Raw genomic sequence first — 144,179 nt, forward strand, 5'->3', positions numbered from 1 at the left:
TACTGTGAACAAGTACACTTTATGTGTAGAATTGTGTGTTTGGGATTTATTTTATATATTGAGGTAAAAACTAAGAAACTGTTCTAGCTTCCCAAAGCATTGTACCATTTCACATGCTCCCAGTACATTAAAGTCCTTGCTAAATACATAGTAGCATATCGTACACTAAGTTTGTTCAATAGCAAATAGATACATAATACTAGCTCATGTTTATAAGTTGACTACTTTGGTACTTAATGATTTGTAGTATATTTCCATGTGTGTTTTAAGTAGTATCTACTTAATTTCTTTACTCACTTTTATGAGTTGTCTACTTCTTATCTCAAGGTTGCAGAGAGTGTCCTGGCTAGTTTATCACCAACTTAACACAAACTAGAATTATCTGAGAAAAGGGAACCAAAGCTGAAAAAATGCCTCCATAAGACTGGCCTATAGACAAGCCTAATGGGACATTTTCTTAATTAACAATTAGTGTGGGAAAGCCCAACCCTTTGTGGGTGGAGCCATTCCCTGCCAGATGGTCCTAGGTAATGGAAAAAAGCATGTTGGGCAAGCCAAACAGCACTCTCTCATGGCCTGAGTTTCTGCACTAACTTTCCTGGAAGAAGGATTGCAATCTGTAAGATGAAATGTATGCTTTCCTTCCCAAATTGCTATTGGTCATGGTGTTTAATGATCGCAGTAGAAACAGTAACTAAGGCAATACATTTTCAGTATTTGCGAAAGAAATCTTCTAATAGATATTAATTTGGAGTAATGTCTCCCCATTCACAACTCTTTATAAAGTCAACAGTAATTCTTAAGTAGCTGGTTATATAGCTTAGTAAGAACACAAACAGCTGAATGAGTAATTAAAGATACCGATGTATTACAAAGATAATATAGGATTATTATGCCTACCAGGAACCCCACTCAAAGTCACCACATGTGGCTCACACCCAATATTTCCATAATTCTACCATGCTCCCTACCTCAGCCCCTCCTCTCAGCCCATCCCCATGTCTTTGTGACTTCCAATTAGGGAAACACAAATTAAAGAGTCAATAAGCCGACTAACAGCAAATGCTGGTGGGAATGTGGAGACAGGGTGAGTTTTCCTCATCCACTGTTGGTGTCATGGCAAATTGGTACAGCCACTCTGGAAATCAGCATAAAGAATTCTCAAAAAGCTAAAAATAAATCACCCATATGACCCAGCTATACCACTCCTTGGCATAAGGCCAAGGGACTCAACATTCCCTACTCCACAGACACTTGCTTAGCCAAGTTCATTGCTGTTCTATTTACCATAGCTAAAGAATGGAAACAACCTAACTGCTTTTCAACTGACAAATGAATAATGAAAATATGATATATATGATACAACAGAATTCTACTCAGCTGTAAAAAAAAAAATGAAATCGTGAAGTCTGCAGATAAGCGGATGAAACTGGAATGTAATATACCAAGTGAAGTAACCCAGACCCAGAAAAACAAATGTCACGTGTTCTTTCTAACTTGTGGATTCCAGTTTTGAATCTTTAGATGGGAGCGTCTGACCTGGCATTACTGTGGAAACCAGGAAAGTAAAAGGGACCATAGTTGGTGAACTGCAGTAGAGAGGGGTATAATGAGGTGCAGCTGTTATGATGAGAGGAAATAGAAAAGGAGAGCTTTAATTGGAGACGGAGCAAGGAGGACAGCACAGAAAAAGAGGAAGAAAGGAGGGACAACTAACACCAAAAATGCTTTTAAAAGACATAGTGAGTCATTGTTTTATATTTACTGAAAATAAATTGTGTGTGTTTTGAAAAAGTTACACCACTTGGAGAAATAACATTTCCCACAAGAGTCATGAACTAACAAAACCCCCAGTACCATGCATGAGAAAGCTCCGCTCAAGTTGTTGTTAGGGGAGTCCAAGACAAGCCCCCCAAACAATACACTCATGTGGTTGCCCTTGGTTGGCTTTCAGTATTCAAAGGTAAAGCCCTCTTGCTGAAGACATGATGTATTTGACACAAGAGTTAGGGTTATCGTCTGGATGTGCTCTGGAAGTCTCAGCCCTGAGCAGTCACTCTCCTAGTATCAGAAGGTGCCATGCTAGCTGCCAGCAGAGAGTGGCATGTGGCAGTCCTACCCAACTGGGAAGCCCATTAACCACAACAGGCAACATTTCTACAATAGCAAATAGTATAGTTTTGGAGGTAACTAACAGTGGTCTCATGCGATTTAAGTCTCATGCAACAGGAGGAAGATCATGCCTAGTGTTTCAACTACACATGCCTAGAGAGTTCATAGCCCCATAAGGAAATTCAGTTACCACCTCTTTCTAAACTAGTATGATTTTCTACTTGCACACTTAACTTTATACCACAGGTAAGTATACACTTTCACCCCTACCCAAAGAAGCTTCCTTTTGCAGCAGAAGGAGACATGAGAGAAAGCCAGCTAGTCAAAATAACAGAATAACTACCCTTAGGCCATCTAGCCCTGGTGAACACATCTACAACACAACTCCTGCACCTAAGGCTCAGCGAAAATCACAGAAGATTGGAGCAGAAAGATTTCAAGAGCCAGAGGACAGGAAGAATAGACTGTGAGACTGTGTCTTCTAGCTGACAAAAAATATATATATATATATATATATGCATATATATATATATATATATATATATATATATAAAACCAGCTACACCTATGGAAGCTCAACAACATGGATGCCTAAACCCAACAGAGATGGATAAATCTCACCAGGTCTCATCCCTAGAGCCAAAGGCAATTGCAACATCTTGCCAGGGATGAGAACCCCTGATTGGTTATCCAATAACAAGTGTTCAGTTCTATAAAAATAAATACACAGGCAACACTGAAGTGAAAAGGGTGTGTGTGTGTGTGTGTGTGTGTGTGTGTGTGTAAAACAACATTAGTGAAAGAAAAAGCCCCGTTAATTTGGGAGGGAGTAGGAAGGTGTAGAATTCTTTGAAGATGTGGTTGCAGGAAGTTGTGAGCTTGGAACTGACCTTCCACCCTGTGAAGGAGCAAGAAACATTCGTAACTACTAAGTCACGTCTGCAGTCCCTAGATAGAAACTTCAAAACATACCTGGTAAGATACATTCCAAGTTCTACATGACCATAACTGTCAGCCCAGATGATTATAGCCCAGGAAAACTATCTATTAAATTTGAGGTGGTGAAACACACCTTTAACCCCAGCACTTTGGAAGCAGAGGCAGGAGGATCTATACCAGTCTGGTCTACACAGTCATTTCCAGGACAGCCAGAGCTATATAGAAGGACTCTTCCTAAAACAAAACAAGTAAATCAAATGAGATACAATTGAAGGAGAAACAAAATCTTTCCACAGTAAGAACAAATTACAGAATTTATGACTCCTATAAACTAGCTCTATGGAGAAGGTTGTAATATTTCAGGCTGAAGAGAATGATAAACATAGCGAAGAGGTCACAGGAAAAAGTATCAGGATAAATGATCAAAAGTGCCTTAGAAAATCTACAAAATCAACAAATGACAAAAGTCAAGACTCAACTTTCAATAATTCTCAATATCAATGGTCTTAATTTTCCCAATAAAAACACACAGCCTGGCAGATTAGAAAGCAAGGTCTGTCTTTTTGCTGCCTCTAAAAACACATCTCCCCATCAATGACAGACAACACATTGGAGTCATAGGATGAGAAAATGAATTCAAAGCAAATGAAACTAGGACATAAACTGCTGCCATCAATCTAGCAGCTACAGAACTAGTCAGAAGAGATAGGAAGGTCATGGCATATGCATTAGTAATATAATCCATTATATGGGAACAAATCACCAAGAAGATATTACAGTTCTAAAATTGTGTTGGGATCTGCAGACCCTCAGACCCTGAATTTTCTATGACCCTTTGCCTGCTGGAGTGAACAGCTTGTTTTCCTGTGCTTACAGCTGCTCTGGGCACAAAACCCTCAGAAGGGTAGGGGAGTGTTTTCTGGTGGGCTTGCAGATGAAAAGTCCCTAGAGCTAGGACGCATTAGTCAGGGAGAGCTCTATAGAAGGGACATTCTTGTTTCAAGAGTGACCTGTGTCTTTGTGTGTTTTAACCTCCAGCCCCTTGCCCGACTCGCGAACTGTCCCATAGTGCAGGCGCTACAAATATGTACACAGCAGACACAAGGATACACAATCTCATAAAATGGACACTAAATGTAAAGCCACAGAGTAACCCAACACAATGATAGTGGCTTTAACACCTCACTCTCACCAACAGATTAGACATCCAGACAATAGCTAAGCAGAGAAAGACTGAAGTTGAATGCTGTACATCAAATGGACCTAACAGACTTCTACAGAACTTTTCATCTCAACACTAAAGGGTGCACATTCTTCTTAGCAGCCCATGGAACTTTTGCCAAAACAGACCATGTATTAGACACATAGCAACTCTCAAAAAATACCAGGAAACTAAAATAACATCCTGTATTCTATAGCTGTCTAAAACTCCAGTTCCAAAGAATGCAATGCCTTCTTCTAGACTCCACAGACACCTACACAAACACGAGCACAGACCCACACATAGGAAAATACATTTACACCATGATCTTTTCAAGAAGAAAGACTGTGAAAGACTATTTAAAAGATGAAGTGAACAACAGGTATGGTGGAGAATGCCTTTAATCCCAACTCTGGGAAGGCAGAAGTAGATCCATGAGTTCAAGGCCAAGCCAGGGCTACTCAGAGAAACCGTGTCTCATAAAACCAAATAATAATAAGGATTATTATTATATTACTATATAATTTATATTCTATAGTATAATATTCATAAATATTATTTATTATTACTATTATTGAAATAAAAGATGAAGCACAGCCAATAAGATTGCTCAGACAGTCAAGTGCCAAGTCTGAAAACCTCAGTTTGGTCTACGAATCCCACATGATGGGAAAGAAGAAAGGACTCCTACACACTGTCGTCTGACTTTCACAAGTATGTTGTGGTACACAAATGCCATTTTCTACCACACGCAAGCACACACTCAAATGGATAAATAAATAAAATGTGTGATAAAGAGTAAAATTCTGTTTTAAAACATGAAAGTATAAGCATAGACTGGGAGAAATTATTAACATATTCGGGCATCTGATAAATCCATGTGTCAAGAATACTTACAGATCTGAATTCAACAGAGAGGAAGAAATACATTAGGAAGCATGCGGTGCTTTGTATTAATAGCACATCAAAGAGAAGGGGTAAGCAAACCATACTACATTTGCACGGAGGAGTAAGATGCAGCAACATAAAACAAGATATTCACAGCTTACCTGTTTCCATGCACTTCAAAGTCACACTGGGCAAAAGATGCCAAGATGCCAATCCAAGAACTACGCATGTACGGATTCATTCACATCATTTTCAAAATAAAGTAAAGATAGTTATGGATAATAAAATGATGGTTGCAAGGGGTTAGGACTAGGAGCAGAATGCAGCTACTGGTGGAGAACCATGTGAGAATTTATCTGCATTATGGAAAAATAATATGCCATGGGCTGTGGTGACAACTAAATTAATCTACACATGTAGTAACACTCAAAAAAATCATGCAATAATAAAGCAAAGGGCTGTAAAGGGGAGGCTAAGACTTTGGATTACTAAATCAACCCAGGTTGTTGTTGGAATAATCCCTATGTCTGCTCTGTAAATTGAAAAGTCGATTTACTCTGCATAATGCTCATTTCAGTGAACATGTGTATGCTCCAATGACTATCCACTGCTTAATCAAAATACAAGTCAAGGAGAGATACTATCAATTTACCTGGAAAAATATGTAAATGCTAAGTGAAACTTCCATAGCCAAGATTTGTCAAAAGTCCCCAATTCAAATGCTTTCTCCTAGAGACCTTTTGAACACGCTCATTCTTCCCTGGTTGTTTTTAGGTTGAGAAAATAAGCTTTACTCCTTTGCAGTGTGTGTACTGGATATGTTATTTGTAGAGTAAATTGCTCGATTTATCTTGGGAAGTAAATAACATCTGCTGAAATTGTAAATTCTGTTGCTATGTGGCATTCCTGTCCATATTTTAAACTCGATTTTTGAGTGCATTCCCTGTTAATGCTAAAAACATCACATAACTTTTTGTAAATTTTAATTTTATGTATATGTGTGTTTTACCTGCATGGATGTGCCCCACATATGTTCCTGGCCCTCACCCAAGCCAGAAAAGGGGGAAGATCTTGAACTAGAGTCATAAGGTACCGGCATTTGTCAGTCGCCCTCTGCCTCCTGGGGATCGAACCTGGGTCCTCTGAGGGAACAATTAATGTTCTTAAGCACTGAGCCACCTCTCCAGCCTCTGTCATATTAGCTTTGAAGTAGAAAAGATATTCAGAGTCTAATGCACACGGCTAATGCTTCGAAATCAGGAAACAAAATGGTCTCAAAAGACCTCCAGATAGGTTACCAGTGTTTTCATTTCCACACTGAAGGCACGGGTACAGAAATTAAATGAAAACATACAACTATTTAAACACCTCGCAACCCTGCATGTTAAAGCCAGCCAACTAGAAGGAAAATCAGTCCCGTTAGGAATGTAAATGACTCTGCAGTCCTGTTGGCTCTAATTAGAGGAAAATAACTTATTTCAATGTTTTAAACCAAATTGTGTTTAAAATCACCTTGTTTACATGGTTCTAAATGAAAACTAGTGTGTGGATAAAAATGTATCTTTTATTATGTATTTTATAGACTTGCGTGTCTGCCAGACACAGAATATTTCATCAGTTAGATGACTCTAACTTCAAAAGAAGCAAACCTTTTTTTCTATAAAGGGCCACTGAGCAAATACTGTAGGTTCGTTCCACAGGTGACATTGAATCCACAGCAGCTTCTCAGCTCTGCCTCTGCAGTGCCAAGGCACCACAGACACAAGCGAAGCAATAAGTGTGGTTTTATTTCAAAAACAATCTACAGGCCTCACTGGACCAAATGGTCATGCTTTTCCATGTTCTGTGTGTGTGTGGGGGGGTGTTCACATGCATACACATGAGCACCTGTGTTCCCACAGCCGTACACTGACTTTATCCTTGTACCATTCCCCAGACCACAACTGCTAAAAATGAGCTCAGTTTCCTCTGAGAGCTCTACTCAAGTAGTATGAGAGTGAGTACTAGCTTTGGTGGACACGGCACATGTCTTACACGATAGTGATTGCCCGCAAATATGAGGGGATGGTAAAGAACGACCCTACTACTGCATCAATAGCTGTAGCTATGAGTCAGAAGAGACCTGAAAGGGGCTGGGAAGATGATTCAGCAGTAAAGAATTCTTCTGCTCCTCCAGAGGATCCAAATTCAATTCCCAGCACCCCCAATGGGCACCACAACAGCCTGTATATCTCTGGCTCCAGGGGATGCCTCTGGCCTCCTCGGGCACCTACACACAGGTGGCATTCACTCACACAGCTATGCACAGACACACACACACACAAAATAAATAAATCTTGAAGGATAACCCTGTTAGCTATACAATTCCCAAGTGCTCAAAACTTGAACACATTTCCTCATTTCCATCTTTATCAAGAACTGAGTCTCAAAATCTGGCTTGTGTCGTTTCTATCCCATCATCTTATCTCCTTCCCAAGAATGGAAAAACATCTATGGCAGACCAAGGTGCACAGTTAGGCAGAGTATAACTTCGCTCTGTTATTACTTAGCACTTTAAAGGTTGTTTCTGATTTACATTGTATTTAATGTATTTAACTTCTTCCCTTTAATTACATAAGTGTATCTTACAAAAAGAATTTGTTTGCAAGGTTTATAGTAAGTGAGCACTTGGCTTAAACATAGGAGTAAGTACTGGCCAGCTTCAAGCCTGCTCAGTAGGGTCCCAATTCTGCTTACTCTTCAGTTGTTTCATCAGGAAATTACTGACAATTTGTTTTTACCCTTGGTTCCCAGGTTATACAGCTGGTTCTCAACACCGTGATGAGAACCCCACAGACACATAAAGAGTTCCCTCCTCTCCACAACAAAGTGTTTAATCAAGTTCGGGTTCTGCCACCTGAAAAAAGATTAATTTCCTAGACATCAGAGGCGGCTTCTTCTAGCATCAACCCTTCCAAAGGTGGAGTAATGAATAAAGCTGCCATAGAGAACATGTGGAAGCTTCTCTTTTTAGTTTTTCAAAAAAATGTATCATCATAATGCCAATGGTCTACTTTCTCCTTAAATGTCAGCAACAATCAACTCGATTATGAAGATCGACTTCCGGCTCGTCTCTAGATGATAAGTTTAATAAAGAGAATGGGACTCAGTAGCCACATGGCTGGTTTAAAGCATCCTTTCCTGTGCCATGGTTCTGAAGCATGAAGATCTCTGGAGGTAGCACTGGGTTTGATGCTCTTCATCCTCACAGCGGGGAAGTGTCGACTGGGCTGCATTGCCGAAGCTGAGCTCTGCATGGATAATCTCAAGTCTCGTCAAACCGAGGGGGCAATCATAAAATAAAATAACACAAAACATTACCCAAAGCAAGTAACACTGCCACTCCTAAAACATCTAGGGTTGAGGATGAGCTGGTCAAAGGGGAAAATCAGGCAGAGAGGGGATGAGCTAAAGATAACAGGGACCACCAGTCGATTGGGAATCACAGCCCTTGCTTCCCAGCCCGCCTCCTGCTCTTTTGGCTCCTGAAGCATCTGCTGCTTCTGATACACTTTATAATGTGAATTCCAGAAGAGGCAGGCATCTGTGCACTAATAGGTCCCGACCTTCAAACACAATGGTGGCACACCAATGGCTGATTATCAACCCCACTCTGCCTTCACACTCAGGACTGCGTTTGCTGGGGCAAGGCACCGGTAAATCAAAGAAGGAGAGAGAGAGAGAGAGAGAGAGAGAGAGAGAGAGAGAGAGAGAGAGAGAGAGAGAGAGAGAGAGAGAGAGAGAGAAGAGAGAGAGAGAGAGGCTGCAGCAATAGAGCAACGACTTGTGATGATCTTGTAACACCCGCCCCCACCAGAGTTTGCACTAGATTTGAAAATGAAGACATGAATTTCCAGAACCCTCAGACGTTCATTATTAGTGCCCCCCCCAACCTGCCCCAACTCTTTTTTAAGTGTTGAAATCTAAACCTTTCAACCACAAAGCCTGCGTCAAAAGGTGCAGTTAACTGGCCCAGGTCAGCCAGCATGTGGGTTAAAGCAACGCTGTCTTCTACCGCACAGACACATCTATGTTAACAGGTTAGCTAATGATGCTTAATCCTTGCTGGATGCCTCGGGCTTATGCGCGGCTTTTGTCAGCTTATTTGCGACTGTTCTTCACATCAGGGGCCCAATTACCTCTACAGGGCTTCCCTGTCATCCTTTCTGGGACAGAGGGCTCTTAATCGCTCTGCCTGGGCCATTCCCAGTCTTCTTCAGACCCTCTTTCCCACACTCTCTCCCGAATTTAATCCCATAGCCCACTTGTCACATTATTCTTTCTGCTCAGAACCTTGTATGCAGAAGAAAGTTTTGTATTCAGCCCCTGCTAGGGTTGTTTGGTTTTGCTTTGAGTGTTTATTTGTTTTGAACAACAGAATAGAAATGTTGTGAATAAAGAAAAAGCCAGTGCCCAATCATTTCAGAAGTCAAAACTGGATCAAATCTGCCCTGAGCACCCCAAGGTCATTCTCACAAGGGCGGAGAGAGAGGGAGAGAGGAAAGACTCCTCTGTCTTCATGCTAAGAAATGCTGGACAGCACAGATTAGGTGGGAGTCTCTGGGCTTCTGGGCAAGAGTGGACAGCCCTTCTCTATCACCTAGGACTCAAAACAAGCTGCACATGGAAAGTGCAGGAACTTTTGCTTTCCAGATAGGGAATAGCCAGCCACAGTTCAGGCCCCGGAAAGAACCAGAAGCAGAAAGCCTTGCAGGGTAGGCTTTGCTTCTGTGTGTGGACCGGCTTTATTCTCAGCTCTTTCTACTGGCACATCTCCTTTGCTCCTCAGTGGACTGTATGGAAGCAAGCCATAACCACTTCTGTTTTTGCCTGGGACAGTTCTATACACAGGATTCCCATGCCACCACCACAACAAATGGTTAAAGGTGCGTCAGGTGCCTCCCCTTCGCAACTCGCATCTAGGCTCTAACCCTGGAGCGCAGCTGATGGCAATGGACCTGTGATGACCCTAGAACTGATACATGCTCTGGGGAGATTTAAGGAGAAATACATGAACATGTAACATACACACACACACACACACACACACAGAGAGAGAGAGAGAGAGAGAGAGAGAGAGAGAGAGAGAGAGAGAGAGAGAGACAAACACACACAAAGTTTATGCCAATTGAAGAGAAGAGAAAATTAAGGAAGACAGTAAAACCCAAGTCTAAGTCATCAGATTTTCACAGAGATCTGATCTTTACTCTGTCATAGTCTGCCTTCCAGACACTCTTAAAATCCATGCCCTCTATACAGAATTTATAGAGTCTCGGGCTGAGAATAAGGCTGAAAAGACATCACTATTTCCTAATTTCTCTTAGCAGATAATAAAAATCAACCCCATCAAGACCCCTAGGGAGAAACAAACCGCATACTTAGAGACTTAAAACATAGGGAGTGTATCTTCTTCTTTCCCTAGACGCTGCAATTTTAAAGCAGAGGTAAAGGAAGGGCACACCTCTCAGAAGTCCCTAAGTGAGAACCCTTCAGGCAACCCCAGCATTTTAGCCTTTGTCTTCATATGGACTTCTCTTTAGTATGTATGTTTTCGTTGTTGCTTGCTTGTTTGGGTGGTGAGGTTCACACCCTTGGACACTCAACACACACCCCCACTAGGAGCCACTGCATCCCAGCCCTCCCTTCTATATTTTGCTTCTTACCAAGACTACTAAGGTCAAATGTAGGGCCTGCTAGACAATTCGTATTTGTCATATCTGGAGACCTTCCCTTTTACTGACAAAGACTTTTCCAAAATATGGTTTGAGCAAGGGAGGGAGACTAGAAAGCTGTCTCTGGGGTTACAAGTTCTTGCTCTTTCAGAGACTGGAATTCAGTTTGCAGTACCCATGTCAGGTAACTCACAACTGCCTGTGACTTTGGCTCCAAGGGATCTGGTGTCCTCTTCTGGCCTCCAGAGACACCCAAACACACACATACATACACAGACAGACATAGACATAAACAGATAATAAAATAAGTCTTATATATACTTATATGGTTCAGGCTTCAAATGTTAGTACATGAAAATACCTTTTTGACCCCAGAAAAACCTCTGTACCACTTAAGTACAAGATTACAAAGTGCAGAATGTATCCTCTTATTTGAAGAAGATAACTTTGCCTATGTGGAGGAAGCATAGAAAACATAAAGAGCTCTCCCCAGTGTCGGAAGAAGGTGCTAGGGAGAATCTCTCTAGCTATGGGAGGAACATCTGCCTCCTGAAGACCCCCATACATCACATTGCAATTTTTGGTTCTGTCCCAAGCACAGCTACCACTGTCTTTACAAAGATAAAGGTTTTTATCCTTGGGAAAGCAGTCAGTGTGTTAGTCCCTAGCATTCTATGTAGACTAATTTCACTGGAAGGAATTTTTCACTAATAATAATAGCATTAAAACAAAAATCAATAGGCAAAGGATAACCAGACTTCAGTGTAACCAGCATTGTTACTGGAACCCTGCTCTTTAAAGGACTCATGTGAACCACCCACGATGAAAAAAGAGCCAGTTCCATTAGATTAATGTATTGCACCCCGATTCTACAAAACAGATCAGGAATATTTGTTTGAAAAATCAAATACAGAGGATCAGACTGGCTCAGAGGGGGACTTTGTTTCTACACCACATTTTTCCTGAGCATCAAATTTATTTATAAAGCTAATCAAGATACAAAATACAGTCAACAATGGCATTCAGGTTTGAGTATAAATTATATACAAAAATCATATTGGACTCCTCAACATTAACCCCAGGCAATAAAAAATATAACTTTTACCTTGTTTTAGTGTTTTTCCTTTGTTATTTATTCTTCTGTGTTATTCTTTTAGTGTTTTTATGTGACTCTGTAAGTATATAAAAATTCTCTCATCTTTATTAAGGTGACCATAATCTAGTGAAACTTTCACTGGGCTTTCATAACAAAGAATGTCTCTGTCCTTAAGTCATGAGTCTACCTCTAACAAGCACAACTGTTAAAAATTAAAACAAACTCACATTTCTCATTGTCTGTATTATTTTTGAAATGTATTTTCTTACTCACTTGACATGAGAAGGCATTTCCAACATTCCTTGTCATTGAATTCCTGGTTTTGTAACTTGGAGAGGTCACGGTACATTGTCTGAGATTGCAGTCTGGATTCCCTGTGGGATGTTTGAGCCCATCCAGCTGCCATAGTTCATCATATAAAAGACCTGGAAGGGGCATGTAGCTGAGTGATGCAGACTTCAGGCAGCTGGGGCTCATAGTTGGTGCATTGGGAGACACAAGAAAGGAAACATAACACACACACACACACAGCATTCAACAGACACCCCCAAACAATCATCCAGAAAGCCGACATCAGAAAATACCAAGAAGTAATGATCCCCAGTGTGGCAGTCAGGTATGGACATGGTCAATCATCTCTGAATTTAATAATTTTTTGTTACTTTCCATCTGTGATTTAGGGGAAAGAAAACCTTTTTTTTTTCAGATGGCGTACTGTGTCACCCAAGAGGTCTTCAGAATTTCAGTCCTTATGTCTCAGTGTTCTATCTGGGATTAGAGGCATATGCCACTGTGCCTGGTTAAAGTTTAGTTTTTATCTGCATTTGTGAGTTTTTATCTCTTACAATGGTAGCTTACCCACACACATACAAGTGCAGTCACAGACAGGGAGAAAGGGGATTATGTTCCTGGCATCAACCCTATCATCAGAACAACTGAAGAAAGGGAAGAACAGTGGTGTGTGTGTGTGTGTGTGTGTGTGTGTGTGTGTGTGTGTGTGTGTGTGTGTGTGTGTTTGCTGGTGTGTAAAGACCATATGGCATCTGCTAATTTGTAAGCTGTTGACACCTTTTATCACTTACCAGGCAATCAGTAATACCCTTGTGCCTCATCCACCCTCCAGTTCTGTTGCTGATTAGTCTTCAATTGAGCAACAAGGTAGCTCCCTTTGAGCCCTTTGAACAGGATCACAGGTCTGATTTAGACCCTGCACAGCAACAAACATGACTAAGAGAATGATAAATCTTACCAGCCCATTCGGTCTCCCTCTTTGACAGCCTGACAGCCTCCATAAACAACCTGTATAACTGTGTTTTACATTGAATATTGGCCTGAGGTTGGCACTCGGTAAATACCAAACAAGGGGGCCTGCTCTCCCTCCTCCAAACACATGACCCTTATCAGTGGTTATTCACAGGCAGCCATTTTACTCATAAGGAGAAACTGAAAATAATAAACAGTAATGCAGATGTGTGCACAAACAGCACAGAGTTCTGAGGATGTTGTATATATGTGACTGAGAGAGGTCTACATCTTTCTTACTGGATTTTCAGATACTGTGTAATTTGTTGGCTCTGTCTTAGTTCTGGTTTCTATTTCTGTGATAAGACATCATAACCCAAACCAACCTGGGTAGAAAAGGGTTTATTTCAGTTTACAGTTCCACAGCACAGTCTATCATCAAGGGAAGTCAGAGCAGGAGCTCAAGCAGGAGAGGAACCTGGACGCAAGAGCTGATGCACAAGCCATGGAGGAGTGCTGCCTACTGGCTTCCCAAGTCTGCTTTTCTATAGCACCCAGGACCATCAGCCCACAGATGGCATCACTCACACTGAGCTAGGCCATCCCACAACATTACTTAAGAAAATATACCACAGGTTTGCTCTCAGATCAGTCTGGTGGGAGCATTTTCTCAATTGCGTTTCCTTCTCTCCAAATATATTTGATACAAATAGCTTGTATCAAACAGTGTATCTGACAGTACCTGTGCTCCCTTAAACTCGCCAGCACAGGCACTGTCAGAATTCTGAAATGATAAATATATTTTCGATGGCAACGACTATTATGGATTTCACTAAGGATAAGCATAAAACAGAACCTAAAAATAACAATCTACGTTGCAAATAGAGTCAGGAAACAATGCCTGAAGAACTTGTGGTAGCTTCAATAGCCATTGGGAGAAAGTGGGGTGGGGGTGAGAATATGTGAACAAATGTACTTTCATTCAAATAATTATAGAGTCCATTTCAGAACACTTGCCCTCCAGATTCATAAGGGGAAGTGTTAACTACATTATCAAGGACTCAAGGCTCTTCCCAGAGATCGAAGATCACTAAGGACCATTGAAAAACACCAGAACTAATAATCTATGAGCGGTTCTGGGTGCTTTCTCTCCCATTTTTAAAAAATGTCAAGAAGAAAAAAAAAACGAAAGCCAGTTTCTTAAAATTGATGAAACCATCCATAGCATCGGACTAGACAACACACTAAGAGAGAGGACAAAAGATGGTGGGGGAATGTCCCCAGAGATGTGCCGACAATTGTCACCATGTACTGAGCCATCAATGTAACCATGGTGCAGAAGAATCTGCCAGGAATGCTAAGCTCCTCAAGTTCCGCTGGCGGGTGAGCAAAGATACAAATTCACAACACATCCCAGAGGAGTGAAGGGTGCTGACCTATATGGTAGTGGCGTAGTCGAGAAGAGCGTGCGAGTCCTTCATGCTGCACACAGAATGACAAAAAACTGTAAAATGACTGGAAACTTTGCTCATGAGGAGCCCGACAGTGGTGGTACCATCTATATGAAACTGTCTAGTGTCAGTGAGATATAGTCACCCTCCACAACCTTACATGTTTGATAGAAGAGAAAGTGAGCCTTCTTTTATAATACCCCAAGAATGTTTTCCCCGTATAATTTGTGTACTCCATTATGAAGTATTAATGGGATTTTTCAGTCAATTAAATGCTGTATGCAAATGTCATCAAAATGTAATTAGTGCTAAATTAAAAGTGGCCATGCAATGGAAATTGGTGTGAAAATCATCTGTCCCCAACTGACTAGCAATAGCTACCATTTGTTGAGTTCTTACTATGTGCCAGGCAGTCTGCCAAGGACCTAATCATCCTATGTAGCACTGGGCCTTCAAAACATCCACATAAATTGGATACTGGATTCTCTTCACTTATAAAAGGAGAGTGAGTCACAGAGACACCTCAATACCTTTCTCAAATCAGTCAACTAGTAAACAGTCCAGCAAGCCCAACCAGTTTACAGAGGCTCTAAGGCCAGGCACCAAAGCCCACAGTCCTGCAACCACAACGTACATGTGAAGTCTGTTGTTTCCTTTCTACCTATGGTGCCACTGTCCTTGAGTAGACCCTAGAGTGTTTCCAGAAAAGACTCACACTGGGTCTAGAGAAGACTCAACTCTGAGGATCAAATTTCAGATCCGCAGAAACCATGCATAAAGGGCAGAAACCATTATGCTAGGAAGGGAGGAAGGTGTGAGGGGCCAGAAAAGGTAAATTCCTGGAAGCGGGGCTGCTAATAGCTTAGCCTGTGTGGCTAAGTTCTAAGCTAGTGAGAGACTATGTCTCAGGGAAAAGATGGAAGCTGCCCAAGGACTGACACTTGAGGTTGTCCTCTGATCTCAGCACGAGCCTGTCGCATGCATATGTGACACATATGTGCACGCACGCACACACACACCTGACATGACCTGTGCCAATAAGAAAAACATCTGCCTCCAGCAAATAACCTTTCTTGTAAATTCCATAACAATAAAACACAGGAGCTAAAGTGTTATTTCTATATCTTTGGGGCTCAGAAGTAATTTGGAGACCAAAGTAGCTTGCTGGGCCTCTACTTCTACAGCTGGGAAACTGGGCAACTCTATTCCTTAGATGCTGTTGTGAAGATAAAAAGATTTGATGCACAGAAATAAGAATAGCCCCTGGTTCAGAAACAGCATGCTGTGTGTTTGGTGGTAGTTTTCTTTATCATCAAACCATGCTTGTTGCTGCACGAACACAGAAATCTTTTGATCTAGCCGACTTGGAATTCCTGGTGACCCACTCTCAGGGTGACATCTTCTGAAGGTGTCCCTCACTCGGTGTCACTACCCATTTCCTTTGATTCAAAAGAAGTGAACAATTTTACCTTGATCTTTGTGTCCCTGGACGACTCTTTCCACTCCGCTATGTCCTTATTGCTCAGTATTTTGTAAGCTGTTCCTCTGAATGCAAACGAAAGTCAAGTGTCCAAGGGACAACACACGGCAATGGGTGACCAGCATGGCCATACCCTCTGTCTTGGTTACTTGCCAATTTCTGTGGCAAAACACTGGGCCAAGGCAACCTACAAAGGGGAGTGTTTATTTGTGGATCATGATTCCAGAAGGTTGGAGTCCATCACCATCTCAGCAGGGAGTAAGGGATCAGGCAGGCAGGCAGGCTGGAATAGTAGCTGAGATCTCATATTGAGTCAACAATCATGAGACAAGAGAACTAACTGAATGGCTTGGGCTTTTGAAACCTCAAAGTCCTTCCTCCAAACAAGGCCACACCTCCTTACCCTTCCCAAACAGCCACCAACTGGAGACCAAGTATTCAAATATATGAGACTGTGGGGACTGTTCCCACTCAAAATACCACACCCTCCTATTTCTAAAAACAACCCCAATTACTTCTATCCTCTCAGCACCCACGTACTTCCCATACCTGTCTATCACGCTGTTTGCATCTACTGTTTTAACACTAACTGAACTGTGTTATGCCCCTTTCCTGCTACCCTGTCTCTTCATTCATGTAAGGTACTTATTGGGTTGCTTTTGTTCAAGAAAGGAATTAGCAAATAGCTAATCAAGGGTCAGAAAGGCCACTCTCTAGGTCAGTAACGTGCTAGGAGAACTTTAGCAAAAACATAAAGGAAAGTGGATACATGCAGAAAGGCATGTGGATGAAGTCTAGAGAAAACCAAGAACAGGCTTCCAAGAGCCATTCCCTAATGGATCACAGAAGGCGCTCTTAATTCCCTAGCAACTAATTGGAACATATGTCAAGTAATGTCTACTAGGGAAGCTCACTAGAAAACTAAGTATCTAAGGTACTGGTGGGGACTGATATATACGTCTCTACCTAACATGGACCACATAATTCCCACAAAGAAAGCAGTAAGATGTGAGAATTGAATTAATTATTTGGTTGTTTGATCATTACCATACTAAAATTTGTTTATAGATGTTTGTGAACATTTAATGCATCTCTAAGCTGATGGTCTCCAGCCCGGTTGCTGAGGTGTCTTGTGAAGCAGGAAAGGTGCAGGCACAGCCGGAGTTCCAAGATACATGACAGACACTTCTCATTTCCTGAAGAAAAAGAACAGTCTGATCTAGTTAAACACCAGAATGAACCACAGAATTCCTCGTTGTCAGGGAACTCAAAGGAGACCTGCATTTTTCTCATATGTCACCTTGACTTGGTGATTCCTTTTCTTTCCACCAATCAAAATCACATATTAACTTTGAAAAAAATTCAAAACTTTCTTTTAGTGTGTGTGGGGAATGGGTGTGTGGCCAAGGGTACCCATGCCACAGCAGCCATGTGGATGCATGAGGATAACTTTAGGGAGTTGTTTTTCCATCTCATCTTGTGGAATCCAGGCATCAAACCCAGACCCTCAGACCTGCATGCAAGCACCTTCAGCCCCTAAGCCATTTCCCCAGCCCATAACAATTTTCAGTACATTGCATCTGACTCCTGGGTCCCCACCTATGATAAGACTGTATTGCTGATAGTTGTATCTGCCATGCCTCAAGAATGACATACTGTTTTTAAGAAAAGGAATTTCCCTGGTATCTGGATCAGTTCAAGACAAATAAGAAAAGAAAAACTCACCTCTCCCAAGAAATCAATTCTTAAGGCTCCAATAAATTAGAAAATAATAGACAAAATAAAACTATAGAAACAAAGATGAGAAATAAAACAAGAAGGAAGGATAGAGAAATAGCAAAGAGACTCAACTGGGATTTAGGACAAAGGATCTAGCATTGCATGACAGCCAAATTCTTAGGGAAGGATTAAGAGAGCCGCATCAACTGCCTTTGCCATTCTCTCCTGGTCGCATAGTACGTTGTCTCTGCTCCTCCTATACACACAGTCGTTATGAAAACAAGACTCAGCAAGGCTGTGTCTCAAGCCCTCACATCCCCCCCCCCCACGCGCACCGGGGGATTTGGTCTTGATAATCTAGTGTCTCCACAGGCACAATCATAGGACACAACAAGAGGAAGGGACAAGCGCAGTTCTCGCTGAACGCTTCTAACAGTAACAGGGAGAATGGATGGATGAACGCTCACATAAACAAACGAAGAATATGGGTAAATGAAGTAAGCGAACATTGATTTTAAAGTGGCAGATGGTGGAGTCACGGGCGTGTTAGCAACTCTGTCCTCAGGACACAGCGATTGCACCAGTTTTTCCAGCCTCACTACTGACACAGAAATCTTAAGTGCTTTTGCACCCTTTGCAGGTCCCCTCCTTTGCTTCAGTGCCAAGCATTCGTTTCTCTTAGTTCTACTAGAGAACTTCCATTTGGTCCTGAGCCCAGTCCGTGCGGGGACCGGGTGTATGTGCCTGTGTAGAAGTAGGCACAAAGGTGCGAGCATGTGTGTTTTAAAGTTTCGTTCTGTTTCTGGGTCACCACAGCTGATGATTGTCCTCCGAGACACACAACCACGTTTCAGCTCCAGGCCCAAGAGAAAGCGCCTCTCAGAGCCAAAGGCACATCCGCGGCCCTCTTCAAACAACAGGGCCTCTGTCTGCAGACGGCTTTAAATCATGAGACAAATTTCTACCTTCTGCCCTTTGTCTGACTGAAAGTCATATTTAATATTATTTCTCTCTGAGCTTCAATTACAAATGAATCTGCTTTTCTATTTCAAGTACAGAAAAAATAAGCAAAGCAGCTGGGCTTGCAATAAATCATCAGATAAACTATGCGCAGAAACTCCTTGGCAAGCACCGCAGCCATCAGCAGCGGGACATTCCACTCCGTGCCACCATGGCGGGCCTGAGGCGTCACCTTGTACTAAACATGTCTCAGCTCACTGAATCTGGAAAGGGCTCCTTACATAGGCAGTGGAGATCCCGAATCAAAAGGGAAGGCTATCCTCGGGTGGGGAGTGTTTGAAGTCGCTCTCCCGGGGTGGGGTTGGTGGGTGTTTGAAGTTGCTATCCCGGAGTGGGGATGGGGTGGTGTTTGAGGTTGCTCTCCTGTGGTGAAGGTGGGGGGTATTTGAGGTTTTTCTTACCCGGCCCACGCTTCCATCCCTGATTAAAATAACAGACCCAAGAGAAAATGATCTCTTTGGCTAGACCTGATCATTAGTGTGACCAGGACAAATCTCAGAAGAAAGAATGAGCAAAGAGAGCTTCATCCGGGATTTTCCATCAACCAGCCTCTGTAAAGACGCTTGCCTAGACGGAGGCTTTAGACATCTTTCCTCGACTTACTTACTCTCTTCTATAAGCTAAGTTTTGCCACTGTGAGACCCTCCCCCTCCGCAATACACCATGGAGGGGGATAAAGGACATTGGGAATGAAGGCCCACTTGAAAATTCACATCTCCACTTGGAGTTCTATCAACTTCAAGGCTATTGTGAAAATTTCATTTCCTAACTTTCATTTCCACTGATAGTCTTAATATTCCTCTTTTGCCAAAAGAGGTTGTGAGCATTGGGATAAACATCTATAGTACTGACTGGACTCAGGACAAAGCAATCCCAAGACGTTACCTGAGAAATCACAGTCTGAAGGTCACTCTCACCTCCGTTTTCTTCTGCTTCTCTGTAGCGTGTCAGAGAACCCACCTGCGGGTCTGGCAGGGGCACACACCTTTAATCACACACAGCACTCGGGAAGCGGAGGCATGAAGATCTCTGAGTTCCAGCCTGGTCTACAGAGCAGGTTCTGGGACCAGATCCAAAGCTACAGAGAAACCCTGTCTCAAAAACAAAACAAACAAACAAACAAATAAACAAATAAAAGAACCTACCTCTTTCCCCTGAAGCCAACTGTGGCACACTTGCTTATTCCAGAAGTACTGCCTTGTATCCAAATGAAAGGAATAGTGCCTTATTTCTAACTATACAGGGCAGAGGGTGGAATCTGAGCCACAGGCCTTGCTAGGTCCACTCTTCACTACTACAGTTAAGACACTCCCCCTCTGTCCAGTCACACATCTCCACAATCATCCACCTCATGGATCCAAGCACAAAAGCACGCAAGTGGCCTCATTTGGGGCTCTTCATTTCTCAAGGTTCCTGCATCCTATTAACTTCACATATCCCGCTGTGTGCTGAGGGACGAAGGTCACTGCTTCCCATACCAGAGAAGAGGAAACAAGGCATGGGGAAGCTGTCTCTTTTAGCAGCTTTTATACATTCCTGGCATCCTGCTTCAGACTTTTCTCTCATAGTAACACACCTTCTGACTTCTTCCCCATGCAGGGCTGCTGGTTCAAAGCCCCATGGGAGACTCCAAAGGATCTCTAATGCCTTTTAGATCTGTCATCCTCCACTAGGGGTACCTTCTTCTGAACTGAGCAAATACACAAAGAAGAGAGAAGGCTGGATAAGGAACTTCAAACAGGTAAACGCATGCGCTTTTCTGTCCTCCCACAGAAGCAAGTCCGGAACAGGACAGCGATGACGATGTGTCAAGCACTTTGAAGGACAGCGTCTCAAAGAGAGGCCGTTTCTCCTTATGTTATTGGCTTTTGTAAGGTATTAGGTTGAATTTTTTTAAACAAGTATTTGTACAAACACTTATTGTTCAGAAGCCAAGCTTTTCAAAGCCACAAACTATTATCATCTCCCATAGAAAGCCCTGTTTTCTGTGCTGTAACCCAGAATTGATGCTCTTGTGGCCACTTCTTCCCTGTTGCACGCTCCAGTCCTAAGAATACCATTCAAACCCGCCGCCTACAGTGGTTACAGAAAGACTCCTGTATGACTTCTATGTTTAATCCCAGCTGGGATGAGTTCCTTTTAATACATAAATGACTCCAGAGCTCGGCTCAGCTTCCATGTTGGGTAATGAGGGAACTGTGACCCAGGGTCAGCAGACGCCAGCTCTACATGGTAAGGGGATTAAGACATCAAACAAACAATACATTCACAATTTAACTGTACCAAGCGGGTGCAGGGCAGATGGCCATTTAACTGAGAAGAACATATGCATTTGTGCCCTCTTTTTACATCAGCATATAAATATAAGACCCTGTCCAATCCTAGAAGAGAAATGATACAGATGTGTGAGTTCTATTTCTATCTTAGACGAAGTCAACATCCAGGACTCAGTTTCCTATACTGGACATAATATAAAGGTAAGAAGACTGGATAGTAAGTATTCGATTATCTCCCCTATATGTTGCTTACAGATTCACAATAAATACTTAGGATTTCTTCAGTGTAGGCTAAACACTGGCTTAAAGTTACAAGACCAAAAGCTACTGTTACCATCCCTTAGGCTGGCTCATATGCAAGGAGAAGATATTGAAGCCTGATTAACAAACCAGAATCACAAGTGTTCAGGTCCTAGGGATTGCAGAGATGGCTCAGCAGTTGACCGTGCTGGCTGCTCTTGCAAAAGACCTGGGTTTCCTTCCCAGCCACTTACAGCTGTGGCAGCTCAGAGCCTCCTCTAATCTGATGTCTTCTTCTGACCTGCATAAGATCAGGCACACATGTGGAGGACATTCAGGCAAAACATTCATACAATTAAAATAAATAAGAACAATAAGAAAGAGTTTGGGTCCGTTTGTGTTACATTCTATGTAACACATGAAGAAGTGCTTTTTTGTCAAGGGCATAGAATAAATTTCTAATAAATCTTAAAAGTAGATAAAATTACTTATAGTAGTGTTTTGATTTGTGGAAATACATTTAAGAGTTTTCATTGGAAGACTTGCTGACCCTAAGGAAGAGAAAGAGGAAAATAAACACAACACTTATACATATACATACACTTACAGAGACATTCTAGAGCTCAGTAGGGACTTAAACATCGACTTTAAGTAAATTCCAAGGATGGCTTAACTTTCTCCCTTTAAAAAGCAAGTTAAGGGACTGGACAAATGGCTCAGTGGTTAAAATGCTTGCTGTTCTTCCAGAGGGCCTGTGTACAGTTCCTAGCACTTGAACCAAGAGATTCATAATGACCTGGAACTCAAGTTCCAGGGAATTCAGCAGCCTCTTCTGGCTTCCACAGGCATCTACACTCAAATGCACATACTCACAGACACACAGACATGGGCATCTGCACATAGACACACTTGTATACACACACACACACACAATACATGGGGAGGTAAGGGGCGGGAGAAATATTTTAAGAATGAATTTATAAAGGGCACTGAAGAATCAGAAGACAATAAAGCTACTGAGATACTTTTTAATCAGAAATGCTCTTTGAAATCTGAAGTGGTTTTGAAGCACTAAATAGATTCACTTTTGCAGCAGGAAAGACCAGCGATTTTCCAGGTTGACTGCAGAAATATAATAATCTAGGTGCACAGAGGGACTGCACAGAATGGACAAAGGTGTGCTTTCATGAAAGCCAGTCAAAAGAGAAATGGCACAGCTTACATCTGTGCCGTGCGCTATATCCCTTCACTTTGTTCAAGCCATTTTGAAATTAGGGGGAAATTTAATCAATATCCTATGACTCGTTCCCACATACATCATGGAAAAACACAGTGCTGAGTGTTTGATGTGTTTGGAGGGACTTTTTAATAAGTTTTTTTTAAAATATATATACTTCTCCCTTCAACCGCAGGAGGTGGCACCTTGCCAAGAGCAAGGGCACTTCCATACAGTGCCTGTAACTAGGGCTCGCCTACTCAGGGGGCGGGAGGCTTGTGGGCTACTGGAGAAGGGAGTGGTGGAGCAGTAATAATGTAGCTATGGGCCTACTTTGAAGTTCGCAGCATTTTGAGCTCATGGGACTAGTGGTGTTGAAAATCTAAGAGCATAAATAAAACTATTCTGGCTGGTTCCTGTGTACTAATGTGCACCCAGGTGACCGGAGTATATGAAAGGAAATAGTTTGCCCATGAGAAGAGACTGACCTCAGCTTTGTGAATTATTTCTTCCACTTGGAATTAATGATGCCTTTGTTCTTGATCAGCTTTCGTTTCAGTCTATGTGAGGTTTTTATTCCTGGAAAAAACACACTCATTCACCTTCAGGAAAGGCCCGTCCAGTTTAATTTATCACAACACCTTTAGAGCGAAGGGGCTCTACTCGCAACGCAAGACACTTAATGAGAACAATGATGGCTTAGGACCCTCCCTTGGAGGAGCCCCACTGACCCACAGGAGTCTCATAATCAAAGCTAAACCAACCATTTATGCTCTCCCCCTGTCCATAGACTGCTGGTTCTTCTGACCAGCTGCAAAATGAACTGTACTTTCAAAGAAAGGAGAGGCGAGGAACAGTAACCCCTAAACACCAATGCTTAGGTAGACTGGCCTGACTTACTGGTAAAATGGCTCAGCCTCATGCTATAGACTACAACATCCTACAACCCCTGGTCACAATGCCACTGATAGGGGAGCAAGGAGAGGAGAAAACAGGGTTTTGTGACCAAGGATGGAGATTCAGAGCAGGCAGAAACAGAGGCACCAAAATCAGCTTGTACAAATACTAGTCTTTACAATGTGGTTTTTAAGTCAAACTTCAGCATTGAACCCCAAAATATTGGAAATATCTATGTATATACGAAAAACTGCTCTAGCTGTGCACATGTATACTCACAGTTAAATACTTAGTATCTAACTGTATGTATGGTCATGTTTATGGTTATTATATAGTTATTTAGCTAGCTAGCTTGTTGGTTAGTTAGTTAGAAAGGAGAAGGATATATTAGTAGCCTTTCCAAATATTTGACCATACTATTTTTCATAGCCCACTAATGATAGCAAGTGGCAATTTCTTCCAGAGAAATCCTAATTTAGAAATGTAAAAGCATAGAAATGAATTTTATATGTTCTATTTTATGAAACCCTTTGGTATTTCTTCTACCTGAACTGACATTTCACCCATGCTTGACACATTCTTGAAACCGATAATATTATGACAATCTCAAGGAAGAAAACAAAACAAGGACAGGAAATACAGTGTGGATTTTACAAACTGTTTAAGTAAAAGTCCACACTCGCATCCGCTAGAGGATGCCTCGTGTTTTTCCTGACAATTTGTCCAGTTTTGAAACTTTTCTTGATTCGTTTTCCATAATTCTCGTTTTTCTAGACTCTAATTTAGTAAGGTCTTCATTTAGTCGACACTTTTCTGTTCTTTGTGGCAGCTCTCTGGTTCTTCTTTCTTCCTAATGAAGTAGTCTTCCTCTTTTCTCCATTGGTGATTGGAAACTCTTATCATTAACCATTTTCTTATTAGCAAAAAAAAAAAAAGTAATGGCAATACTGAATGTTTATGTCATTTTTTTCTTTCAATCTGTTAATTCTTGCTTTCAGCTATAAATCCCTTCCTACTGCTTTGCTAGGTGTAATTTGCTGCATTTGCTCAGTTTCTTTGAGCAGTGTGATTACTCTTGCCCTCTGAATTTCAACCCCTTCCCTGAGAGTCATCTGCCCCAACTACTTAACAGCCTCCATGACCAATATCCTGCTAATTATTTTCCAAGCATTTTCTTTTAATATAGAAAATAAGCTTGTGTAGCTGGCATAGGGAGTGCTTTCCTTATTGTTTTTCCCTATGGTCAGGCAGGGAAAAAACACTGCAGAATCTTTTCAAAAAGATGGTTAGCGGAGTACAAACCTCAACAGAAACGCAGACAGATGAAATAGGCCACCTTGGATACAAACACACAAAACAGGTCGCAGACATACAAAAGTTCCATCGAAGCTGAAGCCAGCCTGGTGCTTTGGTGGACAGTCGAAAGCTAAGGCCCCTGCTAAAATAGCCCTCACTTGGGGCTCTAAATTTAATCCTATGCAGTTTATTGAATTAAAGCCCCATTAATCTCTGCTTGGTACTGAAATTGCCAAAATGTCTGAACCTATTAGTGGAAAAAATTACGAAAACAGCACAAAGAAAACCAAGGACCTGTCCAAGGGCAAATTGTTTTTTATAAGAAAGTAATGTAAAGCATTTTCAACTGTTTTTGAAAGCTGGAAAACACAGCTTACATTTTCACCCATTTAAAGAGAATCTGTAAAATAGTTATTACGTTTTTCCAATAAAATCTTGTAGCTGATAAGGCTCTAATGTAAAACTAAAGCTCTTTGCAAGTTATGGAGAAAAGTGTTTTGAGGTTACAATCTTGACTATAACATGGATTTTTCTTTTTCAAAATAGAAAAGATTTTTGTCCGTTGAATTTGGACTGTTCCTATCATGGAGTCCAGAAGTGTTCAGGGATCCATTTCCAGGCTATTGTGTTATTAATACAAGGATTCAAATGCTCCCAAAAGGCCTCTGCCAAGATTCGCCATCACTTCTCCCAAAGGGACATTATATTCAGCAGTCCCCAAAGATGAGCCTCCAACAGAGGGATCGGATCATGACGGAATTGAGAGATCCTTTTGTCATTGCAGGGGTGGAACTCGTTTATCTGTTTCCACTTTGAATGGAGGAGAAGAAATTATTCTCTTCTGGAAATTTTCCTACCCACCCCTCCAACTCCCCTGTGATTATAGTCGAACAATAACAACAGAAACGTGTTCTTCCTGTGACAAACCAACGCTGCTGTCTTCTGTTGTGGCGCCCGGAACAGCTGCTATGTGCTACGCCAGGGGAAAGGCTGTGATTTGGGGATTAACTGAAATAACTTCCCTAGAAAGACAGAGCAGGCCTGTGAGCAGCTGGCTCTGCAACAGGCAGAAGAACTTGACGGAATCATGCTCAGTCCCCATTCAGTAACACGGGAATCTTAGAAGGCTTCCAGCCAAAGATGGGTTTTGGTAATACTATGGTGGTTCACTCCCAGAACTGGCTGGATTCTTACTAACTTCCTCCCTAGCACTTGGGAGGATGCAATATGAGGATTGCCTCCTGCTGCTGGAGGCCAGCCTGGGCTACATAGAAAGCCCCAAACCATTCAGGAGCTACACTGTGAGATCCTGTGGATAAACAGATAACTAAAAAACAAATCAATTAATCAGGACTCTCAAAGTTAAATGACTTGCTCAAAGTCAATATGCTTTTGTGTGCAGTGGCGTACATATATCAAGCATGTCTCTTTTTTTCCTTTCCAATCTAAACAATGAGCCACACACAGCTGAGAAATAATGGAAAAAAGCTATCCAACTGGTTAAGTTTTAATTTGTTTTCTTCTTTCTTTTTAATTTGATTAAAAAGATGGGGCTTCCAAGTGGAAGGACACCCCACTCTCTAGGACCTCCACAGTGAGACAAAATCCGGGGCCACTTCCCCAACTCCCTTGGCTTTTCTAGCCAGCCAGCAGGGAGTTTCCTAAGCTTAGGTTCCCCCCAAATCCAATCCCATCCAGCGACCCCTCCAAACTACTAACTCCACCCCATCCCCAAACCCGCCATTCTTCCTGCAAACTTGGTGGAACTCTGAACCACAGCTTGCTCCAATACTGAGGGGACTTAAGATGTGAGTGAACAGCCATGTGGCAAGACACCCCATTCTCTAGGACCTCCACAGTGGGACAAAACCCTGGCCCCTCCCCCTACTCCCTTGGCTCTTCTAGTCAACCAGCAGGGAGTTTCCTGTGGGTAGGCTCCCCCAAAACCCAACCCCATCCACTAGACCCTCCAAGCTACTAGTCACACCCCACCTAACAGCTGAGAGCTTGCTATAATATGGAGGAGACCAAGAGCTTGCTACAACAAGAGAGAGCACCAGGAGAGCAAACCAGAAAAGATGACCAAGAGAGCAGGCTTACTGACATCACAGAGGCTTTCTGAGACAGACATTGACAGTACAGAGCAGACCAAGAAAAACTCCCAAACACTCAGACAGCCACTGCAAGGATTGGACCAAGACGCAAGGACACTGTCAGCCTCATTTGAAGGAAGAAATGGGTAGGCGCCAACGCAAGAATTCCTCCAACATCCTAAAAACCAACATGGTAATACCAGAATCCAGCGGACACACAACAGGAAGACTTAATCATCCTAACCCAGAAGAAGTAGAAGAAAACCACTTTAAACATAACTTTATGAAAATGATAAAGACCTTTAAAGAGGAAAAGAAAAACTCCCTTAAAGAAATGGAGGAAAAGACAAACAAAAAAATAGAAGAAATTAATAAATCCCTCAAAAAAAAAAAAAACCAAGAAAAACAATCAAACAGGTGAAGCAAACAGTTCAAGACTTGAAGACTGAAATAGATGTAATAAAGAAAACACAAACCGAGGGAATTCTGGACATAGAAAATCTGGTTAAATGAAAATGAACTACAGAGACAAGTATAACCAACAGAATACAAGAGATGGAAGAAGAATCTCAGGTGCTAAAGATACTATAGGGGAAATAGACTCAATGGTCAAAGGAAGCATTAAATCCAACAAATTCTTAACACAAAACGTCCAGGAAACACACCTCAACCTCAAAGACAGACCACTACCTCAAAGTTAAGGGTTGGTAAAAGGTTTTCCAATCAAATGGACCTAAGAAACAAGAAGGTGTAGCTATCATAATACCTGACAAAATTGATTTCAAACTAAAATCAATCAGAAGAGATAGAGAAGGACACTTTATACTCATAACAGGAACAACCCATCAAGATGTAGCCTCAATCCTAAACATCTATGCCCCTAATACAAGAGCACCCACATATGTAAAAGAAATATTATTAAACCTTAAATCGCACATCAAACCCTATACACTAATAGCAGGAGACTTTAACACTCCACCCTCGCCAATGGACAGGCCAACCAGACAGAAACTTTACAGAGAAATAAGAGATGTAATGAACCAAATGGACTTAACAGACATCTATAGAATATTCCACCCAAACACAAAAGAATATACCTTCTTCTCAGTACCTCCTGGAACCTTCTCTAAAATTGATCACATACTCAGTAACAAAGCAAACCTCCACAGATACAAAAAAAAATGGACTAACTCCTGTGTCTTATTGGATCACCATGGAGTAAAGTTAGAATTTAACAATAATACTACTCTCAGAAAGCCTACAAAGTCATGGAAATTGAACAGTGAACTACTGAACCACCACTGGGTCAAGGAAGAAACAAAGAAACCCTGCTCTCGAGAAATTCCCAGGAATCCGCAAGGATAACCCCAGCTAAGATCCTAAGCAATAGAGGAGAGGTGGCCTGATCTTGACTTGCCCTGTAGACAGACTAATGATTATCTTAAATATCACCATAGAATCTTCATCCAGCAACTGATGGAAACAGAGGCAGAGAACCACATCGGAGCACTGAACTGCGCTCCCAAAGTCCAACTGAAGAGTGGAAGGAATAAGAATATGAGTAAAGAAGTCAAGACCATGATGGGTTCACCCATTGAAACAGTCTACCTGAGCTAATGGGAGCCCACCAACTCCAGCTGGACTGGGAAGGAACAAGTATAGGACCAAACTAGTTCCTCTGAATGTGGCTGACAATTGCATGACTGAGGGGCCACTGGCAGTGGCACCAGAATTTATTCTACTGCATGTCTTGGCTCTTTGGGATCCTATTCTCTTTAGATGTATACCTTACTCGGCCTAGATATAGTAGGGAAGGCCTTCGTCCTTCCCCAAAGCAATATGCATTACCCTCTCTGTGTATTGGATGGGGGTTGGGATGGGAGGATATGAGGGGGAATGGAAGGCAGAGAGAGAGTGGGAACTTGCATTGGTATTTTTAAAGAATCTAATAAATTTTTTAAAAATGGGGCTTCACTCTGAGTTTCCTTTTAATCTATCTTGCAAATCCATTTTCTCTTTCTCATAGTCCCAGTTTATCCTAGAACCTTCATCCAGCAACTGATGGAAGCAGATACAGAGATCTACCGTGAAGCACTGGAAGAAGCTACAGGAGACCAGCCCAAGAGAGGGAGGAGCGATAATATAAGCAAAGGGGTCAAGACCATGATGGTGATACCCACGGCAACAACTGACCTAAGCTAGTGAGAGCTCACTGACTCTAGACTGATAGGGAGGAACCTGCATAGAACCAAACTAGGCCCTCTGCTTGTGGATGATAGTTGTGAGGCTTGGGCAGTCTGTGGGATCATTGATAGTGAGACCAGGATTTATCCCTAGTGTATGAACTGGCATCTTGGAGCACACTCTCTTGGGAGGGATACCTTGCTCAACCTAAATGTAGTGGGGAGAGCCTTGGTCTTGCCTTGAAGTGAAGTGTTTGACTTTGATAACTCTCCTCCTTTCTGAGGAGTGGATAGAGGTGGGGTAGAGTGGGAGGGGAAGAGGGAGTGAGAACAGGAGTAGCTATGTAAAATAAGAAAAGATTATATTAAGAAAAAATCTTAAAACAAAAAGAATTTGCCACTGCAAAACCACTGTTCTTTAATTTGTCTCTTGGTAAAATTTGAGTCTATTTGAAGAATATCAGCATTACCAGTTAGCGAGTGTGCATTCTGAGAGGCATTGCTCTAAGCACTGTGTAGAGGATAGGTTATAACCCCAAGGAGCCCTGTGAGATAAGGTCCTATAATTATCTACCTTTTAGAGGTTAGGAAACCAAGAGAGTTCAAGAATGGACGAAGGTCACAAGGATGCAACGTGGCAAGTCTGAGATGTGAGCTTTGATCAGATCTGGATTCAACTTCCTTAGGTCAATATTCAAGAATCTCTAATTCCTTCAGCCTTGGGGGTTATGAAGTCAAGTTAGGAACAAAAGAAAGAAGGGAAGGGGAAAGAGTTAGGGTGGAGTTAGTGAGAGGAGTGTAAGGAGAGGTGCAGACCAAATGAACAGCATTGTGTATTCCAGCTATTCAGGAGGAAAGTTAGGAACTTAAAGTAATTAGTAAGCCCACTTTACCTATCACTTGAACATAAGCAGTCCTATTTCTCCCGTCTGTCTGGCCTTCCAATATTGAAACAGATTCAGAGTCTATCAAAAATATAGTCAATAGCCATCATCCGAAAAATAACTTGATTGTAAGGAGACTAGGCTTTCTTTTAATGGAAATGAATGAGCTAATTTGTACAAATGACAGCATAAGAAATTAATTATCAGCATCTATAAAACCAAAGCAAACCTAGTGGGTGGAGAAAATACAGGGTGTATATCAAAAGCTTAGCAGCTGAAAATATATCAAGATGCAGTCTTCCTTCTGGGTGCATATCTGTATGCAAATTAATTATTTGTGCTTAGCTAGAAATAAGAAATAAACACCAATCCCATTGTCCTGTTTCAGAAGGATAGTATTGCCAGAGCCAGGGGATAGCACAATGGTGCCAGCCAGCAAGGTAAGTGCTAAGACCATGAAGAAAACCAATTAACCTAAATTAAATGCTTAGATTTATATATGAAGGGGTCCTGGCCCATCTTGGTTAACCTGATGGCATACAGGTATAACCTAGATGCCAGTCTAATCCCTAGACCTCAAGATGTCTGCATTCCCAGGCATGCTTCCTTGTCGCTCTGGCTTTGTTTTTGCTGCCGTATGAATTACACCTCACTCCTCTCAAGACGTGTGCTTTTTGTTAACCCCCAAACTATGAACTCAATTGTGCTAATTCACACACATAAGTTCTCTGGCTCTCCATCCCTCTCCACCTTCTTTCTCTATATTCCCCCATCTCTATCTTTATCTGTTTCTTCCTGCTCCCCACTCCCTCTACCCTCCCCCAACACAAATGTACCAAACACTGACAGTACTTTTGTAAAGCACATGTTGATGAAGGCTTGGAGAAATGATGGATCTGTTTCTGAGCAAGTCAAATAACTTCACACGCTCCTCAGTGTTTGGCTAGTCATGTTCCTCTTGCTCTCAGCCCCCTACTAAAATTCTCTCTGCCCGCCTGCACTAAACTTGTGAATAGTACGTGAGTGATTATGTTGCTTCCTTGTTTAACTCTAATTTACACTGAGAGTGAATCACAGATTTCAAAATACTTATGAGGGTATTTTCTGAATGTGCTACAGTCTTCCAGACAATTATTACCACTGTGTTTACCGGACCAGCTCTGAAATCAAGTTGTCCCCTGGTATTTTTTTTCTCAAACAGTAAATCTTTCTGACCCCACATGTCAAAGGGACATCGGGGTTAAGGAGTTTTACTTCACAAACTTTATTTTGTCTTTTGGTTTTGTTTTGTTTTGTTTTTGAGACAGGTTTCACTATGTAGCACTGGCTGTCTTGGAACTCACTATGCATACCAGTCTTGTCTGGAACTCACAGAGATCCAACTGCTCTGCCTCTTGAACACTGGAATTAATCAGTATATATTATCTCTATATACTGTTATCAAGTCTTAGGACCTTAAATAAGCAATATGTTTACTGACCTCCAAGTTTTGGTTCTCCATCTTTGGTCTCTCTCTAAATCACAGATCCTTATACCCAGCGTGCCTCAGTTTCTACCCTGGACATGAAGTGGACACAGAGACTTGATTCCCTGAGTTATAAACATCGCTATCATTTATCCACTTGTCCATGTTAATGTATACAAGTCACACTTAGTTCATTTGTCCCCAAAGCTTTGTTCATTCCATCAGGGAATCTAGGCAATTCTATCGAGTCTTAGCGCTTATCCCTGTCTCCACCACCAAATGCAAAATAACCATTTCCCTCTCAGACAGTGTAACTGCCTCCCAACACATCTGATTTTCTTTCCTCTACAGTCTCCACAGAGAAGCTGAAGTGATCCTTTCAAATGACACATGCCCTTCTTCCTTACAACCCTCCAAAGATGTCCTTCTACAAAATCTAGAGTCTAGGGCTAGTGAGGTGACTCTGAGGAAAAGGCACCCATAGCCAAACGGAATGACTTGAGTTCGGTCTCTGCAGAATCCACACACTAGCAGAAGACTCACTCCCAAAAGGTGTCTTCTCTCTATCTCCTCTCTCTCTGTCTCTCTCTGTGTGTCTCTTTTTCTGTCTCTCTGTCTCTCTCTTTGACTCTGTCTCTCTCTGTGTGTCTCTTTTTCTGTCTCTGTCTCTGTCTCTGTCTCTCTCTCTCTCTCTCTCTCACACACACACATATCATAGACTTTCCCCTACAAATGAATCAAAGTAAAAAGAAAAAGACAATTTCTAGTACGCTTGACACCTCTCTAAGGCATGTGCCCTTCTGATTTGAAGACAGGGTCTTTTTTGTGGGTTTCTCATAGTTTTAAAGACTGTGCACCGAAGAAAATAGCTACATTTTGTTTCGGACTATCTTTAACACCCATTTGTATAAGAAAAGTCTTTAAAGAGTAAAGAGGACACTGAGGAGATAGTACATTAGTAAAGTGCTCGCCATACAAGCACGAGGATTTGAGTTAGATCCCAGCACCCACACAAAAATTCGGGCCTGGCCGTATACGCTTGTATTCCCCGCAATGCAGAGGCAGAGACAAGAAGATCCCAAGAGATCAACTTCCAGCCTGCCCAGCCAAACTGGAAGGCCCAGATCACAAAGGGGGACCTTTTCTCATAAAATAAAATGAGTCTAACCTCAAGAGGAATGAAGAGCCAATTTATCTTCGGGCCTCTAGAGGCATGAGCGCTCCTCCTTTACCTGTGCGCATGCACACGTAATTGTTTTTCAGTAAAGAGAACATCTCCGCCTACAGCGGAGAGCAGCTGTATGTGCTTCCCATAATAAGAGATTCTGGTTCCAGCCGCCTAGGATGCTTCTGTTACTACATCATCCTTTGTGTCAACAGACATCACCTGACCTTCCCAATGTGCTGTGCAGGAACGGGGAGTTTTGGAACGTCGGCTCCAAATTGGCAAGGTGTTCCATAACTGCTATGAGAAATAATTGTCTCTTGTGTCTGGCCCAGGACTGAAATATGGTTTATTGCTTAACATCCATGAAAATGTCAGAATAAACGACTATAGAAATCTGTCCCTCCATAAACGAACCAGCATAAGTGGCGAAATCTACCAGACCACACTTCCTCGGAACCCTGGGCGGTGCCCAAGGGCTTGCAGCAAGCACACAGTGCTTCGGTGTTGACTCAGGATGAGTACCAGAAGCAGACAGAGCAAGCTTTGTGGTGATGTGACTCACCTTAGCCGTTGACCCTAGCGGATCCAACAGCAGGCTCTGCCTCAGCATCCTCCAACAGCTGTGTGCTCAGTGTGAGGGGACAGAAGGAACTCATTGCTCCCGACTAGACCTCAGCTCCCTAGAAGACCTGCTCCATATACTTGTCATTATCTCATCTAACTGGGAACTCACCCAGGGCTATAGAGTTGCTGGACAGGAAGAATGCTTCGAAACATTCCAAAGCAGAAAGTTTGGTTTCTGCCATATCAGAAAATTTGTTAGTTAGGGAGAGCAACACAGTAACTGAAAACTTTGGAATGAAGGTCTGGAAAATCAAATGCTCTGGGAGAAACAAGAGCTTTCCAAAAGTATCTGACTAAAGTCCTACAAATCAAGGTAACCGTGTGCAGGGCCAAGAGCGTGTACTTGCTCAGGAAAAAAACCGGAAAGGCAAGGTGCTCTCACGTTAACTGACCTTGAGGTTCTGTGCAAGCAAGAAGGGAAAGATTTATGAGAAAAATAATTGGATGCAGCAAAAAAAAAGCTTCATAAGAAATTTTATAATGCTCACACCAAATAAGAGGGAAAATCTGAAATCGATAACTTCATCATGCACCTTAAGAAACAGGAAAATCTCAAGCAAGTCAAAGAAAATACTAGAGATTATAACATAGATAATAAAATAGAAACAGGGAAGCAACTGGGGGGGGAATGGACAAAACTCAAAATGGGTGGCAAGAAAATATCAATAAAATCAACATTTTTTTAGTTTTCTAAATCAGGAAGAAAGCAGACAAGCCAGTGAGATGGCTGTGCAGGTGAGGGCCCATGCTATTAAACTTAAGGAGCTGAGTTCAGGGCTCTAGGCTCACGGGAAAGGAGAGAACTGACTCCCAAACATACAACAAGGCTTGCATACAGGCATGCATACACACCTGCATACAGACATGCACACACATACACACACACGCACACACACAAATGAAAGAACAAGCACATAAAGAAATAAATACAATATTCTTTATTTTATTTTATATGCATTGGCATTTTTCTGTGTGAGGGTGCCAGATCCCCTGGATAGAACTGGTGTTATAGACAGTTGTAAGCTTCCATATGGGTGCTGGGAACTGAACCCAGGTCCTCTGGAAGAGCAGCTGGTGCTCTTACTCACTGAGCCATCTCTCTGGTCCCATATGTAATACTCTTTAAAGCAAAGACTCGAGGTACTAAAAGAGGAATGAAGTAGGGATGTTACTACGAATCCTGTAGAAAAAGGGTTGAGAGTGTGGTTATTTGCTCTAGCATACACAAAGCCCTGGATTCCACCCCCAGGTAAAAACCAGGCAAGGTGGTGCATGCCCATAGTTAGCACTTGTGAGGCAGAGGCAGGAAGACCCAAAGTTCTAGGACATCCTCAGCTAATTAACAAGTACAAGGTCAGCCTGGGCTACATAAAACCCTGTCTCAAAAGATGAATATTGGGGGGAAAATATTTATCTGTCTCCTATTTAATATTGAACTAGAATTAAGGGCACTCAAACAATAAAAAGAAACAGCATCCAAATTTGAAAGAAGTAAAACTGTTTCTATTCACAAATATTAGAGTTAGAAGCCTTGAAAAACACACGACACATTCCAAAAGCACAAATGGGTAAGCAGACACACATCATTGCTGGGGCCAATACCAGGTTCAGTAACATGGCAGTGTACAAGGTCAACATGCAGACATCCGCTATATTTCATACAGAGCAATAAAGAGTAAAAATTAAAACAAATTCATTACATGTACGCTAACACTTTTAAAAAATCGAATATTTAGGAATAACTTTAACCAAGAAGCAGGAGAACCTTTGCAAACAGTGAAGCAACAGCTGACAGACAATAGCTAAGAATGGGTAACCCGAGGGCACCCTGTGCCCATCCTCTGGATCTCACTCACACGCTGGGCTAGAGTCAGCACAAACCCTACCAAAACCCCGACTGCCTGGCTTCAGAAAAAATAAGAAAATGAAGGCCAGCCGGATGACTCAGCAAGTGGGGGTGCTTCTTCTACAAGCCTGATGATCTCAGAAGGCAGAGAGCAAGAACCAACTCCACAGTTGCCCTCTGACCTCTGAATACACGCTGTGGCACACTAGTTTGAGTACACACAAATAAAAAAAAAAGAAAATGGAAAATTAGTCCTGTAAAAATCCAAGAACATGAACAGCAATACATGCTTGGAAGAAACAAACTCAGAGTACTCACACTTCTCAAATTCAACACTTATTAAAAGACTTACTGATGTAGACCAGGCTAGCCTTGAAATTCACAAAGATCCAGTTGCCTCTGCTTGACTCAAAATAAATAAAATGAAACACCCAAACCATTAACAACAAATTTAAAAATAGATATTATCAGATAGAAATACCATATATACCAAAAATTGCAGATAAATGGAGAAAATAATCTACAGAATGAGAAAAATAATTGCAAATCATATATTTGATATCAAGTAGCCTCTATGAACAGAGAAATCTCACAATGTGACAACAGAGAAAAGGGACCCAAGACAGGTAAAGGATTTAAATACACAATGAAGAAGACACATGAATGGCCAATAAGCAGGGTCAAAGATGCCTTACTTGGCTAGAGTCCAGGGAGAAGAAAATTAAAACCACAATAACACACTATCATGTAACCACTGAACAGTTGTAATTATTTTCTTAATCAGGAAGTATGAACTATATTAATAAAGCTGAGGCAAGCAAGCACAGGTAACAGGCAACCTGGGGTTCCACTTGGTTCAAGCTGTGCACACACCACCTTCTAACAACGCACTTGAACCCGAGACCTTCCTTGAAGGTCCTATGCATACTAACTACCCTCCAAACAGTGCATCTCCCAACAGATGGCAGTCTAGTACCCCAGCCTGCATCAAACCAGCTGTGCACACCACTGTGAGCAGTGGACAATGCTTCTCCTCTTAGTGGCCATCAAACTCATTGCCCTTTAGTTGTACATGGTAGAAGAGAAAGAAAGATGGTTTGCAAAGAGCTTATCTAATCCAGCCCTGGTGATCAAAATAGAGACACCCCAATGTACACACCTCATAACTAAACTCTTCCTTCCTTTAGGTGCCATGAAAGAAGCCCCAGCACTAACTTGGGGTCTTTGAGCAGGCCCATTCATGTGGCCAGTTATCACTGTTGACAGTGTATATTTTCTTGATAATCTGTGGTATCACTTTGCTTTGAATAAAGTTACCTTACTATTTTTATAAATCTACGTAAGCTGTGAGTCTTCATTGCAGTTCCTTGAATAAGAGGCCCAGACCCTAGCCACAAGTAATGAAGTTATATGAAAATCAAGGTCCAAATGCATTGCTTAAAAATAAAAATTAAACCGGTACAGGCATTGTAGAGAATGCTTTTTAAAAATTAGTGATGCACACAATGACATGTCATGCAGCTAGAGGGAGAGAGAGAGAGAGAGAGAGAGAGAGAGAGAGAGAGAGAGAGAGAGAGAGAGAGAGAGAGAGATGTAGTTACTTTGGAAGATAGTTTGGTAATTTCTTACAGAATTGAGTGCATCCTTACTATATAATAAAGTAATTGCCCTCCTGAATATTTACCACAAAGAACTGAAAACTTAAATCCACAGAAAAAACTTACACATTAAACGTTTATAGCAATTTTACTTTTAATTTCCAAACCATGGAAGCAACCAAGATACACTCTAGTCAGTGAAAAGGTAAAGATGTGGTACAGTCAGGAAATGGGAAGTTATTCAGTGCTAAAAATGGAATTCACCATCAAGCCATTAAAAGACATGGAAGAAATTCACAGGCCTATTAACAAATAAAAAATACACTATAGAGTATAACTACATCTTTATGATGCTCTGGAAAAGCTAAAACCATGGAGAAATTAAGAGTGGTTATAGGTGGGGGCGTGTGGTACATGTCTTTAATCCCAGGCAGAGCTTTGTAAATTAGAGGCCAGCCTGATCTACAGAGGGAGTTTCAGGACAGCCAGGGCTATACAGAGAAACCCTGTCTCAAAAAAAAAAAAACAAGAAGAAGGAGGACAAAGAAGAAAGAAGAAGAAGAAGAAGAAGAAGAAGAAGAAGAAGAAGAAGAAGAAGAAGAAGAAGAAGAAGAAGAAGAAGAAGGACGAAGAAGAAGAAGAAGAAGAAGAAGAAGAAGAAGAAGAAGAAGAAGAAGAAGAAGAAGAAGAAGGACGAAGAAGAAGAAGAAGAAGAAGAAGAAGAAGAAGAAGAAGAAGAAGAAGAAGAAGAAGAAGAAGGACGAAGAAGAAGAAGAAGAAGAAGAAGAAGAAGAAGAAGAAGAAGAAGAAGAAGAAGAAGAAGGACGAAGAAGGACGAAGAAGGACGACGACGAAGAAAAAGAAGGACGAAGAAGGAGGAGGAGGGAGGATGAGAAAGAAGATGAATAAAAGTGGTTGTAGTTGAGAGAAAGTAGGAAGGAGAGATGGGTAATGATGAGATATGAGATTTGGGACACACTAGTCACCAAATAAATATAACAACTGAAAAAGCAGCAAAATGGGAATATCAAATTTGTCTCCCCTTGCTTTTCTACCCTAGAGCAAGTCATAAGATGCTTATGGGCAAGGGTCCTCTACTTATGTGTAGGAAGGGAGCACTCTTATTTCTTCAGCTGATAGGTCAGAGGGGACGTGAACAAAAATGTTGAAAAACATCTCCAAAAAACAGAATAAACTCCTGATATATGCTTGAGGATGGATGATTCTTGGAAATATTCTGCCCGATAATGATAGATACAAAAAGCAAACATCAACTATATGAATTTATCTATGCAATGCCCACAAACAGGCTAATCTCAAGAAATGGGAATAGATGTGTGGTTGGCAGCCTGGAGAGAACAGAATTGTGGCATGTTGCATTTATCCTTAGGATAATAAAATGTTTTAGTTCTAAACTACATGACAGTTGTATAATAAAAGCAGTGAATGATATGTTTTTACTAGTTAAACTTGCAAATTGTATGTCTGTAATTTTTACAGGAGTAGAACCTATGTTTTTAGTTCACAGTGCTTGGCTTATGGCATCTGCAAATATTAAAAACAAACCAACAAACGAACCAAACATGTTAGACCACTGAAGTAGCACCAGCTTCTCCTTGGTTGCAAAGGTACTGAGGTTCTACGTGCCTGTTACATTTTAGAAGACCAAAGTGGGTAGGAAGGACGTCATTAATAAATGTTTAACAGTGGGTCTTTAAGGAACAAATTTATAAATACTCCCAACTTGACTAGTTTCAAGCCACCCAGTATCACTAAATATGGGGCCGGTAAGAGTTGTGTGCAGTATTTGATAATGTAGAGCTGGCAAAAGACAGGTCCAACCCACCTAGAGGGGAGGCGCGGGCGGGGGCGGGGGTACATTCCAAGCCATTGAGTTTAAAGAGAAGCCACGGCAATCGGTGTTTAACAAGCCCATGTACTAGGACTTTGGTGTCTGCACAGGTGTGGGCTATAATGAGGAAACTATCAGACTCCCACAGGCACCTGCTATTCCTGATTAAAATGCTAGAACTTTCGCTCAAAGACGGCACGAGAGGGGGGGAAATAAACAGCAACTGCCTTTGGTCACCGCTGTCCTGATCCAGGCAGGGACCTGCTGTCTAACAGCTACAGATATATCACAGAAAGTCAATACAAATTAGAGTTCTACTTTCCGGAGCAGAAACCCACGTGTAGGAACTCCGTGGACGGAGGCCTGATCACTAAGTACAGCCAAATTTCTCTGTTGTGTTCCGAAGTTAATTTCCTACTACCTACCCCGAGTCAGAGGATGCGCGCTGCCCATTGCGCACCTGCTTGTTTATTGCTCCAGGTGCCTGGGCTTCCAGCATACCATCTGAAGCCATTTCAAGACCATCGTTTCGGGGCCCACGTGACGCTTTCCGACCACGTTATTCCAGAAAGTATTCATTTAAAACTCATAAACGCCTCCAGGATCTATCAGACGCGAATGGGGACCAATTGGCTCAAATGCAATGGTAACAAGCTTACCCAGGCCCGCTGATTGCATTAGTGGTTTCAGCCGAATCCCTCTGGTACTGGGTTTGCAGGTGTGACTATAAGTGAGCGCCGCTCGAGGAAAAGCTAAGCTATCAATAATGTAAATACCCATGGTCGTCAAACAACAGTCCCGGCAAACAGAAGGAGCTTTGCCCAGTCATAGATATGGTGGGGGAGTTCAACCTACTGATGGTGGGCTGGACAGACTTCAGCCATGCACCACCCAACTCAGGCAGGAAGGGAGAAAGGAAGCTGCCCTTCTGGCTTCTATATATAACCAACAAACCAGGTTTTTACAGAAACATAAACACCGCACGTTCTACAGGCAACAAAACTCTTCCTTAGTTATTAATGAACTAAACAAACCTGACAGTGGGAGAAAACACGAAGCAGGACAATGGCAAGCCAGAGACATGTTAATTAATGGGGTGTCTTCCTCGGGATGTATTGCTTCTTTGCGTTCGCATCTTAAATAATTGAGCGAGCTCTTGAGGCAGTCTTTGGAGGCTGTTTTCAGCAACCATCGTGTTTAAAACAATTAGAGCGGAGCAGTTCTACTCACTGGAACGGTGCGAGTATAGACTTTGACGCCACAGATTCGTAGTGTTTCAACTAGGTGATCAAAGCTGTGGCTGTGAGAAGAGAATTTCCAGCCCAAATCTACCAGCAGGGATTTGATGGGGGAACAAGCAGGAGGAAGCAAGGGCTTGACTGGGGCCAGGATCTCCTGATTGCTGCTCCATACACACCCACCACCCCCCATTGTCCCCACAACCCCCCCCCCCCCACTGCCAGATTGCTAGTCTTCAGAATGTATGCTAACCAGTTTGGAAATTATACCAAACTTAACTTTCCTTATTGAGATGGAGCATGTTAAATCACCGAGAAATTCTATATTTGATGTGGGTTTCTTTTTCTTCTTTTCTTTTTTTTTCTAGTTTAACATTTTTTATCTCTTCATTTGTCAATTGTGAATTTATTTTTTTTCCAAAAAATACTCAGAGCTAAAGTCGTGCTAGTAAACTCGCCTATCTCACAGCCCGGTGCAGAAGAGCCAGGCAGGAGATCTCTTTCAAAGTACTAGCAATGCTAAGATTTTCTACCTAGAAAACTAGGCGGAAACCTGTTTGGATCGTCACGGCAAAAAGCAAAGACGGGGAAACAAACGAAAGCAGTGTTGTGCTTTTAAGGCAGCTCCCTACATTGGCACACAGTGGCAGTCAACAAAATGCACAGCTAGTAAATGACCCCAATCCTCCAGGAAGGGCAGGGGAAATGTCGTGTCACGCGGGAGTCCATCGTACACCTGCTCCTGGGTTTCTAAGGTCAAGAGTGACAACAGAGAAGGTCCATCCGAAAGCACAGGGTAAATGGGCCAATTATTTCAGGAAAGGACTGGAGAGCAAGTCCTGCAAGCTTGTGGGTCAGGGAATCTATTTTGCGGTTGCTGAACTCTGCTTTCATCGCATAGAAACAAATACAGACAGTGCATAAACAAACATGCATGGCTGTGTTTTGATAAAGCACTATCAACAGAAGTAGTGAGGAGCCAGGCCTATAATCCCAACTGTGGGGAGGCTAAATAAAAAAAGAGGATCGAAAGTTCAGGTCAGCTTGGACTCATAGTAAGACCCTGTCTCAAAGAGGGTGGGGAAAAGCCTGAACTTGATTTGGCACGTAGCTAAGTCATAGCATGATGGCATGTGATGTGTATAGGGTGTGACATCGGCAGCCTTTAAACAATCTCGCTCACCCCTGAGCAGACCCTTCTTGTTGTTTCATGATAGCGGACTGCTGGATAGAGTCTCAGGATTACAGGGCTAGGGGATGATGGCCTGGATTACAAGTGGTAATTAGAAATGGTGAACTTCAATAAAGAACAATGAGAGCAGAGTGAATCAGATGATAATAATAGCAAGAACTGAATTTCTTGAATGTGGACTGCCATTTTATGAATGTATATATGTATGTATGTAGCCGGGAACACATCAGTATCTGGAAGCTGATGAATAGCCCACATTGAATATATGCATGTACAGTATATACAGACATCTAAAATGCTAAATGAATGTAAACTATGTTTATGTTACTACCGTATACAACACACCTAGTTTTCAGTTCTGAGTTTAAATATTCAGTGGTCACATAGCATAAACTGGAGACATCTTCTTTCTGGTTTATGGTAACTATTAAAATCTGAGCTACCCAAAGCATACCATTTTTCCTGTTAAAACAATAAAAATCCAGTAATTACCCCCCAAGGGGTTCTTAATAGTATTATAGATGACCGTGTGCAATAAAGAGATTTCTTTTTAATTAGAACCTCTATCTGAAAGTTATATTTCCTTCTGGGTGCAAATTCTTTTCCCCCTAGCCTGCAGGGAAACACAGGATCGTAGGCCAGGCAGGGTATGCAGTTATAAAGCAAGTTTTGAGAGAAAGTAAGCAAACAAGGTTGTTCCTAGGGCTTGGCTGATGGATCCCAAAAAACAGTATTTCACAGAGTAAAGCTTCCAATGCAAAAAATGTAGTAATAGGGAGCGGTGGCAGGGCTGCGTCCCCAAACACCCCAGCCACCGGCTCCGGCTAGCTTATGCCCCAAATAATTACACAGATACTGTATTCTTTTAAACACTGCTCTGGCCCATTTCTAATCATCTGTGTAGCGCCCCTAGGTGCGCTTACCGGGAAGATTCTAGCCTAAGTCCATCCTGGGTTTGAGCTTCATCACGTGCGTCTGCCTGGGAGCTGGGCATGGCGTCTCTCCTGCGTCTGCTCCGGAGAGGAGAGCTGCGGAGTCTGACCTCATTTCCTCTTCCTCCCAGCGTTCTGTTCTGTCTACTCCTCCCACCTATCTTCTAACCAATGAAATGGGCCGAGGCAGTTCCTTTATTGCTTAGCCAATGAAATCAACAGATTGATATATGACACTCCCACATCACTTCCCCTTTTCTGTTTAAACAAAAAAAGGAAGGCTTTAACCTTAACATAGCAAAATTACATATAACAAAACAGTTATCAAGTAAAAGTTACATCAGAAACATTTATACATATAACAAAATTGACCTTAAATCTCTATCAATAAAGCAAAATCTATACTAATGCAAATTATTCATGTCTATATCATATCCCCCTTTAAATGTAAAAGAACATTTATAAACAATTTTTGGGAACATGGGCGCAGTTTTTTCTCTCCAAACTGCTTCCTGCTGAATGGGGGCGTCGTTAATTAGGTCTTTCATGGTATAACCTGTGTGCTAGTTTCATCTCAGTTGGCAGTTGAGCAAAGCAATTTTCTGAAGATGTTCACAGCAACCCTTCAGGAGGACGTGGTCCATCATACCAAATCGGAATAGAAGAAATCCATAGAGTCTCATCCTCTGTGAAAACAAAAGAAGAATCTCTTTTCCAAAGTATCATATCCTTAGATCCAAATTCTGAAATCATACCCTCATGATATCCGTTCTGGTTCCACTGGGCAGCCCATATAATGAAATGTCTCTCTGTACTTAGCTCCTTCACAGTCAAAAATTTTAAAGAAAACACAATGTACATAATCCAGACTCTCTGTGAATTTTTCATTTTTACGCGGCTTATATTTCTTTATTTCTTTTAATCTCTTAACTATCTGTACTCTGTCTCTTTAAAGACTTTACCTTTTTTTTTAACCATTAACTTTATTCTCTATATTCTTTTTCTTCTCTCTCCCAAGCCTACGTATATTCATCCAACAGTGTGACTCATTTAGTGGTCTGAATCTGTCCTATTGTGAATCTGCAATTTTTTACTATCCAGGAGCACTTTTGATTTGCGCCTTTAAATCATTAGGCGCTTAAGATTCTAAGCTGAGACATTCCTAAGTTAACTTTTTGCTTTTTGAGCATATATCTGTGGACCAGGCTGTCTTTGAACTCTCAGAGATCCGCCTGTCTCTGCCTCCCAGGCATTGGGATTAAAGGTGTTTGCTACTACACCTTGAACTCACAGAGATCTGTTCGTCTCTGCCTTTTAGGCACTGGGATTAAAGGCGTGTGCTACCACACCTTGAAGTCACAGAGGTCTATCTCCCTCTGCCTCCCAAGTGTTGGGATTAAAGGTGTGTACTAAGACACACAACAACTCTCTTCCTTTTTTTGTTTTTTGCTTTAAGAACTTTAGCTTTCAGCTTGCATATATTTTTAACACACAGTAAACCATTTAGAAATTTTCTTTGTCTTTGAATCTCTCTTTACTGTATATCTCTCTTTTTCTGACCACATGAGTCTTTAATTTACCAAGCAATATCAGTAGGACTAAAGGCGTGGCTTTGACGGCTGGATCCAGTCCATTCCTTAACTTTTCAGCCTCTTGGCTGAGGTACTGGCTGTAGCCATGTTTATAGCATTTCAAGGTCCCTGCCAGCCAGCAAGCTACAACAGACAACACTCAAGTCCTCTCTCGGTAGCCGGCCCTCCTGCCTCAAACAGTCAGAGTTTGCCCTGGCAGGATGGCCCAGAAAGCCAGCATTTTTAAACGGCGCAGCTTTTTTCCTGCTACGGCTGAAAACCGAAAAGCATGTGTTCAGCTTTTCATCAACACTGTTTAAGTGTTTTGTGGCAGGACCTCTTAATGAGCTGCAGGGTTTTGCAGCTAAAGCTGAGTCAGGAAAATTTCAAAATGGAGGACGTACCATTTTGTGCTAGCTCTGGGGCTACCAGGTAGGAGCGGCACTCAGCACTTTAATTCTGAAACTGAGCGTGCAGCACAGAAATTCTTTTCATCCAAGTAACATCCAAATCTGACACGCAGAGCACTGCGCAGTCTGAAAACACGTCCCTGTATGGCGGCAGGAATCCGCCATGCTCTTCCGCCTGCCTAAGCCTGATTCTGCCTTCTGTCCAGGAGCAGGCGGGGAGCTCTGAGTCATCATCACAGTCTCAGAGCACTCTCCTTCCGATCCCAAGCGGGAACACAAACATAAAGCCAGAGTTTGCACTGGGGGCACAGCCCCAGGAAGCCACGCTTTGAAATGACACAGCGTTTTTTCTGCTGCTGTTGCCGAATCAGGAAATCTCTCTACAGCACACCACCAACAAACAGCAAAAATCTGTGTTAAATGCTCTCTCCCTTATTTTTAAGCCTTCTCAGGTTTTTTAAGTGGGTTTAGTTAGCCACACGTCTGGGCATCATTTGTAGTAATATGGGCGGTGGCAGGGCTGCGTCCCCAAACACCCCAGCCACCGGCTCCGGCTAGCTTATGCCCCAAATAATTACACAGATACTGTATTCTTTTAAACACTGCTCTGGCCCATTTCTAATCATCTGTGTAGCGCCCCTAGGTGCGCTTACCGGGAAGATTCTAGCCTAAGTCCATCCTGGGTTTGAGCTTCATCACGTGCGTCTGCCTGGGAGCTGGGCATGGCGTCTCTCCTGCGTCTGCTCCGGAGAGGAGAGCTGCGGAGTCTGACCTCATTTCCTCTTCCTCCCAGCGTTCTGTTCTGTCTACTCCTCCCACCTATCTTCTAACCAATGAAATGGGCCGAGGCAGTTCCTTTATTGCTTAGCCAATGAAATCAACAGATTGATATATGACACTCCCACATCAGCCTTTCTCATATTTTAACACAGCCTAGACAGGTCTGTTAAAAACACAACCACTTGGGCCCATCCCAGACTTTTAAGATCTACACCCCTTGAGATGGAGAACCAGGAAAAAAAAATTGTGTGTATGTGTATGCATACATTTTTTTAGCCAAACCAAGATTTCTAGATAGTTCTGATGAACACAGGCACATGAAAGCATCAAACTAAAGGATAAGAATGTGGAAGTGGTTAAGACACAGCATCACCGTGCTGCACAAGAACAACCTATGCTGCAGAAGGGGAAACCCAAATCAGAGACAAAAGCAAAGTGGATCAGGCAATAGTAAAGCAGAAGCCTGTGCATTCATGGACAGGTATCTAAAATGTTAGCTGAAGGTGAGGTGTGCTTATAGAACACCTTCTACAGCACACTTAGTTTTCAAACCTGAGTTTCAATAGTCAGCCATTTCTTTGCCATCTTTAAAACATCTCAATTAAAGTAAATAAAATAATTTCCAGCGCTGCCCTATACAAAACCCACACCAAAGGCCTGAGCCTTGAGAATCAAGACTAGGAAACAGGTTCAGGGCATTGCGTGGAGGGCTCCGGCCATCTCTAGCGCTGGACCATATTGGGACTGAAACTGAGGAAGCCAGGTGAGCAGGTGCCCAGGGCTCCATGAAAGAAGGACCCATTGGTCTAAGAGGTTGGGCCCACGCTGAAAGGAGAAGGGGTTCCCACTGTGCTGTCATGGAGGCTCTCCCAGGCCAAGTGTCAGGGCTGGTTTGCAGGCTGACAATAAGCAGCCCTGGCCACACAGTTGCTGGGCTGTGGGAGCATAGCTGTGACTGCCCGGTGAGCAACTGTTGTGAGCTGGGGTTCAGTCACAGACCCACTACAGACCCAAAAAAACCCTAATCCTATGGGATGCTGATTTGAGGTGTAAGCATTTCATAAGTGTTGCATGAACTTCTATTTTTTAGTATCTCATGACCTGACACTAGGAAGGAAACGGCATAACCTGTCTCTGCCGTCAGCCATACGTCGGTCATTCTCTCCACAGAAAAAGTTAGCCTCTCATTTGAGAGAGGGTCCCGCTAAGTTGCCCTGGCTGGCCTGCAGCTCACTATATGGGCGTGGCTGGCCTAGAATGCACAGAGATCCAAGTGCCTCTGCCTCCCAACTGCTGGAATTAGAGCCTCACACTACCACACCCTGCTCGTAAATTAACTCTTAAAATTGTTGCCTATACAAAAATTATTCAGTCTCAGCAATGAGATGCATGCTCAAAAACATACACAGAGGCATGCACGTGCTCACAAACACACACGAGACACACGTGCTCAGAAGCATACACATAAGCATGTGCATGCACACACACAAGACACACATGCTCAGAAGCATACACCTAAGCATGTTCATGCACACACACACACACACACATATGCACATGACACACATGGTGAAAGGCATGCACAGAAGCACACACACACATTATTTTCTGGATTTATCCCTATGAAGCTCAGCCAAGCATCTTTCCTGTTTCCACTTGCAGTCAGCATTTTCAGGAGAGATTTAGGTGAGGATTCAGCTTGATGTGGTGTCAGCTGCCACCTCAGCAGGAAGGAGTTATGACCCCAAGGTTAAAGGGCAACATCTCATGTTGTGCTCCACACTCCACTGAACCCAAAAGGAAAGCGGCAGCAAATTGCTTTGTCGGCTCCAAACACTCAGTTTCCTCATCTGGAAATGGGGGATGATGGGACGTGAGATAAGCCTTAATTAATGTTTGCGAAGTATTTTTGAGATGCCGATGAGAGCAACAATGTATTATTTTTCTCGGCATGGGCAAACAAGCACTTGGTACAAAGCCAGCTGAAGCATGCTGAGTTAATTACCCATAAGACTTGAAGCTGCGGTATGAAATCTATTTTGTACTTTCTTGCCCCAGGCACAGAAGTACCTGTAGTGTCTTACAGTGAATCTCTAACAGAAGTAAGTGGACAAATTGGGCCAAAGAATATAAAGTGGTTCACGAAAACTCCTTTTGCCTTGAGGTTACCATTTGGGAAGAAAAGAGATTTAAAGATTATAAATATGGATAAATCGAGGGTTGTACGGGCAACTTGTAGTGGCCAACAAAAAGCACAATTTATCAAATAATGAAGCCCAAGATGTCAAACCATAAAAGTATTAATCCACACACCAGTCTTCTGTGTACCTCAAAGACTGTCCAGTTTCTAGTTTTAAACATTTTGTAAAATCCCATAGAAACTGAGAAGCTCGTTGCTTGACAGAAAAGGCATAGCTACTAGAGAGGGTCTCCTTTCCCAGAGAGGTAAGACTTCCCACTCAGTGGACGTTAGGGAAGACTGTTTAAATATCACATGGAAGCCAGAAGTTTAAACAGGAAGACTGAATTCAGAGACCATGACAAGAAAATGCAAGCAAAACAGTCTAGGCTAGCAGAAGAGGGTTTCTCCTTGGAAAGGCAACATTCCCACTCTCAGCTTCTCTGCCACTGAAATCTTCCTGAAGAGGGCAAGTCTAAAGTACCGCGTGAACAGAATTTACCAGCTCCGAAGGCCTTCCACTTTGGGGACAGAAGGTGGCAGATATCTTCCAAGTACTCCTGGGCTCAAAGAAAATTCACCTTGCAATAAGAAAAGGGGAAAGAAAGCAAGGAGAGAAAAGGCCAACAGTTTAGCAAAAGCTCGGCCACTGTGGCCCTCCACCAGAGGAGTCAGCATCTCCTGAATCTTGCTAGAAATGTGAACTCTCAGGGCCAATTACAGACCTATCAATCAAACCTTGTAGGTGGGACTAAACTGACAGTCCCCAGTAGATAACTATAGCTGTGAAAAATGTCATTCAACTTGACTTAACGTATGGGAAAGCTAACATGGTAGACAATGTCAGTCAGGAATATCCATACTAGTCAAGTGGTTTAAAGTTTTGTAAGTGTGACAATTTAGTGCCTAGGACCCGTAGTAAATAATATGAGATTTATGTTTCCTCTTTGAGAATCATTTCTCTATCACCAAATAACAAAACAAATAAAAAGGCTATCAGTTACAGTCGTAGCCGCTCACTGCAATACATTACTTCTATGGCCATGCAGCCACATTGTCATAGGTATGACAGCTGCTTCAACTCTCTTCTCTGGTACATTCATAGATAGGGTGTGCACCACTTCCAGATCTTGACAACAAGTGACTTTCCAGTGTCCTTTTCCATTTTCATCCCCAGTTCAGGTTGACTGAGATGGCAACATCAGGAGGGCCTAGAAGGAAGACCTTGAAGCCGTCGTGGTAGTCAACAACCTTGATTTTTCAAATTGGTGCCTGGTGAAGAGCTCACCAGAGCCAAATTCCCACCCTGAATATTAGAGGAGAAAACCAACAAACAGCAACAAAAGCCACACATCTTGTCATTCTGATGGTAGATGGATATTTTTTTTTACCTCAGTTTATCTGCCTTAAGTATTATACCAATTGACAGGCCCATGATATATCCTTCTATAACTGTAGCTGAGCATCAGCATCCTCTCAAGTAAAGGGTGATGTGGGACGTCCTTCGGTATATGTGTTGCTTTTATTGGTTGATGAATCAAGCTGTTTCTGCCAATGGCTTAGCAGAAGAAAGTCAGGTGGGAAATCCAAACAGAGAGAGAGAGAAAGAGAGAGAGAGAGAGAGAGTAGACAGAGTCAAGGAGATGCTATGTAGCCACCGAAGGAGACAGATGCCAGAACGTTACCAGTAAACCACAGCCTTGTGGTGATACATAGATCAATAGAAATGGGTTGATTTAATATGTAAGAACTAGCTAGGAATATGCCTGAGCTATTGGCCAAACAGTGTTGTCATTAATAGTTTCTGTATGATTATTCGGGTCTAAGAAGCTGGTAAACGAAAGCACAGTCTCCATTTACAAAAGAGTATAAATCTGAAAACTGGATACTTTTTACAAACCTTTTCTTAGAACATGCACACATATTCAAAGGAAAGAAGACAAGGCAGTGGGGGTGATGGAGCTGGAGAAATGAGCCCAGAGGTTAAGAGCACTTCTAACAGAGAACCCGAGTTCAGTTCCCAGCCCCCTTAAGTAGGCTCATGAACAACTGTAACTCCAGTTCCATAGTATCAGACCACCCTTTCTGACTTCCACAGGCACTGCATACACACGGTGCACAGACATGCGCACAAGCGAAACACCTATACACATAAAATAAAAATAAACCTTTAAAGAAAAATAGACCAGGATAGATATTGCAGGTCTTACTTCGAACTTAAGTACATTCACTATGTACATTAATGCTGACATTAACATAGCAAGAAGACCATGAGTTCAGGGCAATAGATTTCTTCCCGTTAACAACTCTGACATGAAACATTCCTGCAAGAACGTCTATTATTGCCTTGGCTTCTGCATTTACCTTTCTAGAACAGAAGAAGAAAGCCTTCTGTGATTATACTGCACTATTAATATGATATTTATCCATCTAATACACCTCTATGTCTAAATACTGAAGTTGAGTCTGCACAGCGTAATTGCTTTTACATGTCATGCTGCGTCCTAAAAATAGGACCTAACATATTCCTGCTGAGTGTGTGCATTTATAGCGCACTTTTATTTCAACTTCCTCTTCTCATTGATTCAGGTCTGAGGTTGACTTGCTGGGTGAGTTCAATGAAGTTATTCTGACACCATATAATGTTATTAAAATGAGAAATAGGAGCTATGACAACGTTTGTAAAATAACTGGCACTCTGGATTCCTTGGGAAAAAGTGTCAGACTGAGCAGATTCTAGGGCTCTAAAAGACAAGGGGGAACCCCGTCTCCCCAAACAAGCGCAGTCTCCCACTTCACGATCTACCCATCAGGCCCTTATGTTACAGCAACAAGGACTTTGAGACACTCCTGGGTCCTGAAGTCAGACCAGCTTGCATTTAAATCCTGTCTGTACCACTTAACTGCCTCTATTACCGTAGAAATTTCTTAACCCACCTGGACTTCAATGCTCTGAAGTATGGAATCTATCATTGCATCAAATCCAAGTTCTTTCATCAAATCCTAGAAGCAAGTGAGGCTCTTTACAGTCTGGTACCAGACTACCTCCGTTCCTCCATAGCCCATCGCTCCCTCGTCCAACCCAACCCCTGGCATTAACAGAGCATCTGCTTGTTTCCCGCATATCTATGCTCTGTTATGTGACTCCTTTGCCTCTTTCGATGCTCATGCTGTCTGGGAAAAGACAAAAATAAGTCTCCTTAGTTTTAGAAAAATGAAAAGCAGCAACAGCAGCTAGACAATGTCATCTGCCCCTGGTCCGAGGGTCACTTGTCTCCTGTGCTCAGAAGGCAGGACGTGCCTTTCCTATGCGGTCCTACTGTCAACCCTAATTATCCATAATCACTTTGTTCGTTTGTTTAGCTTTTTCACCTCAAAACTGTGAGGACCTAGAAGGTAGTCATTTCACCCCCTTCCCACCCAAAGTCCTTTGTATCGACTGTTTCTATGGCCTGGGCCGTGATGCTACAGAGGGCCACGTGGTGCACTTTGTCCAGGGTCCCCTTTGCCCTGAGGCTTCATCTCACCTTAGTGTTTAGGTCTGAAACTAACATTTCCCTTGACCCCCACCCCCACCCCTTGGCCGTGCCCTTCAACCTTTCCTGACTGTTTCTGACTGAGCAAATACCTTCTGTTGCTTAGAATAATGCCCTCATTTTGGGATGGTAACCTATTGTCTAGAATGCTGGCTTCTGGAAAGCAAGGATCTTTGGCTAGGGTTTACTGGCAAGCTATAACCTTTTAAAACAGCACTTGGCACATAAAGGCATGCCAAGAAGCTGTTTGATGATGAAGTGAATGAGTAAATGTTTTCATATCAAAAACCTAAAAGCTCGGTAATTACTGATTTATTAGATTAATGAACGACTATCTGACCTAGAGTGTTCTTGTGCACAAGAACTAAAGAGAATGAAATTAAATCCACCAGAAGCAGAAATAGGTCATGGGCTTTATTTTCTTTTGCTTTTCCTTGAGAGAGGCTTCAGCTAAAACCACGTATCCTAAAGCCAGCTAGAATTGGATTCGATTCCCAGCCAAGACCTTCTTTAGCCTCATTACCTATTCATCACTCATTACCTCCGTGTAAAATAAACTCAGCAACAGTATCTACCATTTACAACTCTTGCTCAGAAGCAGAGATGATACACGGAAGCATTGGACCACAGTCCATGGCACACTGGATGTGATTTTAAAGACATTGTTCATGTTGCATAGATGTGCTTGAGCCTCCTTGAGTTTTTCATGAGTCGTGTGCATGCAGTGCCACTGCCAACAGATGCCACCCAGATCCTCCAGAACAAGGGTTCTGTGAGCTACCTGATATGTGTGCTGGGAACCAAACCTGGGTCCCGTGGAAGAGCAGCAAGGGCTCGCAACCCCTGAGCCATCTCTCCAGCTTTTAAAATAGTACCTGCTATTCTAATTATCTTCACGGTAATAAGCAGATCTTGTGATACTCATTTAACTCTTTAAGAGCCACCTTCAAGAACCAGGATTCAACAGCAAGAAGGTTAATGGCGTGTCTGGTCACTCCAAGTATGAACTTGTGTGTCTAGAACTGACCAAGCTCCTGCTCAAGCTGGGTGGTAGAAAGCGAGGGTAGAAACACAAAGCTCCTTCATATCTCCTTAACTGGCTGCCCTTTCTTCTCACCAAACACACCGGATCCTCAAAACAACAACAAACTGTGCATCTTGCTCAAGCCGTATTTATGAGTTCTTTCTTCACTGATTTATTAATTCATCACCATTGGGTAGCAACTACCAGTGCTGATCCTTATACTAAGATTGGGTTATAAATCAGCGGGTAAATCAAAGAACCTGCCATACGGACGACAGGCAATAACTACAGATACCAACATACAGTCCCAAACAGTGGTAAATGCTCTGAAAGATATAAGTAGTGTATCGTGAGAGACAATAACAAAGGTAGAAATAGACCTAATTAAATAGCATAAATAGAGGTTACTTCGAACTGAGAAACAAAGCAATTGACTGTTTCATATCATTCTTCTTTGTTTCCCAACAGAACACAAGTTCTTTGAAAGCATGGAGGGTCATATGTGCAAGTATTGCAAAACTGGAAAACCTGGGCAAGGCTGAACATATGTTGATTCCTCCCACAGTGTTTACCTAGTTGGCTTTTTACTGTCATTTAACATACATAAGACATAATAAGAACATGAGATTTCTGAAGTCTGTAACCATATGAATGTTACAAAAGTTTAAATATAGCATTCTGTCCGATGGCTTTTTAGAAGGCTCTTACGGTTTGAGCTCAATAATTAGAAACAAATTTTATTTCTCACAATAAAAATGGAAGCACTATTTCTTTTATTTTTACGATTGTGGCTAGTTGCTGAGAGTAGAGAACAGATCCAACAGGGAGAAATCTGCTCCAAGCAAAACAGTAAAACTTGTAATCTTCAAGGGAACTGACATTAAAGGCGGATGACATAATAAGACAGAGTTTTGCTATGGCCATTGTTTTTTGCTTTGTTTTTTTTTTGTTTTTTGAACATAACAGACTTTCGTTTACAGTTAATGGTTTATAAAAAAAGATGCAGGGATCTTGGCGTGGCTTCAAATTTTGAATATGTGCCTATAGAAATAGAGAAGAAAAGAACAAAAAATAGCCCGACACTGGCATATCCCTTCTTTTTTTGTTTCTCTCTCTCTCTCTCTTGTGAGAATAAAGACAAACACAATTTGGACTCACTGGGAGGAACTGCCTGGCACTACTCATTCATGTTTTCAGCTGTAATTAAGCATCTAATGCTCCAGATGGCTAAGTATTCAAAATTAGTACATTTCAGCTCCGCTGAAACAGTTTATTTTAAAATGTTCAGAATACTATCCAGTGGTGCCTAACAGCTATGCGAGGGAATCTTTCATAATGTGGGGAGGTTTATTACAATCTTTGCCTGCTCAGAAAACGGAGACTTTGCCCCTCCTGGCCCTGCCCCCTGCCTTTCCTCTTGACCTTTGTGAGGGTTACTACTAACTCCCACACTGGTGGAATCTAGACTCATCTAGGAGGCAGACCTCTGGCTATCTCTTTGAGGGAGCTTCTAGATTATGCTAAACTGGGAAGGCCCACCCTAACTCTGGACCTATCTAAGGTCCAGCCTATTCCATGGGCTGGGGTCCCAGACACAATAAATGGGGAAATGGGCTGAATAGTGTTAACATTCATCTTCTCTGCTTCCTGACTGGGGGTACCGTGTGTAGTCAGCTGCCTCAACATTCCCGCTGCGATGGCTTCTCCACCACAGTCAAATCCTTTCTTAAATCCTTAGCTTTACCAAGTAATGATACAGTCTCACTCACTCTAGCAGAGCACACTTCCTTGACTCCTGACTTCACACTGAAGGGACTAGCCCACCAAACACGTGGCTCTGGCAGGCCCTGCCTTCTCCCTCATTCCCTCTGCCTGGCTAAAATCTGTTAAATTACATTCCTAAAGCTAGTCTCCAAGATCTATCCCCTTATTTGCCCGCTTCCTCCTCCTGAGACTGACTACCAAGGTCCAGCTATCAAAGTACTGAAGTCCAACAATCAAAAAAGTTCCCTTTAGCTCACCTGATTACTATGTCTAATTAAAATTAAACACCTCATCCTAGCATGGTGTCTTCCCCTTTACTTTTGTAAATCACGGATTTGCCTATGGGCCACAGCTGTCTCTTCTCCATCCAGTGGCAGTTCTTTATCCCTTTCCCTTCTCCCACATCCTCTATCTCCTGTCTTTGTCTCTTACTCCCTGCCCCGTTGTTCCTCAGAGGCAAATAAATCTCCTTTGTATTGAGAACTTGGGAGAAGAGGGGCAGAGCTGAATCCTTTCCTTTCATAGCTATTCATGTGATTTGTTCCAGGTATGGCCTGTAGGCAGAAGTTCTGCTACCCACGCAGGATCTAGACTTTAGGAGTATCGTGGATTTTGCTTGCATGCTCATACTTCCACAGGCTTACTCTCTCAGTAGACTGCTAAGTCTACACCATCCCTAAAATGAATACAAAAAAAGCACAGCTGTAGAGGAACCCATATCAAAAAAATTTCAACAGGACATTCAGGTGAAATTAGAACTGCCCAGCTGAGCCCAAAAATTTATCAGAAGACTCAGTTGGTCTGCAGATATATGATCAGGAAGACAATATTTGTTCTTTAAATTACTGAATTTGAAAGTAATTTTTTATGCATCAAAAACTAGCTGATAAACTATGTCTTTGCCCCACTCTCTGGTATCACTGGGAAAGGAATCTAAAAAAGAGACAGATATTTCAAGTCACACAAAGAGAATACCAGAAATTTCTGGGCCTTTTTCATTAGATTCTAATCTACTAGAATCTGAACAAATTTTCTATACATCTTTGACACATTGATATCAGCCACTTTAAATCCTGTTAAGTTAGTTTTACTAAAAGTTGCTTGACACGTATTAGTATCATTTTCCATCAGAAAAAGATAGTGGGTTGAAATTGTCTCTTAAAATAGATTTCAGAGAAGAAATTTCAGAAGAATCTGTGAGAGGAAAAATATGGTTATGCATAGTCTAAGCACTGTGTTTGTTTCACGAAATGTTTCATTCAATTAGACATGTTCTAGAAATCACATTAGTCTGTATTTATAAAAATATTGTAAGGTAACTTGATACTTTCACATCAGTAAGTGGGAGCTTAGACTGGTGCATACCCAATATCCAACTCTTGAGTACCTAGGGCAGGAGAATCATGAATTCAAGGCCAATCTTGGCTATACAGGACAAGATGCTACATCAAAATAGAAACAGAAATACCCACCCCCTCCCCCTGCTCCGCAGTGGAGGTGGGGTGCAGGGGAGATAGATTCATCAATACCGTGCTTGCAATGTGAGCATTGATATTTGAGTTTATAGCCCCAGCACTCTGGTTAAAAAGCCACACATAGAATGCACACCTGTAGTCCCAGAGCTGGGGATGCAATCCCTACCCGCCAGCATAGCCAGGGCAGTGAGCAGCTGGCTCATGAGAAACACTACCTCAAAAAAGCAGAGGGAATAACAGTTGGGGAAGAGGCCTCATTTCAACTTCTGGCTTCCACATACATGGGTACACATGTGTGAGCACATTCCCAGACACGTGTGCCCTCACACACACACAACCAATGACCTTCAGCTTCTAATTATATCAGTGGGTGAGTTAAGGAAGGTTAAAGATTGTACTGAAGCAGTGGGGCTGATCTATTGGGAGCTCACCAAGGCCAGCTGGACTGTGACTGAAAAAGCATGGGATAAAAACTAACTCTCTGAATATGGTGGAAAATGAGGGCTGCTGAGAAGCCAAGGACAATGGCACGGGGTTTTGATCCTACTTCATGTTCTGGCTTTGTGGGAGCCTAGCCAGTTTGGATGTTCACCTTCCTAGACCAGGATGGAGGGGGGAAGACTTTGGACTTTCCACAAGGCAGGGAACCCTGACTGTTCTTCAGACTGGAGAGGGAGGGGGAGAGGAGTGGGGGGAGGGGGAGAGGAGTGGGAGGAGGGGGAGGGAAATGGAAGGCTGGGAGGAGACAGAATTTTTTTTTCAATAAAAAAAATAAAAAGATTGTACTGAAGGCAACACAGGATCCGTACAAAGACCATAATTTTCCCCAAACACTGCTATATCTCCCAAAGGGGAAAAATTCCCCATGAAACGATTCCATAAAGTACTTCCTCCAAAAGGAAAGAATTCCTAAGAAGATATTAGTGATCTCTCTGCAAATGGTTCACTAGAGTATCAAAAAAAAAAAAAAAAGATGGAAAGAAGCCAACCTTTTCTTATTTTGTCTGCATTAACCACTTACTGATTGTGCTTCTTCAGTCCCTCAAGGGACTCAGTTACTACCAGTCCCTATATTTGAGCGGCAGTTTTTCCATTTCTGTCTTCCTCTGTTTCTCTTCTCTTCTCTCCACTCACCTACATGGCTGACTTAGTGTTCTTTTAGAGGCAACTTCGTGCATGAACTCCCTGAGTGGGACACTGTAGAGGCCAGTCAGGAGGCCCACCTGCCTGTGCCCTGTGAGCGTTGCAGGGTAGCAGTTCATGGAGTAGAGAATTATAAATGTGCCTAACATTGAAGTATGGGCCACAGCAAAAATTTTCCAAGCTGGTAAAATAGATTTCTTGTGTGGCAGTAAAGAGAGAGAAAACATTGGAATTATTAAGAAGAACCCTATATGAAACACCATCTAGCCCAAAACCTTCATTTGATTGACAGCAGATGGATAAAGGGGGAGATAGGTTCTAAACATGAAGCCTCTCTTTGAAATACTATTAATAGCTTGAGGACTCGAAATAAACTAATGAATTAAGTACACTTACATTACTCACATAGTAGCCACAAACAATTTTAATTATATCAGTTGAGAGGCAGTGTTGTTTTCTGATGATTCTTGCTTAGAGCAACTGTGCATTAAATACATTTAAATATGTGAAAATACTGGGTATTTGGGAGAGATTAATTTGAAATTTATCATATTGCTTTCCTCTGTTTTGACTTTGGCTATTCATTTACGTTTAGAAATAGTGCTTCAAGCATGGATGAGCTCTCACTTGGTGCAGATAATTTGATCTGCAACTCTGTCTTAAATATAAGATAATCCCATCTGTGCTATTTGCCGGCTATTGATTGAAATTGGAACACCTAGGGCGAAAGTTGCCAATCAATCTTATAAAAAAGACACAGTGGGATTGGGCCGTTCTCTCTTTGGAAATAATGACTGTTCTATCCTAATACAATGCCTTGTTTTGCCCTGATTTTGAAAGTGCCTGAGTATATTGTTTTTACTGTAAGCTGCCTCAAATCTTCTCTGGGAATAAGAAGGGCAGAAATCCATAAATAGAGTCAAAGTGAGTCATGAATTAGTCAATAGAGAAACTGCCAAAGAACTGTGCTTATCTCTAAGGCCAGAATGGGACTGCTGGCTAGAATTTGGGACAGAATACAAAACCACCCACTTCACCAACTAAAATAAGAGTTGGGATAAATTTTAACACCTGATAGTTTCTTAATCTAAAATAAAAGAAAGTCAATTACGCAGTTCTGGTATGGTAATTTTGACTCCTGCAATCTAGAGCCTGGAATGGACTCCTAAATCAGCTGGGTTTATTATTCTCCCACCTCCAATCTCTGGCTCTCCAAAGGAAAAAGAGCCTGAGCCCAAACAAGGCATGTAGCTCACCTTTGGTTGGTCCTGGTCAATGGAACCTCCTGAGTAGAGATTCAAATTCTCCCTCTTCATGGTCATCTGTTTGGAATCACTGACAGCCCAGAAGTGCAGAGCTTCCAAATACTCTCTGCTTTAGAGTGAGTTCTGTGTGAACATGCGGGGAATTTACTTCCAACAAGCTCTACCAGCTGCTGCCATTGCATGCTGATACCCCCTGCTTAGGCTCCTTTTTCTTCCTTCCTTCCTTCCTTCCTTCCTTCCTTCCTTCCTTCCTTCCTTCCTTCCTTCTTTCCTTCCTTCCTTCTTTCCTTCCTTCCCTCCTTTCTTCCTCCCTCCCTCTTTTCCTTCTTTCCTCCTTCCCTCCCTCTCTCTGTTTTTTTCTTGTTTTCTCAACTTTTCCTCCTAGAAGATGCTATACAAAGATTATTGAGACAGAAAACTGATAATATTTTCTCTGCTATCTGTATATACCTTTATTTATTAATAAAGAACCAGAGATTCACTTCTGAAGACTTTGATCTTGAAAGTAACATCAGAACACATAGACTACAGCTTTTATACACACTATAGAAGTCTTTAATATAGAAGTCACTAATTATAGCTGGGCATGGTAGCTTGTGCCTTTAATCCTAGTACTCTGGAGGCAGAGACAGGGAGCTCTCCGCGCGTTCAAGGTCAGCCTGGACTAGAGAGGGAATTCTAGGACAGCCAGGGCTACATAGTGAGACATAATCTCAGAGAAAAAAAAGAAAAAGAAAAGGAAAGAAAAGAAGTCACTATTCACTTACAACAAATAATTAGCCTTTATGAAATAGCCAGTCTGATAAAGGTTCTGAATTTTTAAAATTTATATTTGATTAATTTTACATTTTTTTATTGATTTTTATTGAGTTCTACATTTTTCTCTGCTCCCCTCCCTGCCTCTTCCTTCCCTTTCAACCCTCCCCCAAGGTCCCCATGCTCCCAATTTACTCAGGAAACTTTGTCTTTTTCTACATCCCATGTAGATTAGATCTATGTATATCTCTCTTAGGGTCCTCATTGTTGTTTAGGTTCTCTGGGATTGTGATTGTGGGCTGGTTTTCTTTGCTTTATATTTAAAAACCACTTATGAGTGAGTGCATGTGATAATTGTCTTTCTCAGTCTGGGTTACCTCACTCAAAATGATGTTTTCTAGCTCCATCCATTTGCCTGCAAAATTCAAGATGTCATTATTTTTTTCTGCTGTGTAGTACTTTATAGTGTAAATGTACCTCATTTTTCTTATCCATTCTCCAGTCGAGGGGCATTTAGGATGTTTCCAGGTTCTGACTATGACAAACAATGCTGCTATGAATATAGTTTGAGCACATGTTTTTGTGGCACAATTGAGCATCCTTTGAATATATACCCAAAAGTGATATTACTGGGTCTTGAGGAAGGTTGTTTCCTAATTTTCTGAGAAATTGCCAAACTGACAACCAAAGGGGCTTGCATCCCACCAGCAATGCAGGAGTGTTCCCTTTACCCCACAACTTCTCTAGCACTGTTTTTGATCTCGGCCATTCTTCCAGGTGTAAGATGAAATCTCAGAGTTGTTTTGATTTGCATTTCTCTGATGACTAAGGATGTTGAGCATTTTGTTAAGTGTCTTTCAGCCATTTTAGATTCCTCTGTTGAGAGTTCTCTATTTAGGTCTATACTTCATTTTTTATTGGATTATTTATTCTTTTGATGACCAATTTCTTGAGGAGATCAGGCCTCTGTCTGATGTGGGGTTAGTGAAGATTTTTTCCCATTCTGTAGGCTGTCGCTTTGTTTTGTTGACCATGTCCTTTGCTTTACAGAAGCTTTTCAGTTTCAGGAGGTCCCATTTATTAATAGTTTCTCTCAGTGTCTATGCTACTGGGGTCATATTTAGGAAGTGGTCACTTGTGCCAATGCATTCAAGTGCATCCACTTTCTCTTCTATGAGGTTCAATGTGGCTGGCTTTATGTTGAGGTCTTTGATCCACTGCAACTTGAGTTTTGTGTATAGTGATAGATATTGGTCTATTTTCATTCTTCTACATGTTGATATCTAGTTATGCCAGCACCATTTGTTAAACATGCTTCCTTTTTTTCATTTGATTTTTTTTTATTTTTTTGTCAAAAATCGGGTGTTTGAAGGTGTGTGGATTAATTAATATCCAGGTCTTTGACTCAGTTCCATTGGTCCTCCTGTCTGTTTTTATGCCAATACCAGGCTGTTTTCAGTACTGTAGCTCTGTAGTAGAGTTTGAAGTCAGGGATTGTGATATCTCCAGAAGTTCTTTTATTGTACAGGATTATTTTGGCTATCCTGGGTTTTTTGCTTTTCCATATGAAGTTGAATACTGTTCTTTTGAGGTCTACGAAGAATTTTGCTGAGATTTTGATGGCCATTGCATTGAATTTGTAGATTTACTATATTCATTCTACCTACCCAAGAGCATGGGATATCTTTCCACTTTCTGGTGTCTTCTTCAATTTCTTTCTTCAAAGATTTAAAGTTCTTGTCATACAAGTCTTCCCCTTGTTTGGCTAAAGTTACTCCGAGATATTTTATGCTATTTGTGGCTATTTTGAAGGGTGATATTTTTCTGATTTCTTTCTCAGCCCATTTATCATCTGTGTACAGGAGGGATACTGTTTTTTTTTTTTTTGAGTTAATCTTGTATCCTGCTACATTACTGAAAGTGTTTATGAGTTGTAGAAGTTCCTTGGTAGAATTTTTGGGGTCACTTATATAAACCATCATATCATCAGCAAATAGTGAGAGTTTGACTTCTTCTTTTCGATTTGTATCCCCTTGATCTCTTTTTGGTGTTATTGCTCTAGCTAGGACCTCAAGAGCTATATTGAATCATGGTAAATGAGGGTTCTGATGTGTTCTTGGATTCAATTTGCCAGTATTTTATTGAGTATTTTTGCATCCATGTTCATGAGTGAGATTGGTCTTTAATTCTCTTTCTTAGTAATGTCTTTATGTGGTTTGGGTAATTGTAGCCTCATAAAAAGAGTTTGGCAATGTTCCTTCTGTTTCTATTGTGTGAAATAATTTGACAAGTATTGGTATTAGTTCTTCTTTGAAAATCTTGTAGAATTCTGAGCTGAAACCATCTGGTCCTGGGATTTTATTTTTGGTTAGGAGACTTTTGATGACTTTCTTTTTTCTTCAGCTGTTATAGGTCTGTTTAATTTGCTTATCTCGTCTTGATTTAATTTTGGTAAGTGATATTTATCAAGAAAGTTGTCCATTTCCTTTAAGTTTTCCAATTTTGTGGAGTACAAGTTTTTGAAATATGACCTGACGATTCTCTGTATTTCCTCCATGTCTGTTGTCATGGCCCCTTTTTCATTTCTGATTTTGTTAATTTGTATGTTTTCTCTCTGCCTTTTGGTTAGTTTGGATAAAGGTTTGTCTATTTTGTTGATTTTCTCGAAGAACCAACTCTTTGTCTCATTATTTCTTTGTATTCTTTTCCTTGTTTCTATTTTGTTGATTTCATAATTTTACATTTTTAAATAAGTAATGCGAAACTATGTATTTATTAATTTAACCTTCTTAATTTTAATAGCCTACCATTTTATTTTAACCTTTGTATTATACAAGACATAATTGCTGTGCTATAGCGTCCATGATTGTCAGTAGCATCATTTCTGGGATTCACAAAGCCCATGAAATACCTAACAAGACGGAAGTGGGTTAATCCAAATGAAACATTTTCAGTCACTTCTTTTCTTAAAATGAGCAGGTATAATATTATTACATTCATATTGCAATATTTTAGAGCATACCAGATAGCATTTATATTTCTAGGATAAAAGGTAAGTATGGAATTTGAGCAAAATCCCAGAACCACTTTTAGGTTGTTAAAAAAAAAATGTATAAACAAAAAGTAGGTCATGTTTTGGAGATTTTGGAATTGGTTATTTGAAGGCTTGGAGCGGCAAAAGGGAAAGGAGAAATGTAATTACATTACAATCTCAAAAATAAACATATATATAGTGGAAAAATTAAGAGATTATCAGCAAATACATTGTGAAATCATCACTCCCGCAGAGAGATGGAAGGGAAGCAGGAGACTTCTGGAAGCTCCTGGGCAGCGGCACACACTAGCAACCAGAAAGAGGCCCTGCTGCAGCCACGGCAGAAGGCAAACATGTGTCCTCTGATTTCAACCTGCATGCCATAAAGTACCTACACACACAGATTCCTCTTAAACTTTGTGTATTTTTCCTTAGCTTTAATTGAATTATATAAATTGCTGCCCAATAATTTACCTTTTGTTTTAAAGAACTTCTAAAGTATTCAAAAATTCACATTCATTACAAAGATAATTTCTGTGTATATTTGTTATTTGTATGTGTATGTGCACTCACATGCACTTGTGTATGATTTCTGAGGGTGTACACAAATGTCACTGTGTGCATGTGGAGATCAAAAGACAACTTTGTGAAGTTGTTTCTCTCGTTCCACCCTTATCTGGGCTCTGAGGACCCAACTCAAGTCAAATGGCTTGAGTAGCAAGTGATTTTACCCTCTGAATGCTCTCAACCATCATGAGATAGACTACTTGAATCTTTTGAATTGTTCATTGAAATTACATATTAGATCCCATTTTTCTGGTGCTTTAATCATATTAGGTCAAAATATAATATTGTGTTCTTTGAAAATACTTGTTAGTTGAGTTGCAAAACAAAAATTTTAGTATAGTATTAACTCTAATCCTTTCTTTCTGGCCGGAGGAGGGACAGGTTCTCACTGTGTAAGCCTAGCTTACCTTAAACTCAGTATTTAGATCAATCTAGCCTTGAACTCACAAAGATCTGGCAGCCTTTGCCTCCTGTGTACTAGGATTAAAGGTATGTACCACTACACCTGGCCTCCATATTTCCTTAAAACAAAAGGAATGCTTTCCAAATATTCAATAATCAAAGACAAAAATGGCAATATGATTCATGCCACAAAAAAACACAGTGTGATTTACATTTTCTCATTAAGATGACACTGCATACAAATAACTTAAATTTGATGCCCCAAAGAAACTGAGGAGGCCGGAGAAAAGGCTACGATGGTTTTTTTTTTTTTTGGTTTTTCGAGACAGGGTTTCTCTGTGGCTTTGGAGCCTGTCCTGAAACTAGCTCTGTAGACCAGGCTGGTCTCGAACTCACAGAGATCCGCCTGCCTCTGCCTCCCGAGTGCTGGGATTAAAGGCGTGCGCCACCACCGCCCGGCTGGTTTTTTTTTTTTAATTTATTTATTTATTAAAGATTTCTGTCTCTTCCCCGCCACCGCCTCCCATTTCCCTCCCCCTCCCCCAATTAAGTCTCCCCCCAGCCCGAAAAGCAATCAGGGTTCCCTGTCCTGTGGGAAGTCCAAGGAACCCCCACCTCCATCCAGGTCTAGTAAGTTGAGCATCCAACCTGCCTAGGCTCCCACAAAGCCAGTGCGTGCAGTAGGATCAGAAACCCATTGCCATTGTTCTTGAGTTCTCAGTAGTCCTCCTTGTCCGCTATGGTCAGAGAGTCCGGTTTTATCCCAGGCTTTTCCAGACCCAGGCCAGCTGGCCTTGGTGAGTTCCCAATAGAACATCCCCATTGTTTCAGTGTGTGGCTACGATGGTTTGAATGCGAACGACGCCCAAATATATTTGAGTGTTTGGTTCCCAGTTGGTGGCACTATTTGGGAAGGATTGGAGGTGTAGACTTATTCAAACAGATGTGTCGATGAAGGTGGACTTTGAGGTTTCAAAGTCCATGCCTTTTCCTGTTAGCTCTCTCTGCCTGGTACTTGTGGATCAGATGTAAGCTCTCGGCTTTTGCTCTGATGTCCTCCCTGTCTGCCTGCTCCCGTGCTCCCCACCATGATAGCCATGGATTCAAACCATCTACAACCATAAGCCCAAATTCAGCAATTTTTTTTCTTATGAGTTGCCTTAGTCATGATGTTTGTCATAGCAACAGGAAGTAACTAAGGGCTGGAGAGATGACTCAGAGGTTAAGAGCACTGGCTGCTTTTTCAGAGGTCCTGAGTTCAATTCCCAGCAGCCACATGGTAGCTTACAACCATCCATAATAAGATCTGGTGCCTTCATCTGGCTTGCAGGCATACATGCAGGCAGAATACTATACATAATAAATCTTTAAAAAAAAAAGAAAGAAAAGAAAAAGAAAACAGAAGTAACTAAGACAGATGGTTCAGTTAGTCCAGCATCTGCCACAAATCCTGGGTTCATTTCTGTTGCTCTGTCAAAATACCCTGCCAATCTTCAAAAAAATCAACCTGGGGGCAGGAAAGGTTTATTTGAGCTCATAATTCCAGGTTATAGACCGTCTAGCAGGGCACTCAAAGCAGCAGGAGGAAGTTAGTCACAACCACAGTCAAGACCAGAGAACAATGAATGCAAACATGTTTATATTCAACTCACTTTCTCTAATCTTACATAAACTCAGGGAATGGCGCCTCCCAACAAGGGCTGAGTCTTTCCACATCAATTAACCTAATCAAGACACCCCATACACACACATACATATACACATGCACACACATGCATACATATATACACACACATGCACACATATACACACATACATATACATATACACACAGGCACATATATACACACATACACACATATACATATACACAGACATATACACACACAGACATATACACACATACATACACATACACACATGCACACACAAGCTCACAGATCAGCAAGTCCTCACTGAGACGTTCTTCCTAGGTGGTTCTGGATTGCGTCAAATTGACAAAACTACCATCACATGACAAAAACACATAAGCCTTCATTTAGATCTCTGGCATCCAAAAACAAACAAACAAAAGCAAGCCAGGCCTGGCAGTAGTTCTCTGTAATCCTAGCAATGGGTACAGGGGGACAGGAAGATCCCTAGGGCTTGCTACTCAGTCTAGCTAAATCGATATGTTTCCATTTCAGTCTTACATAGAGGAAGATATACAATGTCAACCTGTAGCCTCCAAGTACAAACACACACACACACACACACACACACACACATATACACACACACACACAAACATACTATATGCACAAAGAAAGTGAAAACTTATTTGTAATCAAGCAGTGTAACACTTACCTGGTAAATGTGGTTTGATAATTTCCCATAACCATTTTGTAATTTTCTAGTGTGAATCAATATAGCAAAATTTGTAACTGTAATCAACCATTACATAAATTTCTGCCAAACCAAAAGAAATCACATTTCATTGATTTTAATAACTTTGAAGATGCTTTTCAATTTATACAATACTAAAATGGCAAAAATACCGTTAGAAGTAGATGGGAATGGTAGCAGACACCTGTAATACCAGCACAGGGGAGCATTGAGTGGTGAGGACCACTGTGAGCTTGAGGCCAGCTTGAACTATATCAACTACATCATGTGACACTGTATCCAAGAATAAAAATGAGGGTCAGTGAGGTGACTCAGCAGGTTAAGAGGCTTGCCACCAAGCCTGAGAACCTGGGTTAAATCACTAGAACCCACGTGGTGGAAGGAGAGGACCAGCTCCCACAAATTGCCCTCTAATACCTATACCCACGTGATAGCATGCGAGTACATGAACACACACACACTAAATAAAACATAACTAATAAAAATATTAAAAATAAGAATAAATAAAATCGAGGACCCAAACTTAACAGTGCCAAGATAGTGCGAGTTAATGCGTTTTCTTCATTTGCACACCATTTTGAAATTATAACAAATAAGTTATTCTAAAAGATAAGCCAATGTTGGCATATGACTGCAGATGTTAAAAGAGACCGACTGAACGCTAGACACCTTATATGTATGTTTATAGTTACTTGGACATGTGAAGACCATTTCCAAATGTTCCTCTTAAGAGATCTAAATGTGAGTCAAGGATTTCTGATGGAAATTTATCCTTCACTTTGTGACATGCTATAGGTACAAGCTGCTCACCAGATTTTAAAGACTTTGTATGAAAACAGAGTGAACAATATCCATGGTGTCTTGTATTCATTATGAACGGAAGTAATAGTTCTCATACACTGAGCTAAGTAACATATATTTAAGTGAACTTCACAAGTCACTTGTCTATATGGATAAATATGAAAGACAATTTTCAATTAACCAATAAGTGACAAAAAATAGTCAAACATGCTACACAGAATTCCAAATTGCCTATGGTTTTGCTCCCCTTAACCCTGACCTCAAGGAGGTACAGCCCAACTTTTCACTCTGTAAGCTTTCCTTCCAAAGACAGCAGAGTGAAAAAGGCTGGGCATGTCTAACTAAGAATAAGCCTCTGTGTGTGATTTATTTGGGAGCTGGGTGGGGGGCCTCTCAAAGGGGCAAAAGAGTAGAACCTCTCACAACAGGGTACAGTTTGCACGATAGTTCTCCCTGTTGTCGCCGGGTGTCTGCAGCTCTCACAGGCTGGAAGCACTCATTTGTAAGCCCACTTGGGATCTTAGGGGTGGCCATTCACCTATGTCCCCATTGGGCATTGCCATAGCATCAGGTCTCTGAAGTGGCAAGTCCCCACTGTGTATTTGCATATTAGTTATGTGCCCAGGGATCTAGACATCCCTGTAAGCCATACCTCCATGGCCCACGCACTTTGCATGCCTCTGGCTCCTCCTGTGTATTGCCAAGCTTTGGTAATAGACCCTCTGAAGGAATGACTGCCATGCCAGTTCTGAACACATTGGATCACATATATGTGAACAAGGAACACTGAGTCAGACTGTGGGGATCGAAGCTGGAGAAACCTGGAGCTCCTCCTTTGAAATCATCCTGCCCCCAAATTCTCTAAACTCTCATCCTCCGAGCACAACCTATGATCTTCGAAAGCCTTCCAGGCCATATATACTTCCATTATGTTGATAAAAAGCACACTGCAAGTCCTACTAAGCTATCAAACAGCATCCTGACCACATCCCTTGTGATATGTCTTGAGCATGCTTTCTCATCCTGTCAACGTGGACAGGCTGAGAATTTCCAAACCGTTAAATGCTGCTTCTGTCTTGATTAGAAGTCTCACCTTAAATTGCTTCCTTTGCATGTCTTTCCACAAGCATTCATCAGAAGCTGAACTGCCCCTCGGTGGTTTTCACTGAAGCATCTTCATCCAGATCCTGCTTCATCGTGCACTGTGGCCTTGGAGCCAAGCCCAAGGCCAGGAAAACAGTCCCTTCCCGTTCTTCGCCTCTTCAGTATGGGCACCACCTTTCCTCCACCTTCCAGTGCGTTCTTGGTTTCTAGACCACATCAGCATGCTCTTCACCATCCACACCACTGCACCACTCTAACGGCTGAAGTCTCCCCTCCCGCCCTCTATTTCTGAGTCCTAGCCTAAATCACATTTTACATTCCACTCACAGCCCTGCAGCTTCCTTCTAACGTGAGCCCCAGACTCTGTTCCGTACTTCCTCCTTTTCAGGTATCTGCTGCAGCATGCTCTACCCCGGCTACCTGTTTCTGCCTTAGACTACCCGGGCTGCTGTAACAAAGTGCTAAACTCTGGGTACTTTCTAGAAACACAGGTTTGTTTCTCATAGTCTTAGAGACCTAAAAGGCCCAGGCATGGTGATGTCAGGTTTAGTATCTGGCAAGGGCCTACTTTTAGGTCCATAGTGTTACAGAGATTTTAGGGGATAAGCTTGGGCCCTGGTAGCCCTAACAAGTTAGATTCAACTAACTACCCAACCAGTATCATTTGTAGTAGTGAAAATCAGAGGGTGGATCATCACCATCTTAGGAAGAGGAACAAAAAAAAGGTCCAGTGACCCCCAAATCTGTGCTGTGGGTACTGACATGAAGCCAGGGTTTACACAGAGGGCAAGCAGTACGTGCAGCCAAGCCATCCTGGTCCTGTCACTGACATAGCATGGTCTTGGTCCTTGCAAGTTTTCAGAACTATGTGAAATCTCTTCCTGGGAGACAGTTTGTTCCTCTGACAGTCTTCAGGGTTTCCCCCAACCCAGCATGAGATCTTGGAGAAATGCCAGTTCTCTGGAATCTATTCTTTCAATCCTCTGGTAGCCAAAATGGGGCCACAAAGTCTTTCTTTGCGATCTCTTTGCTCCTGCCAGGGTGGTTACTTAGAGGGCAGCTCCTCACTGTGCTGTCATATGGAGAAGGGACTAACTAGTTCTCTCTAGTATCCCTTGTCCAGTTTCAGCCTGATGAAGGCAGAGTCTTTATAGTCTGGTCACCTTTCACAAAGCCCCAGCTGCTAATAGAGTGCTTCTTAACTATCCTGATGCTGCGACCTTTAACACAGTTCCTCACGCAGTGGTCACCACTTGCCGGAACACTATTTTCATGGTTACTTCATAATTGTAATTTGCTACTGTTATGAATTATAATGTAAATATCTGTGTTTTCCAATGGCCCTCGGTGACCCCTTTAAAAGGGTCATTCAACGCCCCCCAAAGGGGTCACAACTCACAGATTGAGAACTGATGTGCCAAATACCATGCTTTTGAAAATTAGGATTTGGGTGGAAGGTACAGGAACATTCAGACAACAGCAACAACCTTCTATGTAATTCCTGACCACTACCCACACATTGCCAAAGTCATCGGAACCAGAAGGCTACCATAGCCTGGAGAATTGAGAGGACATGGTGGACACTTAGGAAGAAAAAAAGAAGCATTTAGCAAGAACAAAGAAAAAGTAAATGAAATATTTATTTTAGGTTATATATATATATATATATAGTTAGGTTATAATACCAGTATTGGTTTACTGGTTGTGACAAATAAACCTTATTACTAAAAAATATAAAAATAATAGAAATTGTGTGTAAAGTGTATGGAAAAGGACCATTTCTAAAAACCTAAATATTCTAAAACAAAAATATTATTATAAAAGATTTAATTTCATCTCTTTAGTTTTTTGTAGGGGAGGGGATTTGGAGGTTTTTTGTTTTGGTGGGTTCTTGTTTTGTTGTGTTTAGGGTTTTTTGTTTGGTTGGTTTTGGTTTCTGTTTTTTAGTTTGTTCATTTGTTTTGTGGCTTTTTTGGCTGGTTTGTTTGGTTGTGTGTGTGTGTGTGTTTTTCAGACAGGGTATCACTGTGTAGCCCTGGCTGTCCTGTAACTTGCTTTGTAGACCAGGCTGTCCTAGAACTTACAGAAATTCTTCTGCCTCTGCTTCCTCCTCCTGAGTGCTCAGATTAAAGGCATGTGCCACCACTGCCCAACTCTTTTTTTCTTATGTGCCTACCAAGTTCGTTTAAATTATGGGTCCGTTTGCCTTAGATAATGTCCTGCTGTTGTGATAACTGTAATATGTGTGTCACCTGAGAACTCACTGCCTGTTTGCCCTTACCATTTGCCACACACGGCACGCATGCTCCTTTCCTGAGGTCCTCAGATAGAGGATGAGAAAGAATAGGTTGCTGGGAGGATTGTCCAGCCCATACCAAACGAGCACTTACTCCCTGGCACCAGGTTTTTATTCCTGTGCTGGCAAGTGGGCAGCAAATGACTCCCGTGCCCTGTGACAGAAGTCCCCAAAATATAGGGAGGAGGAACAGCATCAGTCTAGAAAACGTGTGACCCAGATCTCCAAAGACAGCCACCAGCCGTACACAGTCTCAGCAAAACTGTTGATTCCCACATACTTTGCTCCAGGAGAAAAGTTAAAGATGCAACCCACGCTCATTTTCCTCCCACACCTAGAGCTCAGTTTCCATCCTTTGGGTCAATACTTCCTCTTGCTCACTTCCTTGGCTTCCTCATGAATGCCTTAATGACTTTTTATATAAAACCGGCACTCTAAAACTTCTATGTTTTGTAATTTCTCTCTCATGTGCCTAAAATTATTTTGCCTTGAGCTAAGTGAGAGCAATTATAAAGCTCAGGAACAGAGAGGCTCAGGCATCCACACTGCATAAGACATTCACCTAACACTGATTTGTCCAAATTTACCTAATACTACCAAGAAATCTGTCCTATGGTTTTCTTCCAAGTGGATGACAGACAATGAATTCCCAGCAGAACTCTTCTGTGTGACAAATCTCTGAAGGGCTTGGTCAGTGAGCCATAGGGCAGAGTCTGTGCTATTTACAGTTTCATTGAGTGTTGTTACACTGGGTATAATGGCACATTCTTCTGCGTGGATGTGTTTTTCTATCTTCTTCCTGTATATTTATCATATGTATTATATCTTCCAAGTAAAGTGGAAATCACTCGAAGACACAGCTATGATCTTTCTGTGTTTTGTAATATTTTGCTCGCTGGCCCTCTGGCAGCTATCATACCACTGTCATTCCTGACATCCACACCTTGGGTACTTGTCTACCTTGGAGATGGATGGACAGCGATGTGCTTGCTCTGTGCCACAGGATAGGAAGGAGTAAGTGCAAGGCTTTTTTTTTTTTAAGTGTGAGATAGGATGAGCCAGTTCGTCCCTTCATTTTATCCACCCCAGTTTTTAGTAATCATGATTGAAGCCAGGCTTTTTCTCTTGGGAAAGCAATTGTTATCTCCTTTGCTTGATGAGTGTGTCCTACCTATATTATCCACACCAATTCATCGGTCCTGAGAAAGAGAGGCGGGCGCATACCTCCCTTTCAGCATCACCCTATCTTACCGTGAAGCAAAACAGTGCCAAGCAAGGAGACCAAGGTTAAGGCGGTGATGAACGAACTTGAACTAGCTGTTGATTTTCCTCTGACACTAACCAGACCCCAGGCACTGAATGATACTTAACTTAATTGCTTTTCCAGGAAAGAGCAAGATGGGGAAACTGAGCACTGTAATCAGCGCAAGGTCTTTTTGTTACAAGTGCAGAAGCCATCAGCTGCAGTGCTGGGGAGGGAGAATTTCTTGATTTCCTTCCTGGTACTTAGTTATTATTCTAAGGAATGCATTTAATTATAGAGGACTTGGTTAGTTGCTTTCTAGTAGCTGGCTCTCTCTCCGCGATTTCTACCAGAGCCTTCCTTTCGCTGCAGAAAACAAAGGCGTGTTTACAACTGGACAGCGTCTTTTGGCTCGCATTTCAGAGCTCTCTGCACACTAAAGGGAGGCGAGGTAGTGTGATGCAAATGGGACCACCTCTGCCAAGCCGGGACCTGATTCCAACGGCGTGCAAACCAGAACTCTCCAAAACCCTGTGAACTGTAAATAACTTAGGTTCTGAAAAGGGTCAGCTTAGTTTAATTTAGAGTTTCTCAGAGCTTTTCTATAGGAATTCAAACGCCCGCTGAACAAATCCCTCTGGGGACTGTGAAAAAAGAAAAAAAAAATCCAGGGCCAGCACCTCTATTTACTCTTTAGACTCCTGCCTGTCTGGTGCAGGCCTGCTCTTAAAAGCTAATCAGTTCTCCCACAGTTGCCGCTGGCCCTCGGTGGCCAGCCTGCCTCCTCCACAGAGCCCCTGATTGAGTCTCCAGGGCATAGGGCTGACTGGGAGAATTGGCCCAGGATGCGTTTGCAGGAAAAGGAGCACTGAGAACTGACTGCGAGAGGCTGGGAACAAGAGCTTCCCGATGCACTCCACGCCCACGCCACACCCCCCGCCCCCCCACTCCCCCACCCCACCCCCCGCTAATGGTCGTCTACCGACTTCTTTTCCTTCGAAGGTATACCTTCAGTTTTAAAGCAGTCAGAAAGGGAATAAATAAATAAAATAATAAAAATGAAAATTGGCCCTCCTTTTGCTCCGTGTTAGCCCTATGGCTGGCTGTCCCTTGGTCAGACAGAAAAACCCACAGTCTCAAAGGATCAAATACGGTATCCCTAAGGAAGGTGTGTGAGACCAGATAGGGTCTTCAGATCTGGTCTTGGGACACGAACGTGTCCTGCTAAATTCTCTGTGAACAGCAGAGGCCTCTATCAAACCCACCGAGGAGAAGGAGGTTCTCAAGTCTCACTTCCACCAAGCTCAGAAACTGAATGGTTTGCAATGTGGTCCAAAGATTAGACTAGCTAGCTCTTCCGAGGAGTCCTTACTGAGAAGCACTGGGCACGGCATACTAAGTAAGATGCTAACACGCATTTCTCCAAGGCACTTTAAGATAGAGCAGGTTTTTAATTCCCCCCTCCAAGTTGTAAGAACATGATTTCTCCCAAAGTGGCAAATTTCATGAGATTTATTGGTAAAGACAGCTGCCTACCCTGGGACAGAACATGAGAAATCGCCCGGCATATGCCATAAAGCAAGTTAATGCTCCGTTATGATCAGAGACTCGAACTGCTCCCCTCAGAAAGGAAGCCCAACCCTTCGCTGCAGATGGTTTCATTCTGTGAGTGCCTTGATCAATTTATACTGCAAAAAGATGCGGACAGGTTTCTGGGAATCAGTGCCGCTTCAGGAGACGGGGGCAATAGGTGCTTGATAGTTCTGAGGCGGCAGCCTCTCCTCGATGATGAGAAGGTCTCTGCAGCGTGGCTTCAATCATGGTCAACTGAGCCTGGGCGACAGGCCATCTGCGACCTCAAGGGCCTGTCTTCCTCAAACACCTGCTCTTCCCAACATCAATACTCCATAGCAACAGCGCTGGGTGGTTTACCAGCTTCACCTTTGAATCAGCCTGCGCTTATGGAAATACCTGGAAACGGGAATGCCTATGCTTTTAGTATCTCCCCGTCTGCTATTAGCTGTCCATACTTGGCAGATGCTGGGAATACCTACCTTATATACTTGCATAAGACTATCTAGCAGGGGCAGAGTATTGGTACACACCTGTAATTCCAGCAGTCAGGAGGCTGAGACAGAAAGATGGGGGGGGGGCAGAAATCAAAGCCCTTCAAGGACAATGTTAGGAAGATGAATGACTGAGGAAAGAGAGATGAGAGAAAAGGAGGATTGGGGAGGGAACCGTAAGTCCTTGAGCATAGTAAAGCCCTTCTGCCCTCAGGTGAGCAAGAGCCCAGAGAGCTATGAATGGCTGCCCAAGCCCCCAGTGATTTCTAGATCCTTATCAACTCAGAGGATGGATATAATGAACAACTGGAAGGAAAGTTCAGAAATGAATTGTAAGAGAAGCTGAAGATGAAGGAAGCAGGCAGAAGAGCTGAATAGCCTGAAGTGGTTCTCAAGGAATGTTTGTCACTAAGAGTCCTCCTCTGGGCATTAAGTTTTTACTGTTTGAGGCACTAATGACTGGTCAGTCCAGTTGCCCCATCTATGAGGTCTTCAGGCACCTCTCTACTTAGTTTCAGTCTGGAGTTTAGGAGCCAGCCACGTGTAATTCCTAGGCAGCCACGCTCATTAAGGTTTCTGTGTGAGCAGGGTGTGGTGGCGTACGCCTTTCATCCCAGCGCTAGAGAGGCAGGGGCAGGTCGATCTTGGTGAATTGGAGGCCTTCCTGGTCTACACAGTACGTCCCAGGGCAAGGCCACCAGCACTACACAGTGTGACCCTGTCTCAAGAAAAAATGAAAAACAAAGTTATTTTGTAGAATACGAAGGAAAATAAACATCAGAAGCACAAACACAGACCAGTGCGCCTGTCTCTGGAAAGGACAACACTGCCAATAGAAGCAAGGACAGACATCTCCAGCCTCTGGCCAAGTCAGGCCAAGGGGCAAAGCTCCTTGTTTCCAGGTTGCTACCTGAAGGAGCATGAATGGTCTGTTTCTCTGGTTCGTATTAGAGAGAAAGGGGAGGAAAGAAAGAAGGGGAAGGGAGGAAAGGAGAGAGAAAGGGAAGGAGGGAAGAAGAGGGAAGACAATGAGCATGAAACAGAAAAGGCCAAGAACGCATGGTACAGAACATGAAGTCGGGATAGAGACCGGCTTCCCAGACCGTCCCTGAGCACAGCCAAAGCCGCACCGCCTGGCCCAGGTGTGTCTGCGCTGCATCGTTTTTGCTTTGACGGTGCTGCGCTGAAAGATGAGAAACGAGATGCTGAGGGGCAAGAAGAGAAGTCTGTACTGGCCACAAGAATAGCTGTGGCAGTCTCGGGAGCCTCCAGATCAGGGAAGCCAACTCCAATTTCTCTCTGCGGATTCCCGCAATCTGTCATCAGCATGACTGATGGGGACAGGAAGCTCAGAAAAGCAGCTGCTGTGTTGCTCTGCTGTGCACAGCCCTGCACATATGGCACCCGGCTCCACCCACACAAAAATGAGTACACTCGCAAGAATGCCCACATATGCATATGTGTATTTACAGTAATGCATGGGGGGGGGATAACTATGTGTGCCATCCATTGGCTTTTTTTGTAAGTGACCAAAAGGATATATACACACAGTTTTTAAAATAGTTAAGTTTTAGATTACTTCTAGAAATAACTAATCTTGATAAGTTTTCGCCCCCATATACCTATAAATGTATGTATTGCTCCTGGTAAATTTGGTTTCCTTTAGTTGTTTCCACAGCCACTGCATTTGATCTCACCAAATGGTAAATTTGGCAAATGCAAACATTTGAGCATTGTTTGTTTTGGTCTCACTGCATTGGCACACCACCCACATAAGAATTTAAGCCAAATCCTGGAAACAGAGATTCCCTGGCCTGGCTCTATTTGCCTCCAACATACTTGGGAGCTGTCAGGCGTCACGTGAACTTGTAGACTCTGCCTGCTTGCTTTCTAATTAGCTGCATGCCTGAATTGGGTTGGGAACTTAAACATTTGGTAGACGTTCCCAGCATTTCATACAGGCGACTATCTTGGCCCACAAGCCTAAACTTACAGCTTGAAATAACCCAGACTCATTCCTAAATATTTCTTTGGAAATGAACATTCAAGTTTCAATTTTTTTCCCCATTTAAGTAGTCCCGTACCCTATGACACTTCCCTCTCCCCTTATCCTTCCCCAGTCTCCCTTTCTTGTGCTTTTCCAGCTTGTACTTCCGGTCCCTAAGCCAAACTCTGCCATCTCACAGCATACTTCTCTCTGCTTTTAGATTCTCTTCCCTTTAAGTAATTTGACCTTGGAGAATTCTTGAGCATCCCAAGCAAGGCTCTGCCTTGTGCACCTCTGGCCCTCTTCAAGTAAGCAGTCAACAAGCAGAGAAGGAAGCTAAACCTAGATATTCAGAAGTGAAAGGGAGCCAGAAGTCCATCTTCAGGGGGCAGTATTAGAACAGAGGTAACAGGGGAAAGGAAGGTGTGAAGCGGAACAAGAGCAAAACTGGGAGGAACATTGGCTCAACCAATGAAAATGCCAGACCAAGAGAGATCACCTCAAAGAGGAAATAGACAAAATCTTGGTTTTAGTGTAGAACAGATAATGAAAACCCAGAGACAGATATTGAGGTTCAAGCTGAAGATCAGAAAAGCAAAGCAGCCAATCTCTAGAGAGACCTTTTACCTCAACCAAATCTTCAGACTCCACAATCTTCCTGTCTCCACGAATCCTCAGACTCCACACTCCAGTGTGTTCTTGCTTCTTCCCCTTTATATTCCTCTCTCTGCCCAGCCACATTGCTCCTGTCTCCACCTCCCTAGTGCTGGGATTAAAGGTGTGTGCCCCCACACCCTGGCCTCTAGCGGCTTAGCTTTGTGCTCTGACCTTCAGGCAAGCTTTATTTATTAAAATAAAAATAAAATATACCTACATTCTAGGCAACAAGTAATTTAAGTAACACTAAAAAGCCAATGTTTATCAAAGCAAGTGGGGGTGGTGTAAAACTTTGAATAGCTTAGAGCTTGAGATGAATTAAATTTCCCAGAATGCCAAGGTGGCAGGGGTAGGAGAAGAGAGAGAGAAAGAAAATAAGGTCTGAGGGCCATCAGTGGCAAAAATCCACAATGGGCAAAGAGTGGGAGAATGCCTGGCTAGGCTTCTGAGAAGCAGCAGACATGCACACTTTCCCGGGACGCGGTGCCTCTGCAACAAGACCTCTGTAGTGCATCCATCACTCATTAGAAGCGCATGGAAGGAGCCGCAGACGACCTTTCCTGCTCTTTCATCCATCACGTTAGCAATGGTGTCTCTCGTCCTCATGGAACTTCTCGGGGTCTAAAATAATCTGCAAGCCTCTCTCCCAAGCCATCCCAGAAGCGGCGAATGCAAATCCCATACCAAGCGCAGGGGATGCTGAACACTCATTTGCTCTTCTGTTTTACTGCACACAGACCTTGGACCCACATCTACTGCTGAATTTCTCTGCTTAGTCTCCATGTTGCTGAATTTTTATCTTAATTCTCAGCAAAGTGTGGCATGAACATAAATATAAAACCTCATTTCATAAGTTTTTTTACTTCCTTAGCTTTTAAGACAGGGTCTTAATCTATAGCCTAGCTGACCCACAACTCTCTATGTAGATCAGGCTGGCTTTAAACTTCTAGCAGTCCTTCTTCCTCTGCCTCCTAAGTGCTGGAATTACAGGAATGAGCCACTACTCCCACCAAAAAATATAGCTTCATAGCAGGATATATAGAAACAGAGCCCACAGATTAAGGAGAAATAGCTAACAAGGTGAACTTTTCTTTTACGCTGTATCAAAGTTGCCCAGTAGTAGAAAGGAACCTTAGTTACTAAAGACTTTTGAACTTGATAATGAAGAAATGAAACTGGAAAACTAATGAAAGAGTGTAGCTTATGATATGATGTTCTGGGCACTATAGTGCTCCATAAACTAAATATTAATAGTATAACAGAATTTATAGTTAAGTCCAAGTCTCCCAGAATTGGCTCAGGCTATATTTACAATCATTTCTTACTGTCTCTCTACTGACCGTACTTACTTTGTAAGAAAAAGAGGGACGAGAGAGATGGCTCAGCGGTTAACAGCACTGACTGCTCTTCTAGAGGACCCAGGTTGGATTTTCAGCACCCACATGGTGGCTCACACCGTCTACAACTCCAGTTCCAGGGGATCCAGTGCCCTCTTCTGGCCTCTGTAGGTACTAGGTATACAAATGGTATACATGTATACATATAGACAAAATAGTTACCCACATAAAAATAAATTAATAAAAAGAGTTCACAAAGGTTTTAGTTATGGCCAAGGTATTATTTTAAATCAAGTCAGAAGAGGAAAAAAATCTGCTGCTAGAATTCTCAAATATTTATTAATCATTACTCTTTATCATGTTATACAGATAATATCTTCCTTTCTTTCCTCCTTTCTTCCTTCCTTCCCTCCTTCTCTCTTTCCAAGGTATTTAGTTTAGTTTATCAACTCAAAGACATTTGTAAATCTGAGTTATCATGCCTGAAAAGATCCCATAATTTTACATAAAGTCATTTTCTTTCTTTCTTTCTTTTCTGATTGGGAAATGAATGGCTATAGCCTCTGGTATAATGGGAATAGAACTAAGGAGGGTAGGTACCCTTGTCAGTCATCTCAGACGTGAATCATTCTTTTACCCTTGAGAATGACGTCAGGATAGGTGTTGTATTAAGGAGCGCGGCGGCGGGGCTGCGTCCCCAACACCCCAAGCCGCCTGCCCGGCTAGCTTATGCCCCGAAATAATTACACAGACACTGTATTCATTTAAACACTGCTCTGGCCCATTCCTATCTAGCCTCTTCTAGGCTATCTCTCGCACCTGGACTAGCTCATTTCTTATCATCTGTGTAGCACTGGTCTTACCGGGAAGATTCTAGCCTAAGTCCATCCTGGGTCGGAGCTTCACAGCGTGCGTCTTCCCTGGAGCAGGTAGCATGGCGTCTCTCTGAAGTGTCTGCTCAGGAGAGGAGAGCTGCGGAGTCTGACCTCACTTCCTCTTCCTCCCAGCGTTCTGTTCTGTTTACTCCACCCACCTAAGGGTGGGCCTATCCAATGGGCCTAGCAGTTTCTTTATTGCTTAGCCAATGAAATCAACAGATTGATATATGACACTCCCACATCAGATAGGGAGACAAAGAGCGCTTGCTTTGCAAGCATGAGGACCTGAGGAGGAGTGTGCATGTGTAAAGTCAGCTGTGGAGCCTGCAGAAGTGCATCCGGTCCACCTTGACCCCGGTTGTGGCTGCCTACGGAATGCTTGGTCTAAGGTGTGATCACTGCACGTCCTTCCTAAACATCAGAATATTTAACTCAGGATATAGATACTTGAGGTTTCAAGCATCGAAGCGGCAATTGCTCTGTTTGTTCTTTGTGTAAAGCTGTCTTTTGCCTTCTTCCTGCCCTTTTGGATTGGGTTATATCAAGCATACAAAAAAAAATAAATGCGGGCACATTCATTATGCGCTGGGTTGCCCTTCAGACTCTATCCTGTGTCTCTGCCCTTTTCTTTTGTGTCTCTCCTTTTTCTGCCTAACATTTTTTTTTAAATTTATTTATTTATTAAAGATTTCTGTCTCTTCCCCGCCACCGCCTCCCATTTCCCTCCCCCTCCCCCAATTAAGTCCCCCCCCAGCCCAAGAAGCAATCAGGGTTCCCTGTCCTGTGGGAAGTCCAAGGAACCCCCACCTCCATCCAGGTCTAGTAAGTTGAGCATCCAAACTGCCTAGGCTCCCACAAAGCCAGTGCGTGCAGTAGGATCAGAAACCCATTGCCATTGTTCTTGAGTTCTCAGTATTCCTCATTGTCCGCTATGTTCAGAGAGTCCGGTTTTATCCCAGGATCTTCCAGACCCAGGCCAGCTGGCCTTGGTGAGTTCCCAATAGAACATCCCCATTGTCTCAGTGTGTGGGTGCACCCCTCGCAGTCCTGAGTTCCATGCTCGTGCTCTCTCTCCTTCTGCTCCTGATTTGGACCTTGAGATTTCAGTCCTGTGCTCCAATTTGGGTCTCTGTCTCTGTCTCCTTTCATCGCTTGCTGAAGATTAATATTCAGGAGGATGCCTATATGTTTTCCTTTGGGTTCTCCGAATTTAGCTTCTCTAGGATCACTAATTATAACCTCAATGTCCTTGGTTTATGGCTAGAAACCAAATATGAGTGAGTACATCCCATGTTCCTCTTTTTGGGTCTGGCTTACCTCACTCAGGATAGTGTTTTCTATTTCCATCCATTTGTATGCAAAATTCAAGAAGTCCTTGTTTTTTATTGCTGAGTAGTACTCTAATATGTATAAATTCCATACTTTCTTCATCCATTCTTCCATTGAAGGGCATCTAGGTTGCTTCCAGGTTCTGGCTATCACAAACAATGCTGCTATGAACATTGTAGAGCATATACTTTTGTTGTATGATAAGGCCTCTCTTGGGTATATTCCCAAGAGTGGTATTGCTGGGTCCAGGGGTAAGTTGATCCCGAATTTCCTGAGAAACCGCCATACTGCCTTCCAAAGTGGTTGCACAAGTTTGCATTCCCACCAGCAATGGATGAGTGTACCCCTTTCTCCACAACCTCTCCAACAAAGGCTATCATTGGTGTTTTTGATTTTAGCCATTCTGACAGGTGTAAGATGGTATCTTAAAGTTGTCTTGATTTGCATTTCCCTGATCGCTAAGGAAGTTGAGCATGACCTTAAGTGTCTTTTGGCCATTTGAAGTTCTTCTGTTGAGAATTCTCTGTTCAGCTCAATGCCCCATTTTATAATTGGGTTGATTAGCCTTTTACGGTCTAGTTTCTTGAGTTCTTTATATATTTTGGAGATCAGACCTTTGTCAGTTGCGGGGTTGGTGAAGATCTTCTCCCAGTTGGTGGGTTGCCTTTGTGTCTTAGCGACAGTGTCCTTTGCTTTACAGAAGCTTCTCAGTCTCAGGAGGTCCCATTTATTCAATGTTGCCCTTAGTGTCTGTGCTGCTGGGGTTATACATAGGAAGCGATCTCCTGTGCCCATGTGTTGTAGAGTACTTCCCACTTTCTCTTCTATCAGGTTCACTGTGTTCAGACTGATATTGAGGTCTTTAATCCATTTGGACTTGAGTTTTGTGCATGGTGATAGATATGGATCTATTTTCATTCTTCTACAGGTTGACAACCAGCTTTGCCAGCACAATTTGTTGAAGATGCTCTCTTTTTTCCATTGTATACTTTTAGCTCCTTTATCGAAAATCAGGTGTTCATAGGTTTGTGGGTTAATGTCAGGGTCTTCTATTCGATTCCATTGGTCGACTTCTCTGTTTTTATGCCAATACCAAGCTGTTTTCAATACTGTAGCTCTGTAGTAGAGTTTGAAGACAGGGATGGTAATGCCTCCAGACGCTCCTTTGTTGTATAAGATTGTTTTGGCTATCCTGGGTTTTTTGTTTTTCCATATAAAGTTGATTATTGTCTTCTCCAGATCTGTGAAGAATTTTGATGGGATTTTGATGGGGATTGCATTGAATCTATAGATTGCTTTTGTTAGAATTGCCATTTTTACTATGTTGATCCTCCCAATCCAGGAGCAAGGAAGATCTTTCCATTTTCTGGTGTCCTCTTCAATTTCTTTCTTCAAAGACTTAAAGTTCTTATCAAATAGATCTTTCACATCCTTGGTCAGAGTTACCCCAAGATATTTTATGCTATTTGTGGCTATCGTGAAAGGTGATGCTTCTCTAATTTCCCTCTCTGTTTCCTTATCCTTAGTGTATAGGAAGGCCACTGATTTTTTGGAGTTGATCTTGTATCCTGCCACATTACTAAAGGTGTTTATCAGCTGTAGGAGTTCTTTGGTAGAGTTTTTGGGGTCGCTTATGTATACTATCATATCATCTGCAAATAACGAGAGCTTAACTTCTTCTTTTCCGATACGAATCCCCTTGATCCCTTTATGTTGTCTTATTGCTATTGCTAGAACTTCAAGCACTATATTGAAGAGGTATGGAGAGAGTGGACAGCCTTGTCGTGTTCCTGATTTTAGTGGGATGGCTTTGAGTTTTTCTCCATTTAATTTAATGTTAGCTGACGGCTTGCTGTAAATAGCTTTTATTATATTTAGGTATGACCCTTGTATCCCTAATCTCTCCAAGACTTTTATCATAAAGGGGTGTTGAATTTTGTCAAATGCTTTTTCAGCATCTAATGAAATGATCATATGGTTTTTTTCTTTCAGTTTATTTATATGGTGGATTACATTGATAGATTTGCGTATGTTGAACCAGCCCTGCATCTCTGGGATGAAGCCTACTTGATCATAATGGATAATTTTTCTAATGTGTTCTTGGATTCGGTTTGCCAGTATTTTATTGAGAATTTTTGCGTCGATATTCATGAGTGAGATAGGCCTGTAATTTTCTTTCTTGGTTGGGTCTTTGTGTGGTTTTGGTATCAGAGTAACTGTAGCTTCATAAAAGGAATTTGGCAATGACTCTTCTGTTTCTATATTGTGAAATACATTAAGGAGTATAGGTATTAGCTCTTCTTGGAAGTTCTGGTAGAATTCTGCATTGAAACCATCTGGTCCTGGGCTTTTTTTGGAAGGTAGATTTTTAATAACGGTTTCTAGCTCTTCGCAACTAACAGGTCTATTTAAATCGTTCACCTGGTCTTGGTTTAGCTTTGGTATGTGGTACTTATCTAAAAAAAATGGCCATTTCTTTTGCATTTTCTAGTTTTGTGGCATACAGGCTTTTGTAGTAAGATCTAATGATTCTCTGAATTTCCTCTGTGTCTGTGGTTATGTCCCCCTTTTCATTTCTGATCTTTTTTATTTGCGTGTTCTCTCTCTGTCGTTTAATTAGTTTGGATAGGGGTTTGTCGATCTTGTTGATTTTCTCCAAGAACCAGCTTTTTGTTTCATTGATTCTTTGGACTGTTTTCTGCGTTTCTATTTTGTTGATTTCCGCCCTCAGTTTGATTATTTCCAGTCTTCTACTCCTCCTGGGCGCATCTGCTTCTTTTTTTTCTAAAGCTTTCAGGTGTGCTGTTAAGTCTCCGATGTATGCTTTCTCTGTTTTCTTTAAGTGGGCACTTAGTGCTATGAACTTTCCTCTTAGCACTGCTTTCATTGTGTCCCATAGGTTTGAGTATGTTGTCCCTTTATTTTCATTAAATTCAAGGAAGACTTTAATTTCTTTCTTGATTTCTTCCTTGACCCAGGTGTGGTTCAGAAGTTGACTGTTCAGTTTCCATGAGTTTGTCGGCTTTCTGGAGGTAGGATTGTTGTTGAATTCTAACTTTAATCCGTGGTGATCTGATAAGACACAGGTGGACACTGATATTTTTTTGTATCTGTGGAGGTTTCCTTTGTTTCCGAGTATGTGGTCAATTTTCGAGAAGGTTCCATGGGCTGCAGAGAAGAAGGTATATTCTTTCCTATTTGGGTGGAATGTTCTATAGATGTCTGTTAAGTCCATTTGCTTCATTACCTCCAGTAGTTCTCTTACTTCTCTATTAGGTTTCTGTCTGATTGACCTGTCCATTGCTGAGAGAGGTGTATTGAAGTCTCCTACTACTAGTGTGTGTGGTTTGATGTCTGCCTTGAGTTTTAGTAATATTTCTTTTACATACGTGGGTGCTTTTATATTAGGGGCGTAAATATTCAGGATTGAGACGTCATCCTGACAAATTGTTCCTGTTATGAGTATAAAGTGTCCATCTCGATCTCTTCTGATTGATTTTAGTTTGAAGTCAGTTTTGTTAGAAATTAATATGGCCACACCTGCTTTTTTCTTAGGACCATTTGCTTGAAAGACCTTTTCCCAGCCCTTTACTCTGAGTAGATGCCTGTCTTTGTGGTTGAGATGTGTTTCTTGCAAACAGCAGAATGTTGGATCCTGTTTTCGTATCCAATCTCTTAGCCTGTGCCTTTTTATAGGTGAATTGAGACCATTAATATTAAGTGATACTAATGACCAGTGGTTGTTTACGCCGGATATTCTTATTGTTTTTGGAAGTAGAATTTGTGTGTCTCCCTTCTTTGAGTTGTGCCAGTGAAGGGTCGCTAGATGCCTGAGTTATTGTAGGCAGTGTTGGCTATGTTGGATTCCTTGGGTTGCAGTTTTCCTTCTATTACTTTCTGTAAAGCTGGATTCGTGGCTACGTATTGTTCAAATTTGTTTTTATCCTGGAATGTCTTGATTTCTCCATTTATAGTGAACGAAAGCTTGGCTGGGTATAGTAGTCTGGGCTTGCATCCATGGTCTCTTAGCTTCTGCAGTACTTCTATCCAGGACCTTCTGGCTTTCATTGTTTCCATAGAGAAATCAGGTGTAAGTCTGATCGGTTTACCTTTATAAGTTACTTGGCCTTTTTCCTTTGCAGCTCTTAGTATTCTTTCTTTAACCTGTATATTTTGTGTTTTGATTATTATATGGCGAGGGGATGTTTTCCTTTGATCCAGTCTGTTTGGTGTTCTGTATGCTTCTTGAATATTCAAAGGAATATCTTTCTTTATGTTGGGAAAGTTTTCTTCCATAATTTTGTTCAAAATATTTTCTGGGCCTTTGAGCTGTGACTCTTCTCCTTCTTCTATTCCTATTATTCTTAGATTTGGTCTTTTTATTGTGTCCCATAATTCCTGAATGTTTTGTGATGAGAATTTGTTGGCTGTGCAGTTTTCTTTGATCAGAGCGTTTATTTTCTCTATGGTGTCCTCAGAATCTGAGATTCTTTCTTCTATTTCTTGTATTCTATTGATTATGCTTGTTACTGTAGGCTCTGCTCGTTGACCTAGATTTTCCATATCCAGCTGGTCCTCAGTTTGTGTTTTCTTCCTTGCTTCCATTTCAGTTTTCAATTCTTGAACTGTTTCCATTACCTGTTTGATCGTTCTTTCTTGGTTTCCCAGGGTATTATGTACGTATTTACTCATTTCTTCAAATTTTTGGTTATACTTCTCATCCATTTCTATAAGGGCATTTTTCACATGTTGTTTAAGGGACTCTATTGCGTTCATAAAGTCAATTTTTTCCACTTCTTCTGTGTTAGGGTGTTGGAGACCTTCTGTTGTAAGATCATTGGGTTCTGGTGTTTTCATGTTGTTTTTCAGATTATTGGGTGAATTCTTTCCTTGGCGCCTGCCCATCTCCTCCTATCGATGCTATCTAAGGGGTCTTTTAAAACTGGTTCAGGTTTCCCTGTTGGCCAGGGGCTCCTCTTACAAAATGCCCTTGCTCTGTTTCCTGGTTCCTGCCGGGGGGCCAAGATCCCTCTCTCCCCTCAGAAAGGTCTTCAGGAATAGGACCCGGCTCCTCCTTTGCCAGGGACCTCCCCAACCGAAGGCCTACCTCTTTGGTTTAATTGTAGTGGGGCGATCTGTTCTTGGTGTTGCGCGCTGTCCCTGCAGCCTGCTTCTGCTGCTGGGATGGTTCCCGCCGCCAGCAGCCTGTGTCCTCTGCTGCCGCTCTGGTCCCAGTGGGTCCCCGCCGGCTGTGCTGGGCGTCCTCCGGCCGCCTTCCGCCGCGCCCGGTGTTCCGGCCGCCTTCCGCCGCGCCCGGTGTTCCGGCCGCCTTCCGCCGCGCCCGGTGTTCCGGCCGCCTTCCGCCGCGCCCGGTGTTCCGGCCTCTGCCTAACATTTTTAATCTACATGGCCCTACCCTGGAAAGTACAAACTCATCAAGGCTTGACTTGAGCCCAACTGATGGCCCTCAATGTGGGTCTCACAACAGTGGAGTGTGGCCATGAGTGCCTGCAAGGACAATGTTAGAAGGTGGAGACAGAATCCAGGAGCCCATCACTGGCTACGATAGCCAAACAGAGAACTTCAGGTTCAGAGAGGTCCTGTCTCAAGGTGAAAAGGCAATTGAGGAAAACACCTACCATCTTCCTTTGGCCTTCCCATTTAGGTCCATGGACATATGCATCACCCCCACCAACACACACAGAGATATATACTGGACACACAACACACACACACAGATATATACTAGACACACATACACACACATGCAGATATATACTTGACATACCACACACACACACGCACAGAGATATATACTGGACACACAAAGAGATATACTGGACACATAATAAACACACATGCAGATATATATTGGACACACAACACACACATGCAGATATATACTGGACACACAACACACACATGCACATAGATATATACTGGATACACAGCACATTCACATGCAGATATATACTGGACACACAACATACACACGCACACAGATATATTCTAGACACACACACACACACGCAGATATATATATTTGACATACAACACACACAGATATATACTGGACACACAACACACACACAAAGAGATATACTGTACACACAACACACACACATGCAGATATATATTGGACACACAACACACACATGCAGATATATACTGGACATACAACACACATATGCACATAGATGTATACTGGATACACAGCACATTCACATGCAGATATATACTGGACACACAACACACACATGCACACAGTTATATACTGGACACAACACACACATGTACACAGATATATATTGGACACACAACACACACATGCAGATATATACAGGATACACAACACACACAGATATATACTAAACACAAAATACACACAGAGAGATATATATACTGGATACACAACACACATATAAAATCCATCCTATCCTCTTCTGCCGAGCTATTGACAATTCAATGCTCTTTACTAAACCAATCAGAAGGTGCCTTGACAGAGACAAATCTTCAAAGTTAGGATAAAATATTAAAATATTATCCCACATCCCACAACAAATCCGTTTTAAGAAGAATAATGACAACTGCAGGTATTTTCACAGATGCCCTATATGAGAGGAATTTCTCTTGTTTTCTGAGTTTACTGGGGATATTTTGCATGACTAGATGGTGATTTAAGCAATTTCTTCTTTGTATTTAAGAAAAGCTTGATTTTCTATTTTTAGTTTGGTAATATGATGTTACATTGGTATCTTAGGTTTTCTATTGCTGTGAAGAGACACCATGACCATGGCAACTCTTATAAAGGAAAACATTTAATTGGGTGGCTTACAGTTTCAGAAGATTAATTCATTATCATCATGGCAAGACATGGCGGTGCGTAGGAAAGATGTAGTGCTGAAACTGAGAGTTCCACATCTGGATTCAAAGGCAACAGGAAGTGAACTGGGTGTCACACTGAGTGTAGCTTGAGCAAAGGAAACTTCAAAGCCAACCCCCACAGTGACACACTTAAACACAGCCAAACCTCCTCCAGCAAGCCACACCTTCTAACAGTGCCAGTCCCTTGGAGGCAGGGTGTATTTTCTATAAAACCACCATAGCTCATATTTAACTATTTTAAATCAGTCTTGCAATTCTGGCTCAAACCCTGCTTTTTCTAATATGTTATTGGTTTGTGTGTTTGATTTTTAGGTTTTTACTTAGAAGATTAGGACTTTGTGCATGCTGCGCAAAAGCTGTCCCACTAAATGATAACCTCATCCCTCCATCTGCATCTAATGAGGAATATTGTTTCTACTGCTCTTACATCCTCGATTGATTTTAGCATCAGGGTGATGCTAGTCTCACAGAATGAGCTGGGAGGTTGCTGAGTCAGACATCAGAGAGAAAAATATTTGAAAATGAAGTTTGATATCAGAACAATTACCTTTAAAAAAGACTAGAGTTAAAGGGGTCTAGCCATTGTATCTAGCCAATGACACAGAAGCCACTGTGCTTCCACACTGAGAGAAGTCGATAGATGTTCACCCTCGGGTTGTCAGAGAAAGTGGCTCTTTGGGAAGGCCTCTCACGGGAGGTAACTTGTGCAGGAGATAAGAGACTGTGGAGTGACTGTTGAGGGCCTTGAGAGAAGCTATTGGGAACTGTGCACGAAACAGGAAAGAGAAATCTGCCCAACCTCAGAGGCAGCAACCGCAACATGGCAGAAGTTTGGTGGTAGAGAAGCTGTGTAGACTGTATGAGCCAGGTTTCTGAGATACTTTCATACCTGACTGATGCTCTTTATCTTTGAACTTCTCTTCCCCTCTGCTTTGTTTTCAGTAGACATATTTCATTCATTTGTATTAGCATGGCCCAGAGTTTATACCCAAGATGGAGCCATCTAAGACACCAAGTTGGATGACCCATGTGGGACCCACTCCATCTAAGGAAATGGAAACAGGGTGCTCTACACTTCCCAGAGGTCTGTCGACCTTTTGTCTCAGCTGAACAGTTTAACCGCAGCTCCTGCTGTTCTAACAGACAGACCCCACCCCTGGTAAAAACTGCTTACTGCACTACCTTCCGCCTGGCTAGTTCCTTTCTCCTTACTGTGTTCTTGCCACACCCCCACTAAACTAAAAGCACCCTATAAAACCTCAAACCCATTTTTGGTGGTGCTGCATTCCCTTCTCTTGGGGGACAGAGTTTATCTCCTAAATACAGCATTGTATTTTGTTCTCGGCACAGGGCTGGCGGTCTGGTCTCCCTCCGGGGAAGCCACACAGTTCAATTCCACCAGCCCCCTCTTCTTCATTTCAGCTCCCCCTTTACTTTCTTTCAGTGTTCTGTTGATGTCACACATTCTAGTTCTCCCTTGTTGGAGTCCATGTAAGATCTTACAATGCATATATCCACATCACGCATTCACATAGCTTTTGGACACAGGGAACATAATCATAATAACCAATTTATCTTGGATAATATGCAATGTATGATGGCGACCATTTGAGATGGGGAACAAGTGAAAGCAGCCCTTACTCTTGGCCTAGGTCACTGCCCAGAAGGAGCTTAGAGGGGACAACACAGGGAAGGGTGCCCTAAATGAATATGGCATCTCCGTGATTGGAAGAAGCACAGGAAGGATGGTAATATGAATTAAGTTTATCGTCATTTATCATCTGTGTTCTAAGTGTCTTGACTGGTTGATTGCTGTTTCTTCATTGCACTTTGTATTTTCCAAGTTTTCTGCCTGCCTCGTGACATTTTACTGGATACTGTAAATGTTTAATTTCGCCCTTGCGGGTGGTAGGAACCATTCGTATTCCCTTAGCTGCTCTTGCACTTTGCTGCTAAGAAGCTCAAGGACAGTCCGAGCCTTTTAAGTTTTCCTTTTAAGCCTGGTTCACAGAGGCCCAGGAAGATCAGCATTTGGAATGTTGTTCTGAGCCTGACATAGAACCCTGCTCTTAAAATGAAAGTTTCAACTTTGAAGCCCCGTAACGAGTGAGGTTTCCCACCCCGGCTGGCGGTCACAGGAACCATGTGCTCTGTCTAGAGAAGCTCCAGCCTTTTCAGGTGCTTCTTGCCCTGTGTTGTGCTCGTCAACTCTCAACCAAAGCCCTAATTTGACCTTTTGTATCCCATGGAGCTGCATTTTTTGTGTGGTTCTCTCCTCCTGAGCACTCAGCCCTGAAGCCTACCTGCTTCGACCTCTCTGGAGCCCAGGCTATGCCTCCTCCAGCCATGAAGATGCCATATTCATTTGGGGCTCCCTTCCCTGTGTTGTCCCCTCTAAGCTCTTTCTGGGGAGTGACCTAGGACAAGAGTAAGGGCTGCTTTCATTTGCTCCCCTCTCTAATGGCCACCATCACTCATTGTGTGTTATCCAATGGCTTGTAACTGTTGGTCAATACATTTTGTCTACTTTTTCTAGCTGTCTGGTAAGGGACTGTGATTCCCAGTCTTGGTGATTCAATCTTGATGAGGATCACATATCTCAAAGTGCCCCTTCAATACAAATATATATGTGATATGATGCCCAAGTCTGAAGCAGTCAGCATTAAGTAGTTTAGATTAAGCCATCTAAATGCTACTCAAATGAAACTGAGCACGAACTGTTCACCAGCGTATGGAACTGGAGATTCAACAGAAATTTTTCTATAGCGATTAAAGGAGATATTGAAATGGAATGTGAGATCATAGCTGTTCCAAAAACCCCTTGAGTAACCCAATTGGGGGGGGGGGGGCATCACTAGCTTCATAGTCTGTTCCATTTGGCATGGATGAAAACCAAGATGATGACACTGGTCTACTTTCTGCCCAAGGGCTTCTGGGGCACCAGGGCATGGAACACCACAGAAGTCAGTTCTGTACTCACGTGTGTATGACGACACACGGGATTCTGTTAATCATGCACTTCCCTCCTTATGTCCCTGGAGAGTCGTGTCTAAGGCCCCGTGTTAGTTACCCTTGCTAAGGAAGAACAGCGTATGGGAGAAGGCTGTGTTTTAGCTCCTGTGTCAGGGGCTCTGTCATGGTTATTTGGTTCCATACACTTGAGGATGAGCAACTCTGACTGCTTTGGATTCTCTTGTGAATTCCTTAAGAGTCTTATGCTTGCCCCCCGTAGAGCATTTAAGTGTGTACAGGCTTCTACCAGCTTTGTATGTGAGTAATTTGGCAGTGCTTTGCTGTGGCTCGCAATATAGAGTCCTGGCTTCTTACCTTTTGGCTTCTCTGAGGCCGTAAGGTCAAACTGTGGTACTTACTTGCTTGGAACACGTGTTAACCACACAGGAGGCAAGGGAATTCATCCATTAAGAGGGGAGAAGACTGCCCTCAGATAATCCCATGGAACCGTCCCTTCAGTGGCTGGTAGCTGTTGCTGAGCTGCCCTACCCTTAGCTCTCTCTCTCTTTCATTGCCCAGTTCCTCCACTCCTTACTTCCACTCCCAAGAACAGAGTCTAAATAACTATCCACATAAAGTCTTTATCTGAGAACCTAGGCTTAGACTGTTTCCCAGTTTACCTGAGAATAGGTGACGGTAGCATTAGCATATCAGAACCTCCAGGAACAGTATGCAAATGCACTCATTTGTTTAGCCATTCGACAAATATTTATTGAGAGGCAACTGTAGCTGAGAGCAGTGAACAGATGGCTCTTGTCAACCTTACACTCTAGGAAAAGGTGGCAGCCCTGTACACATACGCACGTACAGCAAGTGCTGGTAAGAGTTAAGAGAATGAAGCCGGAAAAAGAAGAGAGCAGGCCATGAGTGGTCCTCAAGGTGTAAAGGCTGGTGTAGATTCGAGCTGACAGAGAAATGGAAGGAGAGCTCTTGTCATGGGTTTTAGTAGCTAACAAAGACGGTTCTTCCACATTTCCTGGGTGAGATGGGCAAGTCTGTCCTCGGGTATGCAACGGAATATGTGGCGCAAAGATTCTCAGGTCTGACCCTGCCTTTCAGATAGCTCCTTGCCGCGTGCACGCTCGCGTGCATACACACACACACACACAGACACAGAGGATAAAATTCAAGACTGGAGAGTTTGCTGGGTGTCTTTGATTTAGGCAACGTGGACAGCTGTGTCCTTGATTTCCTGTTCTCCAGTCTCCCACTGCCCCCTCCCTAGACTCTGACAAGAGGTGAGACGGTGCACCACATTCTGAGGCTGACTCTTCTTCATTCCTTTCTGCTTTTCTTCCATTTTCTTCCCGTCCCCATGACAGACTCAAAATTCTTTACCTAATCAGTACAGAAGCTACCTCTGCTTTCCTTATTCTCCCAAATCTATTTTTCATGGCATAAACTTTACCTGTTGAGTATTTCAAAGCCTCTGGAACATGTTCTTGCAGTTCAAAACTGTATCATCTTTCCCTTAGACAGTGAATGCCAATACTAAACTGGGGGGGGGGGGGGGGGCAGGGTGCTCCTGAGAGAAGGCAACTGCAAATCAAATGTACTTGGCCTTAAAGGGGAAAACACAGTCTCTCCAAACATTATTTTGTCAAAACAATCGTGTTTATTTTCTTCCATGAGAGTAGACACAGTCATATTAAATGTGAAAATGAATGGAGCTTGACAGATGGCTCAGCTATTAAGACTGACCCATGTTCTGTTCCCCGCACCTACATGGCAGCTAAGAACAACCTATAACTCTCAGTTCTGTGGCTCTGTCAGCCCCACTGGCATCTGCAGGTCTTGCCTACATGGTACACAAACATACATGTAGGCAAAACAGCCATCGACAGGAAATAAAAATAAATTTTAAATTTAAAAAAAGGTCAAAAAATAGAAACATGATTGAGACATATTTGTATATTAAACAGATTGTAGGTTTTGTTATTGTTTTCTGAGTCAGGGTCCCATTTGATATCCCAGGCCAGACTCACTATGTACCCCAGGATGACTTTGATCTTTGTGTGTCTTCCTGCTTCACCCTCCTGAGTGTTGAATGACAGGCACAAGACACCATATCTGGGTTAGCTTGTAGAATTTAAAAACATGCATGTTCAATTCTCGTCAACTCTAAATGAAAAACTCAGAATTCAGCAGATGAGAAATAAATAAGTAAACACTCCACACCTACTAACGAGCAGCACCTGATACCACCCATCCTTGTCTTCGCCAGCTTCCAGATCTACAGTCTTTCGTCTCTCCCATCTTTGTCGATTCCGCTCCTTGAGATCTCAAGCACTGCAGAGTCTATGGGTCCAGCAATCGTCATGTGAATTCCCTAGGAGTTCTGAGAAACTCGTGGCTCTATGCAGAGTCGGTGTGCTGACATCCACAGGCCAGGCCTTTCTTCTGCACGTGAGGATCATAACTGCCAGCACACAACAATCTCCTCTGGCAACTCCATCAAATATCTCCAGACCTGCATATCTCAAAGAGAATTTCACTCACTTGTTCCTTCTGTGGCTCCTCCCCAAACAAGACATGGATGCTTTTTCCTTCTACTCTTTAGGGATAGGCCATCTTTTTTGTTTTTTCATATTTGACTTCCCATCCATCAGAATTTACCTAGCAACTTTAACTTCAAGTGATAGCCTGAACCAAAGCAATTTTTACCTCTTTTTTCTGTCTAGGAAGTGGGTCTGGGGTCTCAAGACAATGCAACCAAAATATTTCAGCAAGGTCAAATCTTTATTTCTGGCAAATCAAGAAGGCAAGCACAGCTGGGTGTGATAGTGTGTGCCTTCAATCCCAGCACTTTGGAGGCAGAGGCAGGCAGATCTTTTAGACCAGCCTAGTCCACAAAGTGAGTTCCAGGACACCCAGGGCTATACAGAAATCCTCTGTCTCGAAGAAACGAAAACCAAGAACCAAAGAAGGAGGAGGAGGGGGAAGAGGAAGCAGAAGCATTAGTGGGCATCTCTCTGGGTTTTCATTCCTAATTACACATCAAGAGTACGTTATCAAGCCCCACCTTACATTCTCATGGGATTGGCTGGCTGAAAGGCCTTGTTTCTGCCAGGTCCAGCACTACTCAAAGGAGGACCCTGACCTAGGGGCAAGGGAATTGAAGAAAAGACAAATACATAGATCACACAAAAATGTGGGGTGAGCTGTGCTCTCTGATAGAGAAACCAAAGCGCCCCCAAAGCTCCACAAATTTATTATATAGAGTCAATAAGGGAGGTGGGGTTATTGCACACATCTGAACAAGAAGTAATAGCATACGAATAAACAAAAAGGCAGGCTTTATGGGATACAACTGGATCAAGGAGACAGGTTTAGCTACTCTCAACAAGAGCAGTCTCAAGAGTCTCGCGAGTCTTCAGGCTGCTGGGAGAAACTATGGTGGGTGCTCTCTCTACACACACTAGCAACACCCATGCCCTGACATCTGGTGACACCTGAGGAAGGCTTGGCCATTCCCACGGGTCTGAGGCTAGAGTCCTCAGTGTGGCCATGCCCATATCAACAACACACACGCTTGGGAAGTCGCTCACCCAGGGTTTTGCACATTGCCTAAGAAAGCCGCGTGGGGGGGGGGGGGCATGCCTTTAATCCCAGCACTCAGGAGGCAGAGGCAGGCGGATTTCTGTGAGTTGGATGCCAGCCGGGTTTATAAGAGCCAGCTCTATGACAGGCTCCAAAACTACAGAGAAATCAATCCTATCTCGAAAAACAAAACATAAAAAGAAAAGAAAAAAGAAACACAGTTTTAAGCACCAAGTACAACCTGGGGCCCGCACTTCTTTCAAGAAAGGCTGACTCTGGAGATCTTGAAATTCCGCCAAGTGGCTTCGTTACAATTTTCTTTTTAATGAAGTTTTTCTTATTTAAACCTTGACAGAAAAGACATACATTTCTTTTACATTTCCTTCATTGCGTGTCTATATTATAAAAATATCCTCTCGGGGGCTAGGGAGACAGCTCAGCAGTAAAAAGCCCTGGCTGCTCTCCAGAGAACCCTCATTCAATTCCCAGCACCCGCATGGAGGCTCAAAACCACCTGTAACTCCAGTTTCAGGAGACAGAACGCCCTTCTCTAGCCTCTTTGGGCATCAGGTTTGCACACGCTGCACAACCACCCATACACATAAAAAATTAATTTTTTTAAATGTATACTCTCCTGTTCGATTTTTCTCACCCCACCCTTGCTTTTTTAATCATCGCATCTTACAGCCTTCTAAAATGTAAATTAAACTTTTGGTTTCTGGGTGCAGCAGAAAAACTCAGAAGCCGTCACTTCTACCTTTGCAAGAAAAGCTGAACTAACCGTGCATCAACATCCCTCCCTAAAGGATTTACACCAAAGGTTTGAAACCACAAAGCAAATCGCTGCCCCTAAAACCAGAGACCCGGCCTTGCTGTTCCCTGGAAGCAGAATCCCCCAGCTGATGCCAGTATGGAGGGCACACTTAAACCTGTGGGCCTGGAGCATTAGGAACTCCGAGGGGGGCCGGTACAGGATGCTCCCCACACCTCCAGAGTGTTTCCTGCCTCTGAACTTCCAGCAGAAGGAGAAGGTGCCTGGCTGCAGCTCGGTCCACCTAACACTGTGTTCCACTGGAGGAAGCAGTAGAAGCTGGTCTCTTGGGGGAAGAAAAACAAACAATTCATATTTGTTACAAAAGTGCCAGAATGAGAGCACTGAAAACAACTTCTCACACTCTGTCTCAGTAGGGTTCCTGTGTCCTAATAGGTCTTGCTGTGACAATCCCACTCGCAAAGTAAGGAATCCCTAGGGGCCCTCAAAAAAAAAAAAAAGCAAGCAGTGCTAAAAACAAACAAGTAAACTAGTCCAAAAAGTTGGAGAACATCACCACCAGATTCAGTTATGTCAAAGATGTTGGAAATCATCAGACTGGGAACTTGTTTTAAGGATCTTTGACCAATTTTCTAAGGATGCCAATGAGAAGAGCCCAGGGCATGAGAGAGCAGATGGATGGTAGGCAGAGAGCCAGAAGCTCAAGCGATCAAAGAAAATGCTAGAAACTGAGCTTTTAAAAAGCGGTCAAAGAAGGCCAGGTGTGGTGGTGCATACCTTTAATTCCAGAGCTCCAGGAGTGGAGGCAGGAGGATCTCTGTGGTAAGAGGGATGATTTGCACAGTGAATTTCAGACCAGCCAGGGCTACATAGGTAGACCCTGGCTCAAAACAAAACGCCCTGTAAAAGAAACGAAGAAGGGTTTCGGTGGGCTCGTTGGTGGCCTAGACAAGTCTGATGATGTGTAAGCCACGTCATGATCTTCTCAGTCTGAAATCACCCAGTAGAGGGCTCACAGTGGCCACGATGACATCATGAGCCCAGTGCATACGTCATATCCCTCCCTCATCTCAGTTAAGTCCCCTTCTCCTGACCTTAGCTTTCTTGTGTTTCTCAAATGTGCCGGCTTCACTTAGCTGCTGCTTCTGTCTGGAGAACCATGTTCTTCCATCAGCATGAGAGTCATTTATCATATACACTAATCAATTGACTTGATAATTTTACACGGTGTTTATTGTCTCTGCTTTCCTCAAATACTCTATCAAATATAAATCCCACTAAAATATGTTTTACTGGATGATAGATCAGTATTTTCCATTTTGTTCTTTTTCATTCCCCCAACCTAGAATTGTATGTTGTACAAGTTTGAGGTGTTTGTGTGTGTGTGTGTATGTGTTTGTATGTGCTGTGTGTAATTTTTAGAGAAATGTTTTTAATTTTTTATGGGAGGAGTGTTCTTCCATTCCAAAACCTTTTACAGAAAGAGAAGTGAATCAACAAAACTTTACAAAAAACACAAATACTGAGGCCAACAGAGAGGGAATTTGGAAAACCTGGTTTTGAAGAAATAGGAGAGTGGTCTCCCCTGATTCAGATTCCACTGGTAAGCATTCATATCCATAGGTCTACAAGAACACTGCAAGGTCAGAAATCTGTCCTCATGGGAAGAGAGAGGGGGACTGGCTTAATATACCCACAGCTCAACCAAAATAGACACTAATAAGCCTGAGATAGCACATTTAATATTTAAACACGACTGAGTAAGAAATCAGAATTTGCCACCTCAGTATATTCTACAGGCTGCATGACAGATGTGAAAAACCAGCCGCCTCTAGTGTCAACGCTTCAGCAATACTCACACTACCTGAAGTCTAGCACTGCTAAAAAAAAAAAAAAAGATCCACATAGAAACATTGCTAACCAGGCAGCACAGAGGAGCCCCACACAGGTAGCTTCTTGGAAGTCTATGGTAGGGGCTACAGGCTTTCATCTGATGTTCTCACCTTACAAATTCTGATTTAAAAAAAATATAGATAGATAGATAGATAGATAGATAGATAGATAGATAGATTCCATTTTACAACTGATATCAGGCAGTCTAGAAAGACAAAGACTCAAGGAATAGCAATTCTCAGACAAAGGATAACACTCCTGACTCCTACAAACATTGATTCTTTAGTTAAAAAGAACATGACCATCCCTAGATAGTAAAGTCATTTAAATAAGACCCCAGAGAGCCAGAAGAGTGCAGCAGAGCAGTCTCTGGACTGAGGATTAGAGGACCTCAATCTAAGCCTTCATCCACCACTCACAAACCTTCCGGGGGGGGGGGGGGGGGGGGGGAGAAAGCGCTTCACATCTGTGCTTTGCTGAAAAAGCTTAGATCAGCCTTGGATGTCTCATGTTGTGCTTTGTAAAGAATCTTTTAAAGATTTATCTATTTTTCTTTTGGGTGAACAGTGTTTCGCGAACATGTATGTCTGTATTCCACATCCGTCCTGGTGTCTAGAAGGTGTCTGGCATCTGGAGGCTGTAAAGGGGCATCAGATCCCCTGGAGCTGTAGGTTGTAAGCTCCAGTTACGGCTACGGTTCTAAGCTACCACGTGGGTGCTGAAAACCAAACTGGTCTACTCTGGAAAAGCAGAGTGTGCTGCTAACCACCTCTCCAGCCTTGTTTGTTTGTTTGTTTGTTTGTTTGTTTGTTTGTTTGTTTGTTTGTTTGTTTTGAGACGTCACTTTGTGCCTCTGACTCCTAAAAGTCACAGGTGATGCAGGCTAGCCTCAAACACACTCAAATCTCTCAGAAGTCTCTGTAGAGCTGGCATTAAAGATGGACATTGTGCAGCTTCATATTGTCCTTTTTATTGTGTTTTTGTTTAAATCAGTGGAGATAATATATATGTATATAATTATGTTTATATAATTATATATATATGTTTATATATACATGTTTGGGAAACCATAACTCATAAATGATACTTTTATAATTTGGTAATCTGTTTTCTCTCCATTATTATAAATGAACCACTATTAATGAACATGTTCTTACCCCATGGTCTCTTCATTGTGGACATATATCACAGCACAATTCAGCCTGTCACATGTGATCGACAAGTAAGTAGCCTTCCACAAGGAATAGCACCACTTAAGCTGCACTTAAAAAAAAAGAAAAAAAAGAAAAATTTTAAGACTGCATTTAAAGAAGGCACCCAAAATAGCTTTAGGAATCACTGCGAGGAAGTAAATGGAGGCAGATTGGTGATAAGATGGTCTAAGATTTGCGGGTCATAGAACTATAATGTCATAGAGTGAAGTCAAAAGCAGTGAGTGTATTTTCCCCAGCCGTCTCCACTGTTGTAAAGACACCCTGAAATATTACTTTGACTTGTTTGATAGCACTTTGTAAATATTGTTCACTTAACAGACGTTATAAATTCCTCACTGCCACGCAGCGCTGCGGAAGTCAGCCTTTACAACTCTGAAGTAAGCAAAAGGGCTATATTTAAAAACGTGGCGACCACAGTCATAAAATGTGATTTAACTGAGGACTTTATGGTACACTTATGAACAAGTAAATCAGATTCTTCACTGTTTACCTCTGATAACTCTGATAACGCATCACACAGAAAGAGACTGCTACGATTAACCCCTAACACACAGATGCCCTCAGTAGTCCACAGATGGCACAATGCTGGAGTCCCCACATTGGGATGTCACTGAGTGGATGGATGTCTTTGAAACTGTATTTCCTCTGATTAATGATTGGAACCAGGAGCCTGGACTGGCAGGCAGGTATATGATAGGGAAGGGAGGATAAAAACTAAAATATTGTAAACCTTTTTAAATTAAACCTTGTTTTTACAAGAAAAACTATTCTCCAAAACAAAAAAAGAAAGGAAGGTAGGAAGCAAGGAAGGAAGGAAGGAAGGAAGGAAGGAAGGAAGGAAGAAAGAAAGAAAGAAAGAAAGAAAGAAAGAAAGAAAGAAAGAAAGAAAGAAAGTCAAAAATTATTGATGTATTGGTTTTCAGAGTGACTCAGCAAGTTAAAGGTACCTATTGCCTAGTCTGATGACCAACCAGAATCTCACATGACGGGAGCAGAGAAGCATCTCCCACAGGTATTACTACCTACATGCACACTAAATAAATAAATAGATTTGATTGTCCTAGTTAGGGTTTCTGTTGCTGCAATGAAACACCGTGACCAAAAACTTGGGGATGGAAGCATTTATTTGGCTTACACTTGCAAGTAACAGTTCATCACAGAGGGAAATCAGGGCAGGAACTCAAGCAAGGCCGGAGGACCCTGGAGGCAGGAGCTGCTGAAGAAGCCACCGAGAAGTGCCACTTACTGGCTTGCTTCAGTGACTTTGCTTAGCCTGCTTCCTTATAGAGCCCAGGACCACCAGACTGGGTGTGGCTGCATTTACAAAAGACTGGGCCCTTCCCTATCAATGACTAATTAAGAAATGGCAGACAGGCATGCCTACAGCCCCATCTTTGATATATTTATTCACTTCCCCAACCACTAAATTTGACAAAGGCCATCCCCCTGCCTGCTCGTGATCTGTGGAAAGCAAAATGTGACACTTGTGTCTGTGGAACTGGCATGTTTGTAGGAACTTTCCCTAGTTCCAAGATTTTTCCTGAAAAAGGCACTTCATTCCATTGATGTCTGATTAGAGGACTTAGTGCGCTATGCTCTTTGACAATTTGTGCCCGTGGACTAATCTTTAGTGTTCCTGATTAAAGACATCTTGATCATGAAGTATGGTCTTATTAATATGGTTTTGAATTTATATGAGCTTTCTATCATTTTCTTTCAAGATTTTCCAATCTGTCAGTCAAGGATATTGCCTGATACTAGGATCTTTTTTAAATGTCTCATATGGTTTGAAAATTAGGGTAATACTTCTTTTATCAAAAGAGTTTGAAAGATTCCCCTCCCTCTATCTTATGGACTGCTGAAGTACGTGTGGATCATTGCTGCGAGCTGTTGAGAGTGTAGAAGACTATTTCTAGCTTGTTGGTTCACATCCTGGGCTTTAGGTTTGCTGTCTCACAGTTACATTTATTCTTTTCCTTTTTGCTTTTTTTGTTTTTAATGAGCTATATATACAATTTTCTCCACTCTCCTCTCTTCCTCCCCTCTCTCCTTCTACCCTCTCCCATAACCCTCAACACTTCTAATTTACTCGGGAGATGTCTTTTTCATCTTTCTATGTAGATTGTGTATGTCTCTCTTAGGGTACTCTTTGTTGTCTAGTTTCTCTGGGGTTGTGAACCACAGACTGGTTTTTCTTTGCTTTATGTCCAAAAGCCACTTATGAATGAATATATATTATATTTATCTTTCTGGGTATGGGTTACCTCACTCAATATGTTTTTTTCTAGATCCATCCATTTGCCTACAAATTTCAAGATGTCATTATTTTTTACCACTGTGTAGTACTCCATTTTGTAAATGTATCACATTTTCTTTATTTATTCTTCAGTTGAGATTCTGGCTTTTACAAATAATGCTGTTATGAACACAGTTGAGCTTATGTCCTTGTGGTATGATTGAGCATCTTTTGGGTATGTGCTCAACAGCGGTATTGCTGGGTCAACCCCACATCAGACAGAGGACTGATCTCCAAAATATACAAAGAACTCGAGAAACTTGACATCAAAAGAACAAATACCCAAAAAAAAATGGGGTACAGACCTAAACAGAGAACTCTCAATGGATGAATCTCAAAGGACTGAAAGACACTTAAGGAAATCTCAACATCCTTAGCCATCAGAGAAATGCAAATCAAAACAACCCTGAGAGTCCATCTTACACCTGTCAGAATGGCCAAGATCAAAACCACTGATGACAGCTTATGCTAGAGAGGATGAAGGGTAAGGGGAACAGTCCTCCATTGCTGGTAGGAGTGCAAATTTGTACAGTTGCTTTGGAAATCAGTGTGGCGATTTCTCAGAATATTAGGAAATAAACAACAGCCACGTCTTATGAAGGCATTTTCTCAATAGAGGTTCCCTCCTCTCACAAGATTCTAGCTTGTGTCAAGCTGACATAAAACTAGCCAGTACAGTAATTTAAAAAGAGTAAGAGTGTTTTAAATTTTTCTTTTATGTGTATAATTTTTTTTTTTTTGCTCGAACAAATGGAAATGTGTCTGAGGTGGCCAGGTTAGGAAACTGCATCTCTTGGTTATATAACCTGCCAGGTGGATGACGGGTACGGAGCACAGGTCTGCTGCGCAGCAGCAAATGCTCTTAGGTGGCTCAGGTTAAAAGCCTTGCTGGTCATGCAGAGGACCTGTGCTCTTAAACTCTGAGCTGTCCGTCTATCCAGTCCCATATTGTTTTAAGTTATTCTTTGAGCCAAAGCACGGATGAGGTTCATCCACTGAAGGTTCCTCTTTTAAATAAAAGTAACAGGATACTGGAAGAGAATTATAGCAAAGATTTCAGGCCTGTGTGGCCCCCAGTTTGTTTCAATGACTCCACCATAATACCTCAAAAGCAGCAGATGGCTGCTCAACCACGTGTCCACGGAAGTTCATTTACGGGTGCTCAGATTTTGAAGGTCATATTTTTGTTGCGTGCATCATGAAATATTTGTGCTTTGATTTTTGTCTAGCATTTGATGTTCAGGAAAAAAAAACAACAATAGAAAGTTGATGAGTCATCTAAACACAGGTGGCATGCAGGATTTGACCTGAGGCCTGGAGTTACGCAGGCCTAACTTCTAATTACTGTGGATAGAAGGCATTGTCCTGACAGATAAGAGCTGGTTTCCTCAGGGCTGTGTGTGGTCTTTCTTCATCTTATCTAATTTTTGGAAGATAAGAAAACTACGTCCGGCCATCACAGCCCTTGATTATGACTTTGTCATCAACGCTGCCTTAACTTGTACTGAATTTTTGTTTTTGGCAGGGGGTGGGGGTGGCAGGGGTGGAGATGGGGTTTGTCTGTGTAGCCCTGGCTGTTCTAGAGCTTGCTATCCTCGAACTCACAGAGATCCACTTGCCTATGACTCCTGAGTACTAGGATTAAAGCCTGTGCCGCCATTAAAGGCTTGTGATTTCTTTTTTAAGGAGAGAAAGAAAATGCCTATAGGAGACAGATCAGCTGCACAGCCTAGAAGTTCATCTGCCCTTTCATGCTAACTTACACCCTCTCATCCCCAACAGCTTTATCCCCAGCACCCACTAAGTCCCATCCCGCCACTATGCTGTCGCCTTTCTTAGAACAGCTCATGAATGCAATTATACAACATACGATATTGAAGTAATGTTTCTTCACCAGGTGTCTCAGCTTTGAGCTTTTCCCAAGTCACTCTAAGCACAGTCTCTTCCCCTTTATTCCTGAGACGTTTTATTTTCCCACAAGACAGCCACATGGAGCCTGCGTTAGCACCCTCAAGGATGCTGGGAGTCTTTCTAGGTGCGGTGGAAGAGGAGAACTTTATGCACATTCACGTACCGGCTCTTTTGACAGACATAACTTTTCAGTTTATCTGCACTTTTAATGAAAACTAAATTCCAACTGCAGTTACTGAACAATAAAGGGGACACATTTTCGGTTTGGTTAATAAAAGGGAAGGGGTGGGAATTTTAAAAAGAAATTTTTGAGTAGAATTACTTGATAGTTTTAAATAGGAATTCTATAAAATATAAATAACATTTTTCCAGATTTGGTGGTATATACCTTTAATCCTAGCACTTGGAAGTCAGAGGCAAGTGGATCTCTGTGAGTTCAAGGCTGTCCAGTTCCAGGACAGTTAGGGCTCCATACTGAGACCCTGTCTTTAAAAAACAAATCTTGATTACAACTTTTTGTCTTTTAAATTTATTTTATGAGACATAGTCACATCTCCTTTTTCTTAAAAATGGCAAAGGTAATTGTGAATTTGGTAATTCGAACTTATCTAGTAGCCCTTTCTTATCAGACTTTCTGGGAACTAACGTCTGTGTTCAGAAAAAAGAAACAAAAAAAAATAGTAGTTAGAGTTATCTACTATCGCTATGCATCAAGCAAAAACACTAAACCCTTTAGCAGGACAGCTCACTGAGTCATCAAAGTCAGCCTATGCTAGATTGCTACTATTATCTTCATTATCTAGAGTAAAGGGGAAAAGAAAACACCGACCGAGACCGGCATGGTTGGGTAACTTTCCAGGTCTCAGATGGCACAGCATTTGAACTCTGCTCCAGCTGACTCCACAGCTCACTCTGAACCACGGCGGCCCAGCTAGGAACGACAGAGAGCAGAACGAGTGTGTGCAAGCACATTTCATATTTATCTTTCCTTTCTATATCTCCTTTATCTGCCACAGAGGCCAGCATGTTGCCCGTGACAGCAACGATGAAAATATTAGCTGATATTTTGCATGTATTCAAACACACTAAAAATATTTTGTCAGTTTCTAGTCCGATGCATATATATAGAGATACTATATTTTGTGCAAATACTAAGAAAGTTTGTATTTTAATTGTAAGCAAGTCAATTTTTTTTTTCCTAAATACTGATCTGGTTTCAAAGAAGAAAACTTCAGACCTTCCTAGAGATCCTAATCTTCTTTCTTTTTCTTTGTCTCTGATAACAAAAGAGTGAAGGCTGTTGATTTTACCAATCTTCTCTGGAAAAAACCTTAGGGGTCGATACCAGAGCCTGAGTCCCATGTCTGGGCTTCCTGATTCTCCCTTACATGGCTCCTTTGTTCAACAGTTTCTGAGCGCGGGCTACATAAATTAGTAATAGAGAGCAGAAGGAAGACAAATAAGTGAGCACTGAAGGGAAAACAAAGCCTAGCTTACCTTTGGTCCTATTTAAAGAAAGGGAAGTGTGGACCGTTCCAGCCATCTGCGCTTTAAAGTAAGGAAACACCACCGAAGAGGAAGAATACAGCCAGTATCATTTATAGTAAATACAGAGCAGGTAGGTAAAATCATAGCGGTGGGTTGGAGCAACACAAAGCAAGAAGAAATTTATGAATAGAAATAGAGCATGAGGGCTGTAGGTGGAGAGGTGGCTCAGCAGTTAAGAGCACTGGCTGCTCTTCCAGAGGACACGGGTTCGATTCCCAGTCCCATTCACATGTATCTTCAGTTTCGGAAGATCCAATGCCTTCTTTTCCGACCTTCCCAGGCACCAAGCATGCACGTGGTACTAGCACAGACATACATGCAGGAAAAGCACTCACACATAAAATAAAAGGAATAAATCTAATACAAAATTACAAATAAAGATTTTATCAAAAAAGAAAGAGTGAACTGGGAATAATTGGTCTCTCACGAAACTTTAGACACAATAGAATGGGGAAGGAATAGAGAGGGCTAAAGTTTTAACTCAATATTAAAGAGGGTGCCTGGTATGTGGGAGGCCCTGCATTCTAACCCTAGTATAAAAACAGACAGTAGCATGAGAAAGGGATAGACTGCCTGAAGCAAAAGAAATGACCTAAAATAATACAGAAGTAAAACATGGATAGAGAGTCTCACCAGCTTCCTATCAATATTCGCTGAAAAGTGGCTCTAAGAATGGCCAGGAGTAAACTATGGGTTTAGCTGTGCACACCTTTAATCCCTGCAGAGGCAGGGAGAGTTCTGTGAGTTCAAGGCCAGCCTGGCCTGCTCAGTGAGTTCTAAGACAGGAAGGACCTTGTCTCAAAAACAAAACAGAAGGGCCAGGAACACTGGTTACACAGGTTGCTGTAGCCATACTAGGCTTGTAAATCGGTCAGTCTGAAAGATTGACCCTAGAAGTTTGCAATTCAGTACCCTTCCTGCCCACAATTTACAGGTTCACCAGTTCTTGGTGTCCACCACTGTGGATCTACAGTCAAGGACCCTGTGTGGTCCAGATGCAATTTCAGACCTTCTGAAGCCCGAAGCCAAAGATCTATTTTCACAGCACTCTTCACCTTAAATACAAATGAATGTTGTGCTCTTAAACATAGAAGAGGGGGCACTGGAGAGAAGGCTTTGAAGTTAGCATCATCTACTGCTCTGACGAAGGAGCCCAGTTCAGTTCCCAGCACCATGGGGCTGCTCACAACTGCTTGTTCCTCTAGCTTCAGTGCATCTGACACCCTCTCTGAGATTTCACAGGCACCTACGTTCATGCTAACGTATTCCCACATGGACTCACATACATACACATGATTAAAAATGAAAATAGAAAAGGAATCTTTAGTCCTCTTTAAAAATACAGAAGAGGAATAAGACTTTGTATGAACAAGTATTTTGTTCCTATGTAAATCTGAAAGCATTTCTTTAATCATATTTAATAAAAGAATAATTCTACTTCCTGGCTAGATAATATTGAACATTGTATTATATTTTACTGTAACATCTAAGGTTGTTTACTGCTAGCTATTTACAAAGGCAACCCTATGTAGACTTTGTAGGGTTTTTTTTAACACTTTGGGGGCCCACTACCGAGCTCCCAAATAAATACCTAGAGACTTATTTATATTTATGAATGTCAAGATCTTAGCTTGCCTTGTTTCTAGTCAGCTTTTCTAACTTAAATTATCCCATTTCTCTTTAACTACGTTTTGTCTCTGGGATTTTTACCTTTCTTTAGTTTATCTATCTTTCTTACCTTCTTATTCTGAGTCTGGTCCAGCTAGGTGGCAGGCCCCTGATGTCCTCCTCTCCTCCTTTTCTCACTCTTCCCTCTTCCCTAGATTTCTCCTCTTATTTATCCTCTCTGCCCTGCAGCTCCGCCTTTTTCTCTTGCCTGCCTAGCTATTGACTGTTCAGCTCTTTATTAGACCAATCAGGTGTTTTAGGCAGGCAAAGCAACACAGCTTCACAGAGTTAAACAAACATGACATAAAGAATGCAACATATTTTTTCATCATTAAACAAATAAACCTATGTAACATGGCATAAAGGATGTAACACATCTTAAACTAACATTCCCCCATAGGACTTTCTGAATTAGATGTGAAATTTTAAAACAGATGTCTATTTTGTGAATAAAATGTCATGGAATTTATTAGATCTCCAGGGTTTATTATTAACTCTAGAATCAAGAACTGTTTCAATTTGCAGGCAAATGGATGGAACTAGAAAAATAATCATCCTGAGTGAGGCAACCCAGACCCAGAAAGACAAACATAATATATACCCACTTAGAAGTGGATATTAGCTGTTAAGTAAAAGATAATCACACTAGAGTCCACAGACTCAGAGAGGTAAAGTAACAAGGAGTGCTCAAAGGTGACATATGGTTCTCCCTGGGCAGGTGAAACTACAATAGATTTTATAGGGAGTAAGTGGGCATGGGAACAGGAGGTGTCAGGTGGAGGTAGGGGAATGGAGGGAGGAGTACAGGGAGAGATGACTGGAATGCTGTGGGGACTTTAAGGGGCAATGTGGAAACATAGAACAGGGAAAACTTTCTGGAACCTATGAGGGTGACCCTAGCAAGGACTCCTAGTAATGGAGGATATGGAACCTGAACTGACCATCTCCTGTAGCCAGGCAAGGCTTCCAGTGGTGGAACTGGGACACCAGCCCGGCCACAAAACCTTTTCCCTACCCTTTGTCCTGCCTGCAAGATAGACTGGAGTAATGTTGGGTGCAGAACTTGTGGATGCTGTCAGCCCATGACTGGTCTAACCTGAGGCCCATGCCTCAAGAGAGAGCCCAGCCTGACGCTGCCTGGATGACCGAGAACCAGAAAGAGGATTGATTGTCCGGAGACCTAGGATACAACCACACATGACTGCCCCCCCCCCTCAAAAGTCAATGAAATGATTTCTAATGATATCTTGCTATTCTTATAGGTCTGTGTCTAGTCCATCAGAGAGGCTTCATTCATCAACTGATAGGAGCCGAATCAAGCAGTCAAATTAGGCAGAGCTTGGAGAAACTTGTAGAAGATGGGGAGAAAAGATGGTAGGAGCCAGAGGGATTGAGGATACCAGGAGAATACAGCCCACAGAGTCAACTAAGCAGGGCTCATGGAGACTCACAGAGACTTGAGTGGCAGTCAGGCAGCCTGCATGGGTCTGCTTTAGGTCCTCTGTATACATGTTGTGGTTGTTTAGCTTGGGGTTTTGGTGGGACTCCTAACAGTGGGGGTAGGCTCTCTCTCTTTTACCTGCCCTCAGGATCTTTTCTGCCTACTGCATTGCCTTGCCCAGCCTTGATATGAGGGTTTGTGTCTTGTCTTATCGCACCTTGTTATGCCACATGTGATTGATATCTTTTCTGAAGGGAAATGGAGGAGCAGTGGATCTGGGGAGCTAGGAAAGGCGGAGGGAGGAGAGGCTGTGGTCAGGATGAGAGATGACTAAATAAAGAGATTTAAAAAAGAACCATTTCAAAACTAATGAAATACTTTGCAACCATTTACATATTAATATATTTTCTCTGCTGTTAAAAGGCCTGTTGTATATAAATATTGGTATTACAAATACAAGACACACAAAGCATATATTACACTGATTGTACTATTTTTATTATAAAAATATGCTAATAGTTCATTTCCTTCTGCCTGCAAAATCAAAATATTAAAACAATCCTGCTGTATGTTTGCACTGATCTAGAAGGGTGCCAGGGGCTGCTCCACTCGTTTTTGCTGACAAGGTATGCAAAGATTTCCTTTTCCCTCCACAATGACCGCCCTTGATAGTTGGCGGATTTAGATATGGAAATCTGAACCCAAAGTCAGACAAGCTTCCCAGTTTCATTAATCTCCCGGTGTTTTCCTTCCTTCCTAGGTTCCATGTGGCTCCCCACCAGCTCAGACCTAAGATCTCTTTCTGGTGTGAAGAGTTCAGAGTCCTTCCCTTCATACACCCATGTTTACATCACTGTCTAGAATGTTCTTATATTTGACACCAGAGGAAATGAATGTTTTAAACCCTCAAAATCCGATGGCCCAAAGCCCATGCTAAAAAAAAAAAAAAGCCAATTTCCATGGATTTAAAAACATCACCAATTCTCCATTTTCAATGCAGATTCATAAAAGGAAATTTCATCCACTGGAAATATCATCACCCATCAGGTTTATTGCTCCGAAAAGCCTGACTTCGGAGCCTACCTGGCTGAACAGCTTCTACATGGTTTCGTTCTGTGCGCAGAAATGCATGTTTACAACCTTGGCACAGGGGAAAGTGAAGGTATCCCACCCTGCACACCATTTACTCTGCAAATTTGTCCTCCAAATGACACAAGACAGAGACTAATCTGTCGCTCTCTATAAGAGGTCATTCTTTCTCCTTCAACTACAAGGAAATCTGGTAGTTTCAAAATCAGACATTTTAGCCACCCTACAAATGAACCAGAGCCCTTGTGGAAACTGGGATCCAGTCTGTATTTCATGCCCCCAGAGGGTATGAAATCACTCACACAAAGGGATTTTTATCATGCTGGCTGCAGTGCTATTGTAGGTACCTTCTCACTCACGCCTAATGCCCCCCAAATATCCCTCATACGTGTCACATTGTGCTTAGAACTGGCCTGAGTGTAATATAATTTTTTCATAATAAAAATAGTATGATCAGTGCGGTGTGTTTGTGTCTTTTGTTTGCAATGTCGGCAGTAATAGCTATTTACAGTGGGCCTTTTGACGATGGCGAAAAGCCTATTCATTAATATATAAGTAGTTTCAATACATTTCATTTCCATTTCGTTCTCCCTGCAAAATAATGGAACTTGAACAATACGTGGGGCTTTATCAACATTTTGCTCCTGGGAGCACCTTTCCAGTGTCAGAGACTAAGTGGAGGCTGATAGACTGACCTTGTGAATTGCAGCTCCTGCACTCCCCGAGCACACGGCTACGACTAGCGTTCACCACGCTTCCCCAGTCTACAATGTGAATCTGCAGATATAGCAGAGAATGGGTTCCCATTATGAAACAGACTGGGCACAGCCTTCCAGAAGCCCAGGAGGGAAGCCTTGACTCTGAGCTGGCATCATAGCAGAATGCTGGGTACCTCAGCCGTCCCTCTTCTGGCACCCGCATTCTGATTCAGTGGCTCCAGAGTAGGACTCAGGACCCTGCCCTTCTAGAACATGTCTCAGTGACGCTGATAGATAGCCAGTTTGGGATCGACCAAACCCAGGGACTTTGAGAGCCTCTGCCATCCTCTGTCACCCTAACTTCACGTATTAACCAGCGCGTTGCTGAGCAGATGAGAGACAGTGTAGCCTGCTGATGTTGTGCCTCCGAGTCCTCCCTGCATCCACAACTCTGGGCCACCTGCAGAAGAAGAAGGATGTAAACTCTTTTCCCGGGGCTCCCTGCACCCCTTCACCCCCCAACAGCGGAACTGAAGCTAGATTCCATCACTGTCAGGCACAACTTAGAAGGATAGGAAGGAGGGAGAGGTCCTCCTTCAAATCCTAATTCTAGGCAGGCATGGGCACGTGGGCAAAGATGTGATTCAGAATGATGTCTTCTAGAATCTTCTGGGTGGTTTAAATCACCTAGACGTTTGGATGTGGCTTTTTTGAAAACCATACACACCTGCCATTCCCTGTCTTTGCAGTGGTGTGGATTGTGTATGTCTTTTCATTGTGTTGGGTCTGTTGCTCTGTGAATATGAAGCTGTCTCTGTTTTTTTTTCTCTTTTTTCTTTTTCTTTTTTTGTTTGTTTGTTTGCTTTGTTTTGTTTTCCAGGCAGGGTTTCCTCTGTGTAACAGTCCTGGATGTTCTGGAATTCACATTGTTGACCAGGTTAGGCTCGAACTCACTGACATTGACCTGTCTCTGCCTTGTAAGAGCTGGGATTAAAGGTGTGCGCCACCACCCCGCGGCTGTGTTTTCTTGATAATCTCATACCCAACACAGTTACACTCGTTATCCTGCAGATCCTCTGGAATCAGAAATGTTGGTCCAGGTATATCCATTCTGAGCCCAAGAGAATGACAACCCAGAAAAGACATAATCTCCTAGAAAGTGCATAATAAAATTCACAGACCTTCAGTGTTGATGGGAGACCACACCAGCATTGGGAATCCTTGTGCTCACAGTTGGAAGCCGTGGGATCAAAGACTGCAAGTTCCTTATACAGGGACAGGACGGGTTTGTAGCTCGAAAAAGTTTCCGAAAAGTTGGCCAACTCTCTCACAGTGCAGCGCAGGATTCAACATGAGGTCTCCTCTCTCACAGCTTACACTTCAGAGCTCTGCCAGACAGGAATCTAGGACAACTTTCAAAAAGGGTTGACTCGATGCCGGAGATCTGAAGGCTTGAAAATATTACATTCTTCAAGGTTTGGGGGAAATTTTACTTGGACATCACATAGGTTCAGATGTGTCAAATGCTGACCCATAACAGTTAAAATGTGTCAAATGTTGACAGATGAAAATGTATAGGGTTTTTTTTTTTCCTTTCAAGAGCAAGCCACAGTTTCAAAAGACAGGAAAGAATCTGAAAAATGAGACTCTAACCAGCACTGTCCAGGTCCCTATCAGAGATGATGGACAGTCTCTAAATGTGTAAGCCCAACATGGCAACCCATAGTCACGTGTGACCACTGAGCGTTTTAATGTGGCATGTGCTACAAAAAGTAATTATTTTTCTACCCAAATTTAAAAGTTACATGGGCTATCATGTTAGAAAGTACAGATTTTTCAAATCTCTTTCATGACTTTATTTTTAAGTAGTCATACAATAATATAAAATTTATTTCATATTTAACTACATGTAGAGAGAACAAAATCATATTAAAATAAAGTCTGTTGTATAAATAGATCTAATAATAAATTATTGTAGGAGTTCAATATATTATACTCATAGCTATAAGATTAATTCTAAATTGAGTAACAGTCGAATTTTAATTAAGTGAGTAATAGATGGGAATATTATTGTGAACACTATGGAGCAATGTAGCTAATTACCAGACTGCCTAGCCCCCGTCCTATCAACCACTTCATTCCCTACATCCTCTTCGGGGGAGAAGGGGAGGATCACTCTCGCAGGTTGAATTATTTCTATGTATTTACAGACATATTTGTATATTAATACAATTACACATGAGTTCATTTTAAATTAGGCTATGTTCTATTCTTCTAAAAAATGCTTGCATGCACTTGCCTAAAAGTATATTCATACAGGATTTCTTTTTCTGACTACCTAACATTCCTAAATGTGCACGTTTGGAGCCAGTTCTTCCCTTGATGGCTATCCTTGAGTTATATTATATTCATCTTTTTCCTTAGAACAGACATCATCATAAGCATTCTTGCAGGGGGTTATTGGGTATATTGTATGTTTCAGCTGATTTTGAAGTCTCCCTCTATGGTGGGTACACAATTCCTATTACCTAGTGCCTTCCTTAATACTATAAAAGAATTTACTTTTATCAATTTGATGAGTTGCAAAGAAATTATATTTAAGTGATCGTTCTCTATTACTAATGATATTTAGCACCTTTCCACGCAACTTCAGCAGTGAACTACTGACATCATGCCTATCATGTTATTTTTAAAATTGGGAAAACACACTAATACAGAAAGACCAAGGCTGAATTACTTTCTCTAGAATATACATAGCTTTGTATATAGATTTCCATAAATCATTGAATAGATAAATAAATCAGCGAGCATCATGAAAGTCTCTCTCTCGGAAAACCGAGTCCATATTTTTTGTAACTCGAGTTCCATTTATGAGGTTATCATGGTCAGATTGGTAAATGATAAAGTAATATATACTGTCTTCTGGAGACTTCCTCGAATACTCTTAGACAGATATACTTTTAAACCAAACTAAACAAATATTTATTTAATCCTTCCTCAAGAGGTTTTTCCAATGGAACTGTTGTTAAAATTCCCAGTGATGTTTTCTTTAAGACTTTGATCTCTCTAATGTCTCCACAGCAGAACAATGACATTTTAACTGACATCCTTCTTGTGTGCAGTGCCGATAGTCATAGCTTGGTCAATAATAATCATTTAAGCTTCTTTCCATCACAGATCCCTCCAAAACATTTCTAATTCTTCAGTACAAACAACAGCTGTCCTTTAAAAGAGTGAATCCTGTTTTCTTTTTAGATCTCGTTCTTCTCTGTCTTAGTCCACTTGGCATCTATCAGGCAGACTCTAAAGCTAGTGCCAAGAGGTGGGAGACAATCAATGGCCTCAGTAGCCCAGGAGAACCAATTATATTGATTCCCTAAACTTTCAGAGGCATAATTTAAAAAAACAAAGTCTCTAAGTTCCACATAAGACAAAGTGCCTAGCAACCATTTTGCTCTGTGGTCTAAGAAACCTGCTTGTGAAGAGAGACAACACAAAGGGAAATCAAGTCTAGAAAAGAAAGGCGAAGGGGTAAGGGTGCGGGCAGTGCTGATAGTGGCCTTGAAATGATCAGAGCCAGTCACACCAGAAGTCTCAACCTTATTAATGCTGTGACCCTTTATACAGATCCGCATGTTGTGGAGAGCCCCCAGCTGTAAAATTACTCCATTGCTACTTCACAACTGTAATATTGCTAGTGTTAGGAACTGTAATGTAAATATCTGATGTGTGGGATATCATGGCCCACAGGTTGAGAACCACTGTTCTAGACTTTTCAAGGGTACTAATCAAAAAACAAGTCTTTTTTTCCCCCTTGAGACTCTAAGCTGGATAGTGATGATGAATATGATTGCTATCATTGTTATTACATCATCATTTTTAGATCCCTGGTCATAGAATCCAAATAAACACAGTAGGATGCAGGGGTTGATGAAGGATTGTTCTATCTAATATCCAGACTCCCTTAGCTTTGCTCTGGCTCTCCGCTTGTTCTAGACATATGTCTGTTAGCAATATCACTTCTTTTTCCTTTCAGATTTCTTATTTATGAGTGCTCTGTCTGCATGTTTGTCTGCATGCCAGAAGAGGGCACCAGATCTCATGCTAGATGGTTGTGAGCCACCATGTGGTTGCTGGGAATTGAACTTAGGACCTCTGAAAGAGAAGGTGGTACTTTTAACCACTGAGCCATCTCTCCAGCTCATCAACATCACTTCTTATATTTCAGACATTATTCCACTTTACATCGTCTCATGGAAATAATTGCACAGATGCTGTGTAGGTTAAATGCTATCACCCTTGCTTCGCTAATGAGGAAAATGAAGATATAGAAAAGCTAATGGCGTTCAAGGTCTGAGGCCGTAGTCAACCCTTTAAACTCTGAACTCATTGCTTTATTTGATCATTTATTATTAAACCTGCACATCTCCCTTAGGATGCCGAAGATATTGATATTAAATAACAAGAGATAAAAAAAACAGTCAATGAAGTCTGGTGATGCCATGCTGAACATTTTCCGGCTCCATACAGAATTGACTACACACTGCACTCTGCATCACCTCGCCTGAGAAAGGCGTGTGTAAACCTGCCGTTCCATAGCAACAGGACAAGGGCATCAAACAGTGCTGAGCTCTGAAAACACCCCAGTGAAGAAAGACTGAGAACAGTGAAGGGGTCACTGTGCATCTCCTGTATTCTGCTTCTGAAGAAAATAGATTAAAAAGGTCCAGTGAAGAAGGTAATCACCTAAATCGAGAATTGGACAAATCTGCATCGGAAGCTGAGGCGAGGTAGCCTCAGCAGTGGAAGGGCTTGCCTAGAACACACAGAGCCTGGCTTCTGTCTCCAGCACTGCATAAACTGGGCAGCAGGGAGCACAGTAACACTGCAATCCCAGCACTTACAAAGAAAAAGAAGGAGGAAGATTGGGAGTTCAAGGGCATTCCTGGCTACAAGCAAGTTGGAGACCAGCCTAGTGTTTGTGGGACCATGTCTCAGAAAAGGGAAGTGGGTGGAAAGGGAAAAAGGAAAGAAAAGGAAGAGAGGCTCCATTATTTCCTAGTGATGTGTCCGCCAGTTTCTGCTTCGTGCTCACTTTTTAGACTCACTAATCACACTGAGTACACTCCTCACTCCCCATTCTGGCAAGTGTCAGGATTGAGACCTGTAGCACGGATTCTAATTGGTCTTAATAATAAAAACCTGGAGACACATATCAGGGTAAATATTGAAAGATCAGAGAAGTAAAGGAAACAGCCACTAGAGAGACTTCTTACCTCTACAAAATCTGTCTCTATGAATCCTCAGACTAAATAGGGCCGAGATCTTGTCTCCAGGTGGAGACCTCCCTAGTGCTGAGAGCGAAGGCTTGAGCCTCTCAGGTGCTGGGATTAAAGGTGTGAGCTAGCACTGCCCGGCACTGTTTCTCATTTAGATTATTTCAGTCTCCTGTAGTCCAGGCTCGCCTCCTGCCTCCTCCTACCAAGTACTGGGATTAAAGGTGTGTGTCACCACTGCCTGGCCTCTCTGGTTAACTAATGGATAACTCTACCCTCTGATCTTCAGGCAAACTTTATTTGTTAGAGCACAAACAAAGTACCACCACAGAGAAGCATCTAAACAACTGCTCAGACCTGAGATAACTCTCCATGCAACAGGAATCTGGGTACCTGCCACATCCGTGCCTCAGTTTCCTTACCGCAGAGAAGATGTCTGAGCTGTAACTACAGTGTGTAACCTATCTCCACATTGGTTAGAGCCACAAAGACAGCAATGCCAAGCATCATACCAAGAGACTCTCCAGCCTACAGGATGAGTCAATCCTCTGAACACTTACTTATTCTTTGCTTGACACACCACTCCCGAGCTGTTCTCCAGTCTATCTAGGAGAGGATCGTAAGGGGGATAGGCATGTGGATTTGATACCATTTATATCGTTAGTTCGGATTTGGCCAAATCAGAATGGTGTGCAGCAAAAGGGTTCCCACTGTCGGAGTGATGGATCAAACACTCCATGGTGCGAAAGTCCTCTTCTCCTCTGACTTGTTAGATCCTCCAGGAGGTGATCTCATTCACCGCCCCTACCTCTACCATCCTTTCTCAGAATGCAGAGTTTCCCTGCTAATTAACATAATCCATTCAGAAACCTGGGCTGCCTGGCCATCGATTTCATAGCCCATGATATGGAAATATAATGAAAAACTGTATATTAGGAGAAAATTTTACAGTAGCCAGAATGCACTACTCTGGGTTCTGATTCTGTCTGTAACAGCTTACAAATAATTGAAATCTATGCAAAATTACTCTTTCCTGTAGATGCATAGGATTTTTTTTTCCCAGTTAAGGAGTTTAATTGACTTCCTTTACCTCATTGCTCACAAAATAAGCTGCCTCCTTTTGTACATTCATTTCAAAATTCTGACTTACAAGTATGTTTGTTCTTCAGATTCTATTTTGAACCATTCAGCACATCTGCCTGGTCTCTCATTGATTAACAAATAAGGTCTTCAACATATCTTTGCTTCACGAACGATGTGGCAGTCATGAAATAATCTTTTCTGAATTTTAAAAAAATTTTTTCTTTTGAGATGGAGTCTCTTTATGTAGCCCTGGCTGCCCTGAAACTCCCTACTAGACTAGGCTGACCTCTAACCACGGAGATCCACCTGCCTCTTTCTCCCAAGGGCTGTGATTGATTTTTTTTTAATTTTTTTTAAAATTTATTTATTTATTAAGGATTTCTGCCTCCTCCCCGCAACCGCCTCCCATTTCCCTCCCCCTCCCCCATCAAGTCCCCTTCCCTCATCTGCTCGAAGAGCAATCAGGGTTCCCTGACCTGTGGGAAGCCCAAGGACCGCCCACCTCTATCCAGGTCTAGTAAGGTGAGCATCCAAACTGCCTAGGCTCCCCCAAAGCCAGTACGTGCAGTAGGATCAAAAACCCACTGCGATTGTTCTTGAGTTCCCATTCTTCCTCATTGTCTGCTGTGTTCAGCTAGTCCAAATTTATGCCATGCTTTTTCAGACCCAGGCCAGCTGGCCTTGGTGAGTTCCCGATAGAACATCCCGCCAAGGCAAGGATTGATTTATTTTTAATATTTTTTAATTTATTCTCATTGGTGTTTCCCCATGGGTATAGGGTCTCCTGGAACTGGAGGTACAGATAGCTGTGAGCTGCCATGTGGGTGCCAGGAATTGAACCCAGGTCCTCTGGAAGAATAATCAGTGAGCGTTCTTAATGACTGAGCCATCTCTCTAGCCCCTTGGAATCGATTTTTATCACAAGATTATTATCTAACTCAGAGGACTAAGGGAAGTAAGGTTTGTAACGTTAACACTCATTGATTATTCAATAAATGTCATTAATTTTTTGCAAGAAGAAATCTCATTTTTTTCCTCTTTTACATCTCCATCACATTCAGATAAACTGTCCTGCAGTAGAACTGTGAACAATGGGTACCAGAACAAAACGGATCTTGTGTAAAATTTATGAACAATGTTGTTCCCTAGCCTGACAAACCCAGGTACTGTACATCTCATTCTACGGACTATTTAGCCCTGTTCCTCTCCATCTGGACCACACAGCCACAAACATGGAGACAGCAGCAATGATAACCTGAGAAAGCAAATGATTATTTCTACCTGCTACACAAAAACACACCACAAGGCTCTAATGGAAGCTTTTGGTTTTGTGTTTTGTTTTGCTTTTTGGCTTCTGGCAGACCCGTATTGCATCATGACAAGGCAAGTGATCTAATGAATTCCCACCATTAATGATTTGTTCAAGCTTTAATTCATAAGCGTACAGCTAAAAGAACGTTGCCAGAAACCTGTTACTACTTTGTTACCAAGTCCTTGTCTTCCTCCCACCTAGGACTGGGCTTCCCTCAGATGACCTTGGGGAAACCGATTGAAAGATTGCAATCGTATGTTTGCTTTATTTCCTAAAAACAACCAGGAATTGTGATGATACAACATTTTCCCAGCTGCTAACATAACTTAAGAGATTTATTTCTTCATACTTACCTAACCTTTAGTGTTTTCAGCATCTCAATTTGTCTACTTTCTGGCTTAGTGAAGACCCCTTTCCTCAAATTGTTAATTTGTATAGTAACCTGAGCTAACGAAAATTTTACTATAATAATGGTCCTTGAAGCTGAGGGTACAGCACGGTTGAATGTTCTCCTAGAACACATGAAGCCCTAGGTTTGAACATCAGCTCTGCACAGTGTGACATTCCTATATATCCTAGCACTTGGAACGTAGAAGCAGGAGGATCAGACATTCTTGAGTTCTAGGACAGCTTGGGATGTGTAATAGCCTGTCTGGAAAACAAACAGAAACAATAGTTTCTCTTGAAATACTTTATGTTCAGGATTGACTATTAGGAGATTTCCAGGATTTTACAAGTGCTGGCCTCCCACCCTGCAACCCCCTATATTTTTAACATTTAAAACTTTTCAAGGAGGGTGTCCAGTTTGTGTGATCAAACCTTCTTTGTGTCTCAGGTGAAGTGTTCATACAGCAATTCAACAGATAGAATTGACACATGTTTAAGTCAATCAAATGTCTAAATGTCACCAGCACCCTGCCAGGCCACAGCCACTCTGCTCCTGCAGAATCAATGCGCTCACACATCCCATTGATCATCTCCATGATTTCTCATTATTAGGGCCCAGGAAGGTCACCCCAAGCCAAAGAATCAATTCATCTGTACCAGGCAAACCATTGGCAGAGGAGATATCGGGAACACAAGTTGAGCGGTATGATTCAGTTCAGGAAACACCAAGCAGCTGATGCCATTAATGTCAAAGTTAGATGTTGATGCCGTCTGTTCTGCACACCTGTACCCCACTCCAGCCCTTACCTACAGACAATGTGCCCCCAAAGCTCAGCATCCCAATGGTCACACATGACTAATGCCAATTCATCAGGTTGTCCAACAACACAAAACATGAAACAGCTCCTCTCTCCATTGTCTCGATACTAGTTTCTCACCATCCACATTGACCGCAGGTTAAAACAGCAGTATATGAAAAGGGAAATGTCGCTGTAAGCTGCACAGATCAGGGAAAGTTTTGGAACAGGCAAAATTAGTTCCCCCCCACCCAACTCCTGTATACATAGCTTAAAACACATCATGCCTCAGAAGACGTGGCTTATTTAGTATGCATGAAATCTTATGTTCAATCCCTGGCATTACAAGTCAAATTAAATCTTAAAAGAAATGTGTTTAACTGGTCACTTAAACTGTGCTATAAGTATATCTTGCTTTTCTGTTCAACACTTCTCATTCCTAAGTAGAAGGTGGTTTACCTGCATGCCCACACAGTCATGTGCTAATCCTGGCGATGGTAACCCTGATGGGTACAGGCTTTCACCAGCTGAGTTGCTTACGTTCCCCTACTCCTGTTTATTTGTTTGTTTCGTGGCACTTGGCTTTGAACCCTAGGCCTCAGCCATGTAAATGTTCTACCACTAAACGATATTCCCAACCCTTAGTCACCATTTGTCTTCCATGTTTTATAAAAAGTGGGGGGGGGGGGGGAGGCGGGAGAGGGGCACAGCATATAAGTAGGTCAGAGGACAGCTTGCTGGAGTCAGTTACTCCTGCCACTGTGTGGGTCCCAGGTCTTAAAAGCAGGGCGGTCAGTGCTTTCAGCTGCCGAGCCAACAAAGAAAAGGGAAACAAGCAAAAGTTTTGCAGTTGTCACGAAAATCCAGGGCTTATTTTGGGAAAATATGGAACAAAACCAAATTGTGAAAGAAACGAAAAGTCTTAAGTGAACTGGGGGTTAGAAAACTGTGAAAGATCAAGACAAAGAGGAGAAATGCGTTCTCTGCATGCAGATTATTCTCTGTCTCTAAGCTCTTGCTCCATTTTAAACAAACCTTGGTAATGAGCAACGAGAATCAACTATTTTTAGCTTTGATGAGATTTGTGAACGAACGATGGCTTATAGAATAGAAATATTAGGATCAATGTTTCCTGGGGTGATCAGTGGCAGAGTGCTTGCTTGCCATGCAAAAAGTCCTGAGTCCTGTCACCAGCACTACAAAGATTAAAAATAAATATAAGATGAAATACAATACTTTAAAAAAAAACTTTGTGTGTGTTATTTCCCACTTTGTCATTTAATTAATTTCATAATTTCCAATTTTCAACAGTTCCAATAAACTGTCCTACTGTCTGGAGAATTTTAAAAACAAATTAACCACCACCAACAACTACATCTAGACAACAAAGTACAAACAAGCAAACTCACAGGATGGGCAGATAACACCAGGCACACACAGAAGGCTCAGCCAAGTTTCCCATGGTGAACCATCGACTTTCACAAATGACTTGGCTTTAAGGGGCAAAAATCAAAGGCCATTTCTTCCACTCTTTCCTTCCCCCGTGGCATTATTTACCATGACCTCACTTTAAAAACACTAATCCATTACCTTGAGCCATTTTGAGACGTTTTAAAGGTTTGTCTGACATCAACACATGTCAAAATACCAATTTGGGGCCTGTCTGGATTCAGTTTTTGGTAACACAGCATATATTTTAAAAATCTTATATTACTTATTAAACAGGTGGGATTTGGTTTTACTTATTAGTCATCTTTCAAAAAGTGTTCCATATAGTTGCAATAATTTTTTATGAGAAACAATGTTTTCATCATTTGTTAATTAGAAATGTTTTAGGAAATTCCAGACCATAGCTGTCACATAAGATTCTTTATAAGAATATGTAAAATTTCAAGCTTGTTCTCAAGAACAGGAAGGGAGTTGTGAAGGCTTTAATAACGATTACATAACTGAATTAATTAAAATCTGTTTTTACCTTGATACAAAGTAGTTGGTATTTTCTAACAGAGAAGGAGATCTGTCCTACACAAGTAAATGTTTGAGCTAAGTCTCGCGCAGTTTACAAAAGCCAGCAGAGGCCCTTGATGTGAATGTCTTCCATCTGTCTGTTAGTCACCCACTGCTTGACAATTATCTTTTTAACAAACTCAAATGAGCCAGGCCTGTGCAAGGTGGGGAGATCCTTCGTGAACTGCTTGATATTGGTTCTCAATCCCAAATAAGCCCTGAAAGCAATCTATGTGTTGATATCTATTAAGAAGAGAAAGGGAGGAAGGAAAGGAGGAAGGGAAGGAAGGAGAAGAGGAAGACTAGAATAAAAGGGCTGATCTACCCTCATTACTTTAGGAATTTATTCACAATTATGAATGTGAGGGACTCCCTATACTTCACATGTTTAAATGTTGGTAAGCCTGTCTAATAGGATGTCTTTTTCCCCTTCTTAGAATCAATGACTTTTGGGAGAAACATATGTGTGTTTTGTCTTGAGCCATCTCTCTTTTGCAAAGGAAATAGATCAGCTCCATTGACTTGGAAAAGGTAGAAAACAGATAATTATCTAACAAAGCAAAAAAGACTGTGCTGTCTTGTACATTAGAAGCTCCAGCCAACTGTGGGACCTTCAGTCATGGTGAACTCAACATAAGTAACACAGACCCCAGGACTTCCAAACACACTCCTCTTCCTAAACAATCATGGTTGCCATAATGCCTAAGGTATCTAGTAATAGTAACTTCATCAAAGAAACACAAAGTAACAACATCTTGCTGGATAGTTTCTATAAAGCCTGGGGGCAGGGAGGAAACCTTCCAGGGTCAAGCTAGCATTTCCTTCATTTCCTTTTTATCCTTAGCTGGCCTCAGCATCTCTGAACTGCCACGGGGTAATGGTTTGGTCACATTCTTTACTGAAGGGCACAAGATGTTTTGCATCCTGAAAGACGCAGGGTCCCACCCAAGTCTGTTTCTGCTTGGCTGGAATTGTTTGCTCTGGTTGTGTTCTGTTCCTTTCGTAGACATTTAGAAAACTGTTTTAGCCCTTGCATTTTACTGTGTGGTACTCGGTACATTGCACCCTCCCACCATATGCTGAGTGGTAGTGGGCAGTAGAAATAATAACTCAAAGAGAAAGATGCTCACATAATAGCAAACTCACTGAGTTCCAGGGAATAATGTTTGCTATGGCCCACTTGCTCTAAGTACAATGTAATAATGTATATTCCCACAAATGAGGCAGCAGGAACTGTATTTTCAATGAAGTTTACATACTGAATGGTGAATGAGATTTGCTGTAAGTAAACAGCTAATAAAGTTTTATTCGTAGGCTTTTTAGAAAAAGATAACCCAAAATATAACTTTGCTTTCATAATAAATAGAAAGAGGAATATGCCCTCATGTGGGTGTAGTGGTTTACTGAACTGAAGTTGTGTGAGAGAAGTGTCTGCCTTATGAAGTCTACAATGTCATCTCTTCCATGCTCCTATATATTTGGTTCTGGGACATCATTAATGTGAAGCGGCTTGTTTGTTTTGGCTTTGGAGAATAAAGCCAGGGCCTGGTGCCTGTGGAGCACATGCTTCTTTACCGAGCTACACCCCACAGCACAGCGTCACAATTTTGGCTTCCCGTGAGATCACAGTATAGTCAATCTTATCAATTCTCATAGATGCTCCAGATTTTCCTAATGAGGCAGAATTTAGGAATAGGTAGGAGCGACACTGAATAGTCTCTGAAAGGACAGAGACAGGGACTCTGAGGTACACCAGTCCCCACTGCCCTCTTAAATCACCACAGGGGTTTCTACAGACCACCAACTGTGGCCCCAGAGACAAATCTTACTTGTAACTAAGTCCACTTATATTTAACAACACAACAATTCCACAGACTACTGGTGGAACAGAAAATAAAAGGTATTTCAATCAAAGCGGGTGGTGGTGACACACACCTTTAATCCCAGCACTCGGGAGGCAGAGGCAGGCGGATCTCTGTGAGTTCAAAGCCAGCCTGGTCTACAAGAGCAAGTGCCAGGACAGCCACCACCACCAGAGAAGCCCTATCTTGGTGGTGTATTTCAATCAAGAAAAGTGAACCCCACCCCCACCACAGAGCTTATTTTTATAGTAGCTCTTTGAAGGTCTAGCAACTGGAAACCTGCCACCTTGCATTCACCCAGCATTCCCAAACTTTGATGTGATTTGGTTTCTCTTTGGTTTTTACTTTATTTTATTATTTTATTTTATTTTACAGAGGGTCACTTATCACCCAGGCTGGTCTCAAATTATGTAGCCAAGGATGACTCTTGAGTCCCTTACCTCTTCTTCCTGAGTGCGGGCATTGCTGGCACATACCACCATGATTTTCCCACACTTTTGAAAAGAATACTTCTGCCAAACACTGGCTTCAAATCCCCCTTTCCTACAAGCATGAGGCCAGGCTGCCCACACAGCAACTCCTGTAAAGCAAAGGCCGAGTGAGAAGACTGGGGTGGTCTCTCCTCTCTTTCCCTCAATGCCAGCTCTGCAGGACCTCTACAATCCCCCTAAGATTTTCGCATATAAATGAGATGGTCCAGAAGTTGTGGGGTTGCCAACAAGTACTCTGCAGCCTTTAGTGAGTTGGCTCCTTGCCCTGGCAAGTGCAGAGGGGTTCACACATCCGTGCTGTGTTTCCCATTGACTCAGAAGCTCTGCCACTAGCTGTGTTTGTTTTCAAGTTGTTGATCAAATACCATAAAATTATCTTCAAATATGCCAAACCATTATAACCCAAATGAAATCAGATAAACTGCAGCCCGAATTAGCGAAAATTAAAGAATAATTAAGCCAGAATTTTACTGTTTGATAAAGATCTCAAAGGTCTAATCTTATTCTCTCATTTTACAGGTGAAAAAAAAAATGGAGGCCCGAAAAATGACATAAATGTCAATAGAAAATGTTTTCATTGTCTCTAAACGGACTAAAAATAATGCAACTCTTGTTGGAAAGTCATTAGCACATAGGATAATCAAACAAGGCGTTAGTACACTAAATGATGGATTAAAAGGGCCACTGTAGGGCTAGGGAGTTGATTCAGAGTTGGTTCAGAGGTTAAGAGCACTGGCTGCTCTTGCAGAGAACCTGGGTTCTATTGTCAGCACCACACAGTGGCTCACAACCATCTGTAACTCCAGTTCCAGGGAATCCAGTGTCCTCTGTGACACCTGGAATATGGTGCACACACATTCCTGCAGCCATAAGGCTTATACACATAAATTAAATTAATCTTTGCTTTAAATCAGCCTTGGTATTGAGATAAATTTTTAAAATTGATCACTTATACAAATCAAATAATTCTCCTTCAAATGTACTGTAGGGCTAAGACTATAGCTCATAACAGAGCTCTTGCCTGTTATGTGCAAAATCCCGGGCTCAATACCAAACTTTGAAAGTGTGTATGTGTGTGTGTGTGTGTGTGTGTGTGTGTAAGTAATAAAATAACATACATTATATAATCCAGGTATCCATGTATTTTGAAAGATTGGCCTTTAGATATTAAAAACCCTAGCTTGTTTTTTTATACTTTATCCTGAACTTCTCTAATCAAATAAGTCTATTGACGCAGGTTATGGGTTTACTTCTTGATGTTAAAATTTAGATAGGTAGGCAGATAGGTGGACAGATGGATCATAGATTGAGAGATGGATGATAGATTTGTCCAGTATATGTTTTAAACCTTTCTTTAATCTAAAACACTGCATAGGTTCTTTGCAACTTAAAGGTGGGTATAAGCTCGCCCAAATTGCATCTAAACACCACCCCATGCAAAGTCATTTCTACAGTCACCTAGAAGCTAAGCCCCTGGCTGGGAAGCAGGCGCTCCTGTTTAGTTTTAAGCCGTTCCATTCAAACTTGGGGTAAATCTACACTAAGGGTGGAAAGGCATCCGCAGATCTGGTTTCACACAGCAAACTTCCCATTGTTCTCCCAATCAGAGATTGTAAGCGAGCGCGGAGCTTTGCATAAGAATTAGTTCTCTGCCTCCCTGTAAAGAGTCAGCTATTTTCAGCTCCGCCTGGCAATCTTTGATTTCTTGGTTTGTAACTATGGCAATAGGATGAAACAGCATTCAGTAAAATTCATTTTACAAATCATCTGGGGAGGGTACTCATGACCGTGATGAAGGAGTAGTAGAAAACACTAAGACCTGGGGAGGAGCTGAAAGCAAGTTTTGAACTCTTTTACAAAACAATCATGAGGATCGTCCAGTGCAAGATATCAGTTTGTGAATGCCATACAATGGCTGACAACACAAGCGATCAGATAAGGGCTTGATGGATTTCTTGGCTCTGCATAAGCCACCACACCTCTCCAATTGCCTCTAAACCATCTCACCAAGGCTTTTGTCTGTGGATGCTAAAGTGTCTGTGGTCCTGCCAGAGCCTTTGATCTGGGACGGTTTATACTAAGTAACAGTCAAATCAATTTCAAACACCTTCATTACAGTACACAGCTCATTACGTTCCAGAAAAATGTTCAGTGCTGAGCCTCGGGCCACAATATAATGAGGATAGGAGCAAGGCATCAATGTACACACACTATCTCTCCTCTCCATATTTCAATGGAACCAGCATCCCTGGATAAGTCAGAAGCAAGCATTTTTTTGCGACCCTAACAATGATCCCCAGCTTCAAACCACTTGCCATCGGATACAGAGTTACTATCCTTACATTGTTACTTCTTGCCCTTTCCCTTTGTAGCTTTTTTTGGGGGAGGCGGGGGTCGAGACAGGGTTTCTCTATGGCTTTGGAGCCTGTCCTGGAACTAGCTCTTGTAGTCCAGGCTGGCCTGGAACTCACAGAGACCCACCTGCCTCTGCCTCCTGAGTGCTGGGATTAAAGGGGTGAGCCACCACCGGCCGGATCCTTTATAGCCTTTTTACACAAGAAAAAAATCTGTACTGGGGCGCTGAAAAGGACTGGGTGATGATTTGAAGGGCCAGTGACGTCAATGGTAAAGTGCATAGAGGCCTTTGCAGCCAACCCTGACAACCTGAATTTAATTTTTGGAATCTACATGATGGAAGGAGAAAAATCAGCTCTCACAAGCTGAGCTGTAGTATGACCATGACCATGGTGTGAACACATAGAGAGGAGAGAGAGATATGCATGCATGCACAGAGATTTTTTTAAACTATTTTTTTATGTGTATGTGTATATATGTGTGCATGCACAGCCTGCACGTGGGGGTCAAGGCAGGCAAATTGTGGAAATTGAGATACATGCATGTACTAAGATTTTTTAATTGGGGAGGAAAGAGTTATGTCATCTTACAGGTTAGAGGCCATCATTGAGGGAAGTCACAGTGCGAACTCAAGCAGGGCGTGAACTCATACAGAAACCACTGAGCATTGCTGCTTGCTGGCTTGGCTCCCAGGTTCACAGCAGGCTCTCTGCCTATGGGTAGATGATAACTCCCAAACTGGGGCTCTTGGGCATCAATTAGCAGTCAAGAAAATGCCCCATAGACATCCCCACAGATCAATCAAAGTGCCAGTTCTTCAGGTGTATCTAGTTGACAACCAAGATGAGTTGCCACACCTAGTGGGCCATTTTTTAAATGATATTTTCAACTCCTTCCTGAGTAACTGACTATATAAATGTAAACAGTTTCAACAATTGATTTGTAAATTACCTTTCCTATGAAAAAATTAAAGTAGATTTCAATAATATCCACTGTTAGCTTAAAATGAAACTCAAACGCCCCATTAAGCCAGTAGAAAAATGTACATAAACTCTCCCAACCTCATCCTTGACTAATCTGTGTGTTCTTTCAATGCTTAAGTGCCCATCCATGGAGGTTCCTACATTACACTAGCTGTACACTTGACACAGTATTGGCTTCCAGCGTTTTCTTTTTCTGATTTAGTTACAAATTTTCCCTAAAAGCCAGTCCTAGGAAAATTACGCCATTGAACACACAAGACATAACCAAAATTATTTGTGTTTGTCTGTTGTTAGAAATATACGATGGTGAGGTTGAGATCCTTTTTGCTTTGACAATGGATTACCATATATTAATTGTTTGGAACTCTAGATGGAAGCAAACACAGACTGACATACAGAGAAGCATAACCCGTTTCCTTGCCAGCGAGGCTTCATCTGCTTGGGATCTGAGGAAGCCGTGGTGTGGCAGAGGTACTGCAAGGCTTCTTCCACACAAGGACTGTTACAGAGATAAAACGGGTTTTCACGCTGCCTAAGCAAGCGATAACAGTTTTCACGTTAACCTTGAAACGACTGGAGAGCAGGATCCTGAGGTATTTTTAGCTAGCGGTGAATATCTTACCCAGATCACAGGAAAGGAAACATTTTAAGTATCAGTTATAATAGAGTATGGCAGCCCAGGTCTGGCACGGGGGGGGGGGGGGGGGGAGCAGATTACGGAGAGCAGTAGAACAACTGTATGAACTGGGGTCAGCAAATGAAGATCAAAGTGAACCAAGGAGAACTGGAAATCAAGCCCCAGCCTGCAGCACACATCTGGAGATGCTTTGGTCTCAAGTGGCAGAGGGGAAATTCTCAGTAGGACAGAGGGTGCTCATCAAGAATTCTGTCCATGCAGATTAGCTCTACCTAAGACGTATTCACAAACATGAAAATTAAAGTCAAAATGATCACTGGTGTCCACACGAGGCGAGACTCGCGGTATCTTTCATATTAACGCAATAATGAAAAAAATCCAGAGTAAAAGCCAAATTTTATTTGTCTGATAAACAGTCTATCTTACGAAATGATAAAGTGTGCTTACAAGCTTTGTGTTTGTCTTATGAATCACAGAACAATAACCCAGAGTGTGAAGTCCCGACATGCTGAGTGTCAACACTTTTCTTGGAAGAGCCAAGGTCTACCCCTCTGGCCTTCCCTTCCTATTCTATCCCTGTCCATCTTCCAGACATTGCATGCTTGTTCTACAGGCTCAAATTATGGAGCCTTCAGCATTCGGAAAGAATGTTCTTTCTACCCCTAAATGTACATAGAGAGCCAGAGTGGGGTCTCTGAAATTCATTCGTAATATTTTGAGGTTAGAAATGAAGAATAAATATGTATTCATTCTAAAGACCAAATACTTGTTTGCTTACATTTCTTGTCTTCTGTACACTGTGAATATGTATTATTATCATTGGTTAATGAAGAACTGACTGGCTGGTAGCCAGGCAGGAAGTAAAGGTAGGACAACCAAACTAAGGATGCTGGGCTGAAGAAGAGGGGAGTCAGAGATGACACCAGCAGATTCGGGGGAGACAGGATGAGTAGAAAATGAGGTAACAAGCCATGAACCATGTGGCAGAGGGTAGATAAGAAGTATAAGAGTTAGCTAGTAATAAGCCTGAGCTATCAACCGAGCATTTGTAATTAATATAAGCTTCAGTGTGTTTATTTGGGAGCTGCTGTCAGGACTGAAACTTCCACCTACACTTACGCCTTGGACTAAGTATTTCTGTATAAGACTTGCTAAAATGTGAACACACACACACACACCCCAAACCAACCAACCAAACAACAACAAAAGCCTTGCTTTTTTAGACAAGTATTAGTGGGTTATAATCAAAGAACAAATGAAACATTGAGAAAATATGAATTTAAGAAAATAGGACACATATATTAAAAGATAGATAAGTAAAAATATATCTGTGATTGCTCAAAATTATTATAAACCAAATAAGAAGTTAGTACACCCACTTCCTTGACTAGTGGCACTTGCTCATTAGGTAGAATGCTTGCGTTTTGAGAAGAAAAGTAGGCTCCCTAAGTCAGTAAGTGTGAAAACGATCTTCCAGGGCTATTCCTCAGCTTTGTATAGATTCCCATAAGCAGGGAACAAATATTTACAGAATAATTGTTGTTCTTGGATTTTGCTGTGGGAACGTAAAATGATAGTGCTGATGTAGGACACACTGTGGGGCTCCTTCTAAGTATTCAGTGTAGAATCAGCAAGAACCCAGCAGTTCCTCTCTTAGGTAAAGGCACATGAGCACATACGCACAGAAAAAATATATATTCAGGCATTCATAGTGGCACTGCCATTAACAGCCAAAAGGCAGTAGCAAGCCAAATGTCAATTAATTGATGATTGGGAAACGCAATGTGCTCCAGCCACACAATGCCACAGTGTTTAACAGAGCAGAGAAATGAAGGACAGCACAGGGATGAGCCTTGGAAATGGTGTGCCAAGTAAAGGACCCCCCCTCCGCAATTAGCCATGTTTGCAATACTTCTGTAATAAAGATCCAATAGGCACACCTATAGCAACAGAAAGCAGGCTTAGAAGCCTTCAGGGTGGGCACTAGCAGTGATGGCAAACAGGCACTGGCTTTTCTTTTGGAGTGATAGAAGTATTCTAAAATTAGATTGCCTTGAGGGTTCCACAAATCCATAAGCTTCCTAAAATCCATCAAGTCATGCACTTCCAACAGGTGAATATCATGGTATGTGAAGGATATCTCAGTTGTGCTAAGAACTAAAAACACATGCTTCAGTCAACTCAGGAATGCGGTCCTTGTTTAGCTAGGCGGCGGCTACCAAAAAACAGACAAACTAAAGCCAAAAACAAAACAAAAGAAGGCTCAAGTCTGACTTTAATCACCGCTTGTTTTCCTCTGCTGAGTGTTTCTTTCCCCCAAAGAGACAGCCTCTGAATTTCTGAATCAATTCTTCTCTCTCTCTCTCTCTCTGTCTCTCTCTCTCTCTCTCTCTCTCTCTGTCTCTCTCTCTGTCTGTCTCTCTCTCTCTCTCTCTCTCTCTCCCTCCTCTCTCTCTTGTTTAAGGTTTATTGGCACAGTTTATCAATAACTTACATATGAATTGACTATGCTTCAACTTTTAAACTAGCCAACACACCAACCGACCATCAAACATAGCCCCCATCTGAGGAAGAGAAATGTCTGTTGCTTGTGAGCCTTGAAAGTGGAGCCAGGGTATCTGATTTACCCTCCTTCTTCCAGTACAAGGAGAACAATGCACAAATTGTGTCCTTACCCACTGACAATAGGGCAGGTCAGACAGAGCTGATGCTTATCTGTTATGGAGGAGACTCATCCATCTTTCTTTTAGCCAGGACACTTGAAAACCCTTTTTAACTGGTTTTTTTTTTTTTTTTTTTTTAATCAACAAGAAAGGAGGCTCACCTGGTCAATTGCAGGGGCGAGCTTCCTGGCTTGACTGAATTCTACCCATTCAGAATCCTTACCTGCCCTTGGGAAAGCCTGGCTGCTGTCTGTATCTCAGGGGGAAAGTTCTTTGTTTTGCTTGTTGCGCTGTTTTTCCTTTCTTCCCTCTTGGGACAGACCCTCATACATTCCATTCATAGAAAAGGTTTCCCAGGAAACTTCATTCAGAGCGAGAAGATGGATCCAGAGATGCAAAGAGCTGAGCGCTGGGGAATGTTAATGAGGGGCATGAATGTTGTGTTTGTGGCATCTGCGTGCTGCCCGTGAACAGGAATATCACTTAACCAGTTTCTTAAAGACTGAGTTTTGGGTATGCCACAGTCTGGGCCACTTTGAAAGCGGGAGTCTGATCACCCTGTGTTATTGTGTCGACCCAGGAGGCATGTCTGTATGGCCTATCAGTCTGTCTCCCACCCGCCGAGATCTCCCACCCGCCGAGATCTCCCACCCGCAGAGATCTCCCACCCGCCGAGATCTCCCACCCGCCAAGGGGACCCACTGAGGTCTCGGGTGGCCCACTGCTGCCCCTCGTGGAACCGCTGCCCCTTGTGGAACTGGTCCCCCACCACCGTATGTTTATAACTGATAACATTGGTACGTGACTTGGCCAGGCTCTCTCAGACTGAGAACACATGGGGACCCTAGACTCTCCAACACCCAGCAGGCTATCCCTTGCAGCTGAGGACTGCTAGGGATCTTGTGATCTTCTAACTCTTCTTCTATATGGTCTCTTTTCCAACTTAAAATAGCTGGAATTCTACACCCAACAGCAAATGATTGGTTCCTCCCACACATCCATGAGTATGCAATTGCTTGGCAGTGGTTCCTATGCATAAAAACTGCCCAGTACTGGTCAACCACTTGTCAATTGGGCTTAAAGCCCCTCGCTCAGGCCTCTGACTCCACGTGACGAAGTCGGGGTTCAATTTGTGCCCACCCATTCTCACAGCCCATGGACTTTGAGTGATGACCCAAAGTTCAGCTTGAGCCTGGGTCCATGTTGAACTCCTGGGACACTGGAGTTCGGTGTCGGGTCTTCTCACCTTACTTATGAAGACTGCCCTTAGATATTAAGCTACATAGCTGCCTATTATCAGCTTGTATTCTGCCAGTGATTGTTAGTTGGACATGCAGCCTGCTTTTTCTATGTTTTTGTATATGCTTTCATTCCCAGCAGGTAATCACACCCATGCTAAACTGTCCCGTCACAGCCGGCTCTGTCTTGTAGGCTAGGCTCCAGTTCCCGGCTTGGTGGCATGACGGGCACCGGGCACTGTGTCCCACCAGCATAACCCCCATCCCTGTGCTGCCTTCCACCGCACAGGCGGAATCTGTCTCTCTCCCATTTTTTGGAGCCCTATTTCTACCAGTGATGCACTGCGGTGGAAAATCCTAAACCTGGACCTTCTACCAGCCCACTTTCCAACTTTCCGTCAATCGGCTGGGACAATTGGTAAGACCCTTCCCTTTTTGGCCTCGTGCCTCTTGCACAACTGCCTTTTCTCGGGTTCTCCCCCAACACTGCACTCACTGAGGGGTGCATTCGTTTTTCGGGCCAAGGGCCCCTCGGATCTATGGGTTTTTTTCAGGATACTGCTCCTTCCCTTCTGGCCTAGTGCCTCTCCGGTGACTGTTCTTTCTTGTCCCCCATTATCTTGTGGACAAATGGATACTGGCCTGAGCCAGTTGCTTATTTTTCTGCTTCGCCTGTGGGAAACAGGCTGACATCTCTAACTTCTACCAGTGGACGGCTAAATTTAGAGTTACACCACGAGGACAACCAAAGGGAGGAGCCAAAGAGAGCTGGCAGTAGGCTCTCCATATGAGGTCCCGCCCCTAGCCAGCTTCCTCTTGCTCACTTTTCATTTAATTTTATATGAAACTTAAATTCAACTGTGTGTAAATATATGTATACTACTGTTAAATGTTTTAAGTTCATTATAGCTCATTCCAGACTAAGAAAGCAGTAAGTCTCATATTTTAAATTGCTATATACTTTTAAGTCTCTTCCAAAAATACTGTATATGTAATCCAACCCTGCTTTAAAATATATTAAGCTGTTCTCCACTATTGTCAGTTCTACCGTTAAGCTTCTATTGGTCTTTCACAAGTATAAATGTCACCTGTTAAGTTGAGAGTCCTTATCGTCAAACTTGGACCAGTTCTCCGGGCAGATCCTATACTATAGTTATTATTTATCTATACCTGATAAACAGCCCTCAACTGCTCAGAGATTTGGGGAATATGGCATTTAAATGTTTAATTACTAAAAGACTTTTCATAACAGAGAGATGGGTTAGCTGCTAGAAGCAGCACTCTACTTCCTCCAGAGAAGACAGAAGACAGGTGGGCACAGAACAATGTCCATCGGCAATTTGCTTCATCAAGTGAAAGCGCTAATCACTGGAAAAAACTGCCTTTCATCTAAATCCCTGAAGATGTCCAGACATGGACAAAGAATCAAATGGAATCAACAGCCTAGCTGCTCAGTTCAAGGTAGGCTTGTCTTCCTACAGATTTTCTAACATACAGGATTTTTTGGAGTCTATCTGGCCCTGCTTCTAACAGCAAAAGGCAAATACAACCCTCAGCAACCATGGAGGACCCAGAGGAGAGACTCTAAGTAGACAATCAAGTAAGTTCTGTGTCGATTTTTAATCACTAACTCAAGTAAAATTTTATCCTTCTTAAAGACCCCTGATACAGTTTTACCGATGAGAGGTTTTATAAGTTTAAAAGGACAAACTCACCAAACAAATTTAGTATAACTTCTTAAAATGTTCTAAATAAAGGATGTTTTAAGATATACAAACGAAGATTATTAAAGTGTATACCTGCAAGTTATAAAAGTGTGAGGACAAATACAAGTTATCAAATTTCTCTCTCACACTGCCTTTCATAGTTTTAAAATACTTTTCATTGTGCAAAAACATCTGTCACAGTCATTCTGACATAAATATGCTTCTATTTATACAATATATTTGTCTTATGTTTTCACAAACTCAAAATTTCTTGTGAGTTCCAGGGAACTGAATTGAAGGATCTACCTTAAACAGCTCAGATACATCCCTCTCAAAATCCTGGTCCTGACAACATTTTCTTCCTGAACTTAACTTTGTTCTCTGTTCTGCCACTATCTTGCCAGGTCCAAGAGACACTGAACAGCTCCATACCACAAACATACCCTGGACAGGAGTAAAGTGACCAGCTACCCCAGGATGTGACCAGCTCCCCCCAAGATGATGCCCACAAATAAGCAGGAAGCAGTATTTAGAATCCACTGTTTCAATTCCTTTAACTTGCTGTGCCTAATTCCCCTCCTTTTTACTACAAGAAAAAGATGGAACTGTTATAATCTGCTGGCCTGGTCTGTCACCTGGGTACCCTGTCCCTTTAAGAGACAAGCTCAGCCCACTTCCAACCTCCCCCATTCCACCTAGGAAAGTGGATCCCCTGCCTCCTGTCCACCCTGCTCTCTCTCTTCCCTTCCCTCTTCTGAAGAGGCAACTATTGCCCCTCTCTCTTCTCCCCTATCCCCAATTTCTCCTTTCTCCCTTCCCCCTTTCCTTTTTCCTCAATAACCCACTAAATAAACTCTATACCCAAACTCTCTCTCTGCATGGTATATCTGTCTGTCTCTCACTCACTGCAATCTCCCACCTGCCAAGGGGACCTGCTGAGGCCTCTGGGGACCCATCAAGGCTTCAGGTGGCGTCATGGGACAACTGACCCTCTTGGGACCGGTCCTCCACCACCATATGTTTATAAATAATAACAGAGACGGCTCAGCAGTTAAGAGTATTTTCTGCTTTTGCAGAGGATCCGGGTTTGGTTCCCATCACCCATATGACAGCTCATAGCCATCTCTAGCTCAAGCTTCAGAGGATATAACATATTTTATTGGCCTCCCCAGGTACCAGGCATGTGCATGGTGCAGATATATATTGCACCATGGTGCAGGCACACATTTATACATAGTAAATAAATACATCTTTTTAAAAGGTTTTTCATTAAGATCAGAGCTGGCATATTAAGTAAGGTACTGTCGCACATTTGCCCACATATACAAATGTACAAGTAAATGAATGTAATATTTTTAAAAAATTAGGTCAGTTATCAGTTAATCATCGTCATCTGATTCTTCAATATCCCTCAAGTAAATTTTATTCAATTCAATTGAAGCAACAATCTGTATTGGTAATATTTTGAGAACATAGCTGCCTCCGTGAATTACATATTTAAAGAACACAGAGGTGTTTTATTTGCTGTGAACTTCTGATTATAATTGATGTTTCATACTTCCTTTTATCTATCCCCCCACTTAAGAAAAAGAAACCACCCATGGTGTCTGAAGAGCTAAAGAATGTTTTAAATCAGTATTTACTATAAGGTATGATATTAGCACCTTCATTAGGTGAATAGCCATTCACAAAGCCATTCCTTTTCTTCCTGGAAAATATTAACAGTGATTTCAGGACCAAAGACAAAACTACTTCATAAATAAAGAAGACACCTGGAAGAGTAGAATGTCCAAAGACACAAAGTAGTAATGAGAAAGTTATATCCTATTCCTATCCTTGATCCCCTGTTCAAAATCCGCTGTGTCTCAGTGAGCAGGCACCATGCTCACTGAGCCCAGGAGGACTCTGGAGTGTCCTTCTCCTATTCAGATGAGACCTGCAGTACATAAAAATTATACCGACCATTATCCAGTAGCAAGTACACTCTATCTAGTACATGCCTATTGTATTAGATTTCTAATTTCTAATACAGCATTATACCTGCACTGGAAGGCTAGAACAAAGAATAAAATGGTGATGGTCACATGACTTGAGGGACTCTTGTAAGTCTTACTATACTGGCCCCATGCCCACAATCAATTGTTCCATCAAATGTGAAATAGCAAGTCTGTTATAAAGTCCCTACAATTCCACAATCAGAAGGAGTATCCCTTCTCAGGAGAGCCACTTACTATCTTTCCTTGCTTAGCTGGTTATCACTGGGTAGCTGAGCTTTGTGGTAGCCTAAAAGTAGCACTGGATTTAGAGAATTTGAGTTCTACCCTCTGATCTTGGACAAGTTACATTTTGTAAGACTCTTGCCATATGCCCCTTGCTGCATGGTCATAAAGAGGAATACAATTTAGAGAAACAATGTATTCATTTGGCCAATGAATACATTTGGGATTTAGTTGGCCAGTGCTTCCAAAATCCTTGACAAACCAAATGTAACCAATAAATGCTAACTATTGTTATTTGACAAACAGAAAAATAGACAAAAGGCTTGCATTAAGGCAAAAGAAGGTCAAATGTAGCACCCACTTGGAGGACTGCTGGAAGAATCAGCTGCATGTGGTACATGAATCATAAAACATGTCTCCTCTGAATACACACACTAATACACTGTTGAGAACGATGCCTTTGAAGCAAAAACAGTATCTCTCTTATCTTGTCCCTTGTGCAGAGCCTTGCAGAGAACTTACGGAGTCAGGCGTAAACAAGCATAAGTTGAATTAATTCCATATACAATTACTTCAAAGAAACCGGATCCTTTATTCAGGGGTTATAAATTACCTAATTCATTACATTTATTGACTCTCTGCTTCTCCCAGTTTGACAAAAGCCTCCTTTTTCATTATATTATTGACAAACACCATTGACTGTTGAATTAGTTACCTGACTGACCTGCCATCTCGTATTGGGTACTTCTGGAACTTTCTGGAACACTTGAGTTGCAGAGGAGATGAGTTTTCTCCTGTCTGTTGGTTCTAAATGATCACACTCTCAAGCATCCATTTGGGTGTGATATAAATGTCTCTACACAAGTTTATTACCAGGAGGACTAGATGACCAAGGACAGGCCGGAGCGGATACCCGTGGTTAAACATCCCACCATTAATTCCAGTTCCTCTGTGCTTGCACTGGATGGATTTCTTCCAAAATCCATCAATACCCTTTCTTTGTTTGCTAGCTGGTTCATTTTATCTACTTAGGATAGTTGTGGCAAGTTGCCCGGCAGGCCTTGCTAGGAAAGAGAAGCGTGCAGGCAGTGGGCATATCAGGGCACTGTGGTACACCAAACCAAGTAAAGCATTCACTACATGACCTGTCACAAGAGACAGCTCGATAGCTTCATGGGCAGAGCTGCTATCGCTCATTAATTCTTCCTTTTTCCTAGCTGAACTATGGAACTTTTTCTTAAAAACTTTAAAGCTATCATTTATCCAGGAGTGAAATCAAATCTGCTCTTCCGCTGGGCACTCCAGGCGATTCTGATTTAGAGCTCTTAGGTGGGAAATGAATGGATATTTTGATTCCACTTTCCCTCTTCTGTTCCCTGGTCTTCTTCCGCATCTGAGAGCTGATGTCTTTCACAATAATAAATACCTGGAAAGAAAGCCAACCGGAAATTGGGTATTGAAGACTAAACCAGGAAACTACTTTGATCCGCAGAAAGAGGACGGTGACTTAGTAGCTCAATTTTCTAACAAAAATTAAAAATTCTAGTCCCTCTTCAAAATTATTCTAGGAACACAGTGCCGAATTATAGACATCCAAGGACACTCTGGGAGACACGAGGGAAGACAACTAGGTGGGCGATGAACCTTATTAAGGTGAGTCCTCTCTGACTGATAACTGCCATTAGGCTACCAGGGAATGACATCATTTTCACGAAGAAGCAGTCAGCTAGGAAATGTCAGCTATCAGTGTGAATTAATTTCTACAGCTGCTTTATGTTGCCTTCTGCTCCCTGCTAAAAGAAAGGGGCATATTTCCTTTCTAGATCTTTCAGACACGTTGCTGTTTTGTTTTATCTTTTTTTAAGTATATGTGTGTATCTCTGTGTGTATGTGTGTAATATTTTAAGCCACTCCACATTTTGTTGTGAGATGTCTGATGGAAAAACAAAAACAAAAAACCCTGACTTCAATCAAGTAAAAGGTCAGTGTGTAAGTTCTACGACCTCGTTGAACACTAATCCCTTTTTGGTGCAAATTGCTTTCGTTTTATAATACTCTTATTTTTTTTCTCAAAAACCCCTTTAGTCTGAAGTTGTTAAGAATCCTTTGGCTGTATTGACGTAGCCATAAAGTCACAGGAGAGAGCAAGAATCGGGTGAAAGACAGGGTGAAAGGGGCGGGGTTAAAAGGGTAGAACATAAAACTGTAGGGTGCAACTCCTCCAAAGTTTCTTAACATGGATGCAACTTTTGTTTTTCTTTTAACTTCATCTGCTCCATGAAGCAGGCAGTCCTTTATTAATTTATTCAGCAAACATTGTTTGGTGCTTCCACGCTTTCAAGGTGTATTTCAGTCATGAGGAAAGCCAAATGAATGAGACGTTGCCTACATTTCAGAGAGGTCTGGAGCCTGTGAGAGACGTAAGAGGAATATTAAAAGAGCTTCGCAATTCGGCAGACATCTCTGGGAGCAGATTTGAAAGAAAGGTCACGTGTACTTATCAGTGTGCCCGTAAGTGAGAGTGAACAAGAAACTGTGGAGAAGAAAAATGGAAAAGTATCCCTTCAAGTAAAATCAAAACTACCTCCACACGTGTGAAGAAAAGCCACCGCACTGGGTGACACACTTGAGCCACATAGATCTTGACACTGTCTCCGAGCCTTATCTGTCTGCCCTCTCATGGCTGACATGCCTCCAACTCAAACAGAGGTGAAACCCGTCGCTTGCAGTGAAAACTCCCAGACGCAAGCCTTTGACTCAAATGAACATGGAGGCACGTCATTGCTCCATTGCCAGGTTGTCTTTTTGAGAGGAGGTTTGAGGTGAGGGGATTAGAAAAGCACAGTGCCTAAAGGGGTGGGGAGTGAGGAGACCTGAGAGATGCAAAGACTGCGCTTTGTGGTATTACTTTAAATTGAGTTTTATTTCCATCTGTGCAATGCACCCGCTTTAAGTGCTACAGTCCGTCAGTCGCTGTCAAGAATGCAGAAACTTACATAGCTCTGAGCTGCATTGCTAGGCCTTAAAACATTCCCATCAGCCCATAGAGCTTCCCCCAGACCTCTGCAGTCGTTCTCAGTGTCCTCCTGCCTGAAGGCTATTGCTATTCAAATGCCTTCCATCATAGATTAGTATTGCCTGTGTACTTAAATTTTATATACACGGAAAAATTGTACAGAACCTCTTGTTTCTGATCTCTTTCTTGCAGCACAATATTTCCATGTGTTAGGAGGAACAGTGTGGCGGTGGGGGCAGGGGATCTCCTTTGGTCATTTAGTATTATCCAATGTAAGCATATACTACAACCTTTTTATAGAGACTGCTGATTGGCAGCTGGGTCATTTGTGGTTCTCTGTGTTTAAGAATCTTCCTGGATACGCCTTTTCATAGGTCAAAATGTTCATTTCTAATGGGTAAACCCAAAGGAGCAGATTTGCTGTAGGACAAATGTAGGGGTGGGTCCTAGAGAAGCGGCTTGGCAGTTAAGGGCACTTACTACTCTTGCAGAGGACCCCGGTTTGTTTCCCAACACCCCCATGGTGGCTCACACCCACCCATCACCGCAATTTCAGGGGACCTGATACCCTTTTCTGACCTCCGAGGGTTCCTGCATGCAAGTGGTGCACTCAGCCTCAGTCACTTTGATGGCACAAGTCGGTTCTCTGGCTCCTTTGTACACCTAGGTCTGTACCCAAGGGCGACATGATCACCAGTTATGGAAAAGATGAATGGACCTATTAGCAGGAAGCTAACAATATCTATATGTTATTAGTTCCATCAATTTTGCTAAAGCCCCCTTTGAGGTTTTATTTTTCTTAAATGAAATTCTTTGCATTGCATTCTTATATATGTATTACCGTTGGTCATTAAGAGCAGAAATAAAGGCTGAGGACGTAGCTCAGGGTGCTTGCCTACCATGCATGAAGACCTGGATTCGGCCCGAATACTATTTAAGGTTCTCTGGTAGTGCATGCCTGTAATCCTGGCACTCAGGAGGTACAGGCAGGGGATTAGAAGTTCAAAGTCATACTCTGTTGCAAAGCAAGGTGGAGGCCACCTTGAGCTACATGAAAGGCTATGGAATGATTCGATCTATTCTTGTTGCTATAGATTAATATATGGTTTATAAGTAGGAAATAGCTGAGATTTCCAGCCCTACATCATTTCCCTTGAACACAATGGCAAGTCACATGTCCACCCGCACTTATCCTAGGAATCTCAGAAGCGGGGAAGAGCCAACTGGGGGAGAAAAGAGTTGGAATGCCAGTCTCCCTCCTTTTCGAAGGGATCTAGCCATGCACAGGACTCCATTACTTTATAAAGCTGTTTAAAATGGAACAGACTGGGCTATTTAGATTGCAATGGGAGGCAGTGTCTGAGAAACATATCGCTATGTAGAGATACACTTCTTCACAAATTACCGTCCTCATCTTTGCTGCGGCAATGCAGGGCAGAAGGCGTTAACAGTCTGGAGAACAGTGTTTCCTGGGTTAAGACAAGTAACCTCTCAGCAGTATAGTACTTTATTCATAAAACCATAATACAGAGGCAGATGACCTCTATAACCCTTGAGAATACTAAAATTCAAAGAAAAATTATTAAATGACAAGATCTGATAACCACATACTTGCTGGACCAAGCCATAGTTTTGGTTGCTCCAATTACTTTTTAGTCATTTCAGTGATCAATAATGTCGCCAGGGGCCCAATCAATTATGTCACAAGCTGTTTGGATCATTCAGGCAACAAGGACACGCTGGCTGGCAGTGTGTGGTCCATCCTGGCCTCTGTGTTTAGCTATGGCAAAAAAGAAAATATCTCAAAGTTCCTTTGACTAAATATCCTTTTTCTCATGGTGGAGTCTTGGCCTTTTCTTATTTTTCAAATGGAAATAAAGAAGCCGAAGGAGTAGAAGAAAGCTGAGAATATGGAGCTAAAGTTATGCACCATTCCCTGCTGGGCAGGGGAGGGGGGTGTCAGGGGTCGTGAACTCAGCAAACAGTGTAAACGTTTACTTAAACCTTCTTACCCAGCAAACACTGCATTGGGTATATGGCACAAACTGAGTGAGATCTGTCCCTCAGACACCTTCAATATTCTATGTCTGTCAATAAAATAGTAGCTATGTAGAAATACAATAAGGATTAGCTAATCAGTCCTGATCTTGTGTCTTCTTTGGTTGATGATTCTTAAATTTCATGTCCTCATGACCCCTCAATGAACCCCAATGTAATCACTTGATGCCTCTTCTCTGATGTTTAAAATATCTCTCTGTCCCAACATCCCATAGTATGCACCTTCCTAAGCCTTCCTACTTTTCTCCGAATGATGTCTCCTGTACCCACAAATTCAAGTCTCTACAGCTCATCTCTCCCCCCTTTCATGTCTCACATTTAGTTTTTCATTTTCCCACGGGGTCCTCCACACCTGTCCCTCATAAGTCTGAATTTCTTCTTCGCGATGATAATCCCTGCCCCACTAGTAATAATTTTAAACTGAACTCCTTTCTTCCTCCTTTACTTTTTACCTAACAACCAGATTTGCCTTTTAAAACGTTACCTTCCGATTGTATTATCCCCTTTCATAAGCTCTCCGACAATTCCTCATTAAAGTTAGGCAACTATCCAAATGCCTGGCCTTGGCCAATACTGCTCTACCTGAGCTAAATCCTGCTTACACCACACACACACACACACACACACACACACACACACACACACACAGAGCCTCACATACATTTTGGTCCCCACCTTGCCCCATGGCCCGGTTTCACTGTCTTCTTGCTTACACTTGAAGAGGTTAAGTCAGACTCTCACAGATGCTCCTCTGAGTAGCGTGTTTCTCCCCCAGCACACAGCACACAACACTCCAGCTCTAGAGCAGTTTTCCTATCATGCACAATCTAAAGTGTTCAGTCTTTCTTCACCTTTGAAGTCAGTGAACGGCAGCCGAGAAATTAAATACATCCTGGTACATGTGTGTCTAAAGTTGCATGTCTCCAAACTGAGATTTTAAAGTGTAGAAGAAACAATGTTGAAAATTCCCGTGAATAAAGCGAGAGAATGTGGTGCTGTCTTCCTACAGTCAGCCGGCCTGCCTGTGAGAGGGTAGGGTTTACTAGGTGGCACTTAGTGCTGGTTGAGTTCCATGGGACTTTGGGGTCTAAGGTCATCTGTATGTAGCTTATGGTGAGATTCTTGGTGGGTGGTGCTTAGGTGTGATTTTATACCATTCCTGAGCATCAACCATGGCTCCTACTCCAAACCAAAGTCAAATCCCTCTGGCCCGAAGTTCTGCTGGCATTCCCTATAGAAGACGCCATCTTTCTCATTGATTCGAGGCTCTTGAACCCACACTTGGCACACCAGGCACAGCTGTCATGCCAGGGTTTTCCAGCCCCAGTTATCTTCCCCACAGCATGTACAGGACATCTGGGATACTCTTAGCCCTTCCATACTTCTGGGCAGATGTAGGAGTATTTGACTTTCTTGTAGGCCTGGGATTCTGGACACTCTGGCTTGATACCCAAGCTTTCCCCATGGTCCATGTTGAACATGCCATGGCTCTGGATGTAAACATAACCTTTCAGTCCCTACCTTTGTCCGTAGCAAGATTTGCAATCAATTGAACTACACTGGTGTACTGTGTAATTTTTTCCTGGAAATCAGGCCCAGAGAGCAATAGCTGTAGAAATCCCTCCCATTACACTGCACGACCCATCCAAAGGGACAATCCAGGGCCTGAGTGAGCTGAATCAGAATATAACCACACACTTTTAGTTAACACTATGGGCAGTTGCACTCTTCCCATGGTCTCAAGGTGAATAGCTAATGGCTGAACTCATATGACTTGGAAAAGCTAAGATATTCGGTATCTTGATTTGATAGGAAAAGGTTGTCGAACCCTGCTGTCTTCTATTGCCCCCGTTCTTTCTCCTCCTTTCTCTGCTTTGCTCCTAAGTTTGTGAGAATAACCTTCGTTGTCTGTCTTCCCTAAACTACAACCTCTAGGGCGTTAGTTAAAGTTGTCCATCTTGGTCACGATTGCTGTGTTCAGTGCTTACACAAAACCTCGCATATGGGAAGCCAATTAATAAGTAATTGGAGACCAAATGATTAATCTTACTTGTCAAATTCTTCTCATATGTAATTATAATTGGTATAATGCTAGCACATGAAAAGGTTTGACCTGCCCATGCCTTGAAACAGTTAGCAAGATCATTTTCCACTGCTTTTGGCTCTTTAACAGATTAACCCACATCCTCCTCAACAAAGTATTGGCACAAAGAGGAGCTGCTATCCTCTTCTCTTCCAGCACTGAGCATACACATAGCACTCATATACATATGGGGGCAAACCCACTCATACATGTGGAAAAAATAATAAATAAATCTTTATTTTTTAACTGAGACAGGAACGTTCTATGTAGCCCTAGCTATGTTAGAACTCTCTCTGTAGACCAGACTTGACTCTGCCTCATGAATGCTGGGATCAAAAGTGTATGCCACATCCAGCTAAATAAATCTTTTTTAGACGCGCCTTTAAGAACAAAGTAGATATGATATGGAGTCTGGAGAGATGACTCAGTGGTTAAGAGCACTCACTGGCTGCTCTTCCAAAAGACCTGGAGTCAATCAATTCCCAGCACCCTCATGGCAACTTATAACTGTCTGTAACTCTAGTTCCAGGGGATCTGACAATGTCACACAAACACACATGTAGGCAAAACACAGAAGCACATAAAATAAATCAATAAAGCATTTTTTTAAAAAAAGAAGTAAATATAAAGAGAAACAATGTGTTTAGAAGAGAAGAGGTGAAGCCTAGTTGACTGTGGTCCATGATAGTATCTAATATCAGCTATCGGTTGAAAGAGTGTAGCCTGCTCTAGCAGGAGTAGAACAGGTATGGGGGTTGGAAAGGGTGTGTATACCTACCTTCTGCTCCATTTTTCTATAAACCTAGATCTTACATATTATAAAACACAATTTAAAAAATAAAATGCTAAAGATGTAATAACCCGTCGGATGGAGGTAGAACAGGTATGGGGGTTGGAAAAGGTGTGTATACCTACCTTCTGCTCCATTTTTCTATAAACCTAGATCTTACATATTATAAAACACAATTTAAAAAATAAAATGCTAAAGATGTATAACCCGTCGGATGGAGGTAGAACAGGTATGGGGGTTGGAAAAGGTGTGTATACCTACCTTCTGCTCCATTTTTCTATAAACCTAGATCTTACATATTATAAAACACAAAACACAATTTAAAAAATAAAATGCTAAAGATGTAATAACCCGTCAGATGGAGGTCAGAGTGGACGTGGGGCAAGCTGAGGAGAAGCACAGTGGACATGGATTTTTTGGCCTTAGTACTATAATGAAGCAGAAAGAATCTCAACCTCTGAACTGGACCCAGGCTTGCTCCACTCTGTCACCTACCTGCTTGGAGCCCATGGAATGACTTGGAACATCTCTCCTAGACTGACTTCCTTTTTATTCAAAATAAAGATGATAAGAGCTTTTCTGAAGGCTCCCGAAAGGTGAGTCGAACAATACAGACAGGTAAGGAGTGCTCATCTAGTCCATGTCAATATTTAAGTAGCTATTACCATTAATCACCACGGTGCAATCACTAAGCATTTTAAATCTGTTGATTTTTCAGAATCAAGGAACATACGAACAGGAAGCACCATGCAAATTGCTCTATCTCGGCTGTAGGACACAGTTTAGGTGATTACATTCCTCGTAAGCTGCCTCTTAGAACCAGGCTGATTCTTTCCTGACCTTGGGCCTCTTTAGCAGCGCTTGCTGTTTTCACCCTTGTCCACAGGGCTTTTCCTGCAGGTTTGTGAATGACTTGCTTGGGAACAAATTGGGTCCTTTTCTGAAAACTACATCAATCCACTCTTTCAGGCTGCATGAGCATTCACAAGTCAGATATTCCCACAGCGTATTAAAGAGTATCTTGTATTGTGGGTCAGTGGCTATCACATTTCATACTTCAGACTCACAGTAAATAAATGCTTTGTATATTTGGAGAATATAGCTTTGTTCTGGCTCATTGCTAGGCAGTCCTGAGTTTCAAAGATCCCATTTTCTTAAATTCAATCCCGACTGCCTTCAAATATTGTTACTATGATATTATGGCAAGACAGGTTTTAAATAGTCATCTTTGCCCACAGCAAAAATTGTCAGTAGCAAATAAGAGACATATTATTTCATAAAGAAAGCTATCTGCTAGCGAAAAAGTCCTCCCTGACTTCAGGAAGACCTAAATTTCAACACACTGTGCCATTAATCATACAAACTCTGTTCCATATCCTGCCATTAGCGAAGTCTGAAAGGACCGAGTCCCTGGGATGGGGAGTAAAGGACAGTCTACCATGAAATACCAAATGGATAGCGTTTGGAGGACGAAACCACAAAGCTATGAGAAATCTAGAGGGGTTGTAATGGCTGTAGTCTATAGACTTATGCATGTGCGTTTATCATGTTTGTCCAGACAGAACTTCTGAGTCAAACACATTTTGCAGAAAAATTTTTCTTATATTCTTTATATTGAAGTTTCTAAGATAGATAAATAAACAATAAAAATCAAATAAATTCAAACAGACGACTACCCCAACAGTCTCGGCACTCGCCTTTAATGCCAAGGAGGCAGAGGCAAGCAGATCTCTGAGTTCAAAGCCAGCCTGGTCCTGGAACCCAGTGTTCTGGGACACCGAGCACTGCACAGAGAAATCATATCTCAGAAACAAACAACAACAACAAAAATGACTAAAAACATCATACAACAAAGACTAGCTGATCTGCAATTATATCTGTGTCGTTTCAAACCACTCAGGATGGTTCCTCCCTGCCCGCAGCCTACACAAAACCACAAGAGTTCTTGGTACTTTATAGGCTATTTCTCACTTATAAAATCATAAAATTGTGTGCACTTTTTCTACTGGGATCAGCTCGGTTACCTTAATAAAAACTAATTAACTTCCTGTGTCCATGATTATAAATAGCATCCAATACTGATCGTTACCGTCCGCTCTCAAATTTGCAATCTTGTTTCCTCTTCCATGACATGAAAGATTTCATTGGAAGTACCTGAGCCTTATCGTGGCCTCTGAGTCATTTATCACAAAGAAGTATGGCTTTCTGTAATCAACCAGGCTTAACGGGCATTGGATTTGTCACAGGAAATAGAAATGAACTCTGATTTACCATCATCTAATTAGGCAAAAGAAAGCAGACAAACTCTTGGATTGAAATTCTCTAGGTAACATCTTGTAGCCTTAGCCAAGGGTCATGTTATTTTTTTAAATCAAACTATTTATTGTCATCTATAATATGTAATTATTTAACAAAAAAGTTGAAAAATATGAATAAAGATGAATTTATATTCATATTCAAAGATGAGTTCTTAACATATTTGCATAAGAATTATATATAAATGATTTTATTATATAATATAAATTATATATTATAAATAAATCATATCTAAATTAATTGATTCCACACCATTGTGCATCCTTTGCCTGAAGAGTGAAAAGTACAGGCTTCAAGAATTAAAACTGACAGACTATCGCTGAAGCTACACTTGGTACAGATGGACAGATGTATTCATCACCCTTGTCTTATTGTTTATTTTTTACAATATTAGAGCACACCACCCATAAGAATATAACTGTTTCACACTCCTTCCATTGTAAATATTGTGGCTTGTTTGTTCAGGCTAATGCATAGCAGTGGGTAAGCCAGAATCTAATTGAACCAAACAGCCAACACCCTGTTGGGTAAAATCTAAGCAAAACCCACATTGCACCAGTAAGTTGGACTTAGAGAGGGGTCATAAATACACATAAAATAGAGCCCACACTTCTGAAGATCTATAAGGATTCAAAGCAATAAAATGTCCATGAGAGCTAGGCATGGTGGGGCAAAGCTTTAAAGAGTCAGATCCTGGCTCTTGAAGGCAGAAGGCAGGCAGATCTCTGTAGCTCAGACTGGTCTACACAGTTACAGGCCAGTTAGGACTAAGTAGTGAGACCCTGTCAAAAAAAAATTTATGAATCATGAATCTAGACATTTGAATATAAATAAAGCTTAGCCTTGTAGCAAACCATTAAAGACACAAGCAAGCTAAAGGTAGGACATAAAGTCTTGAACTAACACAAGACTTGTTGATTGTAAGCTTAGACATTAGCAATTCAGCCATGTCGCACTCTAGTCTACCATAAATAACAGAATAATTAACTTTTGCCCAACCATGAACAAGACAAAGTCTTTGTATTCATGAAAAAATAGGTAAATAGGAAGATCAATTTATAAAATAGTAAATGTTATGAAAATATAAAATAATGTCTAAAAAGGGTAAGATCTGGTAAAAACTAGGCAATGTTGATTCATTTTTAAAGAAATCCTTTTTAATTTTTTGTTTGTTTTTCTTTTTGTTTGTTTTAAAAAAAAGGGTCTCACTATGTAGTTCTTGCTGTCCTGGAACTCACTCTGTAGACCAGTCTGACCTCAAACTCACAGAGATCTGCCTACCTCTGTCTTCCTAGTGCTGCTGGGATTAAAGGTGTGGGTAACTATGCCCAGCTCTTAAACAGATCCTTAGTCAACTGCTCCATTCTCCTTCCGAAATAAATGTGAATATGACAGGGATACAGTATTCCACTAGTGCTGTGTGTCAGGCAATCTGTAAAACTTTCACGTTTCCAATAGTTGTCTGAATATTATTTCTCTATTATCTCTCAAAGATAAACTATTCCACTCCTCTACTTCAGGTAATGATAATTAAACTTTATTAAGGTACACAATAAATAGACAGGTGTAAATAGCCAGGTGTGGTGGTGCACACCTTTATCGCAAGCATTTTTGAGGCAAAGGCAAACGGATCTCTGAGTCTTAAGCAAGTTTGTTCTATAGAACAAGTTCCAGCACAACCAGGGCTATATAGAGAAACTTTGTCCTGATAAAAACAAAAAACAGAAGTTTAAAGAAAGATCTATAAAGAATGATATAAATATGGGTAGATAAGAAAGTCACAAAAACATTATAAGAACCACTAAATAATTCGATAAAATCAATTTCTTCAACAATATCAGAAAATAGTATCTCTTAGCAGTGATGATTCTCCCAATGAGAACGGCTCTCTTCAGCTCAAGGGGGGGAAATGTTGTCATTCAGTTGATTGAATGAGAACAGACGTAACACTTTTCCATGACATCTAAACAGGAAATCACATTTAAACATGTTGCTCTATTCTAAAAATTGTGTGACTCAGCTCAGATCTCATGCCCCCTGCAGGCTCTCAACCTGCATCTTCATTTCAACAGGTCGGTCGTAGATCATCAGTCTTTGGTCTTTGCCTTATTCAATTAAACTTGAACTTGCCGTTGTTTGCTTATTTGAGACAGGGTTTCATTATGTAGCCCTGGATTGTTTCAAACAGTCCCTCCTGTCTTAGTGTTAAGGTTACATACATAACCATGCTTGTTGCGATCAGCATGGCTTGGGTTCCTGAAATATGTCTGGACCAATTAGGATATGAAGAAAGAAAAGACATACAGGCACATATGCAGAAAAGCTGGGGTCCAGTGGACTGTGCACAGTCTGATGGGCTGGAACCAACTATGCAACATCTGGAACTAACACCGGCACCTCTGCTCTTTTATTAAGTACAACACAGCGGGGAGAAGTTCAGGAATCTGGATAGGAGATGTCTGTAGGCGAGCAGTCCCAGACTGGAAACATCAAGGGAGAGGAAGCTGTGGTTGCTAGATTTTGCACACACTGTCTACATCTATCTGCACATGGTCCAAAGGAAGACATTGCCCACCTTCTGATGCTGATCTAGAGGGATGACTTTGCCAATTTCCAAGACCTAGGCTTTGGTCCTTGCCATGGCCAACTCATGTCAAAGAATACACATTCACTAAGGCTTCGCTCACTCCCTACACAGGCACTGCCACACTCAGCTTAGCATACAGCTTCTTTGGAGTCAGCGGCTGCCTTATTTTATGCTCTATGCTTTAGCACAGTGATAATTCTAGCTCATGGGCCAAATGAACATGTACTAACTGAACAAATTGGTTAACTGATGTAATGTTTGTGAACTCTGGTTCAAGATAATTAAAAGTAATTTTGCTGAGATGGTATGATATCCTTTATCACAAAATCACTCCCTCTTTTGGAAAAGCACTAATGAAAATTATATGAATGTGTCCTAAGAAAGTTGGGGGGTTATGAACATTCTCGTTAAATTCTTTAGAGGAGGAGAGGCTCACAACTGGTGAGGTAGAAAGCAAGCAGAATTAAAACCAGAACCAAGTCTCTGAAGGTCTTTTTT

The sequence above is a fragment of the Microtus pennsylvanicus genome, chromosome 4, assembly GCF_037038515.1.
Source record: "Microtus pennsylvanicus isolate mMicPen1 chromosome 4, mMicPen1.hap1, whole genome shotgun sequence".
Lineage (NCBI taxonomy): Eukaryota > Metazoa > Chordata > Mammalia > Rodentia > Cricetidae > Microtus > Microtus pennsylvanicus.